General features: G+C 35.5%; 1 protein-coding gene across 1 annotated transcript; it reads left to right on the top strand.

Annotated features, from left to right (window-relative positions):
- Positions 1-2,133: 2,133 nt before the first annotated feature.
- Positions 2,134-116,251, top strand: GPM6A (glycoprotein M6A). The gene is made up of 7 exons (XM_066317579.1): positions 2,134-2,731; positions 78,125-78,317; positions 90,576-90,732; positions 104,242-104,395; positions 106,506-106,582; positions 107,907-107,972; positions 113,979-116,251. Exons 1-7 carry the CDS (start codon positions 2,695-2,697, stop codon positions 114,129-114,131), a joined length of 837 nt encoding a protein of 278 aa, XP_066173676.1. The 5' UTR covers positions 2,134-2,694; the 3' UTR covers positions 114,132-116,251.
- The last annotated feature ends 27,928 nt before the right edge of the window (positions 116,252-144,179 follow it).

Raw genomic sequence — 144,179 nt, forward strand, 5'->3', positions numbered from 1 at the left:
AAAGCCATTTTTTGTCAATGTTATGCTTTGCTCTATCAATGGCAGTGACTTCATCTTAACCTTTGGCATGTGAGTGTAGCAGGCTTTTTAGGCAGTTAAAAATCCTGTGATTAAAACTAAGGTGTGTGTAAACCTGTTGTGAAAATGACCATAGTGGGAAGTATATTATGGATTCATTCAGCTCAACATCTCATATATTTGTGTCAAAAGCAGTCTGTCTTGGAAGTAGTATAAGAACTACTGTTTTTATACTTTAAAGGAAAACTTTTTCACAAAATATTCCTCAAATCCCCAGTAATTTGCAGCTCAGGGATCTCATATCCATGAATCCTTGTGATTTGGATTCTCCTTGTTATTTTCTTGGGCTCTTTTCCCCCTCTACAACAGTCTACTAGAACAAGTTTCCACAACTTAAACACATGTTGTAGAATATGCCTTTATTTGCTTCTGGGCCTACTTTCTTTGCAGTTCCTGTCCCTTTATTGAACAAGTTGATTCTTCTTGACCTATTTTTATGTCACTCAAGGTTGTGCCATCTTTATGTGTCTTCTCCTAGTTATCTCTTTCCAACCTTTTTTCTTTTTGTTTCCTGCTATATTTTTAAAAAGTTTGTATGTTTGTTCAAGGAAAGAGGTAATTTGGTTTCATCAGTGACCTATATATTCCATTGTTGCAAACATCACTATTGAGGATGTTGGTCACCTTCAATATTTGGTGCTATTGAGAAACACAACTTAAAAGCAATTGGCCAGCCTAGGTAAAATATTTGCCAGACCTTTTTTGAAATATAAAGATTTGTTAATGCTTATGTAAGACAAGATTTTGAAGAGAAAGAATAGCAGAGGAGACTTACACAGGAGACCTGTTTTTAAGGAAATATGCCTCTCATAAAAAATTATCTGAAAGATTAATTCCTAGAAAGATGGAAGACACTTAGATCCTATGGTGTTTGCAGCACTTCTATATGTCTGGGCCTTCTCAATGTATTACTTTTTAAATCAACTAGATTTCTCAAGTCAATTAGATCTGAGAATGAAAAAAACGGATTTTTCCAGTCATTCCAGAAAATTGAGCCCTAGGAACATGAATTAAAAGGAAAAAAAAAAAAAAAAGATAGGAAATATGTTGAGTTATAAATAATGGTTCAGTTACTTAATTTTATGTATACATTTAACTTCATACATGATAATTATGCCAAAGCAAACCAGATGTGAACAGATTTAAATGCAAACAGGTTAAAAAAAAACAACAACAAAAAACCCAACAACCCCCCAAAGCCCCTCCCTAAACAAAATCCCAAACAAAACCCGACCAGCCAAAGTAAACAACTGGTTTTTTGTGTCTCAGAAGGCAGAATTAAGTCAATGTATTCAGATAGCATAAAGTAAATGGATGAGCTATTTATCATATGTTAATAGGAATTTTCAGCCATAGTAGTTTTTATTATTTTAGCCAGTTCACCCACAAGGATGAGAAGTTAAACCTGCAAAGAAAAATTGGAATTGTGTTCAGTTTGCCCTTTTGGTGAAATAATAAAAGTCTTAAAATGATGATGTATTACTCTGTAGACTAAGGTACAAAAATGCTAATTTATTGCTAGACTGCAGCGTCCAATTTGCATTCCAAATCAGACTGCAGAGCTCCCCAAATTAGTAGGTACCCTCACAGTGTATTTAACCTATGTTTTTCCAGAGCAAACTCCTAGCTGTGTATGTGTTTGTATGTTCTTCCTCGGGTACATACCCACATGTGTTGCTTCACCATTTTAAGATCCAGTTATTTTAAAAGAGCTTTGAAAAATGCTAATTTGAGATATGAGGAATCAGAAAAAGAATTAATGCAAGAACTGTTTTAAACCTCTGAACTGCCTCTAAATTCCTGTTTACTGTGACAATGAGAATGCGTATAGTGCATAAAATTTGCAGTGATTAATGTCATGTGTTAAATTGTGCCTGTGTGTGTAGACACATATACAGACACACAAAATTGTATTGCTATAAAGATATTTTTTAGAATACTGTAAGGGCAATAGTGTATATTTGTTGTTAGTTCCAGATGATACAGATATATGAGAAGAAGGGAAATGAAGAGTCATATTATTCTTAAATGTGCTGATACAGGAGGAGGGGGAGAGGCGGGGGGAGAGAGAGAAAGGCAAGTAATACAGCATAAAGAACCCACAGGCATTTGGGCTTTCCCACTTCAGTAGCAAATAGGGGGAATTATGGGTTGGTGGTCTGCTTCCCCTTAGGAGGACACCCCTCCATCTGTTTTCAGTACAGCCTGTTTTCAATTTAAACACAGCTTTCAATACAAACCTCAATTTCTTTACTCCATTTTATATGCAAAGTGAGGCTTATGAATCGGTGTCATTGCCATAAGGGCTCAGACCAAATTTCCCCCCAAAATTCACAGGCTGTTCATTTGAATACCTGCTTACAGTGGTACACAATGGGCAGCTTTGAGAAGAAAAATTGATAATCTTCACGGAAGAGTAATTTGAATGAAATTACACTTGACAGCCCGTCTCCAAGCAAACAAGGAGAGTGAGGAAGCCTTAGCTAAGCTCTGAGGACTTGCCTAAGCCTCTGCTGTTGGAGCTTCCCAGGGAAAAAAAAATCCACACTTTTTCCTACATCTGACTGAAGCTTTTGATTAATTCTCTGTAGCTGTTTCTAGTGAAGAAAGGTAGCCATGGAAGAGAATATGGAAGAGGGACAAACACAGAAAGGTATTTTGTTAAAATTGCTTTTTCTTTGCATGGAGATAATTATTTTGCTGTTCCTTATTTGCCTTAGCAGCATGCTGTAAGGTTGGGGGATATCCATGTGTGGTAGATGGGGAAAGACATTATTTTCATATCATTTACTTCATTTTTCTCTCTGCAGTAACACACAGCATTAATACAGTGACTGCTGATGTCGGGTATAAAAAGAATGTAGGTAGCAAATTTTGCATCTATACAAATAATGCTCCGAGCATTTAATGCAGCCTGCTTTTCAGACTAGTCTTTGTTAATGTTCATTTATTTTACGTTTTCACGCTTGTCTAGCTGGGTCAAGGGAGTCTAGTGTGAACTATGAGAGAGCTACTCACACAATATTTGGAGCTGCTTGCAGTTGGATATCTAACAATGTAACCAGTATTTACACCTTGAATGAGAACCCAGACTGAACAAAGACATGGGGTACATTTTGTATATATTAGGCAGTATTGAAATTTCTCTCTCCTTTTTTGCTGCTCTGATTTTGTAATGTGTTGCAGCAGGCTTGCTATCGTCCTAATATTTGCATGGCACAGATTTGCATTTTGCAGAAATTAATTTTGCAGGCTGCAGCTGAAATTGCTTTAGCAAGATGTACACATCATGTTCAGAGCATTTCTGTTCTGTGGGTTCTGGTTGAAAACAACTGAATGTTGTGGGAAATGTTAGCACTTAAATGTCCAACTCAAAGTGATTGTGGACAATTAATTAATGTGTGGATCTTTGGGGGACACAGTGTGTTCAGTCTTTTCACTTAAGTGTTATTCTGTACAAGCGACATAACAGTAGTGAAAGGAACTAAGGCTTTTTCATTTTTCTTTACTGCAAGTAAAAAGGGTAATCCTAGAGAATATTTGCTATGTGTTATTCTTTTCATTTTACATTTTTTGAATTCACTTCCATTTTTGAGGAGTATATAGGAAGTTGCCAAATAATTTAGCATAAATTACCTGGAAAGGCATATTTTTCTGCACTGATGCCATATTCTGTTTTTCTGCTCCCTGATCAATCTACTTCCTACATGTAAATGTCGTGCTTTCTCATTATAAGTGACCTATTTAGACAGAATGCAGCTTTGAATTGTTTATGGTCTTGGCTTGATCTAGATGCACAGTATATAGTCATGAGAACATTAAAAGAGGATATATATGCTCCATGTATATGCACACTTGCATTTATAGATAAATTGATTTGTATCTGATTACAGCAGTTTCTTCAGTTGAATTTTATTTTTTGTTAATGAAAGACAGAATAGAAAAGTACAGGACAGGTCAGTTTTACTGTTTTGGTTTGGTTTGGTGTGTTTTTTTTCTCAAAGGTAAAATCAATACTTTTACTGCATGATTCAAATTGTTTAGGGTGGTTTACACTCAGAAATTGAAGATATGCTTTTTAAAAAAAATCTGAAATGCATTTTTTTGCTTCTTAAAACAAGTAAATTGAACTGTTTGACCAAGGAATCAAAATACGTCATTGTTACCGAATGATGTTGCCTGAAGAAACAGTGTGATATTCAAAATCCCTAAATTCTTATTAGATAGAGTTAAAAAACCCTCAAAAAACAGAAAAAAAGTGAAAAATTTTGTGTATTGAAAGAGTTTGTTATTGATAAGCTGTGTCCTCGCTGTTTATATGGTAAGCAGTTGAATGACCAATAGCCACTCAAAATGGTGTGATTAATAGTGTGATTACAACAGCTAACACTACTTACCCCCCACCCCCATTTAAAATGCCATGTGTTCAGCCTTTTTTCCATTTAGTGGTACCCAGCTGTGATCACAGTGGCACAAGAATGTTAAGAGCTCATAAATCATGTGTATTTTCCTTATTGGTGTGAAAGGGGATGCTGCTTAGTTTCTGTGACCATACCTGTGAACTTGTCATTTCAAGATGTCCCGTTCCTTCGTTGGGTTATGACAGCTTTTAAAATGTATTTAGAGTTTCAAGAAAATTTGCAATTCAGGAGGTAAATTAAAAAATATTTTCAGTTTTGAGTTTTCAGAGGTGCTTGATTGCATGATAGGGAAGTATAGGGATGATTATGAAATCGTGTATCTCCTTAAGTTTTGCACTTTGCACTTGAATAATACTGACTGGTACTAGTACGACATGATAGTTCTCTTTCATAGTTTCTGGGGGTTTTTTGCTTTCATTTAGTGTGAACTATCTACTGTGTGCTTAATTGATATCCACAGGATAGTTCCAGGTCATCCAGACTAATTTTGCTAATTGTAGTGTTTCAGGAACATGAAAAGTATTTTTCATCCTCCTGCCATCTCAAATTAAAATGTTTCTTTCTTTTTCTTTTCTGATTTCTACAAAATCAATGGGAGTATAAATTGTCACTGCTTATCAGCTCCTGTGTTTTTCACAGCAGATGCTTTGAACCTCCCACAGAACAGCATTACGTCTTCCTAGCAGCCATGATGGAAGTGAATAACTTCATACTGATGCATTTCATAAATACGATCAAGATAGCTCTAGCAGATTTGGAAGTCTTTTTATTTCTGAGAATTTTATGAAATAAGATAGAATTAAGTGCAAACATAATTCTTAGCACAGTGGTTCCAGATAATGACTTTCTGCCACAGTCTTTCAACATTCTAGTATTTAACACTTATTATTTCTTTATGTCTGTATCTTGGAAAATTATTCTGTTTGGAAAATATATTCCATTTTTTTTCTCTGAAAGTAATGAATTACTAGAAACTCACTTCAAAGTAAGGGATATCTTCTCCCCTCCACAATTTCTTTTTTTGGCTGCAGAAAGTGTGCTTTCGTACAGGCATCATTACCCTTAATATGGTAAAATGAGATAAGGCTGTTGTCCAGTAGTTTTTGTCTGTAAAGCTGTAAACACTGAAACCAATAATAATTTCTTTTCATAAATTTCCTGTTTTAAAGTACTGGAAGACTTGTAGTGCCTCCTCCACTCCCTTTATTTCCTCTTGATATCACATTTCCCTTGCTAGGAACTCAGTACAGGCTGGGGAGGAGGTTTCAAAGGTGTTTGCTCTGCAGCTATCTCTAGCTGTCCAAGAACTGAAAGTTGTAGGATGTCTGTTTCAAATGCCTCAAAAGTAAAGTAACACTAAATTATATTCTAAAAAGGTAAAAAGTCCTAACATCTCAGAAATATCAACTTGTTCATGATTTCTCTAACACTGACGTTATGCTACATCCTAGACCTCAAACATACTAAGACATTTGATTGCAAATTTGCTCTCTGGAAAACCCAGGATAACTAAACCGGGCTTATTTTTCAAAAAAATCAGATCTACTAAGAAGCAGAGATTTCACCGATGTCTTTAGGGATGCATGTTAATTTTGAGCACCTCATGCATAAATTGCATGTGGCAGTGGTAGGTCTCAGCTGCCAGTGTTTGAAAGACAATGATGTCAAACTGATAGCTTTGTGATGTGGAAAAAGGTATATGTCCAGTTCCTGCATTTCAGATCTTCCCTCTGTGACAGAACTAAGATTACGATGGTGTCCCCAGCCCCAGTTATTCATCCTAATAAAGAATTTTCAGAGGGCAGGCACTGTAATTTTTTGCACTTGTAATGGACTTCATACAGCGGAGTGATAGATTGTTCTCACCAAAATCTGTTTCAGAAAAAAATAGAAATGTTCCGGAGCACAGTAAATTATACTATTTGCACTAAATGGAAGACGAATTTGCCTTTTTTAATTATTCATCCATAACTTCATTTTGCAGTTTGAATTCTTACATAAAATAAAGTCTTGGGAATGAATGGAGAATCATATGTTTGTACAGCAGCAAAAATGAGGAAGATACTAATTTTACTTAAGCTCTAACCTAAGCTCTGTGTATACCTAACACAGTTAGGGTTTCACCAGTAGGAAAGCAAAAAAATATGTAATATTATTATGAGTAGAAATTATTGAATGCCAGAGAATAATGTTTGGCTTCATTGGCAATAAAAGTGGATCTGCAGCCTGTTATCAGAGATTTTTCATTTGTTGCCACAGCATACCAGTAAAGAAGAGCTTTAATCAGAGTTTTGGAAGAAAATCATAAGGAGACTAGGATGCTATCAGTAAAATGTAGACACAGCCTCTGCTTCTACAGTCATGAGAGGGTGAATTATTTCCCCCTACTTCAGTACTTTTTGGAAAATTGTGGACTGACTTAGTAGGACAGTATAGAGTAGATGAAAATTATGCTTTTTGTTTCATATTAAGGAATACCAACAGCCAAACAGTTGCTGGCATCCTTTCCACATTAGTCTTCTAAGTCTTCCTATTTACCTCTAAGACAGAAGAATTTTCCTTTTCTTTTGACTGCTGTTGCAAAGTTGGTTAAAATAAGAGTGAGGAAATCCCAGTATTTTGCATTTTGAATTTTTTTTTTTGGTGGCAATACTTGTAAATAAAGCAGAGGAGTTATTTTTTGTTCTTTAGTGTAAATGCCACACTGAGTGAGAGCTATGCTTGTATCTTCAGTTAGATCCTTTTTAGGTTGTTAGTACTCAAAAGTTACTTGGAAATAGTTTTTAAATTTGGCCGTATGAGTAGGAAGTAGCAGACATTTGCTGGCTGATATTCTTCATACCAAATCTGGATTTGTAGTGCTTCATTCTTAAAGAAAACATGGTGGGCAGAGGTCAATCTCTGTTTTCTTTGGGAATACCTTTTCAACTTAGTAGGCTTGTGTTCAGGCTTTCCCAAGCTTGTGTTCAGATTGTATTTTCACAAGTTGCTTCAGAGTAGAATGGTCTTAACTTTCATCATGTTTATTGCTTCCTGTTGTTAAAGGTGTGAATGTTATAATATGAACATCAGATAAAATACTCACTTAACCATTAAAAAGCCACTAACAGAGTAAATAAATTTTCTCTGTAATCAATGCTAAATATGGAAATAAATTTTAGCATCTGGCAAACTATCTCACCGTATTTTCTTCTTAATACACCTTGGTAGTTAATCAATATGGTTTATTAATGGAAAATGCAATAACAGTCAATATGAATTTGAAGTTAATTGTTCTAATACTGTAAAAGTTATTCTCCTTTATGTAGTAACTACAAGGTACCTTACTTAATATTCTTGCATAAGGAGCACTGACTTGTAGAGCTGTAATTTGAATATGTTATTATTCAATACATTAGGCTTTTATTCATAGATAATGATGTAAATAAATTTAGTCTTGCTTGCTTATTTAATTTTTAACATTGAAATGTCTCTGTTAATAGTAGAAAACTTTGTATTTCTAACAGGCTTAACATAATACTGGTCCTAGGCATGAAAATCCAGCATTAATATGACTTAATTATAATTTTATATACACTCTTTCAGGGCAAAAAACATTCCAACTGCCCCAAGGCAGATGGAATCCTCAATTCAATGTGTGAAAATTTAAGTCTTCATGGTTATTTTGACACTTGGATGTCAATTTCATAAGTAAGCTATATTAAAAAGATTTTTCATAGGAGATGTAAATGCTTAGGAAAAAAGTGTTCAATGTATTTTAAATTATTGATTTATACTAGTTAGTGAGAAAATACCATATTGAAATAGCAATGCAAATTTATAAAAAGCTTTTTTGGCACTTCATGAAAGTAAAGGCTCACCTTTGGGGAAAAAGGGCTACTCTGGGGTTTCCAATTACCCTAAAAAAGTAAGACATTAGGAAAGACAATGCAATACTATAGATACAGCAAAATTAAATTTGATTCAGCTGAGTGCTTAGGTTCCTTATGGAGAAAGATTGAGAGATTGTTATACCTAATATCCAAATTATTTTCATTTTAGATTGTGACTGTGCATTCATTTCTGATAAGTACCTTAAACAGTTTGGCAATGTGACTTTGTAGCCTGTTTTAAGTAGCCTGCCATAGCACTAAAATTTAACATGCAACAATGGAGGAAATTACTTTCTTGATAAAATAGCTTTTACCTATTAATTGTCTTCATATGCATAGGTGACAATATGCTACATCCTCCTAGTAATTTTATATGGAGGACTGAGTAGAAAATTATTTTTAAAAAAGTCACGTTTTTGGGCTGTTTTGCTTCAGATTGTAGACACTAAGAATGATTTTATAAAAATAATGAAGAATACAGGCAGCTGATAGCCATTAAAAAACAGAATGCAAAAAAGGCAAGGGTCAATATTGATCTTATATGAAATACTTTGTCAGTTAATATTCTCTTTGGCAATTATATTTCAGAAGAATTTTCAGCCAATTCGAGTGACTAAGATGAAAATCCCAGCCAATCTTATCACGTGGGCATTTTCTGTGACAGGCAGCAAGTCCCACACTGATGTGTTGTCACAAATCTTTTTCATGTGGGAGTGGGGAGTTAGAGAGGTTTCAGTTCCACTGTGCACGGAATAAGGAGTAAGTCTTGTCGTTTTCTCAGCTGCAGAAGGATCAAACTCAGAGCATCAAAGTTGAGAGAGGCACAGATATACACCAAGTAGGAATTAACAAAACTGGGATCTATTGTGTATGTGGCCTCTAGGGTCTTATGAAGGAACAGCCTGACACAAAAAAATGGCTTACATACTCTCTTAGCTTGTCCATGGTAACTCTTATGCTTCTATGCATTAGTCTCAAGAAGGCTAATAATTTATCTTTTATTTTTTTCCCTCAAAAATTTTCATCTCCTTCTTACTAGTTATCATGTAGGAGTTCAGTAATCCTTCCAAAATTTATACTTCAGCCATCTGGAGCAACGTTTTTCCAAATAACAGTCACTGAAATACAACTACTAAATGCAAGCATTAGTCTTCTTCTTACACTTAAAATGCACCTGACATTCCACTTGGACAGTTTCTGAGGACTTTTTTATTTGGTACACACAGTGAAAGTTTAATTTTCTTTCCCTAGCAGTGATAACAATACAATTATACAGTAAAGGACTATCATAATAAGTTTATATCACAATAAATTTAGTATCAATATTTTTAAAGTTCAGGTTTTAAATTGTGACATGAGGCAAATAGTTCATTTGCTGAGATTTTGGTACAAAACTACACCAACAAAAATGCATTTTCTACACTTTTGGTATATGACATTTTCAGAAAGGTACTACGGCCAGAATTTAAAAAAAACTTAAAGCAAAAATATTTTTCCCTTCCCTTGTCAGTGTCTTCTTGTTTGTACCCCAAGATTGCACTTTTTAAAAATTCCTCAAAAGAAAAAATTAAAAGTATCTCTTTTTGATTGTTGTCCTGTTTTTCATTTTTCTGTGGAAGCACTTTTTTACTGTTTTTTTAACACCTGGAAGACATGCAACTTAAATTCTGCAACATTTTGAAATTTCTTCTAGGAACGTGTAATAGAAGATGACAAGTGCTGCATGCTTATTAATTAAGTCATAGCTGGTCACATCCTACTTCTCAGGTTGCAGAAGGATGATTTTTTGCAGGCAAAATTGGACATTAAGGAGGAATTTGAAGGAAGAGAGTGTTGTAGTATAGGTAAGTGATTAGGCAGGGATTGTACTGCACTAAGGCACAGTGAAAAAAGGAGAGATGATTGATGATTGTGCTCATAGAGGTTCAAGAGAGGCAAAATGAGGAGAAGAAGAAAGGAATAAGCAGTAGAATTTGAAATACCTTTAGAGGACTTCAGAAGTCTGAAACTGATAAGGAAATAGGAGAATCTTATGATTGTTTATATTGAAACAGACCTCTGAGGTCATCAGGACCAACCATAAACCTGGCACTGCCAAGTCCACCACTAAACTATGGTGGAAGACAACATTAGAGTTGAAAAAACATTTGAGTTTTACATAAGTTGATAGAAGCATGAATTTTAATTATCTTTTAAAAATAGTGGACAAATAATTTAAGCATATTATTTTCCCTAAGTAAAACAGCAGCTATGTTCATGAATACTAATAATACTGTAAAATTACCATGGTAATATTGTAACTGTAGGTAGTTTCTAGCTATTTGAGCTATTTGAGGCTATAGGTGAGGGAAGAGGAGACTAAGTCTGCTTTTATCTTAAAGTGATGAGAAATAGGAAAGGTTCAGTTAGTTGGAAAAGGAAAGTATATCACTTCAGTCGTGGAAAAGTTATCACAATTGACTTGTTGGCCTAGTTTCTCTGGCAGAGGAAGCTGGTATTGCACCCTCTTGCTTAGCAAGGTGATGTAGGTGTGGGAGGCTCCACAGTGTAGTGGCACCCTCTGCTACTGGTGAATCAGCTTAGCTTTCTTTTTGTAGTTCATCAAAGCCTACCACCCCCTGCTTTCCCATCAAATCATCTCTTACTCTATTAAGATACACACAATAGTAAGCACCTGACATAATTTTGAATCAGTTTTAAAGTGTTTAGAAAACAATCATGAGAAGAGCTTGGGGTATATCTTTGCAGTTCCCAAGTGAGGAAATTTGACTGTAGCTAAGAATTCAGGTTTGTGTATTTTTATGCAGGAGTAGATGCTGAGGTTCTGATGTCATGGTTTTGATTGATACTGCAAAGTGAGATGAGGAAACCTTTCCAAACTAAGTACTTATCCCTGTGCTTGGATGGCACATAGTTCTGACTTTCATCTCTCCACAAGAAAGCTGATACATACACCCTGTTTTGTTCTACTTCCATCTGCCACATTGTTTCCTCCCAGTCTCTTTTAACATTTTATGACTCATCTCACACCAAACAACCGTCAAAAGATTTTCGGCTCTGAGACAGGAAAAGTTACTGTCAGTAATGTGAATGCTTTGGGAGCGTTTGTGAGTTATCTAAGTAACAGTGAAGTCATTCAGTTGAGAATTGCTTTCCTTGTTAGTGAATGGCGACAGACAAGGTAAAGTTATCTCAACCTGTCCAGTAAATTAATCCTTGCCTTTTGCCACACAAATACCATAATGTGTTGATGTGCATGAAGTGATATATATTTAGCAACTCTTTCCTCTTTACTTGGTCTGCTTGTTCTGTGATCTCTGTGATGAAAATTTATTTCCAGCTACATTTTTCTGCATAGTTTATTTACCATGTTCATGACACAGCTTGGAGTTGGGATCTATTCTCTGTGGTGCTCATGTTTGATTTGCTCCCTTTCCAGTGGAGGAGGTGGGGAATGACTGAGAATGTGCTGCTGTCACTTGGATCAGACAAATGCTTCTGTGTCCTGAGTACAGCGTTAAACAGGCCAGGCAGCTGCAGTAGGAGAGGATGCAGTAGCTGCTGCTAGGCGCAGTGAACCCAAATACTGCCTCTCTGGCTGCTGGATTAGTCCACTGTGAAAAACCTTAACTGAGCAGATGTCAGTGAAATTGTTTTTATTTTTACTGATAATGATGATGATAGTAAAATAAAATAATATTTTGAAGTCTGCATATGATCTGAAAGAACGTATAAACTCTAAAAAGATAAGACTTTTCAAAAACATTATAACCAACAAAATGTGTACTTGAAATGATGGGGGTAGTGGGTTGATAAGTCATTGTAAATAGTAACTCAATATGCATAACTGAGGATGAAAGTAAATGTCTGAAATTGCCTTGAGAAAGGGACCATTGACTACTAGCCACTGTGTTGATCATGAGGGTATTCAATTATATTATTGAATGTTGTATTATTGATTTTTAAACTGAATAGCTTTGGTGTGAAATGCTTTCTGCTTAAAATAGTTTTCTGCCTTTGTTCATGACTTGTTGATAAACCAGTCCTGTATAGAAAAGGAATTTACATTTCTAGCTCATTGACACAAATACAGTGATTTACTTTATTATGAATTACTCTGAGTATATTAGATATAAAAAATGCTTCTATTTTTCTGGTGTTTTAATATAGCAGCACAATAATATTCAGAGAATTTCTCAGCCTTCTAATTTTTTACTGATATGCTGTCCAGTGCTTCTGACCAGCATACGCTTTTGACGTTATAAATCAACATAATAACCATGATTTCCCCCACCTTTCCTCTTAGTAGCAGCTTGCAGTTCCTTGGAAACTCCTGCAGGTTCTCTTGGCAGTTCTCATAGTAGTCAGGCACCTTACTGCCATGTTACTTAACAAGATGGCTGAATTAGATTAAAATGAAAGTGTCTTCTTCTCCAGATGTTCATGATCAGCTTGACATCTACTCCTCTGAATTACAAAGCGTGTCTACTATTTAGTCTTGCCATATATTTACTACCTAATGCTTTGCTTTTGCTGGAAAATTTATAGTACTGATAGAGCATTAAGTACCCCTTTTATCCACACAGACTACCAATGCTGTAAAAAAGACTAAAATTTGCTTGTAAATGCTATAAAATTTGCTATGGCCCTTGATTACTTCAAAAATTATAGACATCAGTAATTTGAAAGTCTGAAAAATAAATTACCAAAGCTCTGATCTTGCAAAGACTTAAATATGCGTCTTTGATGTCATGCACGGTGAGTAATCCCATTGGTTTTATACCAATATAAACAAAAAGGAAGCACATGAACATCTAAGATTAGGACATAACAATGCTATGGAGTAATTTGCATGTTACTGTCAGGTTTTTGGCAGGATATCTGTGAGAAAACATGATGATGCAATTTAAAAGGGTCTGAGAGGAGACTGGAAGGAAGGTTAAATGGAGGTTTTTTATCAGCTGAGGGATTTTTGTTTGTTTGTTTTTATCACGTGTTATTGCAGTGATTAATATGCTTTGGGTCTCCTGTGGCTGTCTGCAGTTTCTAAAAAATATTATTCTTCTTAGAAGCTTTTTGTAAAGGCTTTTGTTTGTAGTTTTCGTTTGAATTAGTGGAATTTGGATTTACTCCCAGGCAGGGTATACTGGACCTTCTAGTGGCATTGAACAATTTTTCTAGTGTGTCCTGTTCACATACTTAAGCCAAAATGATCATCAAATTTGCTGTGCAGATGGAATTTTTCCCAAGGCAGGCTACTAGTGACCTTCTTTTTACCTTTTTTTTTTTTTTTTTTTTTTTTTTTTTTTTTTTTTTTTTTTCCTGCAACATGGTCATGGACTGCTTTCTAAGATTATCTGGGAGTTTGTTTTCATTCAAATCTTGCTTCTAGTGCAAGACTAACACTGGACTTCTTTTTGTCCTCTTATTACAAACTATAGATGATCTTTGAATGTAGGTCCGGACAATATGTTGGTTATTTGCCTGTATTTTTTGGGCTGGACTGATGTAGATTTAATAAAACCTTCTGAACATCAATTACAAGATTTTATTTTATTAGAAGGTACTGGACTCTGAAAATGTCTAGTCTGAGCACTATGCATTTTTTCCTAAGATTTTTACTATAAGAACTGTGCTGTTAAAATTTTTAAAGGGAAAAAAAAAACCCAACTTTTTTCTGCTACATGCAGAGTTGGTGTATCTTCTATTTTTATGATAGCTCTTCATTAACATAAATAAAATTAATTAAAAGGATGCTCATCACTGTGACTATCCTAAGAATTCAGTAAAACATGTATGCTTCAACCACACCCATGACATGTGGCACAAAGGCCAGAAAATTAAAATTAATTTTAGATATTCGACAGCATATGGAGGCTACCTTTTCTCAAAGATGTCATCTTTCAATATCTCCAAATTATTCTAGATTTATGAACATTGTTCACTAGTGAATACACTGGTGTAATTATAACCTAGTGGTGGGTAGGTCTTTTAGGTCAGCTGTGTTTATGCTTGTGGTTCAGACAAGATATTTTTCTCCCCCCTCCCCATCTGGTACATTCATCAAATATTTAAGACACAAGGGAACCTGTTAAGGACATTTGGGCTCTTTTATCTCCTTTATGGCTGTGTTTATCTAATGGGGACTTTTTGCTGTTAATGATTTTTCTTTTTGATCTCTTCCATGTCTATACCATCTGTATTGTCTGTACTTCCAGCAGATATCCTTCCTTTATTATCTGTCATATCCCATTCTAGAAGATGAATACATTTATTTTATTGCATAATTATTGACAGTATTAAAATCCAGTTTGGACACCTTTGAACTGGATCTAGTGATTGTAATACATAGATTTCAAGACTTTAAAGAACCTGTAGCTGTATTTTGTGAAGATTATACACAACCAAAGAGCTGAAATACACTTTCCTGAGAGGAGAATAGCTACGTCCCTGCCTGGGGAGTTACCTTTTAATACACAGTTATTCCTGCTTGTCTGTCTTGATTTATTCCTAATACTGTTTTATTTTTATCTTTTAATGTAGACTCAACTAGATTTGATATAGCTGCTGCAGTTGTTGTCTTGTCATATCCTCTGGGATACATATTTTCTCCTTTGTGTTATTTTTGTCTTAATCACTCCTGATTTTTTTTTTTTTTTTTTTTTTTACTCCATACTAACTCTGTACTCTGTCAAGCTGGAAAAATGGGCCGTCTCCTACTAGAGATATGAAAGTCCTGTCACTCCAGAATCCCTGATCTGTAGATCTGTAACCGTTCCTCTAATCTGATACCCTGACAAGGTGATAGACTTTAATGTTAGAGAATGTGGTTGTTTTATTTCTAAAGGGATAATTTTACTAGTCTTTTTGTGGTCCTTCAGGGACAATGAATTACACAATGACCTAGATGTAACAAACAATATGTAGCAGTCATTAAACTAAATTATTGCACTCATCCTCACTGTCCTTAATCTGTTAACATTTTGGTCTTTTTTTTTTTTTTCCCCCATAACCATCTCAGTGTGATAAACGGTATAATTTAAAAGCTTTCCTATAAAAGTGTGATTAGGAATAATTTGACTAGGTGTAGAAGTGGGTAGTAATGATGCAGAATTTTCAGGTAAGCATGGTCATAAATTCTATAATAAATTAAACTAGTAAGTACTAATATATAGAACATTTACATAAAATGAATATAATGAAACAACTTTCTCCTTGCATGTGGGAAAACATGTTAGAAACTTCCACAACCATTGTCAGAATAAGAAAAACTTTCAATGTTTTTCATTACAATAATGTTATATAAAAAGAGGGTAATTATTTGCATTTGGTTTGTGCAGTTGCTTTGACTCTTTGTTTTTATTTATTGTCCATTATGACTCATTTTCTGAAATTGTTTTACCTTCGTTAAGAAGAAGTAAGAAAACACCTCTTTTCTATGTGTCTTTAAGGTTATTGAGGTAGAATAGCAGTTGCTCTGTCAGTGTCACAGTGTTTATTTTAATCTCTGAATTAATTTTCTTGGTTGCTAGGCAATTCTACTTCATAGATTTAATGGAAATGACTAATTCAGTGTGCTCTCATTTCATAACAGGCAATCGTTTGCATTAAAACTGAAACTAGGTTTCTCTATGACATAATGTTTGACAAATACTCGTATCAGTTTACAATTTTATTACTTTAGTGAACAAAGTATTCAAATTTCTGTTATCCAGTCTTGTATTTCTTGTACAATCCAACAAAGCTGTTGTAAATATAAAGTATTCAAAAGAGGAAGAATTGGGCTTTTATATATATGTAGTGGGCAAACATCTGCCCTAAGGTCTGACATTTTGGAAATTTTTTAAGGCATCTTATGGAGATGGTTCTGTAGTATATATTTAGAGCTGGTATCAGTTAAGTCTTTTTACATCCTCAATGGCAGTGATGTGATTAATAAGTGCTCTGTATCTCAGTTTCTCAGCCTACAGATGTATTTGGCAGATACTGCTTATTAGCAGTACATGGAAGTTCAAAAATAGGTATGAATATTCAAAGTAATAATAACCATATTATTAAAGAAAACCTCTCAGCAGTTGGTCATTCTGAAGGTTTTTCATACTGAAAAACATAATGCCTGAGGACAGTTTCTTTAAACTTTAAAATACTGTTTTCTGCTATTTTGATACTGCTCCTATTTAAGAACAAATATCTAGGAAAAAGAACGTTAAATGAAGCTTCTTAGGTTCCTGAGTATCAGGGTAGCACAGAAGTGCAGGCCTCTTTCGTTTTGTTGCTGCCAGCTATGCTTTCATTTATTTTGAGCTATCATTTACTGAAATACTGTCTTTTAGCTTGTTATCTCCTTTTCACTCATGTTTCCATACTGGGGAGCTGCACAGCTTAAAAATGAATGGAATCCACCCTCCTCTGTAGAAGAATAAAGGATTCTATGGGCCAGACTATCAATGGTGTATCCTCTGTGTTTCTGACATTGGTTCAAGGTTTATCAGTTCAGCTTTAGTCCAGAACATCGTTCTCCATGCTTATTTGCTCTTTATTTTCCTTCTCCTTATTTTATCATACATTTGTTTTCCTGACAGTGGCCACCTTTTTGTTTAGTTACTGTGCTGAAGGCCACAGCTGATTTGGTTTATCTATTTAGCTTGTGGCCATCAAAACACTAAATTCTAAGTCGAATTCACAAAGACAGAATACTTTATCAAGACAGAGAAGGCTGGGAATGCTGTATATTTTAATGGTTTTGTATTTAGTACATAGTCTTTCAGTGTCTATTACTACAAAAAACCTCTAGAAAAATCTTCCAATTGCTATCTTACAACATTAATTATTAATTATCACCTAAATGGTGGTAAAGTAAGCAATGATACCATGCTCTTTTTGAGCTTTCTAATTGAATTTGAGACAAAACAAACTTAAAAAATCACAAAACTAAGAGTATTTTAAGTTTTTTTTTTAAAGATTATAGGAGGAAAAATTAGATCACTCAACTGTATTCCTCACAGAAAAAAAGTTCTTTTGTTCAGTTTTTTGTTATATTTGAACAAATAAGATGGGTAGTTAGCCAGAATACTTACAACTGTAATGGTGATGGCCACTGAAAGCAAAAAGTTGGCTGATTCAATCCATACTTATGAGACTGTCTCACTCATTGTAAATAAGAGGTGGAGAATACTGCCAAAATGAATAAGATTATATTTATGTCAGTGAACTCTCCCAACTCGTCTTAATCTATTTTAACATTTAAAGGGAGCAGTACTGAGGTAATAGTTTTTGCTTTGTAGAACTGGGTTGTGAAAGTCCAACAACAGAAGCATGAAAATGTTAATGTGAGTGAAAGCAAATCTCTAGGGAAAATGAAATAAATTTCTTACTGAGCATACTCCATTTCCCTAGCTCCATGAGGCAGAACACTTTGATAAACTGGTTGTCAAAACAATCTCTTTAGTGTACTAACTTTACAAAATCAGATCAAAGACCTCCAGGTAATTTCTGCAGCGTGCATCTTCAGTGGGTACAAACATGAATTCTTTTTGTATGGGGATACTAGGAAAGAGTTCTTTGCTCAGATGATGGGATTCTCAGTAAGAGTACACAATTACTAAAATAAAATATGTCATAGTAATAATTTTCATCATGGCTGGTAGTTATAAAGAGTGAAATTGTTATAAAATAGTAAAGGTGTTAAAAGTTATGTTATTGAATTAAAAAGTAAGCTCTTCTTTCAGCCAGTAATTCATAAGTTACTCCTTTAGAGATAATGATTTGTGAAATTACTGGGACATCATCTAAGATATGGATTGAGATATGAAATATCAGAAACAGATTATTTGTATTATTTGCATTTTTCAGTTTGACTTGCAGAAATTACTACAAAATTATTTGCAACCCTGAAAAATCTAGCTGTAATACAGTGTGTCTTGATTTCCCATTTGTGAAAAGCAATAAAGACATGCATAAACTTTCATTTCTTCCACTCGTTGTATGACCTGTTTATCACTTTAATAGGTAGTAGTTTATGCAAATCTCAATGAAATCTCAGTTGAGTCCTCTAGATATTATAGCAAGATGAAGTATGCTAGGAAATACTTACTAATTTGTAAATGAATAAATAAATTGTGGGCATTCAATGTTCTTTGCCTATTGAGGGTGAAATGCAGTGTAATTGAAGATTCTTTCCTGTCTCACCTTAATTCCTAATCAAACATTTTATTTAAATGAGCAAGACTAAAGGAATTGCATTCATTATGGCATATGTGTTGTTAAACTAAAGAGTGACAGACCTTTGATTTTTAGCAGTGACATAATCTAAGACAGAGTGTTATGATATACATATGGTGGATGTCTGTACAGCATGCCAAAAGAAGGAGCGGTTCAGAAAGTTAACTTTATTTCCTTCAAAACCTGAATTTCTTAGTCTTTATAATATGTGATATGGAAAGTTCAGAATGGATATGTCTCCACTAGTCATTAATGCCTTTTTAAACTTAATTTACAGAAGTGGTACCCAACAGAGACAAATTAGCCTGTGTTTGCTTGTTTGTTTAAAAAAACATGCATTTTCTTCTGATAAATGGCTATTTTTCTTTAGGAAGGTGATTGTAACATTTTCAGATACTGAAATGATGACAAAATGTGTTCTGTCTTTGGCAGCAAAAACTAAAGACTTTGTTTTATTGGCACAGGATGGAGTATAAACCCAAATACGAAGAAAATTTCAGGCTGAAAATTAACAGGCCTAACTCTCAACAGAAATGTACTCAAAATACTGTTTATTAAATATGTCTGCTTTCTTTGAATATATTTGGTATATAGCCCATGCAAAGAGAGTCTCTGAGCATCTTCCTGCATGATGCTTGCCATATAGTCCCATCATGTCACTCGCAGTCTCTCCCCCAAAACTGTAAGCACCACCATCTAATTAGTCCTAATGAGAAGAATGCACTGTTGTGAGCTCTACACGGTTATGGCAAGATTTATGTCTGCTATTCAGGCTGTGATGTTTAAGTGTTGTAACCCCTTCTTTAAGACTGCTGTCTGTTAGCAAGGTGTACAATTAGATTAGCTGTAGAAACCACCAGTCTTCTGCATCCCTCGCTTTGTTGCACGTGTGAAGTCCTCTTAAACAGCAGCACCAAAAATCATGCAACATGAACAAAATCTCAGCTGTTTCATTATAAAAGCAAGTTTCTGGCCTTAATAGTTTCAATGAAAGTACCATCCTTAAAATTACATTTATTATATATTTCATCAATAGGATATGGATTATATGGAGGCTCTGACAGTGCTGGTGACACTTTTGGTATGCATGGGCCCTAGCCCTGTTTTCATTTATGTGATTCCAAAGAATTTGAAAGGTTGGTTTGTTTTATTTTCTTTCTTTTAATTTTTTTTTCCTGTGATAAATAAGAGTATTCCTCAGCCTTTGGTATTTTTGTTTTAATGTCAAAGCACATGATGGACCTAGTGTTTGCCACTAATGTGTTGAATAACATTGAAGAGCAGCTCTGCCCTCAGACAACAAATGTTGCATTTAGAATGACTGAAAGCAATGTCAAACTATTATAGGCTTCTCTAGATATAAAAGTAGGCAGGAAGGACTTAGAGCAATTTAAAGAGATGAAGCATACAATATAAAGTTTCTGAAGTATAGATTGTCTAGTGTGTGGGTTTGGAAAAAGTTGTAAAAGCCAGAGAACTCTTGGGTTGAGATGAAGACAGTTTAATAGGGAAAGCAAAAGCCCTGCACACAAGGAAAACAAAACAAAAAAATAATTCAGTACTTCATGGGCAGGCAGGAGTTCAGCCATCTGCAGGAGAAAAGGGCCTGATCATGCATAGCAGTGACTTGGAAAGACAAACAACATAATTCCAAACATCCCTCCCTTCCTCTTTTTTTCCCCTACTTTATATGCTGAGCATGATGTGACATGGTCTGGAATATCCCTCAGGTCGGGTTGGGTCACCTGTCCTGGCTGTGTCCCCTCCCACGCACCCCCGGCTCCTCCCCAGCCTGGCAGCAGGAGAAGCAGAAAAGGCCTCGGCTCTGTGCAGCCCCTGCTCAGCAACAGCAGAAACATCTCCACATTATCTGCCCTGTGTTCAGCACAAATCCAAAACACAGCCCATGCCAGCTGAAGAAAATTATTTCTGCCCTAGCCAAAACCAGAATAAATATATAGAAAACTTATTGCCCGTGAGTAAACACTGCGATTTGTGAGGGAGAGATATATTGGGGGAAAAGGCAGTAAATTTATAGTGGCTTGGTTTAGTCATGAAACAGTGCTTTTTTGAGTCCTGATTAGAGATAGGTGAAATAATACCAAAAGATGCTTAGAAAATGAATGTAATTTGGGTCTGCAATCTGGGGCTTATAGTCATAGTAGGTTGTGCTAGCTGTGCAATAGCTATTTTTTTAAAATATATATATATATAACTATACTGTAGTTGTTAGAAGAGCAGAGTATGAAATGTTTCGAGAAATGGTTTGGTGTTCTCAGTTCTGTGAAACAAATTCCTGTAAATGATTATGATCAGACCTTCAAGCATATATTTTTGAGAAAAAAATGCATTTTGTAAAATATTTGACTTTGCTGTGTAGTAAGCATTAGGCCATCATTCAGAGCCATGAAGTAAAACAGACCCATGAAGTTTCCCTGTGCTAGCAGCAGGGGTAGAGCACAGCTGTATGTTGGTATTCCTCACCAAGAGAAATTAGGAAAGAAGAAAATGGAAAGCATTTGCAACTTTCTCATGCTCCACTGTTCAGCAAAGCCAGGTAGATCTGAGGGTGAACTAGTGTGGAACAAAAAAACCCACAACAAACAAACAAACAAAAGAAGGAAGAGGAGTTTCAGCATGAGGGAATTTTGAACAGCTATGCAATACATGAGGTGTCTGCTGGAAGTTGTGTGCCACATCTGCTTAGATTTTCAAAATTTCCAAGAACTAAGTAATAATGATTAAATGAAAATATCAGTCTTAATGTCATAAAAAAATGAGACATCTTAAAAATGTGAAGTGGGTACATTCTGAAAGCTCTGGAACCAAAATAAAAAAGCGAAAGTATAGAAGACCTGTTAAATAAATAAACAAAATAGAAAACAAATAAACTAAACACAAGCATCTACACACAAAGGCAAAAGAAAGAGCCCCAAATTTGTTTTAAGTATCATGTGGAGGCCTGATTTTCAAGTCAGGCCTCATTTACAGTTGATGACAATTAACGTAGTTCTGTACAGTTAACTATTCTATGATAGTAAGGCTAGCTATCTTTTAGCAGTTCCTTTCATTTGAATAATAGATTTCCTGGCTCCTAAAGCAGATAATAACAGGGCTACACAGGATGTGTAATTAGAGTCGCTGTATCTAGGAGTGTCATAGAATGCAGTAGGTGGGTAGAGACTTAGTGTTATGTCATTATTCAGTGAAGATCTGCACTTGCAGGAGCTGGATAGTGAGGACATCTGATGGGCCACAGACAGGACTGGGTAGTCTTATGCGGAGTGAGAGGGTGGATAGCTGCTGGAATTGCCAATGGCCAGCAAATTAGGTAACTATACAGGTTGGAAGGGTTTACTGTACAGAGGGAGTTGTTAGGACAGGAGGGTCTCCATCTTTTATTCTGTGTTTAGGGAATGTGACCTCATGCCTACATAATATATTACTCCTGCTGCTTGCTATTGACGTAAGAAGCTGAGAGAAGAAAAGTAAAATCACTTTTCAGCTAGGAGTTTCTGTAACAGTTACATTGGATCTGTGCAAGGCTGTCGGGGGTGGCACTGGCACTGAGACTTTAGCCAGAGAGGAAGCTTTAAGGACTGTAACAGCTCCCCCAGGCAACAGAAGAAAACAGAAAATGCTATGCCTGGTCCTAGCTGCAGAATTTCTATACACTGTTAGCCCTGTATCACAGAATCTCAGAATAAGCTGAGTTGGAAGGGACCCTCAAGGATCATCAAGTCCAACTCATTGCCCTGCACAAGACAGCCCCAAGAGTCACACCATGTGCCTGAGAGCATTGACCAAATGTTTCTCAAACTCTTATCAGGCTTGGTGCTGTGACCACTTCCTTGGAGAGCCTATTCGAGTGCTCAGCTGGTAATGCTGTGCCTGATGCATCCCAGGACATGGTTGACCCTCCTGGCTGCCAGGATGCTATAAGTCATATTCATCATCAACAAAGACCTGTTGGTTTCTTTCTACAGCACTGCTTTCCAGTGTCTCATTCCCCAGTCCATACTGTACATACAGGGCTGCCTCATCTCAGTTGCAGAATCTGGCACTTTCCCTTGTTGAACTTCCTGTGGTTGGTGATTACCCAGCCTTCTGCTTTAACAAGGCCCCTTTGCAGGACCTCCCTGCCTTCAAGGGAGCCAACAGCTCCTCCCAGCTTTCTATCATCTGTGAACTTGCTTAGTATCCCTTCTCATCCTGAATCCAAGTTATTGGGATGATGTTGAAGAGCACTGGGGTGAGGATGGAGCCCTGCAGGACTCTACTAGTGACAGGTCCCCAGTTCGATGTGCCCAACCTGTGAGCCAGTGCTCACTAATCCCATGATGTGTTTATCCAGCTGTGTGCTGGACTTTTTGTCCAGAAGGGTCCTGTGAGAGACAGTATCAAAAGCCTTATTGAAACAGAAAATGGTCACATCCACTGGCTTGCCTTCATCAGCTGGTGGGTTACTTTGTCACAGAAGCAAAGCAGGACTTTTTTATAAGCAGGACTTTTATGAAGCTGTGCTGGCTGTGACTGAGGACTGTATTGTCTTTCAATACTTCCTAGAATAATCCTCTCCATAACTTTACCAGGCACTGAAGTGAGACTGACAAGCCTGTATTGGGGTACTCTTTCTCTCCCTTCTTGAAAACTAGAACAATATTTTCCAATTTCCAGTCAGCTGGGACCTCTCTGGATTCCCAAGACTGCTCAAAATCATCTGGAGAGGTTTTGTGAAGGCATCAACCAACTCCGCCAGGATTCTAAAATTAAGCCCATCAGACTCCTTAGATTTTCAGGGATCCAGCTGAAGAAGCAGATCCTGCACTATTTCAGAGTCAACTGGGAGCTGATAATTCTCAAAATCATGGTTCTCTATCTATCTAGTATCACCATCTAGGTTGCAGTTTTGCATAGGATTTGCACATTAATTTTGATTTAAAAATAATAGAAAAACATTGTTTTGCTTTGAGCAGAAGCTTTAGCATAGTCCACCGTGAAGTCTCTTTGGTACTACTTGCCAAAAGCTCAGTGCAACATGTGCAATGAATCACAGAATGTTCCTCTAGTAAAAAACTGTTGATTTCTCTCATTTTTGCTGCCCTGAATCTTTCGGTTTGGGAAATGCATTTTGCAGTGGTTTCCCATGGAGATGGGGGACACTGGACTGAGATCTGCTGGGATTTTTCCCTAAGCTGTTAACTAGGAGGAAAGACCAGACTTGTGGAAGGGAGGACTACCTAACAGCATACAGTAGAGGCTGATTTTTCCCTTCCAGATGTGGTTTGAAAGGTGGAGAGAAAGCTGAAGCAGTACTTTCCCCTAGTTTGGCATTGACAGCATTTGGAAAGCTTTATTTCCAAAGAGGCAAAAATGTTGAAATCATTCTCTCACATTGACTCTCATTTAAGGATGTGTTAAGGAGAAACCTAGGTACCTCTTAGTCACTGGCAGATGCAAAGCAGATTACTTGCTGTAAGGAGCAGAGAGGAACTGGAAGGTTCGTGTGTCCTGCAATCAAGAACAGCAGACTGGGCTGTAAGAATTCTTAGAGTTTCCAGGAACTAGAAATCACGGAGAGCATTTGGTAAACTAGCAGATATTCCCTCTTCACAAGGGCACCATAAGCTTTCCATAAGATGCAGTCAGTTCAGGATGATTCTTTCCATGTTCCATTTCGCAGAGATACAGGAGAAGCTGTGCTGTATTCCTGACAGCATTTGTTCTACAGACACAGCAAATCTCTGAGTGTATGTGTGTGTATCACAAATTTCATGGAACAAGTCTGAAGGAGTTTTTGGGAATGCTTCAAAGAGCTCACCTCTGAGTGTATGCCTGTCCCATTGCTGTTTTCAAGTCTCTCCTGTAAATCCTAAAAAAAATCTTAAAATTGTTAAAAAAAAAGCTTGCTAGATTGCCCAATTCCGAGGGAAAATTAATATATTTTCCCAATTTGGAATAGTGGGAGGTATTTTGGCTGAAACTTTAGACGTTGCAGCCTGGAGGGACACCATGCATAGCCAAATGTGTCCTTAATAATTGATTTTGGAAAATTAGTAAATAAAAACAGTGTTTCACATTGGAAAATATTGGTATAATAATGCAAGTTCCTACATATGAGAGAAGTCGAGTGTAAGGAATAGGAGAAAGAAGTGGAACTAGAAAATCAACACAGCTGTGTATCTCTATTACTGGTACATAGTACCTGTGAAGAATGGGTGCTTATGAATCTCATAAAATATGTATTGTGTAAAGAATTTAACTTACATGGTTTCATAATATTCTGACATTTTAAACAGCAAATGCAGACATGAATTCAACTGTGTATGGGATAATACAAGAAAATAAACAAAGATAACCCTCCTGGGAGATAGAAAGGAGAGCCCCTGTGTTCCTTTTGCATAATAGCATGGGCCTAGGGAGCCTTTTAAAGATATGAGGGATTTGGAATTTAATTTTGTGTAACAAAACAAAGCTGGAAGAGCCCAGAGGCAGGACTGAGTGGTCAGTAGTGTGAAATATAAAAAATGTGCCTGAGAAAGGTGGCTGGAAGTAAAAGGGTGGTGTGTGGTTCACCATATCTCTAAACTAGCTTAATTATTAGACAGCACTGCAGGGATATTATATGTAATCTAGATTTGTAGTTTTTACCACTCACTGATGCTGAATTTTATAGAATAAAGTTTCACCTTTTAGTTTGTCTGGTATCAATAATCTCATGCAGGCATAAGGAACATTTGCATTCCCCCACACCTCCTGAAAAAAAAAAAATTAAAAAATGTCGTATAGAAACTATGGGAGTCTGCAAGCCACAAAGATTTGGAAATACCAGTTTCAGGGTGTGAAGCAACACCCACTTTTAGGTGTTAATTAGAAAGGTGCTCCTGCTGGAGGTAGGTGATGGAGAAACAATCCAAACCAAGAATTTTGGTAATATCTAATTACAATAGAACCCTGCAATATGGGTTCATACAGCCAGGCAACTAATAGAAATATACAAAATATTAAGAGTAAAAATATAAATAAACCTTCATTCGATTAAAAAATAGCCTTTTCTACAGATACTGCAGAAGGCTGCAGCTATTTTTTGCTCACTGCATGGTTCCTCAGATAATTCCATTTGGTAACTGGTGACACATGCGTTTAAAAAAATTGCTGACTTTCATTTAAAGTGACAGGGTAATATTGCTAAGAAACCGAAGAATGTAGGTAAACATATATTAAACATACATTTTTTGCATTTGGTAATATACTGTTATGTATATTTAGTTCTCTTGGTAGTAGCCAGCCTCTTTAAGCAAATTATTTATGTTTGAATAATCTCTTTGCAGAGAATGAAAACAACAGAAGGAAACTGGAAAATGAAGGAAGGGGGAAGATTCTGAGCATGCCTGCAATGATATGTTTGTAAAGGGGCAGAATTGAATGGGGAACCTGTAACTAGCCTGCACATAGTTAATTTTTAAATATAAATCCATGATCTAAGTGTCTTGTAGAAATCACTGTGGGGTGTTTTGTAACAATTTGCTCCTACGATATCCATCTGTACAAATATATTCTGAATTAACCATTGCATTCTTATAGCTTGAAAGAAGGTTTTCAGGTCTTAATTCTGCTCAGCTCTAGCCAAGAATGCAATATACAAAAGCTATTTCATTCCCATTACTCTTATGGCAATATTGACTTAGTTTTGTGAAGCTAGTTAAAAAAATAAATACACAAATAATGAATACAGATTATCACGGTGGAAATTTCTCCTTTAAAGCAACAAACACGGGAGGATTAAAACATATTACCGTTAACTCTGTTTATAATGTTCTGGCTTTTCAAACTGACAAAGATTTTTTTTCCAGACATCTTTGTAGTTCAGTGCCTGGGATTTAATCTCTGTAATGTGTTACACTCACTATTGTCCCAGTGAATTTGTTGACAGACAGTAAGTGGGTCACTGCATTGAAATGCCCAGTGTAAGCCCTGAGTTCTCCCTTTACGTTGGCAAGGCAACGGCAGTGGTCCAGGAACCATGCGCAGAGCAGGCTCCCAGCCTGCTGCTCTCACAGGGTCTCGCTGGAGGGCAGGGAGGAAAAATCCCTTGGATGCTGAAACAGGCAGAGGATTCTTCCCCCCTTTTTTAATGTATCTATTGTCTTAGAATGGTGGTGGGAGGGACAGGAATGCAAACTTACAAATAAAATGAAGCAATGCGCAACAATTGACTCTATGTTATTGCTTGTTCTAAAGTCTTTGGATATTATTTTAGTTTGGTGGGATAGAATAAAATATACGTCAGTCAAACCTAGTTGTTCTAACGTAAAACACAAGAAAGATAAATATTTCATAACTGTTTTAGATCTTGCTATAGTTTGCCATTCTTTCCTCCCCTCTTCCATAGCTCCCAATAGAAAAGCAACTGAAAAAGTGCTTTTTTCCCTATGAATCTATAAAGAAGCAGAATTCCATGTGTTGCAATTCTTATGTATGCTAACATTTAAAAAAACGTCTGCGGTGATTAAATTTAGAACAGTTTTTTGAAAAGTAGTCCAAACACAGAGAAAACTTGAATCTGAACATCCCAAAGTTCATAGTAATTGTTGATCTAATTAACAGATTTCTACAGTTGGCACTGGCCACTAGTATGTTACCCCTAAAATTTGAAGAAAAGGGATGTGAAAGGGAAAAGGAAGGAATTTTGTAGTTGCAGAGAAATTCAAATCTTTCCCACTGACCATGCCACAACATCAGTGGAATGCTGCATCTGGAGGAAACAGCTTTTTCTACTGACAGTGCTGTGGACTCTGTGGTCATTTATTTCAGTTGAGCAGCTGATGACTGGAAGAGGTATGGAATTTGGCAAAACCATCTATTTCTGCAAAATAAAATATTTGTACAGAGCTGAGGGCATGTAATGTTCTCAAGTTACAAAGCTTTTTTTCTGGAAAACTATATTCAGGTAGGAATTCCTATGAGTAGCTTTCTCCTGAAAGCAGCTATAGAAGCGTGAACAGTAGCAACAGCCAGCTCTGTTTTACCATTTATGCTAAACTAACACAGGGAGCCAGGCTTCACTGTATCTTTCACAGAGGTTTCAAAAAAACCCGAAAAAATCCCTAAGAATGCTAGTGTTATAATGCTGCACATCAGGACCCAAACTAGCATGTAGCTTTTGTCACCGTCACAATTCATATGGTTCCCATCCTTGGCTGATCAATAGAAATTACTTCTTCTGGAGAGTAAACTCAAATTGCATGGTAAATATTTTATACGTCATATTTTGGGCCTGCAGGTGCTCTGTAAGTACTAGAAAAAATACAGTTATTAAACTGTCTTATACACCAACAAAAATTCAAACTAGTTGGGAATCTCAGAAAGGATTTTGAAAGTATTTCTAAGTAAATGCTCGAATAAAAAATGGCACCCTTGACAAATAGGAAGTAGGCAGGCTCCAACTCAGAATAGCTAAAAATAGAAGGTGGGAAAATTAATTATAAAAGTTAATCAAGTTTAAAACTGAGGCTCGATGAACACTGAGTCATGATCTGGTGCAATGCCTTGTAATGCTCTCTAAAGAGTCTAAGCAAAAGGGAAAAAAATGTGGAGCTAACAAGTCTTAGTTCTCCCAGTGTCCCTTGTAGCTTATTCTCTTTTCTCCTTTTCTCTCAAACTATCCATCTCTGACTTAATTATTTCCCTGCATAGCTTAACTAAACTGAATTTTGAATAGAACAACTAAAAACTTTAATTGATTATTATATGACTAATAATAAAAAAGTGAAAGGGAGGAGAACAGTAGATTTTGAATTTTTTAAAAAATGTTATTACAGTTTCTGAAGTAGTTGACTGTTTTAACCTTTCACCTTTATTGCCTAATTATTATATAGGCAAGTGAAAGTTTGTTTTTAGTAAGAAAGTTAAGTAAAACCAGCAATACATAAGCATTTTTAAAGGCTGGAATACATCTAGTAGCAATTCTAGATTTTGTTCTTGGTGAAAAGAGCAAAGAAAATTTTCCTTTTCATTCATTTTCAGTTCAAGTTTGGAGAAATTCCATGGCTTTTCAAAACATTGCTTGTTCCTTGATAAATGAAAAATAATGTTGTGCAAATTTTTTTCAGCCTTTATAAGATAATTTTCACTTTTTCTTTCCTTTAGGAAGTTTCCACTTTATTGTCATCTGCTTCTTTAATACTTTCCTGCTGTTTGTTTCCCTTCTCAGCAAAATAACTAGACATATTGCTGTTCAGTTTCTGTGATTCTAACTCTCTATGCTGCTTTTACAGAAATTGATAAAACTGCACAGAACCCACTGACTATAGCCAGATCTCAAATTATTTGCCTCTGTAGGGTTTTAAATCTCTTAAAGTTCATGAATTAATGCTTCATATTTCACTGGAACATGCTAAAGAATGTGAGAGACAGAGCTGAAAAAAAGCTAGAGACAATAAATAAAATGGCCACAACTCCACTCACTGGCACAGGGGACTCACATTTCTAGGGGCTGTGCTTAAGGAGTTTATTTTCAAGTGGGTGCACAAGACAGTGGAGGACATATGGCACAGTCTTAAATCTCACAGCTTTCTCTGCTTTTATTTCCCATTGGTAGTACTGTTATTTTCAATGTGTTCCATATTTTCCAAAATGAACTTTGGATAGTCAAAAGACATTAGAAGTAAATTTTATTCACTTTCAATGATGACATTTTCTCCTTTAGACTATGTATATGGAGACAAGTAGTACCTGTAGAAAAGTACATCTTAAACACTCACCGGATCTTTTTTAACAGATGGACTGCAGTGAGAATATAGGAAGCTGGTGCCAACTTCCAGACAGCAAAGTGTGTCAGAGATGAGGATATCTTTAAGATGTTAAGGAAAAATAACTTCCCCCTGCACCAAAAACGCCCAGATCTCCCAAGTGAAAATAAGCCTAAAAATCCAATCACTTTGATTTTTGAAGAGTGATTTACTACGTAACTAAAATGACATATAATTTTCCAGAAAGCGAAGAAATGCACTTTCATTTTGAAATTATTTTAATTACATATTTTACTTGTAACTCAAGATGAAGGTGCACCTCTTTCTTGGGGTGGTTGTCATGTCTTTTGAGTAGCCTACTAGAAATGAAAGGTAAAACATATATAAGTGTAAATAAGTTTACAGGTGTACAGAGATGTGGAGAAGATCCTTTTACCGGGCTCCAACTAGGTGGGGCTTCTTCTAGTATCTTTTTCAATAATATTTGTTTGATTGGTAGCTTTGAAAGTGATAGATATGACTTTTACTTCATTCTTAGGGATGTAGAATATAGCCTAATGGATTGAAGCATCACAGTAAATATTTGCAATTTTCTGCATTTTAAGATCTTGCAGAGTTAATGGAATGCTGCTAAAGCATCTCACTCCATATTTCTTATTGGTGTAGTAGACAATGATATTGTAACATATCCTGCTGCTTTCTTTCATTTTAAAGTTTTTTTGGGGACTCCAAGGTCCCTTCCTTCGCCTTCATTTCTCTTCAGTAGTAGGATGGAAGACAAGCTGAAGTCAATAAACATGAACGGGAGAAAGCACAATTCTTACTGTCTATGTTTCTGCAGTAGAAATGCTGGGACCTGACCACAGCTTTGTCGGAATTCATATGTAGAACAAAATATGAATGCCTTTATTTCAACATGTTGCAACATGAATCTGCAGATACTTTAGCTTTATATTTTGATATTTTCTGTCACAAAATATTCAGTAATCCTCTCAAGTGTTTGCATCAAGTGTCTACATTGTAAACTTCCAAAGAGACTTGTCTGCAAGTGTATTCATGCTTCAAAATGAAGAAAAAATGCTCTACTCCTTGCAAAAGAAATTGTGGAATAAAAGCTATCTAATACCAAAAGGAAGACCTAAAATCTTCTCATCATGGTTTTAGGTTTTGTGAGGATTTTTTTTGTGGGCTTTCATTTTTTCCCCTTCCTCCTCCTCCAAAGATTTTTAGGTGCTTATCCCCACAGAACCTCCCACAACTCAGCTTTGGATTGGATTGGATTGGATTGGTAGAGAGGTTTCCTGTGGCAGTAGTTTCATCTAGGCTGTGATGGACAGTAGCACTATATTTTCAGGTTCCCAGCCTAAATCTCTTGTATTTTCTATATAAAAGGAGTTGAAGACTTAGGACTCATCCAAAAGGGGGCTAGAGTTTAGGTATGTGCATTTTAATCTGATCCTCACTAAACTGCATACTGTTTTGCCTAATCAAAGCTTCTTAGCCACTTACAAGGTGGCTTCTAAAATGTGTATATACCAAAATACCTTAAGGTGTATTACAGACATCCTGGAAGTGGAGCTGCCAGTAACTGGCTTAGTGAGTTTCACATCTTTGTGCAGTTCATCTATGTGCAGAGTGTTGCTTTGCCTGTGCTGGCTTCCAGGTTTCATCTTGGGAAGTGTGATCTGAAAATGCATCAGAGATGAAGAGTGCTAAGTTAATGGTTGGAGCATATGCTTGGGATCAAGTCCCTTCTCACCTACATTTCCTACATCCCTGAGTATAGTCTAACAATTGATCTGTATGTTAGGTTAAAATGGGGCCATTCTATTTCTGCTGAAACTCTTGAATATAACTGAAAATAATTCTAGATGGAGTAGAAAAGAGTGAGGAAGGGGAAAAACAGGAACAGTAAAAAGAACATGATGAGAAAGTGCATTTGCGTGCATATTTTAAATAGGCTATCACTAACTAAATTATTGAAATAAGAATTTTAAGGTTTGCTTATTGTGCAGGACTATCATAGTTGCCTTTCTTGTAATTCTTGTCCTTTCACTTGCAATTCTTGCCCTTGCCCCAGCTAGGAAAATTGTGCATCTTACAACAAAACTTCATGTTCTGCTAAAGAGATATGAAGCCAAGCTTACTATGTGTAATTCTAAACATCTGAATGAAAAAAAAAAAAAAAAACCTCTTATATATAGGAGCAATAGCTTCTTTGTATCATAATAAGGATGTCCTTATTTTTATATTTTAAAAAATCATATAATAGTTTGATTTAGAAGCGACCTTTAAAGATGATGCAGTCATCATCCCTGCCACGCCCAGCATGGGCAGGGAATTTTCCCTTTGGACCAGATTGCTTAAAGCTTCATCCAGGCTGGCCTTCAACACTTCCAGGGATGGGGCATCCATGATTTTTCTGGGAAAGCTCTTTGGAACAGATTGTATGTGACTCAGCACTCTCGAAGTAAAGAATTTCTTCCTTACATCTAGTATAAACCTACCCTCTGACAGTTTAAAGCCATTCTCCCTTGCTCATCACTACATGTCCTTGTAAAAAGCCCCTCTCCATCTGTCTTGTCAGCCCTTTTTAGGTACTTGAAGGCTGCTAAAAGCCTCCCCAGAGCCTTCTTCAGTCTGAAAAACTGTCTTAGCCTGGCTCCACAGGAGAGGACTACTTTATCTTCATGCCTCCCCTCTGGACTTGTTCCAACAAGTCCCTGTCCTTCTTATGCTGGGAGCCCCAGATCTAGAAATGTAATATAAGAATGTAAAATTAATTCTAAGAATTCAGCTGTACTCTCAGTTGCTGAGATTCTGTGGTTGGTGGTCCTTTTGAGTCTTCAAAGAGTGTTTCAGTTTAGCACACACACTTTTTACTGCCTTTTTTATAATGTTAGGATACATGGACACCAAATTCAAGATCTTAATAGGTATACATTTTGTTTATATAAATAAAGCATTTACAATCTATTGGAATCTATTAATAGAAAGAGCCTTTTGCCTAAGCAGCTTAAATATTAAATGTTGTTCCAAATTAAGTGTGAAAGATGAAGATAAAGCACATAGCTGACATATTTCTATGCAAATATTAGGTATTTTATGATTTTATATATTATTTTTCCATTGAGCTATTTGAAAGAAAAAGTGTTAGCTCACAGCAGTTAATGGAAGATAATTTAGGAAGAATCTGCTGAGGGGAAAATGAAACATACAATGAGTGAGACATCACAAAGGAAGCAGTGAAATTCTTTGTTCTGATATCTTCCATGTTTGAAGTTGTTTTATTTATTTGTCATTAGTAAATTAAAGATTCATAAAAATGCCTGAATTATCCTGTGAAATGGGATGAAGTTACAAAGTTATATAGATTTTAAATTTTTCTTGTCTGTTGTCTCGTCTCATTATCTAGCTAGATTTTGTATTTTTTATGAGTACAGTCCAAATTACTCTGTAACAAATTTCCAGCAATCAGTATGAAATAAGACAAAAAAAGCCTGAAAGAAAAGGGCTTAGGTAACAACCCTAATAAATCATACTGAGCCTACAAAAGAAGTAAACCAACATGAAAAAGGAGGAATATCTCAAATGCCTATTTTGCAACTACATTTAATAGTTTTCTGATGGAAGAGATTTGTTTATATATATATATTATTCTAATATAATTCTTGTCACCCAGGTTCATACCACTGTGCATGATTTTTTATGGAATCATAGAATATCCTGAGGTGGAAATGACCCACAAGGATCATTGAAGTCCAACTCCTGGCCTGCACAGAACATCCCCAAGGGTCACACCATGCACCAGAAAGCATTGGTCAAACACTTCTTGAACTCTGTCAGGTTTGGTGCTGTGACCCTGTGGAGCCTGTGCCAGTGCCCAGCCACCCTCTGGGTGAAGAACCTTCTTCTAATATCCAGCCTAAACCTCCCCTGACAGAACCTTATAACATTCCCTCAGGTCCTGTCTATGGTCACTAGAGGGAAGAGATCAGTACCTACCTCTCCATTTCCCCTCATTAGGAAGCTGTAGACTATGTTGAAGCCTGCCCTCAAAATTGCACTATTCAAGGTGAGGTGCACCAGTGCAGAGCAAAACAGGACAATCTCCTCCCTTGACTAGCTGGTGATATTTTGCTTAATTCCCCCCAAGACACAGTTGGCCCTCCTGGCTGCCAGGGCACTGTTGACTCATATCCAACTTTCTGTCAGCCAGGACACCCAGGACCCTTTTCACAGTTCTGCTCTCCAGTCTCTTGTTCCCCAGTCTGTAGGTACATCTCCGATTGCCCAGGTGGTCACAATTAATCTTCTGCCTGACTAGAGTACTTCAGATGCAATGATCAACTAAAATATAGTTTGATCTACTGATATTTAAAATTTACCTTCATTTTACTCTGTGTCAAAAAAAAATGAAGTATCTTGAGTTAACTAAAGTGAAGATGCTTAGTTTTCTAGTAAAAGATTACATTATTAAAATGGTTCAAAAGTATTTTCAAGAGTAGAATGATTTATTTAATGTGTTGAAGACAAATGCCTCATGTGTGAGAATTTCAATACGTCTCAGCAAGGTGCATTTTCAGCCCAGAGAGCAAACTACCTTCTGGGGTGCATCAAAAGAAGTTTGCAGCAAGTCAAGGGATGTGAGTCTGGCCCTCCACTCTGCTGTCACGAGAGCCTATCTGAAAAACTGTCCAGCTCTGGGACTGCCAACACGAGAAAAATGTGGGCCTGTTGGAACAAGTCCAGGGGAGGGCCACAAAGTTGACCAGAGGGCAGAAACTACTTGCTTAAGAGGCAAGTCTGGGGAGGTTCAGCCTGAGGAACCTAGTGTCAGAACTAGGAGGAATGGCTTTAAGGTGGAAAAGAGTAGGTTTAGATTAAATTTTAGGAAAAAATTCTTTGCTAAGGGGCTAGTGAGACACAGGAGCAGGTTGCCCAGGGAGGCTGAGAATGCCTCATCTCTGGAAATGTTAAAGGTCAGGTTGGATGGGGCATTAAGCAACCTGATCTAGTAAAAGATATCCCTGCCCATGGTAGAAGGCTTGGAAATAGATGATCTTAGATGGTCCCTTCCATCCCAAGCGCCATTCTATGATTCTATGATCTTAGCCTAACCCAGCAGGAACAATATTAAATAAAACTAGAGAATTGATAAACTATTATCAATTCTCATCATACCTAACATTTAATTGTCTAAGTTGAATTATAACTTCATGGTATATACTTGAATGGAATTGTGCCTCCTTTTTGGCTGCTGGGCTGTATGGCCAAAAGTTGTGAATTTCCAAGCCAGATATACAAAGTGTCTTATATGAAGCTGCATAACAAAAAATGATTGAGACTTACTTGTATTTTTGGATGTGCTGTTTAAATTTTGTTGGTTTTAGTGATTGCATCGCTATTTTATGCAATTCTTCATATGGGCTATGCTTCTATCTTTTTTCTTACATGATCTGAATTTTTTGATGTGAGCATAGTACAAGAACCATTTCCTCTGTAGACTTTATCTGACAGTTGGAAATAAAGACTAGTTGTCCTCTCTTATTTTTTAACTTTGTAATCTTCGCACAATTTCAAAATGTTTTGGGTTTGCATTATTAAATCATCTTTATAGTGTTTATAGTATGGTTTTGATATAGAAAAATAAAAGATAGAAATTTTATGGTAATAAAGAAGACTAGATTTTTTTTACCCATTCAAAAAGAATGGTGTGAACATATTTTATATGTATCTCTTTGTTTTTCTTTTGTGTATATGATGTTGGTGTTAGGAGTTCCTCTATGTACATAGAAAAGGGTTCAATAAAGTCTGCTGAAAAGTCACTGTTTCAAGCAAACAAAAAACTACTAATGATAATCAAAGAATTTACAGTAATATATCACTGCTTTTCAGAAACTAATAAGCAATTTTCAATTTTAACTTCTTTACTGATAGATTTGTACTGCAGCTTTAATATTATAGCTTTAGAATTGCAGTGGTGTTTTGCTTACTTTCCTGTTTTATTATTAAGCAGAACTGAGAGAAGGCGGTTTCCTGGAAACTTAGTGCTTAGAACAGTGAGGAAAACTTAAGGGGTTTTTGGTGGGGGTTTCTTTGGTTAATTTGAAATTAATTTCAATTTTTTTTCTTACCCTTGGTTATTGCAGCATAGCACTACCTTTGTACTCAGTTCAGGGTGCTTATTTTCATGTGTTAACTGATAGGAGAAGCTAATGCAGAAAAACATGCTTCCTGCTGTGTCCATCCTTGCACTTTCCTAATTGATTTAATTTCTGCTCCATCAGAGCATCGAAGCCTCAAACCTCTTCCTTAACCCAGTCTATTAGTCTGATGAGAATCGTGCCATGAGGGGGCCTTGATTTGTCTGTCTTTATTGACTTGAAAAAGCCAGCAGCCAAGAAACCTTAATCTTTGCTACATTACAAAGCTGTGAACATAGACTTAAATCACTCAGAAGCAGGCTTATAGAGATATGGGTAACTGATTTTTTGAAACAGTTTAGATAAAAATCTGTGGCTTAATGAAGTGTTTTGCGCTTTATTTTTTCTAAATTGTGCAACAAAAATGAGCAAAAGAGCACTTGGTTTCCATTCACTTTTGGCTATGCAAAAGCTATGCAAGGTCAAAGGTCAAAGACAAGGTCAAAGACAATTCCATTAACTTTTTATTTGGCCTGTACAGCTGGATATAGTAAAAACTGGTTTTCTACTCAAAAATACTTTGATCAAAGTGGTTATCCCCTGATTTGCTCTTTTCTGTAATGATTTATTTTTTCTTTTAATATTTGGTTTTCTGTTCTTCTTGTTTCATATGATCAAATTTAAATTTCTGTAAATGCATATGCAGCACAGAATTTTGATAGGTGTATTGACACCTAAATGTACATTGTTGCACGGTGATTGATAGAGAGATGTCATACTATATTTCCATGTTTGAATTTTTTCCTAAAAAGTTTGGTTGGTTTGTTTTTAAACTGATAACCTTGTCCATACCGATGCAAAACTTCTTCATGAGATGGTGACACTGGTGATTTGTACTTACACAGAGGAAGAATCTATTATAGTTGTTTAAAGTGCTTTTTCTTTTCATACAGTCTTTTCCATGAAGAGTATTCCATACCATACTTTTGCATAATGGCTGTACAATAATTTAAACTGCTAGTGGTTCCTTCTAGGTTCCAAACTGCTGTAGTTTTGGAGTCACGGCCATCAATTAATTTTCTGTAAAAAACTCTGACTATTTACATTTTGCTTCATTTTCTTAAGCCACATTTGGTGTAAGCATTCTCCTTTTGTTCTGTGGCAGAAACATATACTTGTGGAGGATTTAGTCTCACTTTCATCACATTATTTTTTTACCTGAAGTCTGTATTATATTGAAATACCTCTCAGCTTGCTTTATTCACCTTACTTGGGACCTCTAAAAATATTGATAACATGGAAATCCTTAATAATCATGGCATAGAATATGAAACATATTACATTTTAGCACTTGGAATTTTGGTGAATTTTTAAAGTATCACTTGTGTATTTAATTCTATTAATATAATTGTTGAATTTTTTATCTTGGAAACAAAGTTCTGCTGAATCAATCTGTCCAACAAAAGGAGGTACTTTGTTTTCTAGGGATGCATATCTACTGGTATGGCATGATGTGGTTAGTGACTCCCCATGATTAGGAAGATTAGGGAGAACTTCTGAAGTCTCTAGTATACTCAGGTAGTGAGTGCAGTTGTCTGAGACACTTGTACACCCTACTACGCATTCCTCCTACCTGGAGGGTCACATTTTGCCATAATTTTAAATGTGAAAGCTAAAGTAAACAGGCTACACTAGCAAGATTTGAAAAATCTGTCAATCTTATTTTCTTTTAGCAATTTACATATACTGAAGAAGAATACAGCTCTCTGAGCCTTGAGGTGTCAGGAAGCTGTCTAACCAGACACAGAGTCACATGCCAGACTGTGATAGCCTTGAGTGTACCATGCTCTGCTGCATGTAGCCAGGCATCCCTCCTCTGCTCAGTAGGTGTATCAAGTGCTACAGTCACAGAAAAACATAAGTGTTCATCCTACAAATAAGTTGGAGGAAATATTATGATCATGAAGAATACAAATATGCTGGATGTGAGGCAGAGGAGATTCAAAGGTGCAAAATAAAATTCATGAAAATGTTACAGGTACCTAACCCTTTTCTTTCCCCTTTAACTTCTGTTTATTCACTATCTTCCCTCTAGAAATAATCTAGATAAAACAGCATCGTGAAACCTTTGGTGATGAGCCAATTAGCATGCTTTTTTAATCACAATTATCGGTCAATCGGTGAATGTATGCATGCTGTTGTTAGATATGTATTTCATCTTCTGACTGGGAGACAGCTGGTTATTCAATCTATTGATAGAGCACTGGTGCTTTGTTTTTATATTACTTGTGGTTAAGTACATGTGATAGTTATTTATAATACACAGTGATGTACTTAACACTTTTAAATGCCTTATATTCATTTGTAGGTATGTGACTTTGCCCTTATTAAAACATTTGGAATTAACACAAAGCTTCTCAGTGTGTGCATGTTAAATTTGTTGGTATTTGAAATGTCTGGCATGATAAATTATTGAATATATTTATCTGGATTGACTTTTCAGGGCTTACTAGTAAAATAGAGTATTTTTTTTACCTAAAAGTGGCTTCACACTAGGAAGGTTTTAAAGGCATTCTGTATGCACAAAGTCCTTGTGATATAATCCACTTAAATCCTGTCTATTTCATTTGAACTGTAAAGTCAAGTACTAGGCAGGTCTTGTGCATTAGGATGTCTGGAATTCTGTCCGCATTAGCATGTGATAAAGATACTATTTTGCATATATTTCAGCTTCATATGGGCAGCAGCACATTCAAGATAAAACCAATTTGCATTTATGGCTTATACTTTAAGAGCTACCTCTTCACATTCTCTTCATATCTTCTGAGACCCAGAAAGATTACTTGTCTCTGCAAGTACTGCTGTACAAGTACCATTGGTACCATACAACTCCACCTTGGCTATTTTTCTGTTATATGCTTGGAAATCTCTTTTCAACACATTAGAAAACATTTCTAAGCAGCATTTTCTACTACTATCAGTGCTACTTCTTAAAACTATATTACTCACTGGCAGTTTTAGCTAGAATCAGCTTTTATATAGTTCTATGATTTTATAAACATTTTATTAACAAAGAGGAGTTGTATCCTGGTTGAATGGTGTGGCAGTGATAAGTGATTGACTATAATGAAGCGTTTGGTAAAGTCTCTGTCCCTGGCATTAATTAATCCGTATGTGGAAAACATAGATATGAATCTATTGTGAGGAGGATAAAAGTCTACATTTGACTTTCCAAATGAGAGCTGTACATTGCAGTATGCAATTCAGCTGTGGTTTCTATACCATGCTAGGACACTAGATGTTACAGTGTGTGTAGTTCTTATCTAAATGTGAAAACACCAAATTGCAACCAAATGGTAGTACTCCTCATCTAATTGTACTCTTCTAGAGGTACTACTAAGATGTCCGTTTTAAAGGACATTTTTCAGAGTGAAATGCATGAAATGCATGAGGAAGAAAAGGCAACTTAATTTTTCAGCCTTGAAGGAAAGTCTATCTATAGTATAACAGAGAAGATAATTTATTCAAAGACAGTTCTTTATTATCTTTTAACCTTATTCTTGTAATATTTTCAGCATCTGTACCTGAGTAAGCAGTAAACAAACAAACTAAGGCATTGCAGAGACGTTTTTCACATCTGTCTTGTTTTGGAACCCATCCAGATTGGTGAAGTTTTCTTAACTGTGCTAATTAGTCCAAATCGTTCAATTTTTTTCCCCATCTGGGTCTACCTCCTTGGTATTCCTAACCAGCCGAGTCACTGTTCTGCACGCCAAATGTCATGCTAAATACCTAGTTTTTATGAGCTACATGAAAACGATGTGACACAATTTTCACACTTCTTTTATATGTCAACTTGCACAATATGGTGTGGCTAATTAAAAAAAAAATACATATATATATATATATATAGTGTAGTATTACTTAAGACAACTAATATTTGTCCCTGGAAAGTAAAAAAAAAAACCTTTACAGAATAGAAAGAGTATACTTGTACTTTAGGTAAATACACAGAAATATACCAAGTTATATACAATGATGCTCAGAATTACAATTCTGTTTTAAGACTGTCATATAACCTTAAATTCTTTTACTATTTTGAAACAAAGACTTAAGAGCACTTCTTACCACTTTTAAGGTTAGCTTTTTATTTTCAGTTTAAATTTTGCAAAGGAAACTGTTCAGTGCTTTATTGGAACGTAAATATCTTCCCAGCCCCCATCTGGAATGAGAAACTTTGTTTTTATAATTATGTAAATTGTTCCTAGAATGCACAATAGTAGGTTGTTCAGAATTCTAGTGTTTGTTGCGGTATCAGAAGGCCTTGCTGCCTGTGTCTCTGCGAGGACTGTGGGACTGAAGAGTTTCCCACTGTAAGATCAGGTTTATGACCACCTGAGGAACCTGAATGTATTTGTCTATAGGATTTCATAAGATGCATCTCAGAGTCCTGAGAGAATTGGCTGATACTCTTGCCAAGCCACTTGTCAGGTTATTTGAAAAATCATGACATTCAGGTGAAGTCCCAAGTGACTGGAAAAGGGAAACCTACTCAACTCTAAAAAGGGTGGAAAGGGGGATCCTGGGAATTACTGGCCTGTCAGCCCCACCTCTCTGCCTGGGAAGGTGCTGGAACAGATCATCCTAGAAGCTATGCTAAGGTAGTATGGAGTACAGAGAATATGCTGTACCTGGGTTGGGGCAAGCCCTGGTGTCAGCACAGATAGGGGGTGAACCGATGGAGAGCTTGGGATGGAGAGCTTCCTACTGAGAGGGCTTGGGGATGCTGATGGATGAGAGGCTGGACATGAGCTGACAACATTCTCTCACAGCCCAGAAAGCCAATCCTGTCCTGGGCTGCAGCCAGAGCAGGGGAGGGAGGGGATTCTGCCCCTCTGCTCTGTTCAAACCCCACCTGCAGTGCTGCATCCAGCTCTGGGGCCCCAGCACAGGAAGGACATGGACCTGCTGGAGAGAGTCCAGAGGAGGCCACCAAGGTGATCAGAGAGATGGAGCACCTGTCCTGTAAGGAAAGGGTGAGAGAACTGAGATTGTTCAGGCTGAAGAAGAAAAGACTTTGAGGTGACATAATTGTGGCCTTTCAGTCCCTAAAATGAGCCTCCAGGAAAGCCAGAGAGGGACCTTTTACAAGTGCATGTACTGACAGGAGAAGAGGGAATGGATTCAAACTGAGAGTAAGTTTATATTAGATATTCATAAGAAATCCTTTACTGAGATAGTGGTGAGACACTGGAACAGGTTGCCCAGGATAGTTGTGGATGCCCCATGCCTGGCCAAGCTGGATGGGACTTTGAACAATCAGGCCTAGTAGAAGATGTCACTGCCAATGGCAGGGGGTTTGGGACTCAATTATATTTAAGGTAATCTTCCTACCTGGGCCATTCTATAAAGTCTTATATCACTAAACCATCATTCTCAAAACAAAAAAACAAAAAAACCCAAACCAACCAAACAAACAAACAAAAAAAAAAAACCAAAAAAAAAAAAAAAAAAAAAAGAAGAAGAAAAGGGAAGATCATTGCTGGAAAACACACCAGGAGCCTAAGGCTGTGAGAACTGCCTAATGAAGTTTGCATTTTTAACTCATGTGGAACAGTTTCTTTCTGAATTAAAATGTGATCATTATTGAAAAATAAACTTGCCAGAATTTAGCAGATTATATTATATCTAATATGCAATAAGAGTTTACAGAACAGTAGTGAGAGTTAAACCTCCTTCTGTGCGCTAAGATCCTCGTTTGCAATAAGGATCCTACTTGTCTCACATCCACTGAGAGAGTTCATTGGTTTCTAAGGAAAACCACATTTATTAATATTTTCCAAAGCAGTCCTATGGGCTATGCCACTGCTGCCTGGCATAAAGATTTCACCTACTGGATAAAGAAGGACCTTTCTGTATATGGTCAACAACAAGTGGCACAACTGAATTAGTTCTAAACCTATTTTTGTCCCAGTAGAATCCCTGTGGTTTTTTGCAGTAGAAAAGTCCCATGGGAAATGATGAATTAATTTTCTTTCTGTGTTTTTTTTTTCCCACATATTTAGGCCACAGATCTGAAAATCTTCTTAAATTACCTAGATCAGTAAACCTTTTAAGTGGAGAGGTTAGTGTACTGCCACTGTTTAAACAGAATTAACTTTTTGTCCGAGTTAATTATTTACTTTAGTCTGGTTATTTTAGTTTAGAATTGCGTCTTTACTTAGTCTGAAAATATCAGCTGGATTGTTGTATGCACTGCTGGCATGTTCAGAGTTGTAGGTTTTTTTCCTTCAATAAAACATGCTGTTGGAAGTCTGTTTTTTAAAGAGATCTATACAAATATGAATTTAAAAGGACCATTTTTTTCTCAATAGTGTATAACACTTGATAGCATGTTTAATTCATCCCTGAAGAAACATAAAAGTTTACTTTTAAGATTTAATTTAGTTTTTCAATGAAAAACAGGGGTTTGAAATTTTGATAAGTATCTTTGCACAATACGTGCATACTCTTTTCAGCCTCATGACAGTTGGTGAATGTGCATTAAGAGATCATCTTCCTGTCCCCCACAGGAGATCACCTCCACACAACATATGCAGCATTTATCTGCCAAAATTCAGAAGTCTCTTGAATCAAGCTTTTCAAAAAATTCTTCCATCTGGAGCTCTGTTTTCCAGAGATTCTAGAAACCTACCAAAAATCAGAACATTTCAGAAGCCATAGTTAAGCTTAAATGTCTTTTAAATGAAAACCATGGTGAAACAAGCAGCACATAAATTTAAAGACCTGTGTGTATATTTCTGTGTTTTAATATAAAAAAGGTTCTTTACATGCATGTAAAATGCATATATTCCATCTATAAACAAAGAGAAATAAATTGTAGTGTATTATTATTATTATTACTGTTATTATTATTATTTTCCTTCCATTTGTAGAGGTTAATACACAGGACTAGTGTCACAAAAATGGCATACATTCCCTGGGAGACTGTGATGTTCTCATTACATCATAAATTTGGTACTAATACCGATTGCAAGTTTGTAGTATTGGCAAGGGAAAAATCTATGCTCCTTTTAGATCAGAGAACTTGAAAAGGAGAAGCAAAAATGGAGTGACAAAAATAAATGGAAATTGTAAAGCCTTTATTCTTCTCACACTTTTCTCTTCGGTTTATATACACAGGATCTAACTCCCTAGTTGCCTAGACAGGGCAAAGAAGGATAGAAGTGATATTGTGAATACTAAACAATCTCTTCAGTACAGCTTTTTGGCTGGGAAAATGTAAACCTTTTTCTGCTAGCTTTGCAAAAGTATTCTTTCAGTAATGGTGGTCAGCACAAAGAAAATGATTATTGAAGAACAGGGACAGGAAAAGGATTAGTAGATCTGCTCCCTAGACTTTGACTATTTATTTGAAGAATGGCAATTGCAGACTGATAGTGGTCAGCATTCAAGACTGAATGAGAGCAACTTGTTTTATTGAAATTATAAGGTAATTTTATAGTACCATCATATCAGATGATTTCATTTAGCCAAAGGCTCATATTATAGACTACTTGTTTCCTAACAGATTTTGACAATCTTATTTTATGAAATGGTTGTCTTGGTAACCCATTCACTTTGCTTCCATCTATGAAAAAGCAGATGAGAAAACAGTTATCTGGCTTGAACTGTTTCTTAAATCTTCTACCACTCACTTGTTTTTATTTTTGTGTTAGATAACATGAAAACTGGAACCCAAAGTAATACCAATGTGTAATATGTAATCCTGAATAATGTTGTCTGTATAGCTCACAGGCAGATAGATATACTATCCTCAATTACTTAGTATATAATTCACAAGGGGGTTAATTATAAGCTCTTCAAGGCAGTGACCTCATTTTTGGAGACATCTGTAAAGTGCCAAGCATAATAATAGTACCATCTGAATAATAACACAAAAGCTCTGCAAAAAAGAATTTGTGAAATAGAAGGTAAATTCCCATTTCTTCATTATATATATATAATGCTGTCCTTTATTTGCTTACTTACCTAATGGCTTTTTTTGTCAAAATACATGTGCACAAATTGATTTTTTTGTATCTTGTTTTAATTTATGTACTGTGATTGAGTCTCTGTAGTATGACTGAGCATTTGTTTTCATAAGGTACAGTACTTTGGGAGGTTTAAATGCCACAGGAAAAATTCGAAAATTTTTACAAAAAATATAAATGACAGGTTATTGAAAATTATAAGAAAATATTCTGTTATGAGTTAACTGAAATTGTATGAAATTAGGGCATTTAATGTCAGGATTAGCAGCCTACTTGTATTCAGCCTAGAAGGAATCGCTCAGACCGCATATAGCCACATAGGAATTTTCAAATTTGGAAATGCAAATTTGAAATGCACTGAGAAATATAGTTAGTATGTGAAAAATGAGTAAGAAAATTCTGCCAAAATGGAACACAGCTGAACAGTCTTAAAAACCACACTGGTTAAGGCATCACTGTTCACATTTCCAAGTGAACAGAAAGAAAGAAACAGGAAAAAAGCCATGTGCCTTCATGATACAGTTAAAGATGTAAGGCTAAGAAAAAAACACAGCTCCCAAAAGAAAAGGAAAGCAATGAAGCAGTGTGTCAGCATTAGTTAGACTGGAAATGAAGAAAATAAGAAAAGCAAAAATGGAAAATTATTTCATTTTCATAAAAGGGTTAGAGAATTTATGAAAAGCTTGGGAATAAGCATAATGAGATAAAGAGAAAATAGAATCAATATTGGGAAAGGGAGGTAAAAGGAATGGGGGGTTGGTTTGGTTGGGTTTTTTTTTTTTGTTTGTTTTTTTTAAAAAAAGAACTTAGTCCCAAATCTTAAGGTTTACATCACCTAAATTTTTAATTATATTTTTTTAGAAATTTTAGCAAAAGTTCGATTTGCTTGATTTTCCTCTTTCTCTCTTTTCTCCACTAACTCCAACAGGAATGCTAGTTCATAAGAGTTTACAGGAAAGAAAGAAAAAAATTACTTTCACATGTGAGGCAAAAGATTTGCTTTCTTGGTTTTATTGTGGCAGGGAACAGATTTAATTTTCTACTACTTGTTTCCTGAGATGTTGTTTGTGCAAGTGGTTATAAAGTGTGATGCCATGCAAGAGTTCAGGATCAGCTTTTCCTAGGTCATGTGTGATACCTTATCTTAGCTTCATATGGTGGATTTTTAAAATTTGTTTTTTGTTTGTCATGAATGTCAGAAATTGATATGCAGACATTCACTTTTCAGTTCTAAATCACTGGAAACCAGTAGAAACTGGAAAGGGGAAGGTGCTGTAGAAACACAATTTGCACAAATTTAGTCTTCTCATTGATGATGGTTTTACAATTCATAATATTCAGTCTCTCAATCTGAATATAATGTGCAGACTTCAGAAAGATGTTCTCTAATAGTTGTAGTCACTCTGTGTGGTTTAACTCCAGCCGGTGGTTTGTGGACTGTTTTACTTCCTGCATTCTGTTCCCATTCCATTTGTGGTGAAGATGTCCAATATTTATGGAGTTCCAGAGTGTCCCAAACCTTACTCAAGTCAATTTTGCTTCTCTTGACCCCTGCTGTATCAGCTTTTATCTGGCCTGTGCAGCCTCAGTCTGATCCCACGTTGTTACCTGCTTGATACAATATTGGGGATATAGTTAAGGGCTCCCAAAGCCTTAAAAACTATAAAGTTTCCATGATTTTTCGTGATGAATTCCTTGCTATTATCCATTCTCTGAAATAATATTTTACTTGAAGTAAATTGATGAAAAATGCAGGTATACGCAATTATTTATAGCAGTTAAATCAGGCAGTAGGGTCCAAATTATTATAAGGTGCTTAGGTAAAGAATGGTAACAAAAAATGCTCTTATATATTAACATAGCTGTATCATGATAAACCTCTTCCTCTTTCTTCTTCATCTGACTTTGTTTCCTTCTTGACTAAGTGATAGTGATAACTTTAGCATTTTTTCATGCCTTTTCATATGTGTTTAGGTTTGATTGTGTGTTCTTTGAGGTCTTTTCAGGTTTTATCTTTTTTTCCTGAAATTCCTTCATTTGTTTCATATGGGGAGAGAAAATTGTCATTTGGCATGGCAGCAAGCTGGAACTTTGACACTCCCCAAATTCTTTCTTTGGTGAAAACTACCCACATTTGGTGAAAATCCTACTGCCAGTAGCATTATCATGGTAGGTAATTTTCATAATCCCTTATATGTATTTTTCTCTGTCTTTTACCTTCCCTGTTTTGGTATTTCCCCACAAAGCACCAGCAGATTTTAGATCGCTGTGGGCACACAAGTCATGTGTGAATGTTGTGCATAGCTGGCTGGGAGCCCAAAATCATTGGTCTGTGGACCTGCTGAATAGGAGAAAATCCTGGTGCCTGGGTACATGGCTGTACATTACGTTGTGTGGTAGGTAGGATTTTGGCTTTAGGCACAGATGGATAATATGAACACATAAAATTTTTATGCTAATATTAATAAAATAATAATTGTAAAATGTGGAACATGTAATACAAGATGACATGTGGTGGATTAAACATATTAATATTCATTTGGAGAGATCATTAGTACTCAGTGAGACATCCTGCTGATGGTCTTTACACCACTGCCTCATGTATATATTATCTCTTTCCTCCCCTTAATGGACCAAATTTTCCAGTGTCACAGAACCTTATCTTCCTGTTCAGCTAGGGATATAGAATAGACATGTAGTTTTGGTAACTTCCTTTCTGGTATATATTTTAGATTCTGGATGAATTTTTGGTGTGAGCCTTTGCAGTGGTGCTCAGTTTGAAAAAAACAACGGTAATTGCATCCCTTTCACAAGGCTAATTATTGGCCCCCAGATACATAAAGATGTATTAATTTTGTGTGCATGATAGATTGCTAATTGTACTGATTAAAAGTGTCAGCAGAAGAAGCTTAGGCAGTAGAAATAAAAATGCAAAAAATCTCTGTTATTGGATTACATAGCAATCAGGGAAATGAAGACTAAACAATCATTTTTAGTTGATACTCAGCAATGGGTCTGTCTTACTTTCTTGCTTATCTTGTAACTCTACAAAGCTTATGAGATACTTTATGGATATTTATCATTTTTGTTTTTTCCTTTTGTGGTAAATTTTCTTGAAAGAAAACAATTCGTGTTTGAGAGAGGCTGATTACTGAATGTGGGATGCCCTCATATTCCTGACACTCCACTAACGTTCTGTGTGTGACATACTGCAGGCCTTAGAGATGAGCTGAATTTCCAACTGATTCCAATGATTTGTCATGAAGTAATTTGATAGGTACAAAAAGAGGTTCAGGTTAGCTGCATATGGATGCTGCAGGAAACCTTAGGTGGATTAGACTTACGTGGTGTATACCTAATAGCTTAAAATTTTGTTGTGCTGAAATGCTACTGCAGACTGCTAATGGATTCAGATGATTGTCCAGAAGAAAAGAAAAAAAAACCAAAAAAATCCAAAAACCACCAGAAAGGTAATGTACATTTATATAAATTTATGGATGGCAGAATGAATTTCCAGTTTGTTCTAACCACATGATGCATCACTGTTGGCTCTCTAAATTATGTGGTGGTCATCTGTCAAGCTCATGGAGTTGCAGCGCAGTGTGATTTCCTCTGGATGCATCAACACTCTCCCTTAGCTGGCATACACCTCTCATGCAGAGACACCATCAAGGAAGCCTTAAGGACAAAATAGTTGCCTTTCTGGAATATCTGACCTTTTAAAGATAATTAATATTATCTGTAAAAGCAATGAGAAAATTCCATTTAATTGCAGAGAATGGATCACTCAAATTATATTACAAATTCAATTTAACCCGGATTTACCAAATTTTGGTATGAAATGAAAGCCTCTTCTAGGACTTAAATGAGGTTCTTCTGACTGAAAGTTTATGTGGTATCATTCATGTTGCAACTTTGGAACTCTGTTTAAATATTTTGCCATTGTCCTTTAAGTTATGTATTTGAGTAACACTTGTTTCTCTTGATGGTTTTGGATGTAATATTTGTTGTTTCTCAAGGAACTCTATTCTGAAGGAACACAAGGCCTCATTTTATGCAAGCATCTACAGGTGGGCAGATAGTCTTTTGCACATGGGGCTGGGCAACATCCTTAACAACACCACCTGATGGGTCTGTGGTCACACCTCACTATTAAATTTGCTAATGTTTGTGAGGGCAAGGTAACTGATAAGAATAAAAAGTGAAATTAACAGACGGGTATCTACCAGGGCTTTTAGCTGGCACACCATTACTCCCCAGGCTCATCCGGTTAAAATATTCCCCCAAGGAAATAAACAAGTATGTGTTTCTCTGTTCCTTCTATTTGGGGAGATTTTTGTAATGTCTACAAGGATGCAGCAGCAAGAGAAAGTGGAGATCTGAGATGCAGATGTCACTGCCTGAAGATTGTGCAGAAGTATGAGTCATTTAGGCAGAGTTTTTTTGAATTCCCATAATTGACAGGCTTGGAAGCAATGGCTTGATTGTTGTAGCAGAAAGTGGACAGTCCTACTCTCCAAGTAGGCAGAAACTCTGGAAATAAAAATATTCTTTTAACCATGATCTCAGGAAGCCTGTGCTAGTTCTTTCCAGAAGGCTCTCAATATATTCCGGCAATACACTGCAGGTTCCTATGCACTTCTAAGATCCTACAGCTGTGAAAATCTGCAAATCAGGAGCAGGAGGGCATACCAACAATCATTGTATCTGAGCAAAATCCTGATAAGTTTCAGAAATTAATTTTTCCCGAAGTTCTGTTGTTGCTGCTTTGTTTCATGTTTAAATATATACATAAAGGAAAAACTGGTAAGTAGAAAATGGTTACTGCACTATGTGACTAAAATATTATTCAATATATATTTTACTAGAATTCTCTGGTTTTAAGACAAGAAAGTCTTAGTGGGTTTGGTTTTTTTCTCTATCATTTAAAAATCTGATTATTTCCATTTGTATTTCACATCAGAGTATGTTTTGCATGGTTGAAATTACTTGCATTTAGAAAAGACACATGAATTTTACTTGAAAGTGATATGCAGATATGGTACTGATACCATAATTATAAAATATATATGATACCTAAGTTTTTAAGTGCTTGCACATGTGAGATTCTATTAATAACCTATAGTTGGTTTGTCTAAGAACTAGACCAGATTTTCCCTGACTTGTTTATCTCACTCACATTGCCCCATTCATCTCTGTCTCCTCAAGGGAGATTCCCAACTAGGATATTTTCAGTAGATCACACCTCCCTTGCACAGAAATTACTACTCTTCCAGGAGGATTGGACAGAAAGCTGTACCATTCTTCTGCTGTTTATACTTACTGATCTTGGGCATTGTTAGCCAAGGACCCTGGGTGAACAATCAGTCGTCTTCATCCACCTACCTGGTCTCACTTCCAGGATCTTTCGTCCAACCAAGATCTTTACCACCTTCTGTCTAAGTCCTTTTCTTCTGTCCTCCTTTTCTTTCCACAACCCCAAGGCTCCAGGCTTCCCAATTTAAGCTCAATGTGTGATCAGTGTTCTGATTTTTGGTTTTGAGTTATGTGTTTAAAAATTTGAAAATTTGGAAGATGCCACTTTAATACCAGATGTTAGAAAGATTTACAAATAAGGTGTGCAAGCAGCTGATAAATAGCAGACTTCTTGTAAGTTCAAACCCTGGGTTTTTGACATAGAGTCCTCCCACACATGTCCACCCAACAATCTGCCACCTGTTAGTGTTCTCAGTTTAAGATGGAAGTGTTTTTTTGTTTATAACAGGTGCTGATGCTCCTAAAATATCTGCAGCTGGATATCCTGCAGACTTACCTGTCCCACAATTTGCTCCATCTCTCTTTCCCTAGAATGCGGTTTTGAGTGGGTTCAGTAGAATGGGCAAGACTTTACAAAGTATCTTTGAGCTTCACCCCAAAGGTGTAGTAGTGTTTTAAAGGTAGGTAATGATATCAGACTTTTAACAAGTGTATATGAAAGATTAAGAAAATTTCTGCCCTCATTATTGCACTATGAAGAAATGAACTCCCATCAGTGATAATGTGTTGTTTTACTATCTTACCTTGAAATGCTTGAAGCATATTAGGGAAGAAATACAAACATTTGCATACTTCTGGTCTGGAAAGTACAGTGAAGATAATTCACGTTTTTATCCAACTGTAATTTCAATTTTTTTTCTCTTTTGCTGTGTTAAGCCAGAGCTGATGAAACAAGGAATATTTTTCATATTTTGCAAGGATAACAAAAATTCCTGAAACTATTTTTTCTATTTTATAAATATAAAAAGTGCTTGTAATTAAAAAATTAGGATTTCTCATTTCATATTATGTGAAAAATAGAAAATTTTATTCATAAACACTGTTTGTATTTTAATGGTTTTCATTGATTTAGAAATCTTCATTTATCTTAGACAAGGTCTTTATATGGTACAGGTATCTATTGTGATTTTATAACTGCACATACTTTTATGTTTTACAATGTGCATTTATAAAGATCCTTTATAGATACTTTAGTGGATTCAAAAGATCTCTGATGTCCAAAGAAATATACAAAAGAACCCACTGACATCAATGAGTGTATAATTTCCTTGCCAGTATTTTTGGCAGTCAGTATTTAATTGGAAATCTATTCATTCATAGTGCACTTTTTTTTTTTTTTTTTTAACCGCTGTACTATCACACATACTGAATTCTAAATTTCAATAAAAGAAGTGAAGGAATGTCTTATAGGAAAATCTCATACAAGTAGTTTGTGTTAAAGAGAATTTGTATTCTGGCCATACCTCAGTGACAGCTGAAATGAACCCAAATGATTTCAGGCATAAAGCTGTGCTAGTTGCAACTCATCTACAGATTTAGTACTTAAGAAATTGTGGATAAATGTTAGTAACCGCTACGTCTGAATTTTTATGTATCAAGCATTAGAGGAGGATCTATTTGAGTAAGTAGGCATTTAAAAATGAATTAAAGTTTACTTATGTTAAAAATTATCTAGAATTTGTCTAATATGCCTATGCTGGTATTCACTGACTGACAGACTGATGTTTAATTTACATCGTGTTCCAGCTTTATTGATATTACTAATAATCTTAAATATTTTTTACATAGAATTTCTATTTAATAAATTAATTGCTAAATCAGTATAGTACAGAAATATGAATCTGATGTTTCTTTCTCTTCATTAATACTAGATAAGAAACAGATTCTATATTTTTATGATTTTCATCATAACTTGCCATTTGATTATTGAAGTTAAATGAATATGACCATGAGTAATTTCTGTGAACATTATAATGGTTCACATCTGTTTATGTGGGACAATAAAGCAACTACCATTACTAGACAAATTCCTGACTGCAAAGTAAAACCCAAAATAATCCCCGAGTTTGCTGATTCCAATTTTGTTCCTGTTCATTGCGACCACCAAGCAGAATTTCAGGTTGACAGAAACATCAAGATGGAAGAAGGCATCCGTAGTCCATCAACCTGGCACCACTATATCTCCCCTAAACCATACCTCCAAATTCAATTTTTATTGGTCCCTAATGAAGACAAATACCTGTAAACTCTGGTAGGTTTATTTTATGTAGAAGAGAATTCAGGTGACCTTGTCCCTGATAAGAATCAGCTGTGTTAGTTACCCAATACAGCCTCGCCCCTGATGGGTCATAGCTGTAGCCAATAAAGGTAAGTGTGATAAAAGGGAGTGGGTTAGCTGGAGAGAGGAGGGTTGTGAAGGAGGTGGAACCTTGAGGAAGAGGGAATGAAAGGATTATGAAAAAGAAGAAGGATCCTGGGCAGAGAGAATCACTGCCATGAGGTCAGTCTGGGTCTGCAGTTGGAGCCTGTTATTGGAACCTGCAGTCACAGTCTAGCCAGGTAAAAGCCCGCATTCAGAGTCTGCAAACTCATACCTGCAGTTGTAGTTTAGCAGGAAATAATCAGCAGTCAGAAGCTGCAAGTGAAACCTAGAGTGGGAGCTTGCTGCAGCCAGAGTCAGTGAATGGTTGGAGTCAGGATGGCTGAGCTGTAAAGAGGACTAAACCAGGACCCTTCTCACACTGTGATAAACAAGAATTCTGTGTCTCAGCTATTTTTACCCTCTAGCAAGTGGGCTGCTGTAACAATTTTTGTGTGAGGGGTTTTGTTTTGAATTACAGATTTTGTTGCATGGTAATGCCACGAGTCAGAAGGGCTCAAGAAGGCAGGAGGAATAATCAGGGAAACTTGTAATGTTGCTAGTATCTGGGATTGTTACTTGATATTCTCTGAAGCTTTTTTTAAAGCTGCATTTCCATTAAAAAAAAGACCTGTTGCAGAAGTACAGTGATTACAAATGAAGGCCTGATGATGTGAATGAAGCTGAAGCAACTAGCATCAAGTTGCATATGGTTTTCATTTGACTCTGTTCTCTTTTCCTCAATATTTGGAGACATTTTAATTATAATGTTATCCTGAGGTTTCTTTTCAGCCTTAAATTTCCTAGAAAACAATGATCTTGCATCGTAAGTGTTAAATAGGCTGTCCTTTCCTATAGTTATGACTTTCAATTAATGAAAGGGATATTTTTGCCTTCATCAGATATTTAATGGGTATAAAAAGATTCTAGCAAAATTGGCTGTTGCAACTCCTAGCTGTATGATGTGAATTCATGAAGAAATGAATGTGGCAATAAATGAAGGAGTTTGACACAAATGGATGGGTTTTGGAGAAAAAACTTTCAAAATCTTCAGACTAAAATTGTCCAGAATATTAATGTTACTACAGCTGAGGAATTTCATGGAAGTTTTTGTAGTTCTTCAGGAGCTGTTTTCTTAAGTCCCGATGTGTATTTGTTGTAGAGCAGGTAGTATTGTAGTTTATTAAATTTTGAAGAGTGAAGCCTAAAGTGTTCAGCCTGAAGAAATTTACCTATGATAACTTCTATAATGTATTCTTCTTGCCAAAGGACATTTTTTAATACCCTAAAGGGCAAATCAGCCTGTATAAATCCATGCTGTTCATGTTCTATTGTGGTTTTTGACAGTTCTGAGCATCCTAGAGATTCCAGTAGATTCCTCTCTTGTGTGTGTTACCAACTCCAAATACCCAGACCATGCTTTTCCTTTCTTTTGAAGGATTCTATGTCTTTGTCTTCTATTTAAACAATAGATGCTAAGGCTTTCTCATAATTCAGCAGTTTTGAATGCAATTTGGCATTATACTTCCAGTAGATTTCCCAATAACGATGAGAGTACAGCTGAAAAATTGTCCTTTCTACTGAAGCCTTTTTATAGGTTGCAGCTACAGATAGTTTGATAAAGCAGTTCTTCCACGAGAACATCACCTTGCACAGTATAAGTGAGGCTGTCTGCACTCTGTGACCATCTGGAAATTCCTCTGGAACTGATTGTCAGTTCCAGAGCTCACCTTGCGTTTAATGTGATTTTTTTTTTCCCCCCTAATAAACAAAACAGCTGCTAAAGGTTGTTTTTATTTCCTGGATCTTTCCGGAGGCAGTACAGGCTATACCACCTTTGATATTCTCTATTAGATTATGCCTATCCTAGGACTCTAAAATAATTATTTCTTTTATCATATTTCACACTAGATCTACCCCCTTTAAAGGTTATGAGGCCAAGATATTATTATTATTCTGCTAGGCCAAAATATTAATAATATTTGGAGATTAGGATAAACTAAATTTACCAATAAAATCAAGAAACAACCTGTTTTTAATCTGTGTTACCTCATGTAGTACAATAGATGAATGCTGGTGTTAACTAGCAGTGCACCATTTTTAAGCGAAGATGGATAATTTCTTGTCTCTTTCAGTCTATACTTCTCATCTCTTTTTAGGCTGATGCAGAAAGAGAGATTTGACACATCAAGAAACAGGTGTCAGGAAGCTGTTTAATAAATAAACTTCAGCTATGGAAAAGAGAAGAGCTTTCCAATCTCTGGTTCTTTTCAAAATAATTTCAAGGTTTGAATATATTTTGTACCAGCCATGTGAAAGAACGTTTTGGCACCCCAAACACCATTCTGCAGTAATGGTAGGGAAATTTTTGAGAAAACTATGTTTTGTTTTACTGTAGAAGTGGCTTATGAATAAAGAATAATAGAAGAGCCATAATCTCTGAAACAACACCTTATTTCTTGCTTAACTGAAAAGAAATTTTGTCTTTGTGGAAAAGTTCATAATTTTAAAATTGAGGGTGTATTGCTGGAATGTTCAACTGTGTTATAGAATTAATTGTTTAACACCTTAGGCTGTTAGCATCCATGTATATAAAAAATTATTAATATTAAAAATGTTTTTTTCAATTTTCAAGGAGTATGTTTTTTATTAATGTAATTACCCTAAATATTGTTTTATTGTTGATTTTGTAAGATCTTGGATACCCAGATTTTTCACCCTGGTAAACTCCTCAGTTAGTGGATGTAGAAATACTGGGAACTGAAAATATTTGCCTGCCTAAAAAATATCATAAACCTGAAAGTTTGTTTAGTAACTCATTTATGCTTCATAAATGGTTAGTGATGAAATGATGCCATATGAAATGTGTGAATGAAAATATTAATGTTTACTACCTGGCTTTGCTTTTCTTTCTTTTTGTTTTCACACTATAAGGATTTCATATTTCAATTTCTTACTACATAGTATGTCAGATATGTCCTAAATTTCATATGACTCATGAAATTATATAAATATCAATATATTTCAGTAATTTTCCTATTTAAAAAGAAATTAGGAATTGTTATAAATAACACATTATTTATAGTATAATGATTTACTTATAGTATACTTGGGTCGTCAGTTCTCTTGACTTTTTTATTTTGAAGATCACTTTGTCACAACTATTCCTTGTTAATTCTTAGAACCTTTGAAGATTCTTTTCTCTGGTTTTTTATTGTCTTTAATTGGAAATAAGAGAGGACAAACCCTTAAGTCTTACATAAGTAGATGCAAATCATGGCTGCTAGATGTATGGAAGAGCTAGTCCAAATAAATCTGTTTAAAGCAAAGTTATAGAATATCTATTGTCAAGGGATTTCCTGGTCAGGGTACCAGAAAGCTGATATAGGGACATTGAGCATGATTCGTTTCTCTCTGAAAGTACCAAATGACCTAGATGGCTAGAGACCTCTTTTTCTCATTTTATATCATATGATAAAAATTAAAATCTGAACATCTTAAACATCATATATTGTTGTTTATATAGAAGTTCTAGGCTTCTACTGTTCTATTTTGGATTAAAGCAAACAAAAGAATAAAGGGGGAGAAGGGAGAATGCAGCGTATATTACTCCTATAGTTGCTTCATGTTGTCTGGCAGAACACTGACACTCAGTGTCATCAAAGAGCTGGGACTGGAAATAACCCACATACTGTACCAGCTTGGTGGGTCACCATGCTGTTTTTTTACTCTCATGAAAAGGAGGAAGATGTTAGCATAAAATCTGCTTGTTTATGAAGATGTAGGAGCTACAGCTGTGTAGGCCATGACCAATAGAACAACTTTGAGCAGTCATTGAGAACAGAGATTTTTCTGAAAAAAAATCAAAAGAAATCTCCTAAGAAGCTGTGTCATACTCACATAAATACACTGACATAATACCAAGACAAAGAGAATATATGATGGAATTTAGCTAAAATTCTAGCATCTGACCAGTGATTGAAGACAAAATATTGGTCAGCTAAGCAAGCAGATGCTTTAGTCTTGACTATGCCAAATGCAGTTATGAAGAAAGGAGATAACCCTTAAAAGTCTTCCATGCTCAGCTACAGAAGAAATACTATCTTTAGGAGAAAGCTACTGTTATATTTAATACTTCCCTTTATAAACAGAAAAAAAAAATGCATATCTTCTTGATGTGTTCAAAACAAAATTTAAGACTCTATCACATTCATGGATGTCCCAGAAGTTTTTGTTCTTTGCAAAAGTCCAAGACAGCTGCATTTCTGAAAGATGCCTTCAGAGAAGACTTGGTATTCAAACAAGTACCAAGCTTTTTCTGAATTTACACATTTTGAGACAGGAAATATAATTGTAGTCTACTGTCTTTGAACTTCATTTCTATTTACTTCTGATATTGAAGTTTTCTTTTGTACTTTCAGTTTTTTGTTTTCCTGTATGTCTTATTTTCAGAAGACATGCCCACAAAAGAAAATTAAATAGTCAAAACTTCTTTGAATATATACTTCAATATTTTAAACTTGATGAAAAAATGGGCTTGAGGGGAGGTTTTGTACCAGATTTATGCCATCAAATTCAGTTTGTTACGAAGTATGTTGGGCAATTTTTTGTCCCTGAGGAGAACAATGAACTTATGACTCAGTTCTGACTGAATCAGTGCTCAATGTATCAACAATATATTTCTAGTTCTTTAGAAGTAGTGAAAAAGAAGGAGCTCAAATATTTTTATTTGTGAAATTTATTCAAATGTACTTTTTTAGTCTACAGTGACTTTTTTCCCAATTTTGACTGGGTTCTTTGTCTTCTTAAGAGAAATTATTGACAGTAGTTTTAACCTGTGTTTCCCTGGGAACAAATGCCTTGGCAGCTGGCCATTGTAACAGATTTTCTGGGTGACATGCATATTCTATACTGATCTTGCCAAAGCCTGGTGTTTCAGATGCTGCTTCCTTTTCAAGAGCAGGTGTTCATTTATTCCACATCATTCTGCAACCTTGGCAGATGAGATAAAATTCAGAACTAGTGCAAAAGAGCTCATTGATCCAGCGCCATAGAAATAAATCTTAATACTTGGAGCTTGAAGTAGAAAATCCAGGAAGAGAGTGTGAAGTGGAGAAATAGCTGGTTGGGTTTAGAAAAAAATGGGGACTTATATCTGGACATACTATCATATTAATTGTCTGGATTCTGCACTTTTCAATGGAATATGGCAATGGCTTATCTGGACAAGAATCTTACAGTAATAAAAAAAAATCTCTTTGCAGAAATTGTTGTATCTGACTGCAATAGTTTTATTCTTAGTTTAAAAAAGAGGTCTCATTACCTCTCATTCTCTTTTACTTTTAATATCTTCACTTTATCAATGTTGTTTAATTACACATAATGTAGACAATCAAAATTCATCCCTAGTGCAAAACACATAGCAAAACTGTGCTTGAGAACTGAATGTCTGCTAAAACCCCACAAAATGAGGAAAACCTTTTCAGCCTGTGTAGTTCAATGGATATTGTGCACTTGAGGAATATAAATATTTGATGAGTTTCATATTGTAGTAAACTGTGTTTTCATTTACTTTCATTTCCACCACCTCTGTTCCCTTTCTTAGAAGATAGTAAACGCATTTTATCTTTAAAATACTCCTTCACCCTTGCATAGATAATTAAACAAGCTACAGAAAACCTTCATCTCATGTATTTCTGTATTCATCTCATGGTCAGTGTAAATGTTTGAAAGCTATTCATCAGACTTGCATCAGAAAAACAAATAACTGTAGATTATTAAGCCTTATGAGAGAAAATAAGCTGACTACAAAAGCTATAGAGTTTAAAATTCAGTTCGAGCTAACTAGCTGACCTACTCTGTGGACTGAAGACTTTCTGTGATGATTCACACTCTTATCACAGTGATACAAGAAAGAGCTTTCTGTTTTCAGAGGGCCTACTGTAAAATGATAGTGCATTTAAAGGGAGGAACAAATGAGAAACTCAAGTATGACTGTAGCTCTTGGGGACATTTCTGACTTTGTTTCATGCATAAAAAACCAGCTTAGGTATTCTTATCAGTGGACACTGGAGAGGAAGTAAGCCAACAACCCAGTGGGTTTCTCAGGTGGATTATGGAGCTTGTGTTGCTCTGTGATGGCGCAACTGCTGTGATAGAGATGCTTGAGCTTACTGCTGTGCATGTCTGTATGATTTAGATTTACAAAAATTTACTGTCTCAAAACAAAAGTCAATTTCACCAAATTATGGAAAATTACCTATAGTTCTGTAAGAAATAAATATTGACTTTCTAAAATAATTTACATCTTCTTTTAAATGTAACTAGTCAACCCTTTGTATTCTGCTGTGTTTTTAAGGAGACATTCCAGTCTAGAAATGGTAAAAGTTCATCCAAGCAATCTGTTCCTGTGAAATATTTTGCTCCCATTGAACTTGCCTATTTATAATGATTTTTTAAGAAAAAAAATTACTGATCTACCCAACTCTTTTTAAGAAAAAAACATTATTTTTTGATTATCAGCAAGATTGTAAGCTGTTCTTTAGTGGTTTGAGACAGAAATGCGTCTAAGTTAGCACCATTCTAACAGTTAGTTCATAGTGACATACCTTTTTTTTCTACACTCTGGGTTCCTTTCTCTTGATCTTGTCTTCTTCTTAAGACTTTTTTCTTCCTAAAAACAGCATCGTGAAGTCTTAAGCACAGGTTTTAATGAAAAAAAAAAAACTGGCCAAAGAAGTTCCATAAAATTTAACTTACATTGCCTTGGTTCTGTCCACTGAATAATCCTCTCTTGTAAGTGCAGGTTTTTTTGCTCCATCCCTAGCAGCCTTCACAGCCCTTTTACTGTCATTCTGTAGTACATTTGTTCAGGATATGCATAATCCATGGAAAAACTTCTGTAGCCAGGGAAGGTAACCATGGCTATTGGAGAAACTGGGCACTGTAAATCCACTTATGAGGGCTGTTGAGGGGAAAGAAGGCATCCTGGGTGAAAAACAACTGGTGTTAGGAGAAGGTAAAGTGCAGAATACCTGTACTCTGACAGCTGCCTATGATCGGTCAAATAAAACAGTGTTGCTCTCTTTCTTGTTCTGCAGGCAGGGGAAATATTGACATATAATCATGGGTTTGGTGATAAGTATTTTTTCATAGCAAAAATCATTACAGCATGTGTATATTTGCATTTTAATGGAGAAAATCGTGGTGATGTATTGAGCCTGTGGTTTTTTTCCTTTTTTTAAGGTAAACTTATCTGAAACTGTGTTCCTACAGGTGTATAAAATAGTAGAATAAAACTATTCCAGGAGACTTAAAAACTAGTCTTCTAGATTATTTGATAGTCTTCTAGTCTAGAAGACATGATAGTGTAGTCTTCTAGGCTATGGATACTGTACATCTCCATCTTACCTATGGTTGTCACACAAATGCCTACAGCTAAAACACAGCTAGTTAAAGACAAGACTATAGATTTGGAAATGCTAACTGCATGATAGAAGCAGGTTCTAACATTTTAACTGATTTTGACAAGCAGTAAGTTCATATTTTGTTGCCAATGTCACTGTAAGATTGTTTCTCACTTACTGAGACAAAGATGTGTGTTTTTTTGCTAGAAGATGCTTAAAATTCTTATAACTTTCCTATGTAAAGAACTCACATCACATTAACTTTCCCTGGTTGCTCTGAATATTTGGAACCTTTGAAAGATATTATTCTTTTGAAAAAATTTATTTTGAGATTTTATTTTAAATAGCAGTATTAGTAATGGTTCTGCAATTTCGTATTAGTAATGGTTCTGCAATTTCAACAGTATTCTAGTCTAACTCATTTCTTAATGCAGGTTAGCTTTCTTTTTGTTCAGTTGTCATTTTTTACTGATTCTATTTCTACAAACTTCTGCATTTGTATTTGTCTTGTCTTTATAATACTAGTGCACTGATGACTGCAGAAATACTCATCTCAAAAGGACCTGTAATATGCTGCTGTCCAAGTTTTTTAGATAGTAGCCAAGTGAAGATATTCTTTATCCCTCAGAGAAGACATTCTTAGGGGTCTTGAGAACACAAAACAGAACTTTCTACTAGTCAATTTTGTGCGTGTATGTGACCAGAAAAATAAAACATTTGTATGTATTTCCAATGAGGAATTGCAATCCTTTTTGTCTTTGCAAAATGGTACATTTCTAATAAGTAATTATAATCCTCTTCTTTTCAAGAAAGTATGTGAGTAGATTACTTTTTTTTTTTTTTTTTTTTTTTCCCAGAAAAAATTAACTGGAATATATTCAGTGATTCTTGAGGCCCATCTGGCATTGGACACCAGTAAAATGGCCAGGAATAGCTTTTCAGGCTGGGAAACTGTATGTGTGACAGTGTACCTTTACACTGCACAAGAATAAATGTTGCTCCAGACTCCCAGGCATTGTACTGGGTTTTTACTCTGATATAAAACTGCACGTGGAGCAGAACGTGAACAAACGCTCTGGTGATACTTAACCATCCTAACTTTAGGTGTGTGGGAGTGGGCATCATCTAGAAAATGAACTGTTTTCTTTTTTAGTGCAATTTTGGAGCCCATTCAGCCAGCGTAGCTCTTCAAAAGCTTGTTGGTAGGAGTCTTTCAAGCTGTAGTAAGATTTAAAATAAAAAAAGCCAAAAAAACCCCAAACCAAAAAAACCCCCAAAAAACTACAAAAACCCTTTCATCAGCAGAGCTGCAAATTGTTCCATGCTGAAATACCATCTGCTCTCCAAAAGAAATGGTTTTTACTAGAATGCAGTATGTTTGGATGAAGATGCACCCTGCTGCATGTTTTGCAGTTTTCCTTTGTTTTATTTGCCCCACCATATTAGATACTTTCTGAAGTCTTTGACTTCTTTATTAAATATTAGTTGAGTGGATCTGAAATGTACATTTTCTGTCTGAAGGCATGGCCAAGTTTTAAAAGGATTCTTAGGTTCTTTATCATAATCTAAAGCATTATATTGACCTTTTCATGGTTCTTTAGAGCCATGAGATTTCCCTCAGAAGGTACTATATGAGAAAACAGAAGAAAGTCTTTTAAGGTCATTTAGATGAGCTCACATAAACATATTGCCATTTGTGCTTTGTGGAAATGAGCAGTTTTCTGTCATTAGAGGGCATATACTTAAAAATTCATTAGAATTTTTTACTGAGCTTACTGGAATTTATTGGCAAAATGCTGTGCCAACTTTCATGTATTTATGCTGTCCTAACCTATAGCAAAGTTGAGTTTGTGTGAGGGTCTGATGGGAAAAAAATCATGCTGGTTTGGCCCTGTTTTGCTGGTCCTCTAATCAGAATTTTAAATGTATTAAAGTTAGATATATTTGGAAATACAGGGTTAAACTGTCTGTTACTTCATAACCAAAATTTTTTTATAGGCATGTGTCTTCTATACTATACTAGCAGCAAGTACAAGATTTGGCAATTGTTGTTATATTTGGAAATTTATGGAAATTGCAGCTTTTTCTTTGCTTTTATCTCCAAGAAGAACTGCCTTTTAATGGGAATTTATTTGCATAAAACTGTACAGTTACTCATATCATGCAAGTAAGTTGGTTTGTACTGTATATGTGTCATTCTTTCATGGCTCAAAGCCCAAGCAAACTTAAAAAACAATCCAGTTGTGAGTTTACTGATTCTAAAAATGGGTTGCTGGAGGCCATTGTGTCTTATTGCAGGTAATGTTTACTATAGTTTATCCAGGAGGCCATTGGTTTATGAAGTGAGTTTATTGTGTTGGAGGAGAAGCATTTGTACTCAAATATTATTAGCAAATGAAAAAAAAAAAAAAAAAAGAAAAAATAATGTCCATTTCTTCTGCCTTACTTTGTATCTTGTATTACCTGGTCTCTTGGCTTACTCAAGGACTCCTTCAGTTTCTGATTTGGTTACTGAAATTCTATTTAAAGGTCTATGTAAATAGTGTGAGGATTTTACTTCACTCAGACTGTTCAATAGTCTCTAAAGCTGAGTCCAGTGGGAATGGCCTGAATTTTCAGTTTACCAAATCTGATAAATGAAGTTTTGTTATGTTTCCCATGGAGAAAAGCAAATAATTCCTTTTTCCCAATATCTATATTTGGCTATGTAAACCCTCATTAGTGGGTAATGTTGAATAAGAGTAGGGAAAGACAGATTATGTAACTGAAAAAGGAAGATGTTGCCTGTGCTGTATATAGCCCCTGCATGTGTTATTATATGGAACCCAGTCAGTAATGTCTGTTTGGAGTCCTCGAGGTTTTATATGTAAGGCAATTTTGTACCATTGCTGGAACTCTAAATATTTACCCTTTAATATGTACAGTAAGTACACATTGCTTTCCTGACTATGCATCCTGCAACTGCACTGAGATTTGCCCACCAGGAACTCTCCAACTATTCAAAAAAACTACTGTACTCACAGCACTCAGTGAGTTTTGTTAGCTATGCAAGGGAATAATTTACTGTAAATGGATTTTTTTTTTCCCATCATCTCTTTGGAAGATTTCTGCTTGGCTAGGAAGCAGATGAAATCCCTGGAGGCAGCTGAATTCTTTTTTCCTGCACTGGTTACAGACTTGCCTAGTTACTATTGTCCCATGATTGGCGAAACCCATGTAATGTGCTGATATGCTCCTTGTATTAAAACAGAAAAGAATGTCAGGTTCTACTTTTTATAAGAATGCAGTGGATTGACTAACAGTGATCTGAGCATAACTTTGCAAATTTCCCATGATATTTATCTGCAGCATGTGGAATTAGAGTCAATTACAGTTACAATAGCAGTTAGAATCCTTCTCATACTGCTCCCTGATGACGTTTGCCTGCAGCATACAGAGCTCTGAAATCTTCACATGGGAAGAAGATCACTGATTAGGAAAGAACTTTCATGAATTCTTCTGCTTTCAGGCACTGCTAGATTTGGCTCTATGTAATGAAAAAGACTAAAGGATTTTTGTTTCAAGCAAACTAAGAGAACAGTGTTGTAAATCCATACCAACAGTGTTGTAATGTTAGCAGCAAAGTATTTATAATTATTATATTTTCATAACATTATATGAGTGAGCTGTTTGCACTTCACTCATGTTTCTTGTGTCTTAGCAAACAGAGAATATTGCAACTTTCCATGTTAGATGATATCCTGTTCATAAAATGTAAATTCTCAAATCAATATTGTATCAATAAATTAAATAGTAAACCAGTGTCCTGGTTTCTGCTGTCATGTATGACATCTGGTTGTAAACTCTTATCAAAATGTAAATGTAAAATCAAAATGTTATAATAAATAACTTGCATACTTCTCTTATGCATAGTTAAATGTTTAATCTTCACCTGGTTGGTAGGCTCTTCATGTTGACATCTAATCAGAATATGCGGTGTTCATTTAAAATTCAGTATTTTAGTCTACTTCATTTCATATGCATTGAGGATTTGGCCTGCAAAACAGCTCTCTTCCAAATCCTTGAATATCTCCTTTTATGATGTTTACCGCCCTCAGTTTCATTTCATGTGTTGCATGTTCAGAGAAGGCATAGTCCAGGTACTTGGCAAGTGAATCAGAATAAGCTTGTCTAGAATTCTGATAACATATGTAATAACAAATGAAAAGTTCAGAACTCTTCAAATACCTCCAGGTCAAATGGGTTATGCAAGAGGCAAAGTAGAGACGCTGTCTAATGTTTGTTTAGAATTCATTGGAAAAAAATAGAAATGGAAATTTATACAATGAACCAAATCCTGCCACCATCTTTTTTCTTCAAAGTCTAAAACTACAAGGAGCATCACTTGTCCACTCTGCATACTACTTCTCTGTCCTGAAACAGCTAAAGTTGTGGAATCTTTCTAAAGTTTATTAATTAAATCTAAAATTATTTATTAAATCTAAATCTAAAGTCTATTAGTTGTTAATTCAGATAAATAATCTGGCTTTATAAAAAACAATGTGTATTTTAATTTTGGCTTTATTAAAATCTTTTTTTATAAAAAGAGATAAAGAAATAGCTTAAACTTACAAATCCATTTAAAAATGCTAAAATATTTTAAAAACAAATAGATCCCCAAAACTTAGAAATAGATTGGTTTAAAAGAACATTTTTCTGAAATGTTTGGGGCAAGTGGGTGAAAGCATTGTTCAAAATACCTGTTAAAGTAGGCAAAACTCATTTGTCTGGCTGTATAATTCTGTGCAACTCCTTCACTACCTCAAAAAGAAGTGTAGTGGCAGTCAAAATTAATTACCTACTTGCAGTTTGTATGGATGATACTATATCACAAAGAATCTGGTTCTTCCATTTTAAAAATTTTGTCTATATTCCCATAGTGAGTACTGTGCCTGTGGCCTGTTATCACACTGCAGCAGCTGCTGACTACAACACAGCTTTGTTCTCACTTGTGAGCGATGAGTTTCCCATGAAAATGTAGGTGAAGGTGTGTGCCTGGAATAATGACATTTTAAAGCTTACTAGAAATCCCAGACAGAATGGCCTAGGAATAACTACTCTGGAGGTAAAAAATTGATACAACAGAAAAGACATATTCTCCAATTGTTTTTTAAAAAACCTACAGCTTAACCTAAATAACTTTGTATAAATACTTTTACATAATTGTGGTATGGATACATGTATATCCACAACTATTACGTTAACAAATTATTTTTCCTCAAATGCATTTGTCTTTGTTTTGTTTCTTGTTTTTGTCTCAAACCTGTCTGTTGACCTTTTCACTTCTGTACCTTTTTATTTCCCTAGAGTAAAATATATTGCTCCTAGCATAGCGTTAGAATGAAGAGACTGTATAGGAGCTTAATAAGTCTTCCTGAGACTGACCTTTTTTAATGCTAAATGGCTTACCTCTGGAGATAGATGTGCTAACCTAATTTAATTAGTGCAGAAAAGCTACAATTGATTAATTTTGACAGTTTCAAGTTTAAAAAAATAGTGGTTTACAACGATCATGTTTTTAATTTTGTTGTAAAAAAATTACATATTTTCATTTCCTCTAAAAAATCCACTTTTTCAAAGACGTTAGATATAATGCTAAATTGCTTTTCCAAAAATGCCCTAATGTTATTTTTTTTCATGTTTATTGAGTGAGTATGAAGACTTCCAAATTGAAGATAAAATGAAAACAAATTTATTCACCAAATTTGATTGCAGTCGACACACAACTTATAGCAGTAATCTTTGGCAAAAAATCACTTCTGTAAAAGAGACAAATGCCTTTTATTTATATAGTAATAAATATCTTCCTAAAATATCTGTTGTTCCCTTTCTATAGTGATCTTGCTTTAAATCACCAGGAAATTTCATAAGATGTTATATATTACATTACATTATATTGCAATATATTAAATATTTTATATTAAAAAGATTTCAAGTTCAAACCTGTTGAGAGTATGAGAAAAAAAATTTGCATCTCAAAGGCAAACACGCTACTTGAAATTTTTGTTTGACCATAATAAAATAACTACACATCATTTAATGAGGAAAATACAATATAAATCTTACCTACTACAAATATTATTTGAAAGACTTTGTTTTCACTGCCAAAGTACTAATACTTCTGTGAAATATTGTTTTGAACTTGTTTTATTGTTGTTTCTATGCAAATGTGGTATATCATCTTGATTTTGCTTTGTTTGCTTTCTTCTCTCTGGAACTTCTTCAGTGAAATAATTTACTGGAAGGTAGATATTTCTGGCTGTGAAATGTGAGATTAGCAAGCACCCCATCACAGTGGTGTAGGTGTGAAGAACTACAGAGATCTCCAGCTGTAGAGCAAGCAAGCAGACAAGGAGATGCAAGAGAAATCAGAGCCAGTCATCATGGATCCTGGCTGCTGGACAGTGCTTCTTTATTTCAGGATTGGTCTGATTTTTCTGTTTCATGTAAAATCCTTCTTTCTTTAGCATTTGAAATTTAGGAAGAACAAAAATTATGATAACACTGTCTAAAGCCAACATAAACTGTATTTAACAACTGCGGGCATTTCCTATTTTAAAGTTAAGGCATGGGAAGGGTGAACTAGTAAATAGATATCAGATGATATCTATACCTAGAGGTATAGGTGAAACTATCTAATCAAGCTCTTAGGGTACTGCTGAATTTCATCCAGTCTTGTAGTTTATATTTAGTGCAAGTCACATGTAGATAGGTTTCATTCTGCATTATTTGCAATGGATTTCTTTCTAAAGAAATTTTAAAAAGAAAACTAAGTGTAAGTTACAATTTTAATGCACTTTTGTGTAAGGATTAGGTTGGTCTGACTTGGTTTCACAATCAATGGTTAAAAAATGATTAGTAATGTCTGCCACTATTAGGATGAAAACGTTCTATGGCAATTCTACTTTTATTTTTTAGCATGTTTCCCACCTTGTACTGCCTTTCATCTTTCACAGATCTTTCCTTGCTTTCGAATGCCCATCTCAAAAATAATTCTCTAGCCTTAGATTTCTAGAAGGAAAAAATAATTACATCTAAATATCTTACAAATGAACTTCTGTGAAACAAGAAGTCAGTCTTTCATGGAAAACAGTAGGTGAATTAGAGTAATATGAAATATGATTTCAGAGTCCGTTCTTGAAATAGAGGATTTTTTTGTCTGTGTCCCATATATTACTTGTAAATGTCTTTTAGTGTTTATATATATAAGTATAAATGTTTCTTCCACTCTAAATAGGCAGTGAAAACTAAACGCATACTCAATGCAGATTGATCTTGCACTAGAGTCTATTCTATTTGGTTGAGAGCCATTTTCCTCAATACAGCTATATGTTCCTTTCCTTTAAACCTTGTTTTTACATTTAATACTTGTTGAGTTTTCTGTTGCTGCTGGAGTCAGTAATAAAAGCTGTATAACTCCAGAGGGAGATAGCTTAGGTTTTATTTATATGGGCATTTTGAAGCCAGTAGAAATTGATTGCAGATGTTTCTGTTCAGAAGAAATACATAACTTAATCTGAGGTCTTGGTAGAAGGAAAATAAATGACTTTGTTCCAATAAAAAAACCCTTCAGTTTCATATCACTAAGATTTTTAGTTGTAGACTTGAGAAGTCATGTAACATACTAGTTCACAGAGATTGTGTTTATGATCTGTATCTTTCTAGTTTGTATCTATTATAAAAAGGATGTGTAAGTTTGCACTGACTAAATGATACTTGTAGATCATTTATTCTAAGTTCGTTAACAAATACTTATGTCTGTGTTTCATTTATGTCTACAAACCTGCTTATTGATAGATTCATTGGCTTGTGTTTTAAAATTACATTAAGCTGTTAATTACTATATAGAAGAGTTCAAGTAGCACATTTTAAAGTGTTATATATATATTCACATATATTTTTTAAAATATATACAATGGCATTAATTAGTTTCATGGAGCAGTCTTCATAAGTAGTCATGTCTTGAAGGATAACGGTTATCTGCCCCATAATGGTGTATTTTTTTTTTTTCCTTTCTGAGTTGTATAAGTGACAGTCATATAATGCTTCCATTAAAAGATTATGGATTTTTTTTCCAGACAGAAATATTCAGAATATTCATATTTTCATACTGAAGCTTTTTATAATTCCTTTTTTCTACTACTTTAGTTGAAGATGTTGTACCCTTTTGGGTAGTAAACATGACAACCTGTGCATGTCTGTTTCATGTTTTTGAGGACTATCTCTGTGCCTTGGAGAGGGGTGGTGAACAAGGATGGGGAGAGAAGAGGGAAGCAGTGCTGTGTTCCTGCTGCTCATTCCCCAGAGCAGATGAGCTTTCTGTCCCCCAGCTTTGAAGAGAACTAGCAGGATTATCAGCTTTGATAATCTCAGGCAAATAGGTGTTCAAGGGAGTAGGAGTAGCCAAAATGAAGAGAGCCTGAGGGTAAAAGGAGCAGATGAAGCAAAAAGAGGCTTTTGAGATAAAAGTGATGTAAAACATGAGGACATTAGAATCAGAAGTCGCATATAATGTAGAATAAAGAGAAAGGGCTATATAATTCCAATTAAATTAAAGCTTTAATTGGTATTATCTCAAAAAATTGGGCCTTTTGAGTTCTAGAAATCCACTACTTTCAGCTAACAGCTGTGTATGTATATAAGTACACACAAAATACACACCCTATCCTGTTCAGCAGTGAAAAGATTTGTGAGGAAAAAAGATCATTTAAGGAAGCTGAATATTTGGTATTTTATTCATATGCTTTTGACCATTATGCCCTGCACAGCTGCTGGTGGAAAATTTCCTGAGACCAAAGTATTTGCATCTTACTTGTACTTGCATTTTTTTTTTTTTATTTCTGAGTTGTAAACACCAAGAATTGGAAATGACAACAACAATGTATGCTTTGATTATATAAATGTAAATATTCTGAATAATCATATTAATCTTGAGTACCAAACTGAAAAGTTACTTGGCAGATAATCTGTTTGTTCCTCTTTTCCAATACCTGAAGAAAAGGAGGATGCTACCTTCCCTAAAATGTAGGTGTGCAAAACCCACAAACACCTTTTAAATATATAAGAGGTATGTAGAACATTCCAGTTAAACAAATAAGTGCACAGGAAATTAATAAAGCAACGTTTTCTGGGTTTTCGAGATTTGAATAATTCACTAAAAAAGGCGAAAAAGTATCTAGCTTAAATCCTAGTATAACTCAACCTATTTGTGAATGAGAAAAAATAGCGCAGAATTATATTTCAGTACATACTTCATAGTAGTTTTTCCTTTGGGAGCAGTAGTTCTATTCAAGGCTGAGGGAAAGAATTGAGAGATTGATTCTATGAACTCTAGGTGAGAGAGATGAAAAGGATACTTATTTTCTGGTTTCATGATCCATGGCATTGTCATTCACTTTATAATTAGAGTAGTAGGTGTTGCACAGAATTAGTGTTCCAAATTATTGTTTTCAATTGAATCAAACCATAAAAATGTAGAATTTTTTAATCATCACCTATGCATTATTGATATATACATAATATGCTTATAACCCATTTATTAATGATAATAAATTGCTAATTTATTTAATGTACAAATCTTAGATACATGATCTGTGGAGTGCATGTAGTGGACAAACTCTTTGAATTAACTGACCCACATCTTCATTTTTTGTATCATGTTTGTGAAGCTAGTTTGTTTTATTCCTGTCCGTTTAGCTTTAGAGTGATTTTGAGGCTGACAAATGTTGTCTGTGTTAAATCAACCAGAAAGTTTTTTTAAGATTATAAAGATTGACTATGTTATGCCTGAATGATTTGTATTTTAGGCAGTGACTGCTCTGTGTCAGTAACTTTAATATTTATTAACTGCCAGATTGAGATCTGTCTCATTAAGCAGCAATAAACCTAATGTACTGAAGACTCTATAACAGTTAATCACAACACAGTTTTCTGTTTTTTGTTGTACTCATCAATGTCCAAAATATGAGTGCTCATTTCTGTCCAAGGTGTAATTGTATAGATTTTTGCATGTATGTAATTATTTTAATTGATACTTTTTCTGAAAAGTTTGCATTGATTTAGACTGCAAGCAATACCAATACTGATAAAATCAATCTTCTCAAGCATGGACAGGCCCCTTTTCCAATATTTTATCTTAATAATATGTTTCTTTTTCACCAGAAGCCTTAGCCCCTTGGGCACAGATAAATGAAACCATGGACATTTATAAATATTTCATATGGAATATTTTTTTGTATGAGTGTGGAACAACGAAGGTGCCATATCATCTAGTGTAATGTCATCTAGGTCTGGATACCTACATCATACTCTGTATCTTTTATTGAAGCTACACTGTTAATTTGATTTTTAGTCAATTGGACAAGGCACATGTTTTCAGCCAGGCACGTGCTCAGTGCCTTACTAAATGGAGCCTTGTGTAGGGACCTAAATAGTAGCTGAGCCAATTTCTTTGACAAGCTGTGAGGTGTGCAAGCCAGGAGCTTTTGCTTAAGTTAGTTCTTTGTTGGAATTACAATTGACAGGGCTGGGAGAGCTAGCACTGGTACCTTAAAGGAAGCATACAGCACGCAGGATGCTCATTTACCTGTCCATCAAAGAAAAAAACAAACAACCTTTGAATGATGAAAAGGTTAGTTTCCTGTCTGACTGGCAAAGCAAATGAGGTACTTTGCTTTAAAAAAGTATTTCCAATCAATCCAAGGTAGCTTCTCTTTGTTGTTGAGAGTTATGGAGTAGGAAAGAAAAACAGATTGGCTCTTCAAGGTGTTGTGCAGTCTCTGCTAAAGCTTGGAATGTACCTTCAGGATGTGAAATCTAAGCCTTTGATCATGACTCATGGTGACTGCCAAGCCACTGTTTCTCTGGTGTCACTATAGCTTAGATCTACATTTTGCCAAAAGGTACTAATCAGTTGTATTGCTTCACAATGCTCTTTTATTAATGGGTGATATCCAGTGATTCTCATCATCAGAGAGTTATCTGCGTTCAGCAAATACTTTGGCAGAATGCTTTGGTGCAAAAGAGCCAGTCAACAAGCTATTTGATTACTGATAAAATAGTATAGTCCACCATGATGGAAAATGGATTTTTGTATGTGTGTATATAAATATATATGTATATTTATTCATATTCAGCTATCCTAAGCTGTGTTTCAGTTATTCAGAAAAAGAGGCTGTAGAAAGCCTGTTTGGGTTTTTTTTTTTTTCCCCTCCAGATTTCAGAGCAGTTAAGATGGATGAAACAAGAGAATCTTGTTCATTATCTTGGGGTTAGTACACGTGACTCCTAAACAAAGGGTAAGAGAGGATCTCCTCTTCCTTGCTGTTTGTTTTCATGCTTTGAGCTTCAATAAGAATTAAAAGCCAGTTTCTTTATCTTAGCTGTGTCTTTAAACTTAGCTGAAAACTTATTTTTAATATAATTTAGCTCAGGTATAAAATAAATCTTTAATTTGGCTTTGAAAGTTTGTTGTGTCAGTTGATGGTAATGCAGATAATATAGGTCACTTGGCAAGGTGGGTTTGCAAAACACAGGTGTTTGAATAGCTAAGTGTTATAGATGAAGGCTTCTTGGAAAAAATATTTGTTCTCATTGGCAAAGTAGCTTGTTTCATTTTACTCCAACTCTAAATTAGGACAGTGGATTATTAGGTATCTATATAAGGAATCTGTTTGAGATTTAATTGCCTTGAATATAAGTGAAAAATGTGTTCAATGCATATGATGAAAATGCAAATCTAAGTTATTTCTGGTGTAGGAGGTACCATGATTATTAGTGAGCTTGCTGAATTGCTTTTTTTTCTGTAGTAAGTGCAGTTTGTCAAACACTACAAATTGGAGTATTGAGTGCTTAACAAGGAACAAGAACAAGGGACAGTTCTGGATGAAATCATACCTAATGTTAAGCACTGTAAAAAATGTATTAATTCTATTACCCTGTTCAGGTTTAACTGTTATCTGTTATTCAGATCAAGACAGCATCCATATGAGAAAGGGAGGGAGGGGTTTTGTGCAATGTACTGTGTTTTATTAAAATACCATGTAATCTCCAGATCCCCATATTTCAAATGAAAATAACCATGAAAGGAAGAACTTTAAGATTTGCATATGCACTAAGGATAAAAAAAAAAAAAAAAAAAAAAAAAAAAAAAAAAAAGGAATTTGTTAATTAGATCTTTGAAGGTCTTAGTAATTTTCTTTTTGGAAAAAAGTACTTTGCTGTGCAATTTTCTCTTCTAAAAATATTGGTACTGCTACCAGTGGGTTTTGCAGACTTAAAAATAAAAACCTCTTGTGTTCCAAGAAACCCTTAAGTTTACATTGGACTACTGACCTAGGCTGGTATTAGAATTCTGAAATCTCTAACTAAAACTTCTCAAAGAATTAAGTTCAGTTTAGAAAAGTTTTACAGCAACATATTTTCCTAGTACAAGTGCTGAGCAATCTTGTATTATTATAGGGTAGAGTAAATGAGCGGTGGATTATTTCAATTTTTTTTTCAAAAATAAGATAAAACTGAGCTGAACTCAGCTATGTTCCTTAGACTGTGACCACTCCATTCCTTTTGCTTTAATGACTACAGAGAAGATTGCTAATATTTTCTGCATTTCAAAACATGTTGAAGGATCATATATTTTATTATTGCTTCAATTTCAAGTATTTCAGCATTTAGCCACATAAGAAAACATCATCCTCTAAAGATGAATTTTTTTGTTGCTAAAGAATTCCTGACATACACATTAAGGCTGATATACCCTTAAGGCTGCATTTTCAGACCACTTTTTTACCAGTATGAAATTTTTCTTTTCATTTTTGTTTTGAAACCTCTGAAGGATTTTATTGGGGTTTTTTTATGTTAGTCAAAGTCCTTTTTACTAACCTATAGACAACATGTCATAGTAAATAGAATGGAAAATTGTGGGGGTTTGTGCTGCAAAATAATAATTTTTTTTGTTGGGCTGGTGCCACTGGGAGATATCTGTGTGAGGGCCTGGTGTATTCATGGTGAGATAATCTCAGTATCATCCAAATATCTGAAGTCATATTCTTTCTATGGCTGAACATTTCCCTAAATTAGGGAATCAGAACATGGATGGTATGGGTGTTGCAAAGGTAAATATATTGTTGCCTTTTTGGTAAAGGAGGAATTGTGTGAGATGTTACAGAGCAGTTTCTGGCTGCAAGTTGCTGATGTTTATCCTTCATATAATTCCCTAGGCAGCAATGTTATCCTAATTAGTTCACAAAGGTGATTTCTGGGGTTTTCTTTTTTTAGTACAAGGTAATATAGGCACAGTGGTCTGGTGAAAGGCTGGGTTTGTGGGAGCTGTTTCCAAGATCCAGCATAACCAGACTGTATCTCCACTGCTTAAAGTTGTCATCTTGGCCACTGGGGTTCTCATGAACAAACACACATTATAGTGATTTTGATGATGCACAGTGTTAGGCATTTCAATTTAGTTTGAGGCATTTTGCATCCAAATAAGAAAGTCTTTATGATTGCTCTTAGCCTTGGTCCCACACTGGGTGAAGTAATTGAAGCAACTATTAACTGCAGAATGACTATAAAAGCCTAAGGACTAACATTTTCATTTTCTGTATTAGCTGATATTTGATTAGCTAATATCCAGTCACACTGTGGAAATAAATCAAAGTAGATTCAGTAATGATACAAAATTTAATGTGTAGATGGATACCTACATATTCAGTTTTTTATTTTCATTATATTAGCTGCCTATTTCTTAAAATCCTTTCGTGTTTGTTGGGGCATTGTTCTTGCTTTTCTACATATCATGTTTTTTACAAGAGTTCAATTCTACTTTTCCACTGTAATCACAGCAGTCAGAATATCAAAATTAATTTTGTGGTAGAATTATTTTTTGTTGCTCGATATGCAATTCTATAATTGTAAGCATTCTTATAGAAGGTTGATCTAAATGAGAAATCATCTCCTGAGCAAGACTAAGAAACAACTTCAGTTGTTAGCATTATTGGTCTACTTTCCAGTAGATCTTGTATAATGGGAGAGGGTGGAGCAGAGTGGGGATGTACTCCATTAGTGAGCCTGGGACGAGTCACATGGGATTGTGTATGCAGCACTTCTTCAGCAGGTTTTCCAAATCAAAGTACAAGGGTGATCTTTGATTCATTCTCAAATGTTCCTTCACCTCATTTGCTGCGTTGTTAAACCATGTTGTGAATACTTTCTTCTGTCCTTGGGACAGTATTGAGGGAGCTGTATGGCTTCCACCTGCTGCTATACTGTGATGTCCTGGAGACCAGTTTCAGATCAGGAAGTCACGCCACATATTGAGTAATTTGAGGGTATGAGATATAAGTAAAAGGTATTGCTTTTCTTCAATACATTGTTTTGATGGCTGTGTTTATCAATTAAAATATTACATAACAGTAGCTTGACTTGAGATTACGTCTAGCTTAATAGAATTCAGAAGTAAATCTGCATGTTTCATGATGGGGCTGTGAAACTGCTTGAGTTGATTGGCCCTGAAAGCTGTGTGACAAGTGGTATAAATTTAGATATGAAGAAAATGCATGCCTAGCCAGGCGTGGAAGACAGAAGATTTTGTGATTTTGTTTTCTGTTTCAAGTTTATGTAGTTCTCTGCCATTTTACTTGGACTCTGTCCTGTCTTCTAATATTAGATAAAAAACTCTTAAAGAAAAATAATTCAAGGAAAAGTATTATTAATGTGTTGTACATTCTTCAGAGGTACTTGTTCCCATTGGAGACGTAATTATCTGTGATTAGTCAGTAATTCTTTGGACATATAGTATCTGATTAATCATTTAGGTGTCCCAGCTGCGAACGAGGTGGAAAGGATGAAAAAAATCGAAACCAGCATATAGTTCTGTATTTTCTATATTTACTTTATATATATATATTTATTTATTTTCTTTCATTTATATAAAATATTTATTTTCTTCACGTTAATATCTGGGGTGAATGGGTTTTCTTAACTTTTTATGTAAAAGGCAGTAGCAAAACAGCCTTTTGAAACTGGTTTTGATATCATTTGTTTAACTTCACTTTCACAGATAGAAATGACAAGAAATATAAGTCCTGAATCTTTTAATTTTTTTTCCTTTAAAATATACTGACCAGAAATGGAGTAAGTATTTTTTGAGTATTTTATTTGTTAGTTATATGTCCTGATCTACACCGAGGAGAAAGAGTTCACATATCACTAACATACAAACAAAGAAATTATTGTGGTGATGCTCTTTGTGTGCATGATGCTCTTAGATGTAAATCACAGGGAAAACTTCTTCTTCTGCTCGATATCCAAATTTTTTGCCTTCTTGATGTAGAGATTGTGTAAAGAGAAAGTCAGCTTATTTTTGGCTGATGCACTTGAAGAGATAATAGAATATTTACACACAAACCCTAGAAACTGGAAGAGATTTGCCTGCATACAGAAGTTTAGATATCAATGTCAAGAATATTTCTGATGTAGACAGTAATAATTGTACTTAGAGGAGCAAAGAGGTAGTTGACTATGAGATGTTTGTTGACTGGAAATCGATGTATGTAGTGCAACATTATTCTGTTGTGTTTTGATAGTTGAATATAGCCAGTATTTGGAGTTTCATTTTATCCACATTAAATAAAATTTCTTGTCTTATCATCTTCGGTGTGTTTCATGACTAAATTTTTTCTATGGAATGATTTTAATGGAATAGAGAAAAAAACCAGTACAGACCTTCATGCTGAAAACTACAAAAAGGATAGTGTGTTTGATTACTTTCTACAGTTTTGGTAAAGACTTGTGGTCCCAGAAGATTTGGATTTTAACTGAAGGAAAAACATTGGTACACATAAGCAAAATAAGAAGGGTAGATGCTGAATTACATAGCACAAGCTTATTGTGCAGAGTGAACAGTTTGAAAAGTACTGAAAACTGTATTTGAAGATGAGAACAAACATCAAAGGAGCACACAATCTTTTTCATCTTTCCTAGTGATTATTTCTGTGACTGTATGTGTTAACTGCCTTGTGAGAGGGTGTTGGGAGAGGTGAATGACTGCCTGTCTCACACAGACATACATATCTCGCAGCTGAGTCACACTGTGCTGGTGATTCAATGTCACTGTGCAGGTTAAAATAGCATTTCTATTGTTCTGGTGTTAAACAGCCATTTGCACATTCTGAACACTTGAAAGAAAAGAACTGGAGCAGATCTTACCTATAGCACATTACCTTGTGTGGTGTATGAATGATGTGTAATATTCATTTTAAACTCATCGAGCTGATTCATTGCTTTTCTTTAGTTTAGAGTTGATTTGACAACACTGAAAACTCTAGAGTTACTCATGAAATAAGCAGTGAAAAAGGTAGTAGTAGGACTTTGGAAGAGCATAAATAAATGAGGAAGGCTTTGACAAGATATGATTATTTGAAAATTTCATGTGGCTGAATTAATTTTTTTCCCAGTATTTTTTTATGAATGAAAAGATCTCGAGTTGGTGAAATATATCACTAAAAGCTTCCCTCAAAGGCTTATAAACATGAACAGTTTTATTGAGAGAGGTGAATAGAAGCACTTATTCAGAAACTATAAATTTGTTTCAGTTATGTTACAAATTTTGAAGCAATGGGAAAAAATTTTTTTGATTAAATATTTCCTTGGATTGTACATTATTGCCTCTATCGTTTATACTGTTTTTACTCTGTTATCATACTATACTTTTACACTGTTTTACTATAATAAAGCTCAAGTAATATCACCAGCTGTGGGTTTTGATGACATCTGAATTTGTGACATCTGAGTGTGTGCTCAACCCTCACTGGACTTGGAGTGAGGTGCAGCAGCTTCAGGAAGTAAAGCACAGCCAGCTGTTCCCAGACAACAGTACACACAACTTTGTCTTCCACTTCATTTTTCTCAGAAGAGGAGAAAAGAAATCTTTATAAAATCTCTCTCCCCTACCCCAAGCTACTGCAATAGTAAGAAACACTCCCTAAAGTCAATGTGTCCCTGAAAATATTTAGGTCTATCTTATTTTTGCATCTTTGACTTTACAAGCCCTCATACATCATTCCTTTTTTTTACCCTTCTGTCATCTCTCCCTTTCTTTTTTTACTTTCTCATATGATGTCAATAGATATTGGTACTAGTGCTACTAGTTTTCTGAGGCCTTTTCTGCTGTTACTCTGTGCTGAAAATGGCAATGGGTATTTTGTGATAAACTGATGTCAGGTAACTATGTACTGCCCCATAGTTCTTTTTCAATCAACTTATATTAAATATTTATTTCTTAGGTATTTTAGGGTAGACTTTACAGTAGAATTATTTTTTCTAGTATTTGTGTAGACTTTTAAATACTGAAGAAGTAATCACATTTGTTATTGTTAAGGTTAATCTCAGAAAACAGGACCAAAGGAGTTTTGAGAGATTCCTGCAGTTATCTGCATGCAGAATTAATTACTCCAAAAGCATTTATACATTTTTCTGCGATCTTGCACTAATAAAAAGCTCAGAGTCCTTGGGTATAAAACCCCCACAATATGTCACTGAAGAAAGACTCAAGGTGATCCCTGGACATCCGAAGCCTTGTGCTGCTGAAGAGGAGAACTGCCTGCTGCTGGTACAATGGAATGGCAGGAATTGCATGGATGATTTGTTCTTCACTCAGTAATTTATGTGCTCAGAGATGAGGTGGTAGGAGATGGAATGCTCTCACCTAAAAGCCTGGAAGTGGTTACACCCATGGACCTGTGTGGTGGTGAATGCTCGAGGTGAGTGACTTGTGCAACTGGTTACTCAGCAAGACTTTGGCAAGAGTGTAAATGTATGGATTTGTACATTTTACCTCTGGCATTTCACAGTTGGCTCTGACAGAGTAAGTCGTCTTTAAATAAAAGTTAAATAAAAGAATCTCAAGTTATAATATTCTTTCTCTTTTATACAACTAGCATGCATACTTGGGTATTATTTTGTCTTTCATATATTTAGTATATTCAATGTTTAGTATGCTATATTTTTTTACCAGGAGCTATCCAGACATTTGAATATTGCCTTCCATAATATTAATTTACAAAATAACAAGGGGTTTCTATTTGGGTAAAATGTGTGCATATTTGAAAATAACTTAAAGAATTCTCTTCAGAGAATATTGTATATAAATTTATCTATAAATAAATGCAAAACAAATATATATGACTATTTAATATTTGTTCATTAAAAGCAGTAATTCAAGGTTTTAACAGACAGAGAAAATTATTACTTGGCTTATCTAGGCTATAGGAAATAGAAACATACCAAATGAGGGGACAAAATATGAAATCACATAGAGAAGCTACATTTAGACATAATGAAAGTAGACATGCTGTCTTTAAAGAATGGACTTTTTTCTTTTGATTTATCTCTGGTACTATTGCTTAGCATAGCATAAAGCCTTTGGAACAAGTTAAAATATATTGAATCATACCTGTTGAACATCTTATATGTGATTTTTACTTGGTCTTTGTCTGTGTAAATATTTTAAAATCTGTGTGCCTCACTTTGTTTTCTGTCCAGGTCCTTTTTGCTATAAAAGGGAAGTGCTTAGAAGAAAATACAGTTTCTCATTACTGAGTCACTCCATGTTTGTCTTCTCTCAGCCAGTGTTTCTCACCTTTTCTGTCCCTTCAGAAGGCAATAGGAAGGGTTCCAAGGGATGTAAGAGGTTTTGTGGGATTGATGAGATTTGGAAGAGTCAGAGATGCTGCATTCATGAAACTAGGCTGGGTAGTGCCTGAAACTTGAGGACACTTACTGAAGAAATTTTTTTGTGGGACTGGGCAATGTTTTAGACACTGTGATGGTAGGACAAGAGGCTGACATTTTATAACTCAAGAGCAATTACCTTCACTTAAGAAACATCACACAGAGATAAAATTCAACTGTATTTTTTTCTGTTTCTGTGCTCTTTGGTGGATGTCTTTATTCTTGTGAGGTATTTGAATAATGCACAAGGAATTGGCGTTTCAGGCAGGAGAAATTAATTTGTCAGAAGTGTATGTCCAAAAAATTGGAAGAAGAAACCTATGATGATGGAAGGAATTGGACTGAATATCTATCTAACTATATATATATATATATAATTTTTAAAAATTATTTTCCTGTTATTGAGAGTCCTCCTCAGTAATCGGATAGGTGACCAGCAGGAATTGTGAATATAGATATATCCTAGGGCTGACTGAATAAAAACATGAAGTTCTGTAAGGAACTAACTCTTTAACCTTTCATGTTAAAGAGATGGCATGTTTACATTTAATAGGTCAAGTAGCAACTGAGAAAACTCAGAAGCTGGATTAACCTTTCACAGGTTTTCTGACAGTCTGGGTTGTTATACTTTACCTAAACTCTCTTTGGCCTACAGTCTTCAATTTTCAGAAGTGTTTCTCATGAATAAAACATTCTTTTTGACTTTTTTGATATAATGTAGTAGCATATAGCCTCTTTTTTTCTTCTTTTTTGTAGGATGCTTCGAGTGTTGCATCAAATGCCTGGGAGGCATTCCCTATGCATCTTTGATTGCTACCATCCTGCTCTATGCTGGAGTTGCACTGTTCTGTGGCTGTGGACATGAAGCACTTTCAGGAACCGTCAACATTCTGCAAACCTACTTTGAGATGACAAGATCTGCAGGAGATGTTATTGACGCCTTTACTCTGTAAGTGCCCTGTTCTTTTTTATTGTTTCCTTTTAAAACTGCTGAAAAAATCCACAAGGGATATAAATTTGACTCAAGCAAATATCTTTTAGTCAAAATCATAGAAAAAATGGTTTGGATAAGCTTAGAAGATGAAGTTTTTTGTATTTACAAGCAATTTGTAATGAAGCAACCAAGGAATTGTGCAGAACCCTGAGTTTTGAAATGTCAAAATTCTACTGCCTCTGGTTTTTCTAGAATTAAGCTGTTTTGAAGGTTTTGTGTTTTGCTATTCCTGAAAATCTTTCTGAAAGACCTTTGAGTATCAGCTTCCCTTTGTTAAAGTTATTATATTAAAAAAATAATTTACTGTATGCTGAAATTAAATGAAATGCTTTCTTGTATCTTTAAAATTGTTTCTTTAAGACATGACTTTCTTAGATATTTGAAATTCAAATTCTTATCGGGCTGCTAACGGTTGTAACTAAAGCTGAAGAAGCCTATCCTCGAATTTGTAATTATTTTCTTTCATGACTATTTTTTGTAAAAGTCAAGTGATTTGGTCATCAAAAACATTGACCTCTTATGATGGATAGCTCCATAACAAACATCTCAGGGCTTAACAGGGATCAAAAAGAAACCAAGTACCAAGGAGTGGGAAAATCAAAGTGAAACATCCTTAAAAAAAGAGAACATCCTTATGCATTGTATAAGCCTACCTTTCACTCATATAATTAATATATATAGTTATATTCATGCAACATATGTGTATAATTATATATAACAACTTTGGTGCCTCAAGGATTACAAAGAAAGAAGGCTGATAGAACAGGAGATACATGGTTAAAATTTGAGTGTAGGAGGATTCTTCAGTCTAGAAAGAGGATGATTAAGAACTGTTGCACATGTGGTCTGTAAATTCACAATATTATGAATAAGACATGCAGATTAGATTGTCTTTCTATTCCAGTACAAAAAGTTTGTAGTATCTGAGAAAAGTAGTAGGCACCAGATTCAGCAGGAGCAGGTTCTTCAATTTTTTCATAGCAAGACTATAAACCCGCATATATGCATATAATTTGCATATTACCAGTGCCAGAAGTTTTTATGGCTTCAAGGGAAGACCAGATAATCTTGGAGAATGAATCCATTGATGGTTTTAATGACACAGAGATTTATCCAGCTCAGGAAGTCACCAAGTCTAGGCTAGTATTGGAAGTTATCCTGTTGACTGGTCTGCTCTTTCTCTTTCCTTATATTCACTGTTTGACATAGAAAAATGAACAAGATATGCAGATTTGATCTGACTGGGTACCATTGTTTGCATGAAAGCTAGAAATGGATCTGAAATTTCTTAACTTCTCTTGGGTTATACTATCAACATCCTATCCAAAGCTTCTCTGCACACTTTAGGTGTACTCACTGTGGGATTTGTAGCCAGAAGGGAGCATGGACCAAATAAGTATGACACTGCTACACCAAATTAAAATTTCTTCTTTGGATCAAGGAATTTTTATGTCCTTGAATATATTGGGTTGAGGGAAAGATGTATCTTCTGCTTTGCCTTTTTGGATTGTCATTTAGAATAATGAGTTGGGCTTGACTTGGTGGCTAAGGTTCATTGTTATCCTGAATGAAAGATCAGTCATTTTATTAGGCTCTAACTTATTTTATTAGTCCCTAGGAAGCTATTAGTGCAGAACAGCTACAAATCAATGATTTCTCTTCATAGCACGTTTTTCAGCTTCTCTCTGTCACATACTAAAGTGAAAGTATCAGTCAGGGAATACAGTCCAAATGCATATAATTCATCATGAAAGATTAAAGGATTGTTAAGGTAATTTTTTCTGCCCTGGCATTTGTTTTTGTTAGCTAGTAGCTTTTGGATCTGTTTGTTTTCTTTGTTTACTTAAAGAGATACTAAAACCAGTTCTTTCTTTGGCAGACCTACTGTAATGAAATTTGATTTTATTCAGTTGTGAAAGTTATATATAAACTTATGTCTTAAAGACAAGAGGAGCAAATATTTTGACTAAAAGCAGATAAGCTGAACTGGATGAACTGTGTGACTCACAAAGAAATTTGCATATGTTAATTTTCTACCTGTTTAAGTAGATATTATAAATTGTATTGTAGATATTATGCTATATTAGTATGCTTATTTTATATTATGCTTATAAAATAATTTTGTAGAGAGAATAAATTTTTTATATTTTCTCACAAATATTGATTAACCATTGGCAGTACAAAAGCTCTATAGTAATTACACTTTTGAAAGACCAGAAAGAAGAATATGTAAGAAAATATGTAAGAAAAACCAGAAAGAAGAATATGTAAGTAGAAAAAAATGCTGTAGTGCCTACATTCTTAAAACAATACATACTGAAATGGAAATAAAATTGTGTTTTTTATTTTCTTAATTAAAAATGATAAGAACTTAAAAAAAAAAAAATCTAGCTGTGTGCCCTACTCAACTGTACTTTTTAGAGGTTATTTAACACATTTTGGCTCTTAATGCTTCTAGTGCCGTGTAGTGTCTCAGACTGACCTGGACTCTGCCCTTTTATGATAAATGTGCCAGGCAGATGCTGCAGTGGAGTGAAGTGGGTTAGATTCTGTTTAATCATGCTTATGGTTTTTGTCTATTTTTTATTAGCATGCTGGATTTCAAATGTCATTCAGCATGAAAATCAATCTCTATCTGAGAACTATTTATGTGGGTGGCAAGAGAGAAAGGCCCTTTTAACTGTGGCCACAAGTGTTTGTTCGTAATGCAAATAACACAACTCACAGGCCACTCTGTATCTTTTATCTCTGTCGATGCAGCTACTGGCTGTAGTTTAGAAGAAACCCTGTAGAGAAAGCAGGGCATAATGAGGGCATAAACTAAATCTGAAACATCCTCTAAATGCCTAAAATAAATCCAAAATACCTAGATCCTAAGAGGACATTCAGAAACATCCATATCAATGTCCTGAGGGCATCAACAGCCCCGACTGTCCCTCCTAGGGCCTTGTCTCAGCCTTCCCATGGTCCAGGACCACATTTCAGCGAAGCTGGAGAGGTTCAGACCCTCACCACAGACTCTCCTGGCCGTGGAGTTGAGGCTCCTCTGGGCTGCCCACACTCCACATGATGCCTTGACACTCGGAGAGAGATTAATTAATTAAGAACCTGCAATAGGCTGCAAAGTTCCCTTGAGGCATTCAAACCTTGGGAATTCAGCCAAGAGCAACAGGGTCTGGAATAAAAGAGGTGATCTGAGTGCTGGTCCTGCAGACTGGTCCCTCATTCCATCTCCCTGGGCTGCTGTCTGAATCCAAAGAGTATATATATACCAGCTGCAGATCATATCTGCTGTGGAAATATTGACAAGTAGTAAATATATGTAATTTAAAAATTATAAACAAGTTTTTCAGCTGCCATTTAAAGTCTATAAATGCCAGTGAGTTACATACATTTTCTCAAATTTATGTTTTTCTTTCCAAGTTAAAATACAGAATTATCACAGTCAATAATACCAGAGTTATGGAGGCAACCTAGAGAGATGCTGGTTAGGGTAGAGAGAGTGTTTTTTTCTTGGTTGTTTTTTTAGGGGGAAAATACAACCCAAAATTCAGCCTGTAATAAGATACAAACACCAAAAACTTCTAATGAATATTATTTTTTAAAAAAAGATTTTGCCTCAAAGCACTGGATTATAGCTTGGCTTTAGTTCCTTTAGGGGAGAAAGGTAAAATAACTACTCTAAATACTTGAAAGCTATTATAAATCAAATATGTTCAAATTCATGAGAACACATGCTGTATAGACAGGTATCCCTTATGGAGAGCACATATCTTCAAAAATCACATAGCTGAATAATAGACTCTTTTCTCCTTAGACAGTAATTTTTAACAAATTGGATGGCTATAAAAACATTTGGAATTATCAATATGTGGCCTTTTCATTGGGACTAACCTCTAATTATATTGCTTTCTGAATGGCTTTTGGGAAGATTCATTCCCTACAGTTCCAGAGTTTTTCACTATCAACATTATCACTGTTCTAATGGTAGCTGTTTCCCTCCACCCACTTCTCCATTAAGTGAAGGAATGCCTATTTGGGAATTTGCAGAAGTCATAAGCTTTTTTTTGGGGGGATATGGATTCTTTCAGTGGCTGTAGAGTAGCTATTTTACTTCTTTGTGATCCAAAGGGAGCCTAAGAAAATATATATGAAGCTTTAAATTATCCTAAAAATTGCTTTTATAATATTTAACTGCAAGAGGTGAATGGTTTATGTTGCTGACTTTGTCAGTTTAGCAGCTCTGTAGGTTTTACTAAAACTGGGCAATCTGCTTGAGGTGAATGTTGTATTCAGCCATTCTCGTAATAACTTAATAAAATGTAGCAAATGTTATCTGCAAAGTACCAGGTATAACTAGATTTTCTTACTTAATCACTGATTTTATGAAGATTGTAAAGTCAGCAGAAACAGATACATGATTATCATTATCTCATGAGCTGGATTTTTATATTTTTCTGACATTTGGAACAAATTCCAAAAGAAGGTTTTAGAAAATCAGCAGCACAAGGTATGTTTTGTGTATTTCCCAAGAGCATCCTTTTCCAGTTCTTTCTCTTTCATACGCAAGACCAGTTAGTGCCATCTGTCACATGTTTGTGATATATAGGCCAGGGGACAAGGGAATCATGCTCTTAGAGTGGAAAAGGAAGAAATCTCCCTGATAGTGCCATTAAACCCATTTTCCTTCTACAGTAAAAGCTAATTCAGGTCATTGTAAATTCCCTTTCTTTAAAGGTGAGATACCAAATAATAAACTATATGAAGTTGCAATCTGTAAATCTGTTGTCACTGTGTTCTCTACAGAAAGTCTCATAGACACTGTATTGGTGCCACCTTCCTTGGTCTAAAAATTTCCTCCCTTTCACATTGTGAAACCTGTGTTTCAGGTACTGCTGTGGCCAAGTTTGATGCTTGCTGATGACTTTTCTGTTAGTGTATAGTCAGGGTTTATAAAGATGGTATTGTTTTGAAATATACATATGTATGCACAACTCTTTTCTTCTGAGTAAAACAAAAAAAATCGGTGCAGAATCTTTTATATCTCCCCTCTTAGTGATAAAATCAATGTTTTGAGAGGCAGATGAATGGATGTTATGATTTGCTGTCTTTTATTTTTGTTGACTTTGCTGCTATTGCAAGTTAAATGCTGGTAGCACTAAAACATTACTGTTATCAGTATTTCTACACTTATATTAGTGAAATACTGTGAAAGTTATTACAATGTGACCCATAATAAAGGACAGCTAATATGAAATGTGATATTTATAAACATTTGCATTAGATGATTAGATAATTTTATTTAAGGCATCTACTTTGTACACAGTAGTAGTAATCTGGTTCTCCCTATACATTTTTGATCTCTTACAAAAGCTTGGCATTCTTTAAATCTGAAAATACATTATGTTTTAAATACGATATGTATTATGGAAAGCAAAGCACGTAAGGGTCTGTATCAAATATTTGCTAACTTATGCAGGCCTCTGCCATAGCATGTTTTGAAACAGCAACTGACATTGCATAGAAGAATGAAGTTATCTCTGCATTGAATATCCAACCTTGACCCAAGTTTGGCAGGAATCACCAGAGAGAGCACAGTGTAATTGAAGATGCAGTTTACTAAAGGAGAACAGTTTTTATTTCATTGGAATGATTGATTCACATGCAAATAGCAACACTGGAAAAATACAGCATATTAAGTATTAGATGCAGAACACAGAATTTTAGATCTGGTATCATTGACAGATGCATCAAATCTGGCAAAAAAATATCAGTACCTGAGAACATGACCTTTACAAGATTATGCAGTGCTCAAATTTACCACCTACTCAGCTATATTATGTAGTCCAGTCTTCTGTATTCTGTTAAAGGCAATATCAGTGAGAACTTACATAAGTAAAATCTAGGATTTGGAAATTACCTGCAAAGACGTGTTATGAAATTGAATAAAGAAATTCAGAGTACCACATGAGAATACCAGTAGAATAATCTGGAAAATTCATAGCAGTGCATGTGAAGACCAGCAGAGTGATCGTGCATAAAGAATTTATTGGTCTTCTGTGCAAATAGAGTCTCCTACTTTTCAGCAGACATCTGTATTATTTAGTACTGTGTTAAGTAGCTCTCCTTCCTGGTTGACTGTAATCTTAGATTAGCTATAATCACTTCATGTCTTGTGATTTTCCCTTTCTCTATAGGTGGATCATCTCCATAGAAATATCTTTTTCTTTTTTGACCACTGTTATTTCCCTTTGGTCTTAGTTCACTTTATAAACAGATAAAATGGAAAGCATATGTTTATATGTAATATCTGTATTGCTAGATATGTTTTATGTGCCATGTAAAACTAACTCTCTGTTCCACAGGATATCTGAAAAGGGGTAAATTCCCTATTATGATCCCAATCTCGACATAGAGTAACAAGTTGTCAGTCTTAGGCTGTCAGTATGTTCTTTGTATGTATTCAAGTTTATGGTTGTACTAATGAAACGTTCACAAATCCTGTGATATGCTTTTGCCACATCTTTTTACACTGTATTGCTATAGAAGGTTGCCTGGAATTTCAGTATCCATAGTGTACCACAACCATCATGTAATTCCACCAGAAGGAAGCACAGTACTCTGCACTAGTTCCAGTGGGGAATCCCCAAACAATGTTGAGGAGAAGCCTTGTCCATCAGTCAGAGTAAAAATTCAGTATTTTGTGTCACAATTTCATGATTACTAAAATTCTTATACTAAATATTTTTCTATTTCAAGAACATTACAAGATTCATAGAGCAGAGGTGTGGTTTGTGCTGCTTTTGCTCTTCCTCCATTAGTTTGAGGATTCTGTATTGCTTTTTAGATGTTTTGCAAAAAATCTCTACTCAACTGTTCCATTCCTAGGAAGGAGGCAACACACTTGTAGAGGGTAATGATCTAGGATTCTATTCTGCATGCCTGTGGAGAGTTGTACACCACAAATTAAAACCAATGGGTACTTATGTCACATCAGTTTTGTTTCAGAGTAGAACAAGAAAATCTGGCCCTTGCAGAAGGTGAATGTAACTTGCATATTGTGGTACTATGATGTCTTCTTTATATAATACTAAAAATCTGGCTTTAGTTTTGAGCAAATGTTTTGTATAATTACACATAAAATTTCTTTCAGAAATACACAAGCAAAGTCTCTGTTTTCTTTCTATTGCATTTTCTTCCTATTCTAATAAAAAATACATTTTGGTGTTTTTTGACCTTATCTTTTCTGTAGTGTTAATCCTTTCCTCTTATCATTTCCTGGTAAACTTAAGTTGAGCATTTTATACACCAGTTTTATTTTCTTCCCACCTGAAATTTAGAAGTTAAACTCCTTATTAACCCAATCTAGAAAAACTTTCTCATGGACTTATGCTGACATTTTCTTAGTACTTTCATTTTTTTTTCCTTCACAGTGAGAGTATTTCAGTTTTTTTACCTCATTTGGGCTGTCACTTGGGGGTTTTTGTCTTATGTTGCAGGTAGTATGACTATTAACATGATTACTATTAATTCAGCTGTCTCCCTACTTGTTTTCCTTCTGCAGTTTGTCTTTGCTTATCTCCCCTTTTTCCTAACAATTTCTCTGTGTTTCATGGTACCAGCTATCTTCTTTGCTTAACCTGTTTTTTAAGTGAATAGTATCATGAACTGACACCAAGAAATTGTTTCCAGGAAAGCCTGAGAACATCTTTTCAGAAGTTCCATTGGTTTCTGGATAGCCTAAACAGATCTTTTTGCTTGCAAACATTCCCTTGTATTTTGTCTTCTTCTAAAAACACATTTGCAAAACTGTTTCTAAAAGCTTGAGGCAGCTTGAGGAGGAAGGCTGCTATCACAGTGTCTTAATACCCTCTTTGTATCAGTCCCTTAGGAGGCAAGAGGATCAGCATGAAGGCCAGGATTTCTGATTTACAGAGTAACTGAGATTATTGTATTCTAGATGGAAACATCAAGTATTCAAATTTCTCTGTAATTGAAAGAGAAAAAAATTTTAAAAAAACCCAAACAGCCCCCCAAAACAGGAAAAGGTATTCTACCCCAATGGGAACATTTGCATGTATTGCTCATCCTTCTAAATTTTCTGTGTAGGCTGAAAAACGAAAAAGGCAGTTTTTCATTAGATATTGTACCATGATAATTTTATTAGCACTGCAGTACTTTGATTGCTTTGAGTATTTTATTGTCTTAATATGTTTGGGGTTTTTTTAGCTTGGAAATAGATGTAATTTCCTGAAACTACTTGCATTCAGAGTATAGATACAGTTTACTAGCAATCATATTCTATTTTACATCTGTAATATCTTAGTATCATTGTACATATTGGAGAAATTGTGTTATAAAATCAGAAATAGAAATGTGAGACAGAATTATAAGTTCAGAAAAACTAGTCCCACAGTAATATCTAGTATTCTGGTGGGTAGACCCATGAAAACCTTTGGAATATCAGGCTTTTTCTTTTGTTCAGGCTGAAGTGAGCGCACAATTTATTTGAATGCAATAGTTTTCTGGGCAGCATGAGAATCATGTCACAGGGCAAATCAGTGTGAACTTTAGGTGTTACTTAAAACTAAATGTCTGTACTGCAGTCCTGTATTAATAAAAAAAAAAAAAAATCCTAGCAAGTATGTGGATAGTTCCAAAACAACATTAACACACTTTTCACAAAAACCTGCTGAACATAGACACAATTATTCAACAAATTATTTTTTTTCTTGCTGATTTATTATAATTATTAATACTTAAATTTGCCAAAACACCATGAAAATTCACAGTAGGAAATCTGTAACATCGGTCTGACTCACTAAGTATGTTTTCACTCACCTCTCACTTGTGTTTGCTGGGATAGTCTACTTGGTACTCAGTTTCAACCTGTTCATTGAGAAGTTAGCATTGATGGCTTCCCTGAATACCTTCTGCCAGAAGAAGAGAGTTTTCTCTAGAGATATTTTAAATATGCTTCTTTTTGGATAGAATCCAGATTGAGACTAAGGAATTAAGGAGTCAAGTTAATATGGAATAATTAATTATATATCAGCAGACAAAGAACTAAAAATTGAAGGATCGGCTTGATTTAAACCACAATTTAAAAACAGTAATGTTTTTGTTTTTAAATTTCTGAACATAGCATTGTGAGGAAAGACAGATCCAGAATACATGGAGAATCTACTAGATTAAGGCAGTATGCAAAATATGGTTTAGATTATTCTCTGTTAAAAAAAAAAAAACTTTTACTATCTTCAAGATGCTTTTCACAATTATTTTATGCTTAGATAATCATTCAACTTATTCTGCTCAGCAGCCTAAGTCAGAGTAGTGTTAGTCTTCACATTATGTATATATTTTCAAATCCTGTCAGAAGAACAAAATTTTATCTTTATTGTTTTGTCTCATTTCTTTGCTCATTACCCCCCTCCTCCTTTCCATTCCAGCTTAACACGAATGTAAGCCCTTCTTGTTGTTTTCCTTTGTCCTTACCCATCTTGCCTACTGGCTCATGTTCATCACTCCTTCTGCCATTCCCTTCTACCTCCATGGCTGCTCTCGTGCTCTGTCTGCAGCATTTGAGAATTTGCTGAAGCACAGATGGCAAATAATCTCCCGGAGTTCATCCACAAAGAATCACATTTTATTTTAAAGAAAGTTAATTTTCATTTTAACAGGTCTATCTTTTATCTATTATGACTTAATGAGGAAAAAAAAATTATGTGAACTGTATTTGATGCTGCAGAATAACTTAATAGCAATGCTATCTTCAAAACTATTTCTATATAAAGTTGTTGTTGTAATACATTTTATTAAAATACAGCATACACTAAATGTAGATGTATTGCAACACAATTCTATCTGGCTTTTAAAGAGGTAGTTGAGTGATTCTCACAATTTTCGTTTATCTTTTTACTCTTTGCTTTATTCCCTTGGAATAAGTCTGGCTATTTCATCTCATGTACTTTGATGAATAGAGATTTTATGACCTCTCTGTAATGAGTAGATGGGGAAGAAATAGATTTCTATATTTGGCTAGTGTTGGGCTATATATATTTTTTCCTTTTGTGAAAGGAAGGCTTAAGTGAAAGTTATTCCTGTAGATGCACATAAGGCTAAGGGAAAAGCATAGATCTCATAGTACTCTTTTTGACACAAGCAGCTCAGTAGGGGACTCAGCACAGATGGTTTAAAGGGCTGTTGTAAGGACTGAAACAGTCTCTGGACATCTCAAAAGTCCTAATCTCTTTAGGGCAATGAGAGCTTGTAACTGAGCACTTGGAGGTCTGAGAGGAGCTGCTGCTGGCAGAACTCCCAGACTTCAACCACTGGTGAAGGTCACAATTGTTTAAAGTATATAATATTGTCATTGGAAGGGACTTTTTGGAATAGTCACAAAGTTGCTATGTATTTGTTTTTGTAACCTTTTTTCCAATCATTAAAAGACAGGCTTAAAACACAGTTTTGATGTTAAAAAAAGGTTACAATGGCTGAATTCCTGTCAAATAAGGCAAATGGGATTTTGCAATGTAATCAGATTTATATATATTAAAATAAATTTCATCATTGTCTCATACCATCTACAGTGTTAAATTTGTTTCACCTTTTTGAGTTGTTCAATTATCTCTTCCATACAGAAATTGACTTACTCTAGTTTTCATTTGAGTATGAATCAAAAAGCAATGTAAAAAAAAAAGTCTTTGGCATTAGAATGTTAGGGGAAAACCTAACCTGTCTCATTTCCAAGTGCATTCATTTATAGTACTTGTCCTATCCCCAATTATGTCAGAAGTTTAACTGCATTTGGAATGCTTTTTTAATGTAGATATGAACCTGACTTTGAATATTTTGTAAACCATTCAAGGTCAAAGATAATCTAACAGGCTTTTTGAGCTTTTTTTATTGTATTATACATGTAAAATGTGTATTGTGGGTTGTCTTTTGAGCGATGATGGGAAATGTGCTCCTAAGGAATTGTTATTATTAAATATTTCCTTTCATAACAATAAAAATATTAATAATTGCCTTGAGAAAACATCCAGTGTGGGTAATGATTTGTCAAAATTCGTCTGGCAGATATAAATGTTTCTCAGCCTTATTTTTTTGTCTTTCATTGTTAGGAGGTGTCACTATCTTGACCTGGAGAATAAGATTCGAATTTAGTACCATCTTAAATCTGCGTGTTATCATTTTATAAAGAGTGGCACAGCTCCTGCCTTGTCACATCAACAAACTGAAAATTTACTGTGGCTAGTTTTTTAAAGAAGTTCAAGTATAAAACTTCAAAATCTGCTGATCCAAGACTATGGTCACTGGGAATTTTTCCAAGTTTAGACAACAGAACAGAGAAGTTGTACTGAAAACCTTTTCCCAAATGCTGGTCATGAGAGAATGTTTAGGAGTCACAGTCTCCTTGAGCCAATGTTGGACTTATAGGCATTTCTGGGCAGAACAACCACACAACCCAGGTGATCTCTGCAGTGAATTGAGCCTTCTAGGGCTCAGAGCACATCACACTGCAAGCCATCCCTCTGTTTCTTCAGCTGTGTCTGTGAAATTATGTTTCAAAGCCTCATTATAGAAGAATTCCAGATGATCTGACCTCATTATTTCTGGAATAATATGTTTCTGGTTGGAAGTAAGGAACCTCTGTTGATGACTTTATTATTCTGTGTCAAATACTTCATCCACTGGAGAATAGGTTGGAGAATAACAATGAGAAGATAGTGAAGACTGATATTGCAGCTTGAGAACTACTTGTATATGCAGAAAGTTTTATTGACTATTGTAACTAAATATCTTGTATAACCTAAGTGCTAGACAGAATGCGTGACTTAGGAGATCTGTCAGATTTTTGCTTCTTTTTCTATTGTTTTTTTTTTTTTTTTTTTCTTTTCCATTTCATTTAGAGGGAAAAAAACCCCTGAAGATTCACTGACATTTAAATTGATGTGACAATTTTTTCTGTCTTACCTAAACAGATCCATTTTTACATTTAATTAGATTAAATGACACATTGTTTCTTAGATCAATGCTCCTTTATTTCAAAGTTCATTCCTGTCCTCAGCTTCATCTGTCATTATGGCACATCAGCACTTACCAGTCAGTCATGAAGTTTTAGACTCAGGGGGTCTGATTATCTCACCCTGAAATTTCAGAGTCAGCTTTAAATTTTTATGCAGATAATTAATTTTTGCTGTTCCTATGCAGGATTGACATCTTCAAATACGTGATATATGGTGTAGCAGCTGCATTCTTTGTGTATGGCATTCTGCTGATGGTGGAGGGATTCTTTACAACTGGTGCCATCAAGGATCTCTATGGAGATTTCAAAATCACCACTTGCGGCAGATGTGTGAGTGCCTGGGTAAGTGGCTAAGAAAGCTTTTGTACTTACCATAAATCCAATATCCTTTGTATATTTTTTTAGTGCTTTGTGATGCTTATTTTTTGGTTTTGTTTCTATTTAATATTTTGTGTTACCTCATTTCAGTAGTTAAAAATTACAGCAAAGGAGAACAGAGTGTTGTAAATATTCTCTGTTTCATTTAAACATTAAATAATTCTTGCTACTCAGGAGCAATGAATTCCACCAGCTGAATGAGAAAGCTCATTACCTTAGCAACATAAGCTGTACTGAACAGGACTAAAACTGTAAGGCCTCCAGCTCTACTGGGAATTAAATATTTCCCTTTCTAATATTTTCAGTTGTTTTAGGAATCTTGCCTGTTCCTTTTTGGAACAAACTGAGGCCAGTCATCAGGTTCTATTTTGTTTCTAAACGGCAAACAGCCAATTATTTACTCCTGTGTTTGTCTCCGGTTTGGAGAGACCATTCACTTACGACCCTGGAAAACTTGGATTCAAAAAATTCTGATTTGTACTAGGACTTAAATGGAAGTTTATCATACTAAATTTGCTGACTGTTTCAACTGGGATTATTTAAACATTTCTGTTCAGTGTCAGGTAAGTAACTAATTTTTTGGTATTTGACTGTTCTGCATCTAAGCTACGAGGCCTGTGCACTTGGTAGCTGTTGGAGTTGGATATTTCTGAAAACACAGTCTGCATCAAATCCTGATATTTTGTGATGAATGTTAAATGAAAAATACAGCCAAATAGATCTAGGTTAAAGTACACTTATTTTTTATGCTGTATTAATGATAAACAATATATATAAATTAGTAGGCAGAGTTGGGTTTCCCACAGTACTCTACCACAACTGTTAAACTTAATTAAGTGGAATACAGACTAAACAAATATAAGCAATAGATACCTCCAGTCACACAAAGACTATCAAAACTAATATTTTGAATATCCTGGCATGTAAGGTTAAAGTGGACACAGATGATCTGCATCTTGTGAATTGAGGAATGCAGTCTGTAGGTCATCTCTGTGTAGATATAACCTGCACCACAGTAATCCTGTGGTTTTGTCTCTTTTTCTTTCGTTCTAGTCATCATTGTATGATTTTGGCACTTTGACTAAGATTGCTTTAAAACCTTTAAATAAATATATAAAAAAAGATTTAGAACGTATTAAATAAAGAGCAGTCATTACTTATGCCAACACTGCTTTCATCTTCTGGAAAGAAGCCTCTAATCTGTATTCACTGAGGACCTACTAAGTTAGTTCCAGTTCTGTATTGAGTAGCAAGATTTTCAGAACGTTCTTTTTCTTCACAGCTCCCATGAATGCCTGTCCTCAGTATTGCAGCAGAGCAGTGCTACATCCTCTAATAATTTTAGCAACTGTAGTTCTATAGCATGTGTTTAGAAGAAATGAATGGTTAAACAGCTATCCTATGGTTAATATCATTGTTGTTATTTTAATGATTCATTTTGTTATTTCCTTCAACACTTTACTTTCCTCATCAGTAATTTGCAATGCTTGTATTTTACTTTGGACATCTCTGGGTTGATACACATTGTGCAGCTGAGATTAAGGCTGTGTATTGTGTATGATCACAATTACAATAATCCATAAATTAGTTTGAATTAAATACCTTTTGTCATTATTCTTGAAGTAGTGGAAGTTTTTTCTTTTTCCTGGTGAGAAAACCCCACAAACCTGCTGTTTGATTGCTTGTCTTATTTTGATTATGTGTCAGTAAGATTGCTATACAAATATCTGGAGTTTTTTTGTACTATTATTCTGGCTTTAGCGTCTGTGCTCTAGAGAGTATATGTCAATTAAAACTTGATATCCTCTTGACTAGATTGATTTTCATTGCCTCATACTTAAAATTCTTAAGGAAAAAAAAATCTTAGACGTAAATATATGTATATATATATTTGGAATTAGAAAATATTTCAGTCCAAGAGAGACATGTTTAGAATTTGTTCAGTTCCTCAACGCATGCAGTGATATAAAGAAATGAGACCTAAGAATAAAAAAAAAAAAAAAAAAGAATAGTGGAGAGGTAGATGTAACCAAATCAGTATTGTGTGTCAAGGCCAGATTGTTCGGTTGTTAAAAATGTGCTGTAATAAATTTTGTTGTGTACAGTTGCCAAAATGAGATAATGCTATTGAAATGGGTTGGCAGATACTACATGTTGCAAGAAAGCTTCCTTGTATAAAGTTTTGAGCTAGTAATTTTGTAAATATTAAAATCTAAACTGTCAAAGATTAAATATTTGGTTTATTTCAGCAGTGTCTTAATACTAAATAAATGTACACACAGGATATTTGTTGTTTTGAAAAATTAAAATTATAAATATAGTTCCACATTAAAAACACTTTGTAAAAGCTCTAGTCATGACCACGATTTCACATCAAATTTGTTTATGTCTTTCTAAAATAGAAGTTTAAGCATCAATATAAATAAAAAAATCCAGAAAGAAAATTAATTTTAACTTTATATGGATAAGCTGTATTTCTATATTTGGAAATATGACAAGTAACACCTTTTTCTCTTTCTTAAGAAGTATTTTTAAAAAGCAGGCGCTTAACAACACCGATAGCCAACATCTGAAAGAAGTTCTCATGTGCCCTTCCTGACCTCTCTCCTCAGCTGCAAATAGCTCACTTTCTAGTTCAGAATGGACAAAAGGAATTTTTTTGTGTGGAGTAATGGAAAAAGCCTAACCTTCCCAATGACTGTATAGCTGACTTATCAGCTGATACAAGCATTTAGAGGGTTGGCATCCAAGTCATCCAGTGCTGCCATGGAGTAGAGCCTCTCACATCTGAGACAGGCCTTGTGAAAGTGACAGTAAAGACTCTCACTGGCAATGTTTGCAGACTTAATTTACTGTGAAAAGTAAAACAAAAGCAGTAAGACAATGCCAGTCACATTTGAGAAGGGATGGCTTTGTTTCTAGGCTTCATTCTTCCATGCCTGAACACGGTTTTAGAGTATTAAATAAACAGTCATATATAACTGTGCTGCAGCATGATTAGTAAGAATGGGAGACAGGCCTAAAGCCAACTGTAACACTTTTCATGTTTGCAATTTAATATCCTTCCTATTTATACTCAGCTCCCTTGGCCGTGGAAAGCCTCATTTACACCTTGTTTTAGAATATCTGCTTACAGACTCAACAGAAAAAAATGAACAAAAAAATACAATGACATTTTCCCCCTCATGTTATGCTATAAAATGGGAAAGGATGTTTGGTTTTTGTTTTATTTCATCAGAAAATATTATATAAAGACTTCATCATGGTAGTTGTATTTCTATTTCTTTGGATCTTCTTTTTCAAAAGAACCATGTTAAGATTTTAAACATTTAAAATGCTTTATATTTTAAACCGCACTTACCTTCTGTATCTTTAGTTTTAGGAATATTTTATTCTAATTACTGACAAGGATTTTTCTGCCTTTGAAAAGAAATCTGGGTACCTGATTACCTATCAATAGCATGTGCTATTTCACACGTGCTTCTTGAGTGCCTAAACTGAAATATGAACTTCCCAAAATATTTCCAGATTTTATTTTGAAAAACATCCATGGAAGCTTCACAAATGTTTTGAAAAACCATCTGCGAACTTGCCACTTCATCTTTTCCTTACCAGACCAGTTATTCTAGAGGCAGTGAAACTGCATCATATTGACATTAGATTCTTTGTGTAACAGGAGGAGGAGAGTTCAGTGCAGGCTCATCTGGCTTTCCCACCCAGAACAGATGTATTATTTCTGAAAGTTAGAAATGAAGATGTAATTTCTGACATTTAGATACCATGGCTGGATATTCTAGGGAAAAAATGCTGATGTGACAGACAGGGAGGCCTTGCTTCTGATTAGATTCTGGCTTGTCTGAGCAGTGTAGTATTCTTCATACTATATTTGTGAAAAATTTTCTCCAAGATAGCAGATATAGTTATGGATCAAGAATCCTTTAAACCAATCTTAACTAGGGAAAGTATCTAAAAATCTCTTGTCCTCATAGATCTTCAGTTGTATATGCTGTAAGTAGTTTTACACCGTGATATGGGAAATAGGGAAGGTGAGGTTCGTAGTGTTCTAACCTTTCAGATTGCTCAGCTGAAAACCAGAAAAGTGATTTTTTTCCCCACAAATTACCCAGAAGCTAATGCAATAGTTAATTTCAGAGGGAACATATTATGACACAGATAAATCCTACCTAATTAAGAATGTCACTAAGGTTGTCAAGACAAAGGCCTATGCTCCTTCAGTAGTTAAAGGAGAGTGAGGCTTAGGCAAGCTGTCAGATGAATTGAGTTTTTTTGTGACTTGTCCTATTTTCTACAAAGAGAATAACCCTCAAGTCTTTTAAGGCATGTCTTTTATATTAAGCTCTTCAATCAACTATATGCATTTAGTTGGATGTATTCTGCCCGGCCCCTTAACATGGAATTCAGGTGAATAACATTTGTTATCTAAACACTGCTGGAGTTAGTGGATGAAAGAAAACATATTAGCAACTTTATACATTGTTGGAATTCATCTTATCCCTGGATACTAAGCCGGTGCTGGAAATTCTTTGGAGAACTGTATTCCTTGCAGTTTTCTGCTCTTGATCTTGAAATAGGAAGGACAAGCTCTAGCAATAGCTCAAAACTCAGGTGAATAGTTAATAGAGTAATGTTAATGTCATTAGTGTCTTAATGTCAATCCAACTACATTGTTAATATACATATGGCATCTTGAAAAGAAAGAATAAAGCAAGGGTACTTTTTTTACTATTTGTTATATTTTTAGAAATATTTTGCAATGAGCTCAGAAATTATTTTGTTGTGCATATCTAGATGTTGACTCTACTTTTTTTCTGTCTTACTTCTGCAATCTGTCCAGGCCTTTTTGTTTTCCTTCATTGTATATTTCCAGGTTTTCTCACTTAGGAATACTGCATGTATAAAATCATACTTTGATTTGATATTCCTTTTCTCACATAACTTCCCATATGTTTCATATGCAGCCCTTTTGTTGACTGGGGTATTCATCACTTCCTTTAGTAGACGAGTGTGCCAGACATTGTAATGTGTCTTGTCAGTACCTGATCATCTTCCCTTGGTCTTGCTGCTCGCTGACAGCAATGCTGTTGGTGGTGATAAACTGCATGAACTGGATTTTTTTTGCTTCAGATTGTGCTTTGTGTCTTGCACTTTGATGACAGATTTTTTTCTTGGCATGTGAACTAAGTCAGTAAGTATTTTTTGTTAATTAAACTGCTGTCATACGTTTCCAAAGTATGCATAAATTGCTCAAGATGATAGCTTTATTTCCACTATGTTCAGATAATCCATCTCAGCTTTAACTAGAATGTTTCATCAGATGACAGTTTTCCCTGATCCTTGTTCTCACCTGGATAACTTATTAACTATGTCTAGACATCTTACTCTTTTTATAGTTATTTAAGCTTTTGAATATCAGTGGAATTATCACAAATTCATTCTTTTATGGTGAAAGAAAACTCAGAAATTGCATACCTTTGTTCTTCACGTGAACTGCATCTTCTTGTTGATGTCTTATGAATTCATGATTAGCTTTGTAAATATTTTTGATACTACTTGCACAGGAAGGAGAGAAGGTTTTAAATTTTTTTAAGGTCACAATAAAAGCTTAAAAGGCTGTGCTATTGACTTTGAATGCTTAGCAAGACAGGAAACAAGCAAGGAAGGTCCCTACCCCTTCATTTTCGCATAGGCTTCTCAAAGCCCATTACTATATCAGGAAAGGAAACATTTTTTATGACAGCCAAGTACTAACCTTGAGTGACACATTTGTTTAGACTTATAACTATTATTTCTACTTTAAGCTTCACTGCCTTGTGTTCAACTATGGTTGCAATGCAAATTTTAGAAATGTTAAAAATGTAAACAATTTTTATTGTTCAGTCCTTTCCCAGCTGAACACTTTATCTTCATCTGTGTCTAGAAAACTTATCATCACTGAAAGCCATTAGAGTATGGTTCAGGATTCTATAAAAAAATTATCAGCTATTTGGTAGCATAACCTCGAAAATTTATTACTAGGACTGGCCTACATTGTCAGGGAAAAGGTAATGATGTAACTGATTTTTTTTCATAACTTATGTCTTCAAATTAGAGAGTTACATGTCATGAACATAGAAAGGAGAGCACACGAAAAAGGAGTATTTAATGAAGATATCTAATCCATATTTTAAAAAGCCGGTTTCAAACCAAATTATTTCTCTTCAATCACATTTAAATACAAAGCAAATAGCTTAGCTACATTCCCAGGCTGCACCTCCTAGCGTTAGAAAAATAACACCAGAAAGAAAACCAGAAGGAGGAGGATAACTTTGTAAACATGAAAATATGAGCATGTGCATTTTGAGAAAAGAATAAATCCTGTCTGAAAGATTGTAAAAAAAAATAACATAGGAAATTTTGCTTTTGTCAAGCAGCAGTAAAGATCCAATGCTTTCTATAAGATTTCAGAAGCCTGTCAGATTACAAAAATTATGGTCTTTCCTGAAGGATATATAAAGCAACTAATGATAACTTTATGCAGCACAATGCTACAGACTGATCATCGTTGTAAAGAAAATTCAGGAATGAAAAATAAATTAGAATATTTGGTTTCTAAGGAAGTACCAAAGAAACAAATTATAACATCTTAAGGTAAAACAGTCTTGCATCCATGCAAAGCCTTCTTCAAACTGATATTTTCATAAATTTGTTTATTAAGTAATATTTCAAAGATTGAATCAATTTGTTAGAGAATCATTTCTGATGTGACTGTGGAAATCTCCTACACTGCTACCAACAAATCAACAGCATAAATCAGAAAGTAAGCCAGGTTTTTACATGTATCTAAATGGTTTCCAAAGCAATAGAAATAAATCATGGAATATTTTAACCTTGAAATACACATTTAGAAAAATCTACGTGCAGATGAAAAGCAGCAAGCAACAGTGAGAATTGATCTTAATTTTGACAAAATCAGTTTTTCTTCCATCTAGACTATCTGTAGAAGAAAAATTTAAAAAAAAATCAGACAAAATTGTACCAAAATATAATTTCAATTTTCTGGGATTTTATATTTTTCTGTTAACATATTTTAATAATCACAGGAAATTCACATTAGGTAGTATTCAGTATATTAAGGATTTTCAATTAGGCAAATGTGAGAAGTCTATCCCTCTATGAAGAGAAATTTGGACCTAATATTGGCTTTTTTTTTTCCTCTCAAAGGAGTTGAGTTGAATGCAAGCCAAGGAATATCAACCACATGACAGTAATAGCACACCATGAAATCTATCCATGTTTCAACAGACTTTTGGAGCTGCGCCTGGGAGTATAATATGTTAGAGAGAAAGAGGGGATGAACATGTTTTGTAGAGGCAATAATAAATGTCCAACAAGTGATTGTTAGCAATGAAATTGATGTTATAGAAAAGACTTTGCATGTGTGTATTTTCTGGGGTTTACAATGCTTTCAGTGATAATATCAGAACAACAGTCTCTTCCAGAAGCATTGTATATAAAATGAGGCAAGCTGAAATATTTTTGCTTTGTCTTTTATTTCTCTCCATGAATGAGTCATGAATTTGGAGATGCCAGTTAGTACAGAAATGGGAATGCTAGAGGCCATTTCCTTGTGAGGGACTCAACAGTCCTTTTAAAACATTGTTAATGTCTAAAGATATCTGTACACATTTGTTTTTCATTTTCTCATTTATTTATATTTAAAGAAATGGTAGCATTTTTGCTTCTAGACAACATTTTAAAATAAACAGCTGATGCTGTTTGAGCTTCTGCATTGTTAAAATGTTTTCCAGAGGAACTCAGCAAGTTTTCTACTTGCTCTCTTTCATATTTGCATATGGGGAATTATACATATAAGATGCTGTCACAGAAAAAATTCCATTGGAAAGAGGTAGAAGTATCTGTGTAGAAATTCTTCTTTAAAAATGAAAAAAAATAAAAACAAAACCAAACCCAAAAAAACCAAAGCAGAAATCTGCTGGATGAAATCTGAACCTCTGAAAAGAAGAACTAAACTCCTGCAGGATAATAATACATGGGATAACCAGGAACAAATACCTAATCTCTAAGCTACTCTGCCATAAAAGTTTTTTGAAAAAGAGTCCTTACTAAATCTGGCCTGTTCATGTAAGGTATAGTCAGAACTCTGCATTATAGCAAATGGAATGCATATAAACAACAGGCATGAAATGGGAACACTTGTAGTACTTTAAATCTGACTTCTTTGTCTAAAGAAGTCAGTGTCTAAATCTAAACCTGAAGAGAGAACTATGCACTCTATCAGTACTCTCCCAGTACAACTGCATCAAGACAAATTTCAGCATTTGAGAAAATATGTGTCAGCTGCAATGAATAATTTAAAAAGAGTATGCAAATGCTTTTATGTAGAATGTGCACAGGGTAGAGACAGTAGGAATAATTCAGAGGAATTTTTCTGGGTAAAATGTACAATATGAAGCAGAAGGCCTGAAAGCCAAAGGTCAATTATGAATTTGAGGCTAGGCAAAGTGCTAAAACTAAATATTTTTTTATTAGTATTGAATCCAGTATATAGACAATTGAAAGTGAATGAAGTGTTTGAGAGATGGGACAATTCAGGAAGAAACTGAAAAGATCTTTCTGTTCATGCTTCTGTGTGGCCAAAAATTCCAACACAGCGCCTTGTTCTGGCATTTTCTCTTTGGAAAATGCACCCAAACCCCAATCTAAGCTGCACTGCAGAAGCCAGCTGCTTCCTAACATTCCCATAAGAGACAGCCAGCCTATCCCTGGGCTTATTCTGGGTGATGTCCAGCACAGCCAGAGTTTCATAATGAAGCATGATAGGCTTTGAGCAGGATGGATGTACCTGATCTCTGTAGGTGCAGTTTTGATCTCTGGTAAAAACCATATAAGAGAATTTCTGAAGCTGAGAAGAGGTTTGGAAGGAACCTCTCAGTTTATGTAGCTGAAAGTGTTCATTTTTTGTGTGTGTGACATAGGATAATAAATCTAAATGTGATGCAAACACAGCAAGGTGTACATCTTTTTGCAACTCTGCATTGAGAGCTCACATCAGGGAGTTCATATAAAATAAATATATGATGAGATGGAGAGAAAGTGTAAAAGTAAGTACTGAGTGGTTTGGAACAAAAATAAAATTACACAGCCACATAACTTTACTGGAGATAAGTTTTATTTGGGCACTTAATTTGTTGCTATGTTTCTATATTATTTTTCTTGTTGTAAGCTGTAGTGTCCTCATAAAATGAAGTGAATGATGTTTAATTTGGTTTTTTTTTTTTTTTTATCCATTCCATTTCTGTTTGTAGAAACTGTACCTTTTAGATAAGATTTCACTGTCTCTGTCCCTAGGGTCACTCAAGCCATCATACAGTGTTTCTTCAGGGGTACTAAATTATTTATAACAAAACTAAAATAAGAACAGTGTTTGAAATTTAATGAATATGCTTTTCATGGGACAAGTACCCATGAATTAGAAAGGAGGAGGAGGAGAGAAAAAAAACAACCAGTAACTAAAATCTTGATCTTATTAAAATAGATAGGATTTTGGTAATGTTTTCAGTTGAAAAAGGATTTCAACCAGTTATGACCACCAGAGAAGTTGTGCTCCACACAAACAATTTCAGAATATGCTCTGAAATATGTTTCTCTCTGCTGACATTGGTGTGTTTCGATTAAAAAATCATTCCAGAAGGTTGATGCTTTGCCTGCTTTGATAATTTATAACTCAGAAAAGCCATTACTGGCACTGAAAAACTTAGAAAATCCAGCAAGAGCATTTTGCCAGCTGCAGTGATGATACAAAAAAAATAAACAGTAAAAAGGTTAAAGATTTGTTTGTTCAAATAATCATTCATATCAGCTATTCTTTGCAAATGTGAGCTGAGTTTAAATTAGTGATCTTTTATCTTCGTGATTTGGTAGATGAATTTCACTATCACTTCTAGTTTGTTTTGGGTTTATGTGTTTGGCTTTTTAGAGTGAAAATCGAATGGATCAGAGAAAGTAATTCTCACTTTAAACACAATGGACAGGATGTTAAAGAACAAACAGTGATACCTCTTTAAAATGCTATACTATTTCAGAAATCTTCAGCTTGTCACGTAGCAGAATGCTACTTCAAAGGAGAGAGATCCCTTTGAATCTCAGGAGATTTGGTTCTGAATTTAATTCCTGGAGTGAACAGGCTCTTTAAGCATTCTTTGTAAGTTCTCTTGAGCAAAGAGGGAGGGTTTTAATAGCAGATAAAATGATCTAAAAATAATGTTATTCTTTCCTGTGTTTTTTTTTAATCAAATAATTCATAATTTCATTCAATTATAAAAAGAATTTATAAGCTACTACTTGCTATTGCTAGAAACTAATCATTTGTTGTGCAAGGTTAAACTATTTTACTGCCCTTACACCAGGAAGGTGCCCAGATCACATTTCTGTGTTTTATCACTAATATCAGTGATAGCAGCTTCCAGGCATAAACTATGATTACCAAATGTTTTAACATGAAGTTTTGTGGTTTTATTATTTTTACATAAACAAAGGAAGCTTCCATATTTTTTCCTATCTTCTTGGTGTTATGACATAAAATTAGGCATGTCATTGGCCACTGGCTCTTCAGCTGAAAGCAATTGACAGAGGAAAACTGAAGTTCTTCCTTTTCTAAAATATGTTTTTAAAATGAAATTATTCATCATTTGAGCAACTTTTTCTGAGATACTCAACCAATCAGATTCATGTTTTTAAAGATAATCTGTTCCATAACAAGCAGACAATTCTCTCTGAGAAATCAGCCCTTGTGACTCACAGCAACTGTCATCTGACAGATCTCTACTATCATTTTATGCCCAAGGCAGAATTTTTGGAGGATAATAAGCTCTGTTTTCCCCCTCTTTGCTCTACTAGTGCTTTGCATTATCTCAGTGGGGATTTTTGAGTAGGCTTCTTCATTATTACCGCAGATCAGAAAATAAATAGATAATTAAAGAATTTTTAATGCTCATGGTAAGGACTGTCTTTTTTTCTCCATTTGGTGCTAATCACAAAGTAAGAAAATTCTCAAATCCATATGGAACCCAGTCATAAAAACAGTTATTACATTTCTTTAATGTAACTAATATAAAAGATTCAGTACTCCATTAAATTATTATGGATGTGTTACACTGAGACATGTACTAAATTTTTTAAGTTTTGTTTATTTCACAATTTCTAAAGGGATCACAAGTAAGTCTTCAGACTTGTTTTTTGACAAGCTAAGAATATAGTCTAGGAGGCTGGTTTACTTTTAAAACACTTCTAGAATGAATGAGAATTTAAAGTCTGTACCAAGACAGTCTTCTTTCTTATTTATTATTCCTGCCTTAGAAAAAAATAAGTGCAACGCTTTAGCTTGATAATGAATTAAGATCGGACATGGCATTTTAGTCGGGAATCCATATCCATGATTCTACATTTCTAAGTAATTTTCCAAGTGATTATTTGTAAATGCACGCCTGAGGCTCAGCCAGATGTTGTTTCATTAACTTTAACACTGTAACATGGAAAGGAAAAAAAGAAAACAGTACAAGAACAACAACAACAACAAAAAGAGCATCTATGGAACAGCATTTACTTGTGTTAACTATTTGCTCTTCAATAGATGGAATAAAATTTCCAATATATGAACAAATGATTCATGGAAATGTCTACAGTAGTACTCAAGGGTGCATATTTATTTTGGACTGTGTTATCACTTTCTCTATTTTACAAGTTGGGTTTCTATTAAGTGGGTTATTGGGAAAATTTGATAAGGAATACAGCCGTTATCCACATGGATGATTTTTTAGAGATCTTTACGTATTAATTAAACACATCAGTTTTTCTTTTAAACTAGTTCAATGTTGAGGGACATATTAAATCAGTTTGTAATTGTCAAATTGGTAAGTATGGATGCAAAGTATGAGTACTGAAGCATGGAGTACTAACCCAAGAAAAGGATAGCAAGCTGATATCAAAAGTATTAAACAGCTTTTCAAACTGCTACTGCCAAGGGGCAATCAGGAAAATTAATCTGAAATAATTTTTAACTGGATTAATTAAACTACATTAAATCCATATGTAAATATACTTTTTCAGAATTAAAATTACTTTTCTTTAATAATATTCAGAAGTGAGTTTAAATCAAATTATCTTTAATATTGCTTGAGAACATCCATGCTATTACTTCAAAGCAATAAGAGTACCTCATTTAAAATTCAGACCTTTTGTTGTTTTGGATTGCTTTTCCTGATCAGATCAATCAGATAAGCCACCCTGCTACAATTTTAAGTATCATTTTACAACCTTTTAGATTCTGACCTTTTTTGATTTTCATAACAAAAATCTGTACTTATGTTAGGATTTTTCCTGTATTATCTGAATTGAGAGACCCCAATAAAACCAAGAAAATATCTTCCATTTATCCCTTATTTACTCTTTAAGGTTTAATTTTAGGTAGATTTTTTGATCAGTTATTCAGCTTTCAAAAATACTTTTTATTTTCAGAGCCAATATTTTTCTGAGGTTAGTAGCTAGAAAAATGTTAGTATGATTTTTTGTTTGTTTGTTTCTAGTAATGTGTTTAGATACATCATAATTTCTGAAGCCACCAAATGTTGGGGCTATTTGGATTCCATATTTAGAGACTGATTTCCACATTTTTCTGTGTAGCCTCTTCATATCCTTTCTACAGCATAAGATGAAAAGGTGGTTTGTTATTAATCAGTGTTTCCCAGTAGTCTCAGCCTAGCAAAGGAGCAGTCAGGTAGCATGTTTGCATAATTATAGGACATTTACTTACCTTTTTTCTGAATCATGAATTTGTTTGTATGTAGACCCCAAATATGTCTGAATGCAATAACAATGGCAAAAATATAGTCTCATTGGTTCAATGCAAAATGGATTTGCAAGTGGGATTTTGTGGCAGTCATAGACAAAGGCTCATTTTGGTTGTGACTCGAATTTTAAAAGTAAAAGAAGCAAAGTCTTACAGTATTTAATTTTCATTTTTTGCATCATGATTGACAGTGGAAGATACAACCATAGGGCCTCTTGTCCTAATTATGGAGTAGTGCTGATGAGAGAGGGACAGATATGTGCGCTGCTTTGCATCCATTGTTGGCACAAGATTGAGAAGAAGATGGAGTAAGCTTGCACTTCTGGAAGCATCGTTCTTGTTCTTCAGAAACATTATGTTAGAGCATTGGCATTATTTTGACCTGATCATTAATGGATTATCAGACCATAACCATAAATTAAATAAGGACAGAAACAGACAAATCCAGTCATGGATGCATTTGTTCTGTAAATGCAGAACCCTGTGGTTCCTTTTCTTTGTGGAACGCTGTGGTTCCTCTGTGGAATCCTGTGCTTCTTTTTTTTCCACAGGGTTTATCAGTTATGTTCTGACTTACACTGGTTTTGTTTTTCTTTCTTTTACTGCAGTTTATTATGCTGACATACATCTTTATGTTGGCCTGGCTTGGAGTTACAGCTTTCACTTCTCTGCCTGTTTACATGTACTTCAATCTGTGGACCATTTGCCGAAATGCCACTGTAGTGGATGGAGCTAATCTCTGCTTGGATCTTCGCCAGTATGGTACGTAAATGAAAAGCACTAAATAAAAAGTAAGATTTCACAAAAGATAGTGTTCCACTGCTTTGCTTCCATGTATCTGAAATTAACTGTTCAGTGTTTCTGAAGCAATTGTTAAGTGTCTCTCTCTGCCCTTTTACCCACTAGTCTGGGGATTGTATAAAAGATGAGTTGCCTTTCCAGACCTGACAAAAATTGAGTCAACCTTGTCCATCTTCCCAGAGTAATGAAAATCTAGCATGGGGTTTTGGCTTAGTGTCTTCTTTAGAAATTGCTGGAACTTGTCTAAAATTCCGAATTAATCATTTTTCTGGAGAATTACTTTTATTCTTGTGGTAGGACAATGACCTGGAGATGTGAGATTCTAGGGTATCAGCTGTCTCTGCAGAGGTGAATTGGGACATGACAAGATTAATTGCTTTCAAAAACCTTCATGAGAACAACAATACAGATAGTAACACTCAAAGAAATTGGTGGAAAGAGAGATAAGAGGGCATGAGAATAAAGCCTGAATAGTGGAGGTTAGAATAAAGTGGGAATATATGTGTGTTTCAAGAGGGTGTGAAATTTGGATAGAAAGGGACTTGTAATCTTAAAATTTCTGAGGATTCTTCTTTTGATGATGGTAATTCAATTTCTTCCTTCTACAAGACTGGTTTGATTCTAGAGGTTATGGTTTTAGTGATTTCTCAACCCATAGAGCTTTGGGTAATCATACATTCAATGGACAGTTTCTTGTCTTTCTTTTTTGTTGTTTCTTATCTTTCTGTTTCCTTGATCTAAAACAAAATCACAGTATATTTTTAATTGTTGCATGAAAAATAAAAGGTGCTGCTCTTTCTTTTGGCTAAGAAAGAGTTTCATTAATAGTAAACATTTCAGTTAACCTAAAATAAAATATTTGACATTTTTCTTTCATGAGATGGAAGAAAAGTTGCCATTTTTTATTATTTATTGTGGTTTTTTTCCTACATAGTGTGGCAGGTGAGTTCAAAAAGCAATTAACTGTATAGATCCCATCAAGTATATTAATTTTTCTTTCTACAACCTTTTATTTTGTTAGTATTCATGACTTTTTGTTATTAATTCAATTTATAATTTTCATAGAACTCTAACATATACAGCTTATATTTTGCGAATGTACCTGCTTCCTGTAAATTCAGTGCAAAAAACACTGATTAATATTAGGAAAGAACCACTTTTCATTATAAATGAGTTAATTACAGTTTTTTATTCAAGCTAGTCTTTGATTTAGTATTTGGACATTAGCTAAAGGAAGCAAGGTACATTGTATATATTATTGCTGAAAAGGGAAACAGTAAAGTATAAGTTTGTGTAATTTTTCTTATAACTTGTGAAAGAAGCTTTATGCCAGATCAATATGTTTGAAATCAATATATAGCACATTTCTACACATGACAGTAGAGGTTTATGAACATTTTAAGTGTATACACTGGTCACACATAATTTATGTTTTTTTAATTGTTATGCTGATCAAAATAGGGAATAAAGATATGTTCAAAAATGGCAGAAAAATTCTTCTCTACATGTTTCTTAGCAGGACTTTTACTAAATAGGTGATGTGTTAATTTTGTGCTGGCTGAAATAGAATAGAGTCCTATAATGGTTTTAGCCATAGGGGTAAAGAGACCTTCCTCTACATCAGGTTGCTCAGGACGCCATCAAACCCGTCCTTCAACACTTCCAGAGGTGGGATGCCCACCATTTCTCCAGGAAACATGCTCCAGTCCTTCAACACCCTCACAATAAGGAATTTTTTCCTTGCATCTAACCTATGATTACCCTCATACAGTTTAAGCCATTACTCCTTGTTCTACTGCAGCATACCCTCATATAAAGTCTCTCTCCAGCTCTCCTGACTGACCCTTTTGGTTACTGGAAGGCTGCTATAAGGTCTCCCCAGAGCCTTCTCTTCTCCAGGCTGTGCAATCCCAATTGCCTCAGCTTGTCTTCACAGGAGAGTTGCTCCAGACTCCTGATTGTCAACAAAACCCATATATCACTGTTAAAATAAATTCTTAGCTTTTCTCATATAAATGAGGTTGATCTGTACCAAGAATTCTAAATAATGTGAATATTTATTCTTCCCCAGGTATTGTAACTATTGGAGAGGAAAAGAAGGTTTGCACCTCATCAGAAAGTTTCATCAAGATGTGTGACTCTAATGAGGTAAATAAATATCACAGTACTTTTGGCAAATTCATAATATATGTTGTATTAGGAAGTAGCTGATATATGCTTTCTTACTGTAATGGTCTAATTCTACCTAGGGTGATGAATTAAATCACAGTAAAAATACAATCAGGTAAGTAGTTTTCATGGTCTTTTACGAAGTACCTAATTTAGTCAGTACGATTACTCCATCCATTTGTTTTCTAAATACACTTGTGGTTTGCTTTTTTGGGGTTTTTCAATTATTCCAATATCTTTTTCTTTGTTACTGAGATGTTTTTGAAAGCCAATGCCCTTGCTGCACAATGAATAGGTCCATATAATGAATCACTGATTGAAGGACTTATGACTACTCTTATGACAGGAAAGTAAAGATTTCAAATGGATTTGGCCAAACCTTGTTAAGCACTAGGATAGTAGCTCTTAGCACTCTCTTTCTTTTTTTTTTTTTGTAGTTTTTGTCTTGGACAGATGCCACCTGTTTCAGTGCAGCTGAATTTTCTGGTTTTGTTTTTAAATGATAAAAGATGAAGAAAGGACAAACAAAATTATATCTTCCTAAAACAAAGAGAGGCTAAAATGTTGATCCCTCTGAAGCCAGAAGGATCAACATTTGCCAAGTGCTTTACTGGATGTTATTGTAGTTGAATAAATCTTAGAGGAAGGATCTACAATCTGCCCTTATACCAAAACCATCTTAGAAAATGCAGCTCTTGTGGTGCAGTTGACTCTCTGTGGCTGCTGCATAAACCAGGTCCCTGAAATTAAAAGCAAATATAATCATTTGATTTAGGGTGAGGTGAGGAAGGTGGTTAGTTTGAATTATGTAAGTAACCTAGTTTATATTAAATCACTATGAACATATTTGAGTGGAAAGTGGATCAATATATGAGGATACGAAGCTAGTTAATGAAGAGAAAATGGGGTTTCTTAGGCTGTCTCTGTCACTGGAGAAGCCACCATAAACATAGTTCTTGTAAAGTAGTATTGTAATATTGTAGCATAAAAAACCCCAACCAAAACCCTCAAAATATATGGGAGTGTTTATATTGAAATAATTATATTTCTTAATATTTTATTATGTAAATATTGTATTTTTAAATAGTTATGTTTTTTTCCTGATATGAGCATTGTAACAAAACAAGCACAAGCACAATGGCATGTTATGATATCAATCTCTTGGAAAAATATTACTAATAATTTATTTTGTGGAAGGGTGGCACCAGGAAGGTAATTATTTGTTCTATGTAATTCCAAATTTTTGTTCATTTTTTGTTTTCTGTACAACCATGACAGTCTTTTTCTTTGCCTCCCTTTGCAGCTAAACATGACATTCCACTTGTTCATTGTGGCACTTGCTGGAGCTGGAGCAGCAGTCATTGCTATGGTAAGCTACCCAACACTACACCTCATCTGAATTGCTGATACCTTCTGGTTCTGGCTTAGGATCAGCTGTTCCATTTCCATACTATCACTCAAAGCTATTAAAATATAGTTCTGTAATTCAATACTCTCTCTCTCTTTTTTTTTAATATATTGATGGATTGCCTTTGAAGTAGAATATGAAGTTTACTTTTTTGAATTAAAAAAAATCTTTAAGTACATGCTAAGAATTTTTAGTGTTCTCTTGCTGTATTCAGGCAAGTGTCTGAATTCACATGTCTGTGTTGTAACCATAGTATTATAGTTTTATGATCTCTGCCTTTCTGGGTATTCACAGGCTTGCCACACTGCTATTTTAGGAGCAGAATCTTTTTGTCAGTTCCGTGAATATATATGAATGTGTTGATTTTTCTGTCAAGACTGATTTTTCTGCTCCTTTACAGTGAAGATTACTTTAAATTTAGTGACATTTTGTCAATGAGAAGGTTCCACTGAGAGAAAAGTGTATGAGCAAGTGCCCTGCTCTTCTGTCTTTTGTCTTCTCTATTTGCTTAAACATAAAGATATTTTTAGACTCACAATTCTGTACTGGTGTAAGTTTGCATTATGCACACTGGAATGGAAAATTAAAAGTGACTGCTACTTGGTACTGATGCATTCATAAGTTTTCGTGGTGGTGATTACCATATACTGCTTATATTAGTATCTTTTAATGGATTTTAGGGCCATGATTATTTTGTTATCCTTATAATTACATTTATAAAAGAGTACATTCAGAAAATATTCAATTGAGCTAGTACTCCTCTTACATTATTTTTTTTTATCTGCCATTTCTTCATTATAACATGACACCTTGCAAACACTAAAGATAGCTAAATGAAAAATATATCTTTTCAGTGTAGTTTTTTCTTTCAAGGCCACAAATAATGAATGTAATTGTAGAATACAATTCATATTAATAATTTAATTGTTTTTTCAAACCTTTTTTTTTCTCTTTGTGGTTCCAAAAATTATGACTGTATAGCAAATATGATAATATATCATTAGTGTTAGGAAATTAAATCCAAGAGATCATCGGTTTTCCACTGTATGATTATTTTGAAGTATATTCAGTAGATATCATAAAATGCTATTTTGTTTAGATGAAAATTCTGCATTTCAAACAAGTGTTTTGAGTCCAAATAGCCACCAAAAAATAGTCAAAGAAAAAGAACACATCTTCAATGAAAGCAAATTAAGTATATTGTGCCACATAGTTTAAATACATAATACTTTCAATGAAGTTTTTTAAAAGACCCTTCAAAGCTCAGCATATCAAAATACCATAGCTGTATTACATCAGGCACAAATACCCTTTGAATTCACTTTGATGGTGCACATTTATTCACATATTTTTTAAGGATTACCCATATCCAAATGTGCTTTCTCTTGAGCTCTGTGACTGCACAGAGGAGACATGATAACACTGTTTCAACAAAAAATATAAATTAACATTCTGAGTGCTAGTAAATTGCATAGTGTCCCAATGCTGCTAGGTGTATATTTTATTAAATGTTTGTGACAATTTTATATATATATTTCAAGTTTGTAACTATGCTATTTGTTTTTAACCTACCATTCTAATCTGTTAGGTAACTTCTAAAGACTGACACATTCCACTCTTTGATGGTGGAAATTCCTAAACCCAGCATACCAGACCACATCTGCAGGTTGAGACATGTGCTTCATACTCGATGTCACCCAAACACAAGGATAGGACTTGAGGGAAAATTCAGAATTTTGTGGTTGGACATGCAGATATTAAGAGGTTCTCCTTTATGGGAAGTTTAGTTTCCCAAGGTAAAAGTAATTTATGGGAGGAAAAATTAATTTGGGGTCCTAACTATCTCATCTAGGAAGAACATATCTTTTTTCTCCACATCTTACACTCAGATTAGTAGACAGAGGTAATGCATCAGCAGTGAGAAACAGAGTGCAGAAGTCATTTCAGTCATTGGAGAACCAGTGCCCTTTATTACGTCTGCTGTTTCAAGAATAATCACAAATATGACATTATGACATTTGTCTTTGTGTATATCCAAAACATGATTGTGAAATTCAACAGGAAAATTAGATTAAAATACCAGTCTTCTACAAAACAAAAAGCTTATTAATATAATTCACTCTTAAAACATTTCTTGCAAACAATTACTTTAAACCAGGATAGTCCATCTGACTGAAGTGGTAAGTGCATTGTACTTATGGCCAGCCAGTAACAGTAGTGCAACATTAGGGACACTGCTGAATAACTGAATTGGTAAAATATGCTCTCTGACATTTAAAGTTATGTCATCAATATACCCCACTGTATTCTTACTTCTGAATTTATAAACATTTGCAAATTCCAGACCATCTAATATCTGAATATTTTTCAAACCCTCTAATGACAATATGATTCTGCAAAATTCACAAAAGAATCGGCTTATTCATAAATGCTAAGTCCATCTGTCCCCAGGATACCTTTCATGAAACTGTATTTTAAAAAACATGTTTTTTCAAAAATGTAGTAATTTATTGCAAAACCACCACAAAACTTGTTAATACTTGCAAACCCATTTGGTCACAAATAAAAAATTCCATTATTTTTTGGTCTCAGATTTGTTTATGAATGTTAGAATTTTTTCACAATTCACTAGATACCTCTTAACTCTGCAAAGGAGAATGTTGTTTTGGGGTTCAAAAGGAGAATTGTTCTACATATTAAGACTGACATATAGAAAACCTCATTTATTTTACAATATCTGTCAAGGAAAATTTCATTTTGCAGCAAAGAACACTGTAAAAGTGTTTATTTTGAAAATTTATCATTCTTTTATCAATGCAACATGGGAAAAAAAGAACCAAAACAAAAACTTGATAGAATTATTTATGTTGTAAATGCTTCTTGACGGTCTTCATTATGGAAAAAATAACCAGGCTTTTGAATCATGTTTAATTTCTACCATATAGTATTCTCAGAATTATTGTTCTTTCTTATGTCTGAATGGATAACAAATGCACATGGAAAAGATCATTACAATAATACATATTAATTTTACTATTGTTGATGTTGTGTTAGATAGAAACAGAAGACATTAAGTTGTTTAAATGTAAGCTCAATTCAACAGTAGATTGCAAAGCCAGTATACATTCCACTACTGATGTTTCCCCAAAAACACTATGGAGAAACTTAATTATGAGATGCAAAATTTCCTTTCTCAAAAGTTGCCATGTGAGCTGGTAACTCTTTCACCTTAACTTCCACAGAAATTTTATCCTGCAAGGTGAAGATGCAATCAATTCCACTGAAACAAGAATAAGGAAAATGTAAAGCAGTCTATTCTTTTCCCCAGTATGATTATGCTCTTCTGCAGGGTATGAGATGCGTGTAAAGAGAGGAAGAAAAGTTATTTAGACTTGGGTCCCTTGGGGGAAGTAGGGACATGTCCTGAATGGAAGAATACAACAAACCCCTCCCCTGCCCCTCCCAGTACCCTCCTAGGCTAGCTGCAATTCCACAATTTCTAAACACTGAAGCATACTTTCAAACTTATGAAGAAATCTAAGCAGGATAGGTATGGAAAGACCCTGCACTGTCTTGCATATGTCTGTAATTGAAACCTCCTGAGGCAGACTGTGGAAGCTGCCTGGCTTCAATTTAAATAAGCCTTGATGAGGGCCCCACTGGCTTGAGGCTATTCAGGTCATGAAATTGTGAAATGCAATTAGACAGCCACTTAGAAATTACCTCCTTAGTGTGGCAATGTTATCTAGGAACTTTGTGTTAAAATAAAAAACAAAGGTGGCGGTACTCTTCAATGTATATGTCATTATAAAACATGGATATATAATTGAGATTATATAAGTTAAAGTAGGTATTTCCTGGCAAGTCTTCCTACTTAAAATGCATATGAACTCCAAGAGTTTTCAGCACTTATTATAATAGTTTGGTTCAGTAACTTCATAAAGAAGGGATGGGAAAAGAATGGGTGTCTAATGAAGCTCAGACTGTTACCAATATACTTTCAAAATAGTCTATTTTTTAACATAGAAAAATGCTGAGTGAAAGAGCAAAACAGAAAGTTTAAATTTTTCTCTTACTGGGTTATTACCAAATATTTGAGACTATAAGTGCCTACATCATCCCATTTTTGTGACAGATTCTTGAGTTCCAGGGATTTCTGGCAAATGTTTTAAAAGGTCATGAAGATGCGAGTACACTACTCAGGCACTCCTCACTTTCAGGATTCTCATGTCTGCAATCTGTTTGAGGTTCAGATTGTATTTTTAACTGAAATTTCAGACTCAAAGGACCAGTATTCATGTTTTCATTGGATGCAAATTGCAATGGAGATGACAAAATTTTTAGGATTACCAGCCTGTTTATTTTAATTTTTCTCAATAGTTTTACTGTGGAGAATTTAAGGTGTTTCATTCAGTACAATGGGGATCCAGGATTAGGGTCTCTTATTTGATCTAGAAATGTCTGATGCAGAAACTACCTGTGGTAAAAGCTTTTGGAAGAGCTGAGTTAGGATAGAAGGTGTTTCTTTTTCATGCGTACTAAATTATGACTAGAGAGTGTTCCAGCGTGAGGCATAACATGCTGCCATCTCCAACATCTATACTCATGGATTGTGTTGCTAGTGTTGTTCTATAGATATTAAGAAAATCCTATAGATATGTAGAAATACTATTCTATGAGGTTTTTTTCCTAAACGACAGATTCTCTGAACACCTTCTTTCCATTTTATGCCTCTTCAAGTCAGACAGTATTCTTCAAATAAGGATTAATTGGAAGCTTGACATAAAACATGAGGATAAAAAAGGTAGCAAAAATATCTGGTCTTTTTAAGGACTTCAGAATGCTTTCCCTGATCCTCATTATCCAGATTAAGAAATGTCATTTTGCCTGTACTAATCAGCAACCAACTGCCAATAAACATTCATCGGGAGGGGGGGGGGGGGGGGGAAATTGTCCAAATAACCTTGGATATTCCAAAAAACCCAAACCAAAACATATTAGAATGGATTTTTTCATTTAGTATGAATCTAAGGTACTCATATCTTCAACAATACAACATGAACAGGAGAATTTGCATAATCTCAAGGTGCTTTTTTATTATTTATTGTATTATTATTCCATTTTTCATTGACTGAATCCCAGTATAATTTCTTGATTTCTTAGAGAGGGGTGAAAAAATTTGGATCTCACAAAATTGTCCATTGCTTCTGAGGAAGTAGATTAACATAAATTACAGAGATGATCTCATCAGAAAGTGTTTGAAAGCCTGCTAGGGAAGGAATAAATGTCCAGAGAGTCCCAGCATAAACCAGTTGAATATCCTTGTGGAACATTTTTATTTGCTGACTGAATACAGAGTAAACAGAGCATCCAAATTTTTTTTCAACTATATTTTCTCACATTTTGCCTAACTGAACTTAATTTTCAGTTATTGACAGTTTTTCCCCTGATTGGTGAGTTGAATACAAAGCTTTAATTATAGTTGAAAGAAGTCACAGCTAAATGGAAAGACAATGCTAACTTGAACAAGAAATTAAAAAGCAAAACTTTCTGTAATTGTATTTGATATGAAATCATAAGACGTGTCTATGGCATATTTCTACTTTAAGAACTACTTTAACAAATATTTTGGGGAAAAGCGTACAATAAATACATAACCAGAATGTATCTTTGCAGATTAGCTGAAAAATGATGCAGGGATGATTCGTGGATTTTTCAGTTTTCAGAGTTTTTTTGCTTATATCTATTGCTACCAACTAACAGTTATAGTAACATTAACAGCTGTGAGATGGGTAATCTGAAGATTAGTGAAGCCTGAATTTGCCACCATGGTCCTATACTGCTTCTTGACACAGGAATGTCTAGTTCCTGCTGATGAGGAGTCTCTGTCCTACAGCCTTCAAGTTTACACATGCTCTGCTCTGACTGCCTCTGTTGTTTCTTAACGCTGTGTTACCTCTCTTACAGGTTCACTATCTCATGGTCTTGTCTGCCAACTGGGCCTATGTGAAAGATGCTTGCAGAATGCAAAAATATGAGGATATTAAATCAAAGGAGGAGCAAGAGCTGCATGATATTCATTCTACTCGCTCTAAAGAGCGGCTCAATGCTTATACATAAAAGAAACCTTGTCTTACTTCCTAACATGTGAATGCTTTGTTGTTTAACTGAAGGCCATCCTACCATTTTAAAAACAATTGAAAGTGCTTCTCACAAAAGATAGTTTGGGTGACTTACATATCACCTACATACAATTCTTGGTTGTCTAGCACTTGGTTTCTTAATTAGTTCTTACTTTGTGTGACCATTCTATACCACAAAGCTCCTATATAGCCTTTCCTGAATCCCTTTAAGCTAATTAGTTCTGATAGGTCAAGGATACTAAACTATTGTCAAATACAACTATGTGTTTGATTTTTTTAATCACTTTGTATGTGTTATGCATAACACCTTTTGCATTGTTTCTTATATGTTTTTGGAAAAAAAAGTAGCTTTTTATACTTTTTAGTTTTGAGTTCAGTAACTACTTTAACTACAGGTATACTTCAAAGGGACCATTGTACATGATGTACAATATATAAAGAAAACATTCTGATGAATTTCCTTTATATATGGAAAACCTGCCAGAGGGACCCTGATCAACTTGAATGAAGGTCCTAAGAACGTTTTAAACAATCAAAGGTGCAATTTCTAAATTTGTAATAGTGGGTAAAAAAATTAAAAAAAAAGCGAAAAAAGAAAAAAAAAGAAAAAAAAAAGAAAAAAGTGCTTCTTATCTTTGTTAACATTGTATTATTGATGTTTTTAAACAATATTCTCTTGTTTCAAGTTCCATGGGTGATAATTCCTGTTTGTATTGTGAGCATGCAGTCCGTGGTGCTAACAATGCATGGCCACTTGCCTTTTGAAGGAATTCAATACCACGGCTACCTGTTAACGAGTTATGGTATATAGACAACTGTTAATTAAGTGATATAGTTATTAATAGTTTTCTACAGGATAATCTCTCTTCAATTCAATGATGGTTATGCTAAATTGGAGCTGTCCATGTGATGATGTAAGAAATTACTGCTTAGCTACATTTATGAAAGTAATATATCAAAACTGCAGTGACCATAGGAGTCAGATGTCTTTTTACCTGCTTTAAAAATTTAAATGGATTGCACCTGTCTGAACTGTAAAAGATTTATCAAAGGAGACTTCCATAAATGTTATAGCTTGGCTTCTAGCTTTCCTACACATAATGGTTTACCTGTATTACGTTGAAGTAAGGTGAAAGACCACTACAGAGCTTATTATTTCAAAGTGTAGTAATATATTTGAACCTTTATTTTGATAGGAAGATGTTATCAGAAAGATAGATCACCTTAATTTGAAAGAATTACCTGTATCAAAAACAGAACAAAAAACCCTATTTAAGAAAAGTCAGTATTATTGGACCAAATTTGGTGGATTCTTTTTTTATTTTGCCTATTTCTAATGCTACAAGAATGCTGTAAAGTGTCTTTTAAAGTGATGTAGCCTGACAAGACATTTTTGTCAGTGTTAAAAATCTTAGGTAGTTTTGTGCACTTATTGGACCATTGTGAATTCTCTCTCAGTGTAAGTGCATTTCTAATAAAACTTCTTGAGTAAAACTCTTCTTTGTAATATTACTAGTCATGCATCATCAGTAATTTTTAACAATTCTTGTAGTAAGTAGAAGGTAATACTATAGTTACTTGTGGCATGATAATGCATTAAGTAGTATTAGTTGATTGAGGTTTTGTTTTTTTTGGTTTTTTTTTTTTCTTTTTCTTTTCTTTTGCTTGTTTTGGGGTTTTTTTGGTTGTGTTTTTGATTTGGGGTTTTGGTTTTGGTTTGGATTTTTTTTACACTTAAGCTGTCCTACGAGGTCAACAGTTTTCTGATAATGTGCAGTACCGGTATTACAGTTCTGCAAAAAGTATTAGGAACCTCTTTTTGGATTCTATATTGTAGTGTTTCAGTTTTGTGTCTTAAAATGTTTGTGCTGATTTTTAAAACTATGTCTTTTAAACTCATGTAATGATGTTAATGCTTTTGGCTCTTCTCTGGTATTAGAGTTTGTATTTTCACAAAGAATGCTTTGTAGCAGGCATTACAATTAATCTGTTTTGTACATAAATGTGCCAACAGCTTGATGGTGGCGTTTTTGAAATGTAGAACAAAGTGCTTGCAAAATGTAATAAACACACTTGTGTACTTTGTGTTCTTGTTAATTCTTTGTGTAGTTTTTCTTTGCCTATACTGAACAGGTCACTGTAACTACAAATGAAAGAAGCTTGTTTATCCTATAGCCCTTGCTATTGCACAGATTGCTTTGAATATGTCTCCCAATCAACATTTAGTGACAGAAATCATATATCTTGAGACTAAGAGAGTTAAATATTTTCTAAGAGCAGAGTTTCATAGTATAGGAAGTGCCAGGTATCAGGGGCCATATCTGCTATATTTGTAACATATCAGTCAAAAGAGCATTTGGGAAAGATTCCCATTACTACAGTGTCATTTGGAATAGCTCAGCAGAAACTGAGCTGATAGCAATATGAATATTGGTGAGGATACTGATTTCTGGATCTGGATTACAGTAGCTAATACTTTGAAATCTCAACAAAAATACTACATTACTTATGTGCATATAAAGTAATTTAAAGGGTTAAGAGAGATCTATAACTGTGCCAACTAACCTGATAACACTAAGGAAAATTATTTACAATACAGTTCCACAATGTGTTTGTTTGTCAGTTTACTAGCTGTTATGTAGCTCGTTGTGTGCTTTTGATTAGAGCAAGAGCCATAATGGCAAACAATTTTTCAGAAGCAGCACAAGCCAAGGGAGTAGAGGAGCTTCCCACAGCACAGCACATCAGTCAGAAGGGATTCACTTCAAAGTCCACACATATTTGGTTTGTTCCAGAGTCTTCTCTGTTTGTTGACAGCCTAAGCTGATTTTTCCTGAGGTAGGCTGCATGGATCTTGATTTCTACAAACTCTTCTGTGCATAATCTAAACTTATGTCTATTGCTTATGTGCTTCTAAGAAACAAGAAAATCATTGTAGGTTAATCTGTTTGGTACAGGAAAAAGGCTACAGTTAAATGAAAATTTTCTGTTTAAGAGGACCCCAGCCTTAGATACACAGTTTTGCATGTTCATTACAGTTTACTATGCTCCACAGATACTAATAGCATGCTACAAAACAGATTCAAAAAATGGTTTGAGGTAGACATCTTCTCCAGCCTGTCTCCCACTGATATCACCCCCTTTTCTTTTGCACAAGGTTATTTTATTGCTCAGCAGGACTCTTTCCCTCAGCAGCAGCATTTCTGCTTTGAGCATGAGCACATAAAACATTGAATCAGCATGATTTAGACAATGCACAGCAGTGCACAGCAGACATGGGGCTGAGTGCTTACACCTTGATAGAGAGAATGGCAATTTAATATAATGCACTATATAGTTAAGTGATGTGACACTGAAATTATATGTCTATTTAGTATTTCTAAATACCTAATGATATTTTTTCCACAGGACCTTAAGTAAGAGAATTTCAACTATAACTGGAAATATATCTATAAATTAATTTAAAATTATAAATGCAAATTTTAATCTCACTTTAATGAAATTATTTAAATGGTAATATCTATGCATTGATTGTAAGTATTTATTGAACATTATCATGATTGCAACTCACCTTCAATCGATGTAGTACATTTTAGGACAGAATATTTTTGTACTGTACTTCCTATGGCAATGTTGCCAATGGCAACAGTTTATAGAGTCTCTTCCATCATCAAAATCCAATGCATTTTTTTAATTTTTCACTTCTGGGTTGCCACAAGTATGTATGTATTTGGTTTTCTGAAAACACAGCTCAGTTTATAAACCATAAATGTCAGACTATAGTAAATTTCATCTCAAGAGGAAAGAGAAAGTTTATACAAGCTCTCTCTTAAAAAAATCCCAACATTTTATTTTCATTGGGTTATATTGTTTTATATATATATATATATATACATATATTGTTAAGTAGCAGGCTGATTTATGTCTCACGTTTCAGCACTGCCTGCATTTTGGGTAGATATCAATTGGAAAGAACAAGTCCAGAGCACACAGTGTCTTTAACAGCTCTTTTTCTGTCCTACATGAGTTCTTCTAACTTGTATTTTCTACAAGGGAGGAGGTCCAGAAGATTCTGAATTTTAAGATTTTCACCTATAGCTTTTTGTTCTTTCAGGTGTCTGCAGAGGATCCTGACACATCACAGAGTTACTTTTGTGTTTAACAGAATTATTAACAGTTATTAGCAATGATGGAAACAGGTAAGTGTTTCTGCTGCCACACCAACAGGGAAGGTGACTAGTAGAGAAGTGGATCATCTTTGCCTTGCAGAAGTCTAAGCATCAGCCAGATTTGCAGCTATTCTGCAGGCAGAAATTGATCCTGAGATAAAGGTTCTGCCCACAAGCTGCTGTGGACTCTTTCCTTCCCTGTGTAAAGTGGAGTTTGGTCAGATAAATGTGAGCACCAGCAAAGATTCATTTCAGTTGGTCTTTGATTTGGCACTGCTGAGCTTCCCACATTTGAAAGGGATGATCTGGGGGCAGGCATATCTACTTTAAAAAACAAAACAAAAAACCCCAAGACTTGCATGAATATCCTATGGTTCTACATGTTGAGTTACTCAAGACAGAAATACTGTTTTGGCCAGAAAAGGGATTATTAGTGCTAGGTTTCTCAATGGGGCTAAATATCTTTTCTTAGTTGCCCAGGCAAATAATACTTACTATGGATCACTTTCCTGTAGTTAATATAGAATATTTTAGTCTCTGAGACTGTAAGTCCTGCATTTTATTAAACAACTTTACTCACATGTATTTCTTTGTAAGGATAAATATTAATTTTAGAACAAATCTCATGGGGAAACAAATTTATCCTCAACAAATTAATGTTCCAGTTAAAGCATGCAAATCAGTTCCTGGAATTTTACAATTCTTCTAGTTTAGTTGCATATCACATCTTCACCACTTCATCCTTTTGAAATAATAAACTAAATAATATTGTTAAACACAAAGGAAAAGCGTCAGGTTCATCAACTGCCTGAACTGACTAAGCAGATGGAAACCTTTCCCAAGAAAGCAGTGTTGAATGCCTCCTATTGATGCCATCTTCTGAAGTATGAAATATGTTAAGCACAGATACCTCATTAAGGTATTTAATTCATATTTCTGCTTTCCTTTCATAATCTTCTTCTCCATGACATGCTGTTGCTTGTGTCATAATTTGAATTAGAGCTGACGCAACATAAAACTTGCTGCTACTGAGGAGGGCTTGCGCCAATGCCACTGGGCAGTGATGTACCACATGCTTGGAGAGAGGGATGAGAGCACTAAAAAAGGAAGGCAGAAAAAAGAAATATGAGATTTCCCTTTCCTAGTAAGCCCCAGCTGCAAGGTAATAAGCTGGGCTTGAGACCTGTACCTCAGTTAAAGCATTATATGTGGGTATGCCTTGCAAGACTAGGGCTTTAGGAATAGTGAGTTTCTGACAAGGTACAAAGGGCAAATGCTACTTGGAGCAGTGATTTTGGACAGTCTAAAGCCATGTTTCTCCTGAAAGGAGCAGATGGCCAAGAGAAACTTGTAAACCTTTAATCATCACAGCAGGACCTAGTGACCGGTCATCTGGCTGTGTGTTCTCAGCATCCCTTCCCAGCATGAGTGACATGGTGGCAGAGCTGATGTGTCACAAATGCAAGCGCATCGAGCTATGGAGTAGAGTTTGTATCACTTAAAGCAGCTCAAGGGAAGATGCAGATGAGGACCTCTGCTGCAGTCATAGTCCTGGCCCCTCACTGCAGCAAGGTTGTTTTTCACTAACACAAGGAAGAAAAGTAAGGACTTGAGGGTGATCAGTCAGGAAAATCTGATTTTTGTATGTGAGACATGTCAAGTGTTTTTGCAATGTAATAGTTAATGTAAAGTGTTTGCATTTTTCATATATTTTAAATACATACATACAATACGTGGTCTATTAAAATAGATTTTTAAAAAATCGGCTACAGTAATAATAATAACAGCCTTGAAGAAAAATAGTGAATTCAATGATTGGGTAAAATTTTTCACATAAGAAATGGCATTAATTTTACTCTACCACAGTTATCAGATACTTTGCAAATAAGATCATCTATGGAGATAATAGAAGCTTTGACTTTTCTTCATGAGCCTATTCAGCTTGTTTTGCTTTCTGGTAATAGCAGGCCTCTGGCCTTCAGAGTGTTATTTTTTTTCCCTATAGATCTTCCAAACATTCTGACAGAAATGTTAAGCCTGATTCTCAGCACTTAACACATGGAAATACATGCATGAGCAGATATTTTCCCCTGCCTTTCTTCAGCAACCTCAGTGCTGTTCTTTCTCTCCCTGCACAGCCTCCAGAGTGTATCCACAGGGGCTGTGCCTTCATGCTTGCTTTCCCCCAACTCTTTTCCTGGTGTTCACTCACAATCTCTGCCCCTGGGCAAGGGACTGCCGGGCTGGGCTTGCCCCTTCATCTCTACGACTTTGCTCTGCTCCAGCTGCAAGTGGCTGAGACTGGCATTAGGGTTAATCCTACCTGGCTCAGATCAAACGTGATGCTGAGCCCAGCCAAGCCCCCGACGCGGATTATTCATCGTGTTCCTCCTGGCACAGTCTCAGCCTCATTGTCCAAATGTGAGGTTCCCTGAGAAGGACAACTGTGTAGAAGCTGTTCACTGGGGAGAAAGACCTGAGCGAGCTCTTTGAAGAAATTTCTATCATCCTTCAGTATTCCTAATGTAAAGGGAAAACCAGGAAATGGGGTAATATTTATGTGTATTGTGTTACCTTAAATCCTAGGCAAATTTGTGCTATGTAATACTTTTCAATTGATATTCAAGATTTGTTGTTCTTCTTTAAGATCAAACAAAATAATAAATGGCAACATTAGACAAAATAATTCTTTTCCTAAGTTAGGAGGGAAGTTCATCTATGACAAAGGTGATGATAAAAAAAAAAAGAAAAAAAAAAAGCCAAGTCGAATAAGTCCACCAAAATTTTTTTAAAGTAATAATGTGAGTTCATACCATAATTTATGGGATATAATTAAGTGAACTGTAGGAGGTGATAATCCCAAGGAAAAAAGTTGATTAAAAGAAGAGATTAAAAGAATGTCCTTTTCAAAGTACAAGACCAATTAACAGTACTCAGAAAAGTTTTGGTAATCTGTGAATGATGTGCATTTTTTGCATTTTGACAACAAATACACAGATTCATATATCCATTTGTACTCAACTTTAATAAAATATAGTAGAAGACCATGTGCATTGAAGGGACCATGGAACTGTGAAAGTCATCTCCTCTTACCAAAGGCTTCCCTCTGTGCCGTGGGGAGCAGTAAGAGTTTGTTATCTGCATTAATCTCTTTAACTGGATTAAATTCTTGAGAACAAAATCCATTCAGTTCCTGGACTAGTATATGGGCCAGATCTGTTGAACAGGTATTTATGAACAGACATGCAGACAATTTGACTATGTTCCAGAAGATTAGAGTTGAACTCTGTGTCACAGGTTTTCTCAGGAAGCTAACTGAGAAGACTGCACCTATTTTAGGGTCATAGTTCTTCTAACAGTTCTATTGCTTCCTTTTCTTTATTCCAAATGGAAAAAGAATAGATGAAAAATTCATAAAAATCTGAATGGAAACAAAACTGGTTTTGATCCAGGATTGGTTTGGTTACTACTTGTGAGGTTTTGGGTTGATACTAGGCAGGAGCAACATAATCTAATGTTACATTTCAGTTTGATAAATGTTCTGGAGATTTTTTTTTGTCCTATGTCTTTATTTTGGCACTTGAAGCCTTGATTTCATATGCTTACAGGTGACTTAATTTCTTCTGTGTAGTATATAGAGAGAAGTTTTCAATATCATTCAATTTGTTTGATGTTGAACTTTTTGAGCGTTTTGGGGATTTCTTAAAAATTATTTTAAAAAATTTTTTTCCATATGAATTTTTGAAAATGCAATAATTTCAGCTCTATTTCTTTCTAGGAATTTGTTCAAACTGGGAAATCTAACTAAACTAACTTAATGTATTTACCCTTTCTTTTTGAAGTGTTATAAGTTTCAAGATGCCTTAAGCTCAAAGCAAGTCCTTCTACAAAAATAATTAGATTCACCAAAAAAAAAGTGTGATCAACTACAGTGCTGTGGTGATACTAAAACTGAACATTATACATATTTTTCTCTCCTGAATTGCATGTCAAGATGTGCTACAAATAACTGCAAGCAACCTTCCTATGAAATTCTGACATTCAAGTTTATTTTTTGATGACTGATGACCAGGTCCTCTAAGGGCATGATAACACCTCTATAATACAATTTAAGTAAACATCAGTGAAAATCCTGAAGGAAGTTGTGGTTTTTCTGGTTTGGTTTGGTGTTTTTTTGTTTTGGTTTGGTTTGGTTTGGTTTTTTTTGGTTTTTTTTTTTTGGTGCCTGTATGACAGACTTGAGTGTTCTATTTATAGACACAATTGTGGATACATTGAAAGCATGCTGATTTTCTTGCTTATTTCTCATTAAATACAAGTATCTTTACACATACCCCCCCCCAAAAAAAAAAAAAAAAAAAACCCACAAAGAAATTATCCACGTCAGGTATTATTTTGTAGCTTTTAATAACAGTGAGGAAAACGCTTAAAGGAGATGACGATATGGTCGAGCTCACACTGACGTGCAGAGTACTGACATCTGGTGGTAAAGCTATGTAAAATAGAAGAATGTTGCTAGTAAGTCCATTTGAGAGGGTCTGATTTTAAATAATAGCTTTCATAACACCAATCTGTTTCTTTTCTATGTTTCGAAATTATTCTGTAGCATAGTTTAAAAACATTCAAATACTCTTTCTTTATATATAGATAGGTATATTAAAATAGATTCTTCTCTTAAATATCAGTCACAATGGGAGTGAATTAACAGGGAGTGAATAACTAAAGGATTTCAGTGGGGAACCTGGCTTCTTGGCATTGCTCATCATTCTAAAGGGCTTTTATAGTCTGTAGCCGATTAAATTTTTTATCTGCACTTTATAAATGGCATTTGTACATAATTATCGTTGCAAGATAGTAATGTGAATCATATCACCACCACCTCCACTTCAAATGACACTTACTTTTGTAGAACAGTGACTTTTATAGCATATTGCAGGTAAAATCTGTTATAGTGGTATTAATGATGCTGAATTACCTTACCCGGTGGGAAAACAGATGTTAGCCTTTTAGAAATACTTATCACCTTCTAGAATAAATATTTTAAATATAACTATTATTTTTAATTAATGATTAATTAATCTTTAATTTTTAATTAAACTACTGAGTGGTAAAAAAAATAGTAGTGACACCTTCCAACTATATCTAAGCTTTGTTTGGCATTAAAGTGAAAGGCACAGTTCTGAATTCCTGTGGAGCAGAGCCATGCTTGGTTCAAAAGCCATGGGATCCTGAGTGATGACCGTGGCCAGGGACATTACCACTGCAGACACGGAAGTGGCATGTTCAGCTGCCTTAAGTCTAGCTAACCAAGCAGCTGCCCAAAAATAAGCTATGTTATTGCTAGAGCTTAAAACATAGAGGGGGACAGACCAGATGATATTTATGATAATTTTAGGGGTCTTGGGATCTCTCTCCTGGTCTTCACCTACTACTCCAGGAGTGTCAGACGTGACGTCTCGCACCTGCTGGCCCTGTCAAGGGTATCAAACACCCTGAAAAATGCAAAACGCCACCAAGTTACTAGACTTAGGTGAGTCTTACATGTGTTAATCTCCAGTGTTTTGGCTGGGGCTCCTCAGCACAGGGTAGATATCAGAGCCAGCCTTGTGCTGCTGTCTCTGGCTCAACCCTCCAGGCTATTTCCTTGACAAGAAGACAACACAGTCAAATCCACCTGTGGGTCTTCCAGGTCCCAGCTGGAGGAATAGGTACATATGTCACGTGTGTAGCTCTTCTCTTGATACAGCATTTTCTCTTAATATAATATATATACATATGTATATAATTTAAGAAGGAAAATAGGTAGGATTAGAGCAGAGGAGAACCTTGCCACTTCACTTTCTGGTGCCTTCCTAAAGGTGACAAAATGGAAAATATTTTTTGAAAAACACTAATTCAATTCAGCTGTGGTGTGGTTTTGTTTTGTGCTGGTTTTCTTTTTCCAAATTTAGGGAATCCTACCAGGAATTAAGTAATTATCAAAACAGGATTCTAGTAAGAGGTCAAAACCTTAAAAAAAATTGAACTAAATGCCTTACCAAATATGTAACTTTCTCAGTTCTTTCTTAATTCAGTTTGACAACATAGAGTCCCTTCCCTGGAATAAAATTTCAAGCTAAGTAGTGTTCTTGCTCAATTTGTGTTTGATATATTTAATTATGGGAAATGTACCTTGGCTACTGCTTAATTTTATGAAATATTTACTTAAGTTTAGTTGCATGTACACCTCTTCTGGATGACAACAGCTGGCATAAATACACATTGTTTTCTTGTTTGATTGAACCAATTATTAAGATTCATTGGAGACCTTCCTCAGAAAAACTTTTCTCCCCCAGAATAAGAACCCCATTGTTCATAAATATGTATTTATCACTTCTTTTTCTCTTAAAAGTAATTCATGACTGACTGCACAGTCAGTTAATGTCTAAGTCCAGAAAAAGGCATCAGAATAAGTGACTAGGCAAATTCAAATACAGAACATCAGTAGTAAAATCTCTGACTCAAGCGGAAATGTTGGCAGTGTTTAAAAGCATGTTACCTGTCAAAGACTGACTTTGCTGTTCCCTTCTCTCGTCTGCCAAATGTGTGAAATATCTTCCTGCCTGTATCTCATCATTATTTCTGCAGTATCTGCAGTCTGGAAAGAGTCCTAGAACTTGGCTCCTGACACTAAACACAGGAAAAGGGACTGACAGCACGTAGTCTTATAACACACTTATCTGATTTTGGTGCACTTATTTTATTTGGTGCACTACACTTTCCACATGTGAGTATTGTACTTGTGGTGACAGTGTCTCTCCTTAACTGCCACACAGCCACGTGTACTACACATAAGGCTGGAGATCATTCTGGTAGTCTGTGTGCCTGTCTCAGAGTCAGGGCTGAGAGAGGAGAGCAAACTGTTCCAATGAACTGGAATGGATGGACACGCAAAGCAGTTGATGGGAAGATGTACAAAAGGGTATTGATAACGAGGCAAAGAGGGCATGATAAGAGAAAGAAATGACAAGACAAACTGGTGACAGGGTAACAACAGAAAAGGGAGTGAATCAGAACAGGATGCCATATGCTGGGGAGCGCTGAGAGTGGAAACAGAACTGGGATGGGTCAACCTCAAGCACTGGACAAGATGAGAAAAACACTGAGGCATGGAGATGATTTCCAGTCTGATATGAGACTACAGCACAGATCTGAATGAGCAAGAAAGAATTTGAAAAAAACCACTCACAAATATGTATTGGTATTATGAGAAATAAGTATTTAGCAGTACTCGGAGGTCATGGACATGAGTCCAGAGAGAAAGTAGTTCTGAACAACTTAAAAACTCAGAAGGACTTTGAAATAATGATAAAAAGAATAAGATATAAAGAAATGCACCAGTTAAGAGACATATATATAGAATACCTCTTGACAGTCAGACATCTGAGAACATCTATAATAAGGCTGAAACACAGAATGAAAAGAAAGATGAAAGATCTTCCTCTGTAAGTGCATAACTTTGCAGTGACTCAGTCATTGAGACTGAGCAAGAAGATCCCATGAGACCAGAGAAGAAAATGAAATAAAAGTATTTCCTTCTGAATTTATTTTTTGACATCAGAATTATAGCAAGTAGCAAAAGAATTTCAAATATCTGACAGGACTTCTCTGCCATGTTTTTGAAAATTATGCAGAGTATTATAAATGTATATACACATATAGCATGAAATGAACATTCCCAAATATAATTTCTTTCCATAAAAATGTTCATTTACTGATACACTTTATACTGCTGTTTGCCTTGTCTTCGACAGTTTGCTTTTCTACTCCACAATTTTGGAAATGGAAAATATATTACTGTATTATGACTGAGTCTTCACATTTCCAAGAAAAGTCTTAATGTATCTCTGAACACTTAAAAGGGATTTCTAACTCATGTGATTTGGCTGGCATCACTTGCTTGTAATTTTTTTTTTTATATATTTTTTTTTAATTAGCAGGATACCAATAGTAATTAAAAAGGATAAACCTAACAAAACCAATGATATTAAGTAGAGTGCAAATGTTTGCTTTTAGGTTCAGAATGTATTACACTTTCATATTTCTAGTACGACATATCTTTTATGGAATATTAATTTTTCTATACTGCTGTCCAACCAGGAGGAAACTAATGGTTTCCCAGGAAGCAGAAATTTCTCCAATTTTCAGCCAGAAATAATGCAGATGAAGCCTCCTACATCCATCTTAAGAGTTTCTCTGATATGACGTGAAGGACAAGGTAAAATGAATACTTCTCTTCTCATACCTGCTCATTTTTAATGTAATCATCCGAAATGTCCTTACCAGCCTCTGTTCTGTCCTTTTGCTTGGGTGATGGGAGTTGTCTGCTGTGTTACCTGTCTGTGGAGAATTTCATTAAAAGGCAGGGGGTGGTGGTTTTTGTCCTCTGCTCCTGATAGATGAGGATGTGCATACAGCCTTTCATGTTGGCTAGAGTTAGCTCTTAGTTTCCTTCTGCCCATTCCATCTTCATTTCTATGTGGTTTTCCAGCTCTCAGACATGCATTTTCATCCTATGTTTGTCTGGCAACAAGCAGAAAAATGAATGCCAAGTGACACAAATATTGCATGGACAGCAAGTGAAAGTTATGAAAGATTGCCAAGTGTCTTGCAAGTGTTTCTGATCTATTCTGTTCAGATTATTCTATTCTGTTCAGAGGATGCTAATATAGGCAGAGGAAAGTGATAACCAGAAATTAGCAAAATTTAGATTTAGAAAATTTGCTGTTTCAGTGAGTGTAAATTGAATATTTTATATTCCAAAAATGGAAAAAAAAAGTCTTAAAAAAAGAGAAAGTCCTAAAAAATTACTTATGCATTGTTTAAACATGTCATTTCATATTTTATTTTATTCTGCTTCAGAATTTTTGAAATTGAAGTATTTTATTTAGTCATGGAATTATTTTACCTTTCCTCACATGAATAAAATTTGAAGTCACCAGTGTCTCATTGCAGGACTGGCACTGTGCAGTGCAGATTTGGCTGCCAGAGCTGGTTGTTCCATAATGTGGGTGTTCACACAGCTCTCAGAGCATTCAGGGGCTTAGTTAAGGAGATTAGGGAGGCTCACATTACATCTTTTCCAATGTCCTTACTTAAAGAAACAGTTTAATGTCTTAGAATTTTTAAATAATTTGAAATGAAACAGGCCAGGTAGCTTTGGCATGAGTAAAACTAAACCAAACGCAACTATTTTATTTCAGTTTCAATCTAAAATATTTTGGGAACACTTTCCCAAATGACAGTTTGGATTGGAGGAAACTATTTTCATGAGGAGTCATTCCTGTAGAAAATAACTTGTCCATGCTGTGTTCATGCTTTGCAAACCCGTTGTTTTTTTTGCCTTAAGTCTATATCCAGACCCCTTGCTGCCACCTGCTGTTGACACACAGTGTGGCTGGAAGAGTTACTCATAGGATGTTTTAAGTTTTGTAATATTGTACTTTGTAAACAAAGAGAAAATATTCGGTATCTGGTGCAGCTTTTAAGCAAAATGTATGGGTGAGATTTTGGTGAGATTGAAAAGAATACCAAACCCAAATGACCAAACCATCAGACTAATTTAACAGCCGTATAAAAATGGCAATAAAACACAATTTGTGTTGTACTTTTACTTGTGCAACTACTCAAATGAGTAAAAGAACTAGTGTGGGATTAGACACTGTGCCAGTGTTAGCGAGGAAAACACATAACCACCGGAATGATTATGAGGTGCTTTATTGAAGAGCTCTGGGAGCCGGGGTACAAACCCAAATCCAACTCCAACGAGGGTCCAAGAAGGGCCCCGTATTATACCATTTCATTACATAACTCTATGTTAATCATTAAGCCTACATTGTTCTATTGTATACATCCAAGCATGAATTTTGTAAATATCTTCTTTTACGATTCTAGTTTGAAATAATAATCATGTTTAGCTACCAAAAATCATTACAATTCGATCATCTATCTTATGATGATTAGGTACAGTTTCACCCGACCTAGTTTCCAAATACAAGTCGTCCCAATCTTCTCCTTCTCCCCCCATCCTGATTACCCAGGCAGAGTTATACTTGATTTGGTTAAAACAATGAAAGCAACACCTGGTTGCAGTGAAGCAGAGACTCTATTCCCAGCTTCTCTGGTAACCGAAATTATTAACCCTATCCTAACATTCCCCCCTTTGAAAGTATTTCACTTTAAATCTACTAAGTGTAAATGCTTTCATTCAGTACAGTCCATTCATCTTCTATACTGGATGTTCAGCTTCAAATCTGTGGTTGATGTGGGCTTCATTAGTGCAGATCGGAGGTGCTGAAGGTGCAGTCTTGTCTCGTGTCAGCGCCTTCATTATTGTTCTGTTCCAGGATGTTCTTCTTTGTATTTCTCATTTTAGGATCCTATAAACTAACCAAATCACTAGAAACATAATCAGTAAAATTATTAAATTTTCAAGAATAGATTTCACCCATGAATTAATATTCAATCCTAATCCTTTAAAAACTTTGTTTAACCAAGTAGTAGCTAAATCCTTTTGTTCCTCTTGGACCTCATGTTCTATTTGTCCTAACTGGCTAATATCATGTTCTATATTTGTTGTTACATTTGGGATGTGGATGCAGCAATGGTCAATTTGTCCTTTTAATATCCACACACTCCATGTTCTTTCAGGAGTAACATATCTAAGGCCAATCGATTTTGTAAAGTCATTTTGGTAGTAGTTTGTAACTGCATATTTAGTTCACTAAATCCTTCTCGTGCAACTCTTGCTAATCTGTTTACCTGACCCGTGATCTTATACAGCATTTCCCTATTTTGATAATTTGCAACAGGACCAAACAAAGATTCCAGGGCCCACCCGAATTTTATTCCACTAGAGGGTTCTTGCCAGGTGTCATCTTGATTTTGATTATTTGAGACACCTCGTTTTGTTCCTATCTGCAGGAGCTCACGGCTCCCATTAAATGGGGACCTTTTTCAGATTGGGCATAAGGTGGGAAGGCCCAGAGTGATTTCCTTTACCTCTCTGTCTACTGGCAAGTGTGTTGTCCAAGCACCATCACTTGTTGCCCACACAAATTGCCCAGGACTTCGGATTGTACTCTTACTACATCCTACTATGATCCTGGGTGCGATTTTGCCCTGTTTGTGTTTGATTTCTCTGCAAGCACAACCAATTTGCAAGGCTACAGCCGAGGGTGACTATTGTTTTACCTCCAGGTTGTCAGAGGTGCAGTCATAAATCTTATCACACGTCCACCAATTTACTTTTGCTGTTTCTTTTCTGCTAGCAGTACCAGTGTTTACTATCGCTGGATCTGTTTCATTTTCAGGGCCTTTCCATTTAATGCACCAAGGAGTGCTTGCCATATATTGAAATTTCTGAAATATACCCACAGACCATGCACTATCCCAGGGTTCTGATCCTTTCCACTCATTTTCTTCATGCTTCCACACTAATGGGTTTCCTGTCACATTTTCTGTTACCTGTTTACATTTAACTGTTTTGTTCTCTTTTATATTAGGTAGTTTTGATGTTATGATTCCCCAACTTATTGGGTCCTCTGCTGCCTTTGGTATTGGCAGGCAGGCTGTTATTCTAGTGGTGTTTTACATTTTGGCAAAGTCTTTGATTAATCCAATCATCACATTTCAGCTTGAATCGTATTAGGAGCTTCTATTACCTGTGTTCCTGTTTGTACCTCTCTCTTCACTTTAGAATGAAGAGCAGTTGGTAGACCTCCATGCATTCCATATCCCAAAGCAAACGTAATTCCTAATGGTAACATTAAAATACATAAAGTTAACATTAACCCCCAAACGAGCATAGTTACTGACTCCGTTGAAAACAGTTACAGATGTCTTATCTTCAGCTTTGTTGGTCCTACAGCTTGCGCAGCCCACGACACAGCTCCACGAGGGACTTTTTTCACTCGGGTGTAGTGTATCCAGGGTTCCACTTCAGCCACTCTGACAGCTGTAAAGGTTGTTAGTAGTACTTGATGAGGACCAGTCCACTTTTCCTTCAATGGCTCTCCATCCCAGGTCTTGAGGTACACCTCGTCACCTGGTTTGATATCGTGGACCGGATTCTCAAGACTCAGTGGTCTGTTCCACAGGAGGGCGCCCCGGAGCTGTGCTAAAGTTTTCCCAAGAGACAGAACATAATTATACACATCCTGTTTTCCTGTAACATGTACATTTGGATTGGGGTCTGGAGATTCATATGGCTTCTCATGCTATATCTCATAGGAACTGACTGACATTCCACTCCTAGGTTTTATCCGAATCCCCAGCAATGCTATTGGTAATGCTTGTGGCCATTGCAATTTGGCTTCCTGGCATATCTTACTAAGCTGCCTCTTCAATGTCTGGTTCATCCTTTCTACTTGTCCACTTGACTGGGGTCTCCATGTGGTGTGGAGGTCTCAAGAGATTCTCAATAATCTACTCATCTCCTGTACCACCCTGGCTATAAAATATGGGCCTCTATCTGATGATATCCCTATAGGCACCCCCAAACCTGGGAATAATCTCCTGTAGTAACCACTTAACTATTTCTTTTGCTTGATTGGTACAACAGGGAAGGGCTTCTGGCCATCCAGAAAATGTGTCAACCCCTACTATCAAATACTTATATCCTTGAGTTCTGGGTAATTCTGCAAAATTTACCTGTCAGTAATCTCTTGGTTTTGTCCCCACTCAAATTCTTCCTAGCTGTGCCTGTCGTCTGGCCACTGGATTATTCTTTAAGCAAATCTCACATTTTGACATTACTGATTTTGCCATTGTTTGCATCTGTACCGAGATTATATCTCGTTTCAGTGATTTTCCAATGCCTCTGCACCCCAATGACACTCATTATGTCTTATTTGTAAGATTTCTTTCATTACCAAGCGGGGGTACCACTATTTGCCCTTGTGTGGTTACATACCACCCTTCTGCATTCTTCTGTGCCTTCAGCAGATGTGCCAGTCTGTCATCTTCTTTTGTGTACTTTGGCTTGGGAGGTAAATTGAATTGAGAGACATTAAGTTTTGACGGAATCAAGGCCATTGTTTTCTGCACTTCCCGTGCCACCTGACGGGCTGTCCAATCTGCTCTTCAATTCCTTTCAGAAATTTTAGAACTACCTGATTGATGTGCCTTGCAGTGCATGATTGCTACTTGTTTGGGTTTTTGTACTGCGTTTATCCGTTGTAGGACTGCATCTTGATGTTTAATATGTGTTCCTTGGGAAGACAGTAGTCCTCTCTCCTTCCATAATGCTCTGTGTACATGCGCTACTCCAAAGGCATATTTTGAGTCAGTCCATATGTTGACTGCTTTCCCCTCACTCAGTTCTAATGCTCTGGTTAATGCAATCAGCTCTGCCCTCTGGGCAGATGTATTAGGTGGTAATGCTTTTGCTTCCACTACTGTGTTAATTGTGGTTACCGCACATCCAGCGTATCTTATTCCATTTTCCACAAAGCTGCTTCCATCCGTGAAGAGTTCCCATTCTGGTTGCTCCAGAGGAGTACCTTTCAGGTCTGCTCTTGCTGAATAGGTATACTCAATCACCTCTACGCAGTCATGTTCCAGTGGACCTTCCTCAGCTGTGGTACCTAGAAACGAGGCTGGATTCAAAAGGTTAATTGTTTTTAGTGTCACATCATCCTGCTCGGTCAGGGTTACCTGGAATTTTATCATCCGACTTGGAGAGAGCCAGTGGCCTCCTTTCTGCTCCAGGACTGTGGTTACCATGTGTGGCATGAAGACATCAATATGTCTTCCCATCGTGAGCTTCCTGGCTTCTTGTATCAGTAGCACAGTAGCTGCCACTGCCCTCAGACATGAGGGCCACCCAGCACTTACGTTGTCAAGTTGGTTGGAAAAGTAACCCACCGGCCTTTTCCAACCTCCCAATCGTTGGGTCAGGACTCCCAGTGCCTGGTGCTGCCTCTCATGTACATACAGCTGAAAGTCTTTAGATACATCAGGTAACCTTAATGCAGGAGCGGTCGTCAATGCTTCCTTCATTTTCTGGAAGGCTTCCTTTGTGGTTTGCCCCAGACGAACAGCTGAGTCTCCTGAGCCTCATATGAGGGTTTTGCAATCAGTCCATAGTCCACGATCTACAGGTGACACCACCTGGTCATTCCAAGGAAAATTCGCAGCTCATGTAGATTCTGGGACTCTGGAATATCACAAATCGCTTGAACATGATTAATACCCAGCCTTCTTTGCCCTTGTGAGATTTCACATCCCAGCTAGATAACAGTCTGTTGGGCAATCTGGGCTTTTGCTTTGGACACCTTATATCCTCCCATTCCCAAGGAATTTAAAATCTCAGTTGTTACCTTTATGCAGGTTGTCTCTTCTTCAGTAGCAATCAGAATATCATCTACATATTGGAGCAATAGGTACTGGTCTCTTGGTACCTGTCCTTCTTTAGTCCAGATTTCCAGCTCCTTTGCCATCTGACTCCTGAATAGGGTTGGGGAGTTTTTAAAACCCATCGGTAATCGAGTCCAGGTGAGTTAGGGCTTTCTTCCACTTCCAGGATGTTCCCACTCAAAGGCAAATAGGTTCCTACTATCTTGGTCAAGGGGTATGCAGAAAAAGGCATATTTTAGATCAAATGCAGTAAACCATTTATATATCTCCTTTACAGATGCTAACAATGTATAAGGACTGGCCACCACTGGATAAATATCTCTGGTTATCTCACTTATGCCCCTCAAATCCTGTACAAGTCTATACTCACCATTGGGCTTTTCCACTGGAAAAAACTGGAGTATTGTATTCTGATTCACATTCTTATAGAATTTGATATTTTAAAAATTTATCAATAGTCTTTGCTATTCCTTGCCTTGCTTTTGTTTTATAGGGTAATGTTTAATCCGTACAGCATTTTCTCCTTCTTTCAATTCTACATGTACTGGTTGTGCCAATTTAAATTTTCCAGGTACATCCGTTTCACATACAGAAGGAATCACTGCATCTTCTACCTCCTTAGGAATATTAGGGATTGGCTTTTTTTTTATCATTAAAATCTTTCCTGTTTTGACTCAGGTATCATTACAAGTTCACCATTCTCAAAAGTAATTACCACTTCAAGTGCCACCCATAAATCATGCCCTAAGAGCGGAATTGGGCACTCAGGCAAATACAAGAATTCATGTGTTAAAACATTATTCCCAAAACTCAAATCTAGGGGTTGCAGGAATGACCGTGTTTCTTCCTTCCCTGTGGCTCCAATGATTACAGTCAACTTATTCTCAATTTGCCCTTCCATACAGTTCAATACAGAATGTGTATGTAAAAAGGGTAACCTTTTTCCTTCTAAACACAAAGTCACCATGGGTTCCTTTAATCCTGGCTTTCTTTCACATGAGACCATGACTCCAGCTACGCTGTCTGCTTGGGGCTGACCATTCTGGCTAAACTGGTTTGGGCACTCTTTTTTTAATGACTTTCTAATAAGTAAGTAAGCATAAATAAGTAAGCATTGATTTATTATTAGTTTTTTCATGGCTTCTGCCAAAACCACTTCTATTACCACTCCGACCAGTTCTACTACATCCTCACCCTTGTCCTTGTAAAACTGCCAAAAGACTCTGTCCCTGTTTCTTAGCAGCCACTTTTCTCTATTGTTATTAACTTTAAGCCACCTCAAGTAATTTGTCCAAATTTCTTAACTTTTGCCCCTCCTGCCTTAGGCCAGGCAGGGGCCAATTTTAACCAGGTCCAATGAGATACCGGGGTTACTGGTTTATCTTCATCACTCCCACTACTATCCACTCCTTCTGCACCCTCCCCATGTCTCTTTATCACAGCTACATCTTGGTTATTTCTTGGGGAAGGAAGGAGCAGGTGAAAATGACAGACGAAGGTCAGGGGGACAGGAGCAGGTGTCAGCAGGGGAAAGAGAGAGGCGTAAGCTGGGGAGAGGTAAGAGAATTAGGTGGGGTGAGACCAAGCGAAGGGGAACTCAATGTCGAGGGGGGGGGCACTGGTGGGAACTGTGGGTCCCACTAACAAATCAGCTTCTAAATCATTTTCTCCCCCCTTTTCCCCAAACTTGCACTCAAAACCAAGTGTTCCACACAATGCTTATCCTGGACACAAGCCAGGCACTGATTGTTTTCAGAGATCATTGTTTTTAACCCATACTCAGCCAGCCACTCTGGCTTTTCCTGTAAATGAAACAAACATGTAACTTCATCCAATCTCCCCCGTTATTCGCAATACTCCATCAGCTGTGATATTAGATTCGGTTCCAAAGATCCATTCTCCAGCCACCTCTGATTATCAGGCAAAACATAACCAGGCCACCATGTATTGCAATAATTAATCAATTTATCCTTCTGTAATTCCTGACCAAAATTTTCATCCTTCCCGTGTGCTGCCAAGCACCCCAAAGGAGAAGCGGGTATGGGGGCATTGCCGCCCATAACCCCTACTTTTAAACCCTTCAGCTTCTCCATATGTTACAGTACATAACACCACCACTGCCGAACCTGCAGGGCTTTCGCCCTGTCTGACGGACGGCGCCTAGGCAATACCAGGAATTCCTTAGCCCAACCACGCGCAGCTTTCGCCGCGTCTGACAGGCAGGCACCAGACCAGAATAAAGCACCTTACCTCTTCTCCAGGGGACGTTGTGAGCGGCGGGGGGTCCCGCCTCGATGGGCTCCCCGAGAATCCCTCGGTGCCGGCTGGAGCGTGATCGGGACGGGAGGTCCTCAGCAGCACTCACAGGGTCCCGCCTGGGTCGCCAAAATGTTAGCGAGGAAAACACATAACCACCGGAATGATTATGAGGTGCTTTATTGAAGAGCTCTGGGAGCCGGGGTACAAACCCAAATCCAACTCCAACGAGGGTCCAAGAAGGGCCCCGTATTATACCATTTCATTACATAACTCTATGTTAATCATTAAGCCTACATTGTTCTATTGTATACATCCAAGCATGAATTTTGTAAATATCTTCTTTTACGATTCTAGTTTGAAATAATAATCATGTTTAGCTACCAAAAATCATTACAATTCGATCATCTATCTTATGATGATTAGGTACAGTTTCACCCGACCTAGTTTCCAAATACAAGTCGTCCCAATCTTCTCCTTCTCCCCCCATCCTGATTACCCAGGCAGAGTTATACTTGATTTGGTTAAAACAATGAAAGCAACACCTGGTTGCAGTGAAGCAGAGACTCTATTCCCAGCTTCTCTGGTAACCGAAATTATTAACCCTATCCTAACACCAGAATGTCAGCTGGAGATCTATTTAGGTCTCTGCTCTACATATGCTTACATAGCTGCCACGCTGCCACTCCCAAAATCTCTTGCTTACATACCCACGTAAAAACCTCAACATAGCTCTGATACTAAAAAAAAAAAAAAAAAAAAAAAAAAAAAAAAAGGAACAAGGCAGCAGCTGTCAGAATCTCAGAATCTTGCTTCTTGCTTTAGCCACAGTGAGGATGGCACACATCCTCAGCAAAGAGATGAAAGCAGGGATTTCTCCCTCTCTCTATCAGGGTATCAAAAGGCTACAAATGTCTTACAAAGTGAATGAAAAATTTGTGACTGAGGAATGAAAAGCAAGGGGTTACTGTTTAAATCTGTAAAACAGAGAAGAGTTGAATAGGAATACCTCCAGACCACTGGTCTCGATAATTACATGTAGCCAGTGTTTCAGATTTTCTTCAGATTTAGACATATAAAAAATGTTTTCAGAAGTTAATTGCAGAAAAAACGTGTTCACTGTTATATAATAATAAAAAATTAATTAAGATCATTGATACTGTGATGCATCTGAGAAACATCATAAGCCTAAGCCCCAAGGTTTTTCTGTCCTCTGCCACCAGCCCTACACTGAACATTGATACTTTGTTGAGCTCATAGCAGTTCACCAATGAAGTACTTGCTTTCCACATCTGAAAATATAACTCCAGTATTCCATAGGAAGCCAGTTTATATGTTCTGCCCTTAAGATTTCATTTTATCAGGTAAAAGGTGAACTTAGGCACTGAATGTCTGGTTGTTCAGTTTACTTAACTGCCAGTTCAGTTGGTCAAAAGATATATTTTCAGAAAATGCCAAGGCTTCTTTTTGTGGGATTATGTGCACTAGGCAAAATGGATGAGACTGTGCCAGGTTTTGTCTGTAAAAAAAAAAAAAAAAATCTTAGGAAGTCCTTGTCTAATCCCTCAGGAAGTTTGCTGCTGTTATTTCTCCATGGTTTCATATAAACCCTATAACACTCATCCTCAAGTTCCCACATAGAAATATTCTGATGAATTACAATACTACTTCCATTTTATGCCATTCACTCTGAAGTTTAAATAACTAAACAAATAACAACTGTGCTCTATCTGTAAAGATACCATATCTAGGCTGGAAAAGAGGCCCTGCCCAGTGCTGTGCAGCACAGATGTACCCAGTCTGCACTACTTGAATTCATCTTGAGACAATGGTCCCTTGCCTTGTTCTATCTGTTTATGTGTTTACATAATCTTCCTTTTGTTAGCATTTATGGTGTCAGTAGCTTGTGTTCTGTGCTTTTGAAAGGTTTGACAGTCTTCCATTAAGATATAGCTTGGAGCATGATGTTTAATAGCTACTGGTAGGCTTTATACAAGAGGTAAAACACTGTCTCTCATTAGAGTTAGAAAAAACCCCAACAATTTAATTATTTTTATTTGTAAAATGAAATAAAAAATAGCTTGTCAAGAATAGCAGAAAGAAACCTATTGGTTACAAAAATATCAAGACTACTATTTCAGTCTGTGTTGTTTTTGTTGGGTTTTGTTTTACATGACAAAAAAATTGGCCCATTTTGTGGACTTATAAATAAGCAATACCATATTTACTATATATATTGGATTTGAAACCTCATTGAAGGAAGATTGAGAAAAATACTATTTTAAATACCGCATTTTTTAGCTATAAAGTAATGTGAAACTTCTTTCACTCATTTTAATGCTGTTTCTCTTCTGTCCCACATCAAAAAATAAGCTTTTCCGAGAGAATGAAGGAAAAAAAACTTCAAGAAGAAGAATTCAAGAAAAAGTATTAGTTTTTATGAACATATTGAACACAGGCAGAGTGAACAGAGCTCCTGCAGAATTGTGATTCTGTTGTTATTCTAATTGAGAATAAGGGCTTCAATATGATAACAGGACTGCCTTTTGTAAAATCTTAGCTGAGACATTGTGTTAGGGGACTTTGTGCAATTCAAAGGAGTTGTTTCTAGCAAAAAAGGCATGGAAATATTCCAAAGATGACCAGGTAAATTGGAAAGAGGCCATGAAGGCACTGACACATTCAGACAAGAAAACCAAGGCTGAGGGGTTTTGGTTCTTGTCTTTAACAGAAAACATGAATGACAGTGAACAACTCTAGCAAAGGGCAAATAATTATCCAGTCAATTAGGTAAAACTAGTAAAGGAATAAATAAGCAAAAAACTAAACAGATTGAGTTTAGACTGGAAATTAAAAAAAAAAAGATTCCTAGCCTTTAACATAAATCTTCCCTGTAATAATCTTCTAATGGGAAAATAGAAATAGAAAAAAATATTTTTAAAAAGAATTAACAGTGATTTTGAAATTATTCTATGCTGTTTTAAATATTAACAGAGAACTAAATGCAGCAATGACAGGGTTCACTTTACTTCTTCATTTCTGCATTTTTCCACACTATTAAATGCAAGAAGATAATATATATTCTCTTACAGAAGAGAACAGGGAGAATAGGACTTTACAGTAAAGCTGTCACCTAAAAAAGTGAGCCTCACCTTCTGAGTCTCAATTTCAGATCTAGGTAAAGATTAAGATTTTAATTTTAATTTTTAAATTTTATATTATTTTTTCATGTTTTCAGTTCCTCTTTGTATAAATGAATTATTCAATGCTTCAGTAACTGTTTGTAAAATGTATGAGATTAATGCTCAGAAATATAGCTTTATCCTACAAAATCAATCCATCTTAGTTCACCTTTTATTTATCTATATTTCAGATTAAAGTTTGGAATCACTAATTTTTGGAACAAAACCTGAATGTGAAATTTTACCTCTTGTAATCTCCTTCCCTCATGACCTCTCCCCTGGTGTTTCTGATAAGCAGAGTCAGCTCAGGCTTACCTAATTGAAAACCTAAATTTGGAGCTATAAAACTCCATGACAAGGTGAAAGCAATATGATCTCTATGGGTGCATTACATACTTCAGATATATTGCTAGAATCATTCAGATCACACCCACAAATTTATTTTTCAACTGAGGAATAACATATGCAGAAAATTTCCACAAGGTGGGGATAGTGATGTTTCATATCAAGGAGTTTACTTTCACAAGAGTCAGTTTATAGTTCGCACTTCTGCATGAAGTCTGTGGAAATTTCATCTTACAAATCAGAGATTCAAATAAAATATTCATGAAAGCACAATAGCTTTCCACTGTGTATTGTAGGATAAAATGTAGGCTTGTTTAAATTACTTGGATAGTATAATCCTAAGGATTATTTAGCAGTGGTCCCAAGAGGGTTCAATTCAAAATTTTTCACTTTGTTTGATTTAAAATTGTCAAACTTATGCTGCATTTGCCTAATGTTTTGTTATTCTGCATTTAAGTGCCAATATTCTAGTTTTATAATTATGGAAAAATATGGGAGATTATAAAAACCTCATCTTGTAATGCTGAATCCAAATAAAAATGGTTGTTGCAGCACAGTATAAGAAAAAATTAAGTGCAAAAAATTATGATATATGTAAATCAGATCTGGAGTAATTATGAACTAAGTATAATTAGAATAAGAGATTTTACATCTTCAAGGTTATTAATGAGTTTTCTACTGGAAAGTTTTACTCAGTTTGACTAGGCCTCAGTTCAGCAGAGACAAAAATTTTTTCAGAACTCACCCACTTGTTTGTCTGAATACTTTAAATGTTTTTGTTGTTAAGGAGGAAGCTCAGCAATGGCTTGATTAAGAGCTACAGGAAAGAAAAACTTCATGGGTTTAGAATGAGAGTACTAATCATCTGTGCTAATTTAACTGTGTGTGGTGTTACACACAATTAGAAATTGAAGAAATACTGCATATAATGACTTAAATCAAGAGGAATGGGCCAAAATCAAATCAAGAAGAGACTTGCATGCATTTACCTGTTTTCTAATTGAACACACAAGTTTCCAGTTTAGATTAATTATAGAAAACTGTGACAGGTTATTTCATTTCACGGTTAGATACTATCTGAACGGATCTCTTAGATATTCCACCCAGGCAGAGTTAATGTTTTAATACCAAACTTACACTTTTGAAGATACTTGACTGCACAGGATTTAGATTTAGCAGTGTGCTCGGGTAAGTTATTGAAATCATGACTTCAGGAAAAGTTACAAGGGATGCAGTTGGATCACAATGCAAATGTGATCCCCATGACTAGTGTCAATATGCTCATTCTCAAAATGTTACCCCACGGTTCCTGGGAGGGATACATAAGCTGAAGTTTCCTCAAGTCCTCTACTTCTTTCAAAAGGTCATTTTGTAGGTGGTCAGATATTGAGCTAGGTGCTCTGTGTTGAGCTGAGACACTAAACACTTCCCTCTGAAGGTCTTGATAGACCAGGAAGAACATTCACAGCTCATTTGGTGTGGCCAAACTGGTTCCTCAGCAAAACTCCACTTGGCATCTGTTAAGACCTGATCATTGATAGCTGCCTTGGCCTGAATTAAGGTGCAAAAAAGACTATATGAAGTCCATAGTGCAGATTTCATTTAACAGTAAATTATGATGTAGAGAGACAGAAAGAAATAGACAAGAGAAGAGATGGGGAGGCACATGGGGAGAGGGATAGAGAGAGATTTAGGAGAAGATAGTCACTACCTGTGGATCCAGAGTCTCTTTTTCACCTCAGGTCTCCCAGTGATGGTCGCTATTTATATATTTTAGTAAAAAAAGAAATCAATGCTCATTGGCTGTACAGTTCTCTTATTTTATTGGTTAAATGACTCCCTTGTTTCTAATGTTAATTAGTCACATGCTCTTTCTCTTCTTGTGAATCAATGGGTTTCTTGTCTTGGGTAGATGGGTTGTGATCTCCCCCTGCCGGAATTACCTTTCACGCAGTCAGAGCTGCCAACACAGTTGCCAAGTTGGATTTCCTGGTGGCCCATAAATTCCATATTCTTTGGGGTACATAAATTTTGCATTTTTGTGTGTGTGTGTGTAGTGTGTGATACATTCTTAGTGGTAATGCATTCTTCTCCCCCTATCTCCTTAGGTCTATAGGAGATAATATCCTTTATCTTAACTCAAGTTCCTGCTGTGGTGGCTTAATTTGCAATCCAAATTCCAGGTGCCCACAGAGCATATTCGGGGGGCTTTTGTTGCCATTGGCGTCACAAATGCCATCTGTCCTATAACTTGGGGTGGTCTTTGTTTAATTAGTGATATGCATATGAGCAGTTACTTCATTACTAGTTTGCCACAATGGGAATTTTTGTCTGGATGCGTTACTGAGGATGTTCTAGCCAGATCTCACTTCTTCCAGGCTGGAGTTATTGCCATCCTGTCTCTCCCTTCTGTGCCGATCCCATGGCAAAGTCTTTCTGTGGCCTTAACAGTGACCAAGACAGGCAACTGTGCTCTTTATGTCCTTACAACCCCAGACCTATCTTGCATTGGGATGATAGACTAGGCAGGAAGTGTAATGTCTGGTACACGTGCTGGTGACCCAAAAATTTACAAAAATTCTTCCTGCTTCTATTAATTACACATTGTCTCTTTATCATGACATTTTTATTGGCTTTATTATTTTATCTGGTTGCTAGGGGCATAGTCCACTCATAAACCTGCAGCATGTGTTTGGGTCAAGCTGTACAGGTTGATATGTTGCATTTGTTTTTCTATTCCTTTCCCCACAACACTGCATACTTTTCATAGTTTTTTAAGCCCATAAAGATCTTTTTCAATATTCTATTCTGACGTTACTTATAAATTGCATGTTCAAGCTTGGATCCATAATGTGGTTTTAGCAACGAGTACTCATATTTTTCAGGCCTGTGTATCATTGCTCTGTCTTATACATTTGATTTTAAAAGTGTTGCTCTTTATCTTCTGAATCATGGTTTGTACCAGCCAATTTTATTAATAAAAAGATGCATCACTTTGCAATTTCTGAAATCATTCTCATGATGGAAGTTCATTGTAGATGGCAGAATACTTTTTTTATCAGTAAGGCAAACACATTAATTGAAGCTATTTAATTGCATACCTTCCTTAATAGCACTTTTATTAGCTGCTAGCAACTCCATTCGTACTCCTGGGTCATTAACTTTGATGCAGCAGGCAAGTGCAATTTTGTTGTAATCAAGAAGGCAATAAAAGGATAGTTTGTGCACTACAGGACAGTTTATAATAGCAATAAAGCTTAATGAATTCTATTATTCACTCTCTCCTATTAAAGGTTGAGTTTAGGTTCTGATATCAAATATCTGGGGAATGAAGCAGATAAGAGATGGACCATTCTGTCCTAATATGAAATTTATGGTTGGCACTTGAGAAATTAAAATGAAGCAATCGAAAATAAGTGGATTCCCATGGGTATTTCTGTGAGAACCTGTTGGAACCTATTCTTCGACATGATTGTGAGTCAGCAAGATTAACCTCGGCTAGGTTTTACTTTGACTGTTTTTGCAGCATAAGATCTCAGTGCTGGTGAAGAGGAGTCCAAAAATAATTGTTGGATTTATCCATGATGTGCTGACAGTTTTTCTGTGTTTCCCTTTTTTCCCTGTGTTTTCATTAGCCATTGGCATTTGACTTGGCACAAGAGGTTCCTTTATCACATGAAAGGGAAAGCTGTGGAATCCTACCTTTCCCATGAAGTTTGCACCAGCCTATGTTTTATAACAGTTCTTTTGGAAGTTTGTGTCCTGGATCAGATTCCAGAAAATGGCTAGAGTAATAAAGAATGGTGTAACCTGATCAGGACCTGAATTACAATAAATTGAAATATGACTGCTTTTCAAGGACTTGTCAATTTTAAGGTTGGAGAGAGCCTTTGAATTCTAGAATACAGAGAAGCCTCCTGTGGAGTTTGCAGCAGTTTTGGAAATCTCTTAGAAATCTGTGTTCTTTGAGAGAAACATTTTCAGGAGTTGTGGAAGAAACTGATTTGGCTTGAAGCTGTGTTCTGTAATATCAAGTTTATACTTTTTTTATTTAACTAAAATTTCAAAAAACTTTTAAAATTATCTACAACAGACACATGCCAGAAATGGGATGTACCTCCTCAGGTATCTGCTGTAGCAGTGTATAGCGTCACACCTAGGCATATGATACTCATATTCTTAGCTACACTCTTGACTACATTCAAAATGTAGTACTAGGGAAATGCATAACATTGTACTGAGATGTACAAAGGCCTAGTGACTAGGAAAATCCCATGTTTCCTTTATTCCCCTTTTCCTCGTTTTCCCACTTTTTGGATGAGCTGGACCCAAATGCAGTTTACCTCGGCATTCGTATACATGGAGCTAGTCCTCCTTAGTAACAATAACCAAATTTCATACTGCTTCCTTCCTCCTCCTCAGAAAAAAAAAACCAACTGTTTTTCATGATTACAGAGATAACCCAAATCACACCTTCATCTAAATCTTTCTTCTAGCCTTTACCACCTCACCAGCACAATATTCCCTGGATCCTATTCTCATTTCCTGAGGGAGAATGCAAAGCCAGGACTGCCTGCACTCTTTTACCAGACCTTGTGAGTAGCCTGGATGAGAAAGTCAAGCACTTCTAATGAGTTGATTGATGTTAACTGACAGTCAACTGACAGTGGCAATCTATTTTTCAGCAAGACAAAACAACATATGCACAATTATTGTAACACAAGACCTCTCTGTACTCGTGCCTGTTCATGGATGACAAGAGGTCGCTGCGTGATGTAGTTTGAAATCCCTGCATAAGACTGTTCAGCAAAAGGTGGCCTTTTTCTGCCTAATCAGGCAATTTCAAGTAAATTCCTTTTTCTGTATCGGTGCATATTGGATCAGCGTCCTTGGGCAATGAAGGTGCAACCCTGTTTGTTTCCTGAATTTCAAAGTGCCTGAGAGAACTGGATTGGCGCCTTTGCCAGAAGAGTGACACCTTCTGGCACACGGCTTAGGGAAGACTGCCAGCAGATGTCTAAGGTATCTCCAGATTCAGAGTTAGACAAATTTTGTGCTGTTTTCATTCTAGTTGGGATGTCAGTTTAAGTAAATGAACAAAAAAATACTGCAGCTGTAATTTGGTAAAAAACCATATATGACTTTTCATTTGTTAACTTGGGAGGTAATAACTTTTTGCAAAAATAGAAAGAATGGGGAAATTTAGATTAACTGGAGGAGCAGCGAGATTTTCTTTTACTCTGGGGAAATACTGTCAAAGATTGCCTATAAAGACTAGAAAATCTCCATTCTCAGACTGAGAGTGGAGCAACGTCCTTCAACTTGACTTTGTTTGAACTAGAGCTTGAAACTGGAAGACCTTCAGAGCTCTCTTCCAATGCACTGGATTCTGTTTCTAAGATTAGTGTCTATCTGAAAACATTGTTGCATATGCTACTGATCAGCTCAAGTTAGACAAATATCATAACAATCATGGTAATGTAAAATTTCTTACATAGCTTTAGGTAACCATAGATATCCCAAGAATTTTGTTGCAATTTGTACTCGCAGAAAGAGAAGTGAATGAGAATGGATATCTGTTCAAAATACTTAAGGACTGATCCTAAAAAAATGTGCAGCTGGCTAACCAACATAATGGCCATCCAGCTAAGAAAAAACCCAAACAACTAAACCAGA

This window comes from Sylvia atricapilla, chromosome 4, assembly GCF_009819655.1.
Source record: "Sylvia atricapilla isolate bSylAtr1 chromosome 4, bSylAtr1.pri, whole genome shotgun sequence".
Taxonomy (NCBI): Eukaryota; Metazoa; Chordata; class Aves; order Passeriformes; family Sylviidae; genus Sylvia; species Sylvia atricapilla.

Bases quoted from the DNA above. Each gene is read 5' to 3' on its own strand.
- GPM6A (XM_066317579.1), top strand. From the start codon at position 2,695: ATGGAAGAGAATATGGAAGAGGGACAAACACAGAAAG. The intron at 2,732-78,124 runs GTATTTTGTTAA...TCTTTTTTGTAG, and splicing joins AGAGGGACAAACACAGAAAG to GATGCTTCGAGTGTTGCATC. The intron at 106,583-107,906 runs GTAAATAAATAT...CTCCCTTTGCAG, and splicing joins AGATGTGTGACTCTAATGAG to CTAAACATGACATTCCACTT.